The sequence below is a fragment of the Enoplosus armatus genome, chromosome 20 (assembly GCF_043641665.1).
Source record: "Enoplosus armatus isolate fEnoArm2 chromosome 20, fEnoArm2.hap1, whole genome shotgun sequence".
Lineage (NCBI taxonomy): Eukaryota > Metazoa > Chordata > Actinopteri > Centrarchiformes > Enoplosidae > Enoplosus > Enoplosus armatus.
The window spans coordinates 20,287,681-20,430,251 of record NC_092199.1 but is presented as its reverse complement, the minus strand read 5'-3'; the positions used below and the strand labels follow the sequence as shown (position 1 = coordinate 20,430,251).

The following is a 142,571-nucleotide window of genomic DNA, read 5'->3' as shown; positions in this document are numbered from 1 at the left end:
GCTGTATGTATCTTTTGAAGCTAGAAAATCGGAGTTCAGAATTTAGTACAGAAATTAACTATTTGCCAACTAAATAACTAGTTAGCTATAGTTATTTCACTTTCGCTAGACCTGAAATAACTGAAAGTTGACAAGATGGAAATAATTATTGAAATGAATTAACTTAACAAGGGAACTGACTTCGGTAAACACCATTTGAAGCAAAAAAAAAGTAAGGAGGAGTAAGGAGTTGAGACTGTTAATAGACAGTATGTTATCATATATTTATAGAATATGTGCTTTGTAGTGGTGAGGACCAAAGGCAGTTGTTAAGAGTAGAGCCTTTAAACACCTCAAAGTCCTGAGAGCATTTATGTACATAATCTTGACTAATCAAATATCTGAATACATCATTTCCAGGTAAATGATATTCAATCTGTATTTCTGCAACAAATGCTCCAGATAATGCAGAGATCATTTGTATGGAGATCTGCTTTGTTTCAGAGTTTTAAAAGTTAAAAGGGGTCAATGTTAAGGGAAATACCTTTTTAATCTGTGTGGTCAAAATCATCGTTTGTTGAATGAATTGTTCATTTTAATGTGACAGCAGATATTGTCTTAAATTAAAGTAATCCAAAAAACGATACGGAAAAAAAGCCTTTTAGTTTTGAAGAAAGGGTTTAAAATGAAATGTAGGAAATCACTATCTGAGGAATCAGACTAGACAAAGTGAGGGAGTGTGGTACACCACTAAAGTAACATACAAATTCCAACGCCATGATATTAGTTACTGCTCTGTTCTATATTGTTGATGAGTTCAGTTTGACACCAAACATAGATTTGTCCACCTCTGCTGCATCAGTCTGAAAGAGATTTAACTGAACAAAGTTGACTTAATTCCTTATTGTTTTATTCCCCGCTCTCCATATCTCTAACAGGAAAAGGACAAGCGGGAGCGGGAGAGCAGCCCTGGAGCCCTCGAGGAGCCTGCAGGAAAAAAGTCCTGCTCCGAGAGGAGCTCCAGCCCCCAGCCTTCCTCCTCTGGCTCACAGGTGACCCCTGTGCAGCCAGAGAGGAGCTCCAGCCCCCACCTGTCCACCTCTGGTCCACCGGGTGAAGGACTGCAGGCCCTTGCCCAGCAGCAGGTGCGTAGTCCACCCCAAACACTCCTCTATCCCTATCTTAGTAGGCGTTTTGAGAGCACAGCATTTAACAGTAAAAGAAAATGTAAGTGATTTGTGAATGGTGTGCTGACCTCCATGATCTCCCTCAACCCAGGTGACCCCTGTGCAGCCAGAGAGGAGCCCCCAGCCGTCCTCTTCTGGGTCACAGCGGGCAGGACTGCAGTCCCTTGCCCAGCAGCGGGTGAGTAGTCCACCCCAAACACTGATACCAGACTTGTGAGTGGTCGTGGAGTTTCTGTCGGCCTCCACGGTCACCCTCAACCCAAATGTCTTGCCTCATTCTTCTGACCCGTTTGTTCCGATTTCTCCTCCGTCCATCTCTCTAACAGGCTCGGGAACGGAGGCGGCGGTGGAGGCAGAGGCAGCAGGAGGCCAGACGCAGCCGACTGCGTGACGGGTACTTCGACGTCCAGGTCGTGTTCAGCGGACCCAGGCCCTCCGTCCGCATGCCCCGTTGGGTCCCACCCGCCACTGCCCAGGAGGTAATGGCCGAGGTTTTGGCGTGGTGGGACGACTCTCCACTCAGCCCGGAGATGTAAGTATGACCCCTCACAGGTAAAGGGGCCGGGCTGAGCAGGTAGAGTATAATTAGTGGCAATTCCACCGCCTCTCACACTTATTGTAAATAGTTCTTTCTTTTTTTTTTCCTACTGTCAAAAAAACAAACAAAAAAAACCAAAAAAAACCTTTAGTGATAAGATTATTATATTAAGCGATAAGTTAAGGTTATAGTTAAGTAGTATTAAGTTAAGGATATAGATAAGTGTTGATAAGACTTTAAATTCTTTTCTCTTTTCTTCTTTTAAAAACAAACAAAAAATGTGCGTAGTTGATAGTGTATTGATAAGTTTAGAGTGTATGTTAGTTATTTTTTTCTTTGATTTATTTTATTTAAATAAGTTTATTGTAAGATTATAAAAGAAGCAAAGGGCTTTAAGAGGGTCTCAAGGAAATGTTCCATTCAAATCCTTTTTTCCTTCTGTGTTTAGTTTTAATGAGTCAGAACAAGAGAAAGAAAATTTGAATCTGTTTTCATTATTTGGCTATTTTATTCATTCATATCTCAGTATATTAACTGACGAGCAGTTGAATTGAGCTGCTAGATTTGATCGACCAGTATTAGATTTGTTGTTAAATGTGTGTCTTAATATATCATGACATTGCAGTCACAGCAGGAAGCATATATTTGTCTGGAACATTTCCAAAGGGTTAGGGTTAGTGAGGGTGAGACCCTCTTAAAGTCCTTCACTTCTGTTGCTTTGTGGATATTCAAAGTTGATTAAAGAAATAATTAATATTTAAAATTGAACAAAAAATCCACAAAAGGATCCACTGTACATATATAATGGTCAGTCCTCTGACTCTCTTTTGGGTTAGGGTTATAACTAAATAGCGATAAGGTAAGGACATAGATAAGTAGAGCTGCAAAGTTTAGTCGATTAATCAATGAGTCGATCACCAGAAAATTGATTGGTAACTATTCATATTACTGATTCATTCAAATCTGAATATCTTTGAGTTTTTGACTGTTAGATGGAAAAAACAAAACATTTGAAGACGTCAGTTTGGACTCTGGAAAAATGTGAAGATCATTTTTCACTATTTTCTGGCATTTGATAGACCAAACGATGATTAATCGATTAATCAAGGAAATAATTGGCAGATTTATTGATGATGAAAATAATTAGTTGCAGCCCTTTTTAGATGAGTAATGATTAGTTTAGGCTGTAGATAAGTGATAAGTTTAGGATATAGACAAGTAGTAATAAGGCTTTCAAATCTTTTCTCATTTCTTTTTTAAAAACAAACAAAAAAAATTGTGTCATTGAAGTATTAAGTTTAGGATGTGTGTTAGGATTTAGATAAGTAACTTTTGTTTTTCTTTTAAACTTTATTTAAATAAGTACATTTTGAAATTGTAAAAGCAGTAAAGGGCTTTAAGAGGGTCTCAAGGAAATGTTCCATTCAAATCCTTTTCTAAATCTGTGTTCAGGTTATTATAATGACTCAAGAACAGGAGAAGAAATGTTCTTCTATATTCATTATTTATAATGTCTAATTGATTTATTTACATCTCAGTCTGTGAACTGATGTGCAGTTAAAGCTAATTGTAATTTATGGACCAGTTTTAGATTGTTATTGCTTGTTATATTTGGATGGAACATTTCCAAAGGGTTAGGGTTAGGGAGGGTGAGACCCTCTTAAAGCCCTTTACTTCTTTTACGTTTGTGACTATTTAAAAGTTATTAAAAACATATTTTAAATTCTACAAATCTTTTAAAGGAGAGGATCCACTGTATATAAGTAATGGTTATTAAATGATTAATATTTAAAATTCGACCAGACATCCACAAAAGCATCCACTGTAAGGACATAGATAAGTAGAGCTGCAAAGTTTAGTCGATTAATCAATGAGTCAATCGCCAGAAAAGGAATTGGCAACTATTTTTATATTTATGTAACATAAAAATATTATTATTATATATTTGATCAATCGTTCAAATAATTTTCAAAATAAAAAGCATTCCCTGGTTCCAGCTTCTGGAATGAGAGGATTTGCAGCTCTTCTCTGTTTCCTGTCACTGTAAACTGAGTATGTTTGAGTTTCGGACTGTTAGATGGACAAAACGAGACATTTGAAGGCGTCACTTTTGAAAAATGTGGCGGCCATTTTTCACTGTTTTCTGGCATTTTATGGACCAAACGATTAATTGATTAATCAAGGAAATAATTGGCAGATTTATTGAGATGAAAACGATTTGTCAGTTGCAGCCCTTTAGATAAGTAATGATTAGTTTAAACAATAGTGATAAGTAATAACAGATAAGTGATAAGTTTAAGATATAGATAAGTAGTGATGAGGCTTTCAAATCTTTTCTCCTTTCCTATTTTAAAAAATGTGTGTGTTGCTGAAAGGTTAGGATGCATGTTAGGATTAAGATAAGTAACTTTTTTTTTAAAACTTTATTTAAATAAGTAAATTGTGAAATTCTAATTAAGTAAAGGGCTTTAAGAGGGTCTTCGAGGAAATGTTCCATTCAAATCCTTTTTTCCTTCTGTGTTTAGGTTTTAATGAGTAAAGAAGAAGAGAATAAAAATATTAATCTGTTATAATTATTTGGCTATTTTATTAATTCACATCTCAGTATATTAACTGATGAGCAGTTGAATTTACCTGCATTATATCTGATTTTATTGACCAGTTTTAGATTTCTTGTTAAATTAGTGTAGTGGAACATTTCCAAAGGGTTAGGGTTAGTGAGGGTGAGACCCTCTTAAAGCCCTTTACTTCTGTTGCTTTGTGGATATTCAAAGTTGATTTAAAGAAATAATATTTAAAATTGAACAAAAAATCCACAAAAGGATCCACTGTACATATATAATGGTCAGTCCTCTTACTCTCTTTAGGGTTAGGGTTATAGCTAAGTAGTGATAAGTTAAGGACAAAGATAAGTAGAGCTGCAAAGTTTAGTCGATTAATCAATGAGTCGATCACCAGAAAATTGATTGGTAACTATTCATATCACTGATTCATTCAAATCTGATTATCTTTGAGTTTTTGACTGTTAGATGGAAAAAACTAAACATTTGAAGACGTCAGTTTGGACTCTGGAAAAATGTGAAGATCATTTTTCACTGTTTTCTGGCATTTGATAGACCAAACGATGATTAATCGATTAATCAAGGAAATAATTGGCAGATTTTTTAATGATGAAAATAATTAGTTGCAGCCCTTTTCAGATGAGTAATGATTAGTTTAGGCCATATGTGTCAAACTCAAGGCCCGCGGGCCAAATGTGGCCCGCCACGTCATTTTATGTGGCCCGCGAGAGCTTAAAAGGTCTGAGTGTCTAAAAATAAATAGGTCAAAAGAGTGCTTTGACCAAAAACTACATTTCCCACAATGCCTGTCGACTATGATACCCGCGAAGTGACGGCTCACCGCCAATGGGTGGTGGGTAATGGGTATTTATTATGTTATTTTTCTTCATTCACTTGGATAGTTTGATCCATGATTGATGGAGTTATGTGGGTTTCATAAGCTGACAAATTAAAAGGATTTATGTTATAACAGAGCAACAAACAAACAAATTTGTGTCGTTGAAGTATTGATAAGTTTAGGATGTGTGTTAGGATTTAGATAAGTAACTTTTGTTTTTCTTTTAACCTTTATTTAAATAAGTACATTTTGAAATTGTAAAAGCAGTAAAGGGCTTTAAGAGGGTCTCAAGGAAATGTTCCATTCAAATCCTTTTCTAAATCTGTGTTCAGGTTATTATAATGACTCAAGAACAGGAGAAGAAATGTTCTTCTATATTCATTGTTTATAATGTCTAATTGATTTATTTACATCTCAGTCTGTGAACTGATGTGCAGTTAAAGCTAATTGTAATTTATGGACCAGCTTTAGATTGTTATTGTTTGTTATATTTGGATGGAACATTTCCAAAGGGTTAGGGTTAGGGAGGGTGAGACCCTCTTAAAGCCCTTTACTTCTTTTACGTTTGTGACGATTTAAAAGTTATTAAAAACACATTTTAAATTCTACAAATCTTTTAAAGGAGAGGATCCACTGTATATAAGTAATGGTTATTAAATGATTAATATTTAAAATTCGACCAGACATCCACAAAAGCATCCACTGTAAGGACATAGATAAGTAGAGCTGCAAAGTTTAGTCGATTAATCAATGAGTCAATCGCCAGAAAACGAATTGGCAGCTATTTTTATATTAATGTGATATAAAAATATTATTATATATTTTATCAATCGTTCAAATAATTTTCAAAATAAAAAGCATTCCCTGGTTCCAGCTTCTGGAATGAGAGGATTTGCAGCTCTTCTCTGTTTCCTATCACTGTAAACTGAGTATGTTTGAGTTTCGGACTGTTAGATGGACAAAACGAGACATTTGAAGGTGTCACTTTTGAAAAATGTGGCGGCCATTTTTCACTGTTTTCTGGCATTTTATGGACCAAACGATTAATTGATTAATCAAGGAAATAATTGGCAGATTTATTGAGATGAAAATGATTTGTTAGTTGCAGCCCTTTAGATAAGTAATGATTAGTTTAAACAATAGTGATAACTGATAATAGATGTGATAAGTGTAAGATATAGATAAGAAATACTTTATTGATCCCTGGGGGGAAATTGTACAAATAGACAGAGGTCCACCTGCCGTGACCCGGATTCGAACCGGGGTTGCTGCGGCCACAACGCAGAGTACTAACCACTATACGATCACGGCTGGCCATAGTCATGCTTGATAAGGCTTTCAAATCTTATGTCATTTCTTTTTTTAAAAACAAACAAAATAAAATTGTCTGTTGTTGAAGTATTGATAAGTTTAGGATGTATGTTAGGATTTAGATAAGTAACAGTTTCTTTTTCAAACTTTATTTGAATAAGTAAATTGTGAAATTATAAATAGTAAAGGGCTTTAAGAGGGTCTCGAGGAAATGTTCCATTCAAATCCTTTTCTAAATCTGTGTTCAGGTTATTATAATGACTCAAGAACAGGAGAAGAAATGTTCTTCTATACTCATTGTTTATAATGTCTAATTGATTTATTTGCATCTCAGTCTGTGAACTGATGTGCAGTTAAAGCTAATTGTAATTTATGGACCAGTTGTAGATTGTTATTGTTTGTTATATTTGGGTTTTATTACGGTTAGGGTTAGGGAGGGTGAGACCCTCTTTAAGCCCTTTACTTCTTTTACGTTTGACTATTTAAAAGTTATCAAAAACATATTTTAAACTCTATAAATCTACTAAAAGAAAGGATCCACTGTACATAAGTAATGGTTAGTCTTCCAACTCTCTTTTGGGTCAAAATCTTAAAGTGCCCTTAGTGTGTATTAATCTGAAACTGAAAATAGTCCCCACAAATGCTCCATTCACTGTTGTTTGAGTGATGTTTGTTCAAAACTACAGAGCACAGCTGTTTCAGGAGATTAATGTGGTGGCCATTATTCACTATTTTGTCGTTTTATAGACCAAAAGGTTAATCGATTAATCAAACAAGTAATTGGCAGTTCTTTTGAAAATGAATAACAATTACTTTACTATGAGTAATGATAAGTTTAGGCAGTAGATAAGTTTAAGTTATAGATATGTTAATGATACGTTTAAGATATAGATTTGTATTGATAAGTCTTTAAACTTTTTTCTTCTTCATAAACACAAACAAAAAAACCCTAAAAACTGTGTGTAGGTGAAGTATTGATACATTTAGGATTTACATGAGTAATGATGGGTCCACCAACTTTTCTTCCTTCCAAATTTTATTTAAATAAGTAAATTTTAAAACTGTAAAAGCAGTAAAGGGCTTTAAGAGGGTCTCAAGGAAATGTTCCATTCAAATCCTTTTTTCCTTCTGTGTTTAGTTTTAATGAGTCAAGAACATGAGAAAGAAAATATGAATCTATTTTCACTATTTGGTTATTTTATTGGTTCATATCTCAGTATATTAACTGACGAGCAGTTGAATTGAGCTGCTAGATTTGATCGACCAGTATTAGATTTGTTGTTAAATGAGTGTCTTATTATATCATTTCAATGCAGTCTGAACAGCAGGAAGCATGTATTTGTCTGGAACATTTCCAAAGGGTTAGGGTTAGTGAGGGTGAGACCCTCTTAAAGCCCTTTACTTCTGTTGCTTTGTGGATGATAAGAGTTGATTTAAAGAAATAATTCATATTTAAAATGATACAAAAGCATCCACTGTAAGGACATAGATAAGTAGAGCTGCAAAGTTTAGTCGATCAATCAATGAGTCAATCGCCAGAAAACTAATTGGCAACTATTTTTATTATCAATTAATCGTTTCGATAATGTTCAAAATGAAAAACATTCCCTGGTTTTAGCTTCTCGAACATTAGGATTTGTAGCGTGTTTTGTTTTCTATCACTGTAAACTGAGTTTTGGACTGTTAATTGGACAAAAGGAGACATTTGAAAATGTCACTTTGGACTCATTATTTTCTGGCATTTTATGGACTAAATGATTAATCGATTAATGAAGGAAATAATTGGCAGATTTATTGATGATGAAAATGATTAGTTAGTTGCAGCCCTTTTTTTAGATAAGTAATGATGAGTCGAAACTATAGATAAGTGACAGGTGATAAGTTTAAGTTATAGATGTGATAAGCTTAGATTATAGACATGTAATGGTAAGTGTTGGATAAATGTTTGGATTTAGATGAGTACATTTTGTTTTTTTAAAACTTTATTTAAATTAGAAAATTGTAAAAGAAGGAAAGGGCTTTAAGAGGGTCTCGAGGAAATGTTCCATTCAAATCCTTTTCTAAATCTGTGTTCAGGTTATTATAATGACTCAAGAACAGGAGAAGAAATGTTCTTCTATACTCATTATTTATAATGTCTAATTTATTTACACCTCAGTTCATGATCTGATGTATAGTTGAAACTAATTGTCAGAATTTATTGAGCAATTTTAGATTCGTTATTGTTTGTTTGGAACATTTCCAAAGGGTTAGGGTTAGGGTGGGTGAGACCCTCTTAAAGCCCTTTACTTCTTTTACTTTTGTGACTATTAAAAGTTGATTCGAAAACTATTCACAATTCTACAAAACGTCTAAAAGGATCCACTGTACACAAGTAATGGTTAGTCTTCCAATTAATCTGAAGCTGAATGACAAATGCTCCATTCACTGTTGTTTGAGTGATGTTTGTTCAAAACTACAGAGCACAGCTGTTTCAGGAGATCACTGAGCCTGTTTTTCAAAATAAAACTACATATTTGTGACTCATTTATAAAGATGTATTCTTCAGTAGGAACCAATGGATTTGGGTTTGAGTGCCATATACAGAGCAGAGAAGTCAGACAGTACTGAGAGACGCACTAATGCATTGTTGGTGTGGGTCTTTTATTCAGATTTGTTTACAATAAGACAAATACATAATATCAGCAGGCTCATCCTTTAAAATATACAACAAAGAGTTTAAATGAAGGAAAGGGCTTCAAGAGGGTCTTTTGGCCATGTTCCTTTCAAATCCTGTTTAATTAGGATTAATGTCATTATCAATGTCTAATTGATTTGTTCCATCTCAGTATATTATATGTATAAATGTTGTATAACAACAGCAAACATATATTTGGATGGAACATTGTCAAAGGGTTCGTGTTAGGGAGGGTGAGACCCTCCTAAAGCTCTTTCCTTCTGTCACTGAGGCCCTGTTTAGACCTGCGTCCTGGGTGATCCAATCACAAGTGGACAGCTCCAAGTACGTCTGTGCACACCTGGCATTAACATGCGTCTCCAGTGACCACTTGTGATCGGATCTCACTTCCGTTGTTGTTTTAACTTGAATTTGATGAATTTACTGTTTGTCAGACCACAAAACAAGCGGCCCAGACCACTTCCGAATGTGGTCTGAGCGATCTGATCTCAATGCGTCCTTGTTGCATTTACACCTGGTATTAGAGCTGTCCACTTGCGATCGGATCACCTAGGACGCATGTTTAATACCAGGTCTGAACAGGGCCTGAGTCATTAGAAGGAGTTCACCAGCAGAGCACACAGTTCAGATGCTTTAGTGGTTTAAACAGGTCAGTAATGGGAGCTGCTGGGGACGTCTCCACTCCACCACACCCTTCAACAAAAAGATTGATTTAAAACATCTTCCAGAAACAAAAAAAAAAAACACCATTATGTAAACAGGGGAAGTCATGAGCCTCCAAATCTTTATTTTCCTTCTTTTCATTTTTTCAAAAATAAAACAAATACAATGTTGACACTATAACAGAAGAAAAGGACTTCAGGAGGGTCTACTGGCAATATTTCAGTCCAACTGGTTTTCCTACACTGCCTAAGTTAATCAATAAGTTCCCATTCTGCACCACATTGGATTTGTATGTGATGCAATGACTCATTTCAGCCACTAGAGGTCAGCAGTGCACAGGTCTAAAGTGTTGGTCTGATCTGAATGTATTCATGTCACAGTCTGCACTCAGCTTGTCAAAGTCTGAGCCAATCTTTCATTTCTAGCTGTTTTTAGTAGTGAATGTCATCTGGATACTGAGCCATAGAACAGAATAAGAGGCTGAACAAGAAGCTCCAAGCATCGTCAGCCCCAGTCATTGTCACTGGTCACCAGTGGGAATGCTCATTAGGATAGAAAGGTGCATTTAAGGAATCATTCATAGACAGTAGTTCAGACAATGTAAACAAACCAAACAGGAAGCCAGTCATCACAACATTGCTCCATAGTTCCACCAGTGATCAGAGACTCCACAGGGTTCCTGTTATGGAGCTTGTATGACCACTTCAAAAAACTGTGCACTCCTGATCTCTTGTGGCTGAAACTTGTAGAACACACTTTGATTGAGCTGCTTTGCTCCCAGCTATTTCATACTGGTTCATAAGTATCAGATATGAACAGCTGGATCAAATAAACGTTGAGGTCCACACCTGTTAACATTTATTGTGAACAACAGGAAGCTTATATTTGGATGGAACATTTCCAAAGGGTTAGGGTTGGGGGGGGTGAGACCCTCTTGAAGCCTTTTACTTCTGTTACTGAGTAGAGAGGATGTTCAAAATGAATGCAGAATAAAGAGCAATGATATGAGCATTTGCAGCACGTGTCAGTGGTATTAGTGACATTACTAACATTAATAACAACTAATAGCTGGACTAGTAGTTGCACTTAGCACAATTACCAGTATAAATGAGATCTCCTGTCTTGGTAAATGTAATCTTCCATTATGATATAAAATATCCAGATGGGAATGCTGGCTTTTGGATAATCCTGTAAATGAATGAACTGACAGTAGTTTAATTATTTTAATGCTGGAGTCTGTCTCTCCGTGTATATGTTCATATTGCCTGATCATAGTACCAACTCATTTAACGTGACTGAGTCCTTTTGAGCAGGAAAAATACATTCAAGTCAAATAATACAGTGAAAGAAGGAAAAGTCTTTTAGAAATGTTCCATTCAAATCCTTCTTTTTCTGTCAGAAGCTAGAGGGCAGCGTTAGATGGCTTGTTAAATGACAAAGTGTCTTTTCATATCATTCCATTATATTCTGCACAACAGGTCAGGGAGGGTTAGACCCTCCTCATGACCTTTCTGTTACTGAGCCATGAGGACGAGTTCACCAGCGCAGAGCGGACAGTTTAGATGGTTTAGTGGTTTAAACAGGCCCTCTACATGGCCAAAATGATGTGGACCCTCACTCTAGTTTGTGGGTTCAGTCACCTCAGTCACACACACTGCTGATCAGCGATGTAGCCATCTAATATATGTGCTTGCATGGTAGTAACACAAGTGGCAGCTTTCTTTGCAGTAATAGTAGCAGGAGTAGCTGTAACATGTCAGTGTTAGTAGCAGTGGTAATAACAATAGAAGCCATGAAGGCAGCAGTAGAAGCTGGAGGCCTTGTTATAATGGATCATAACAGAGGGAAAGCACTTTAGGAGGCTCTGCTGGTTAAACTCCAGTCCAGCTGCTTTTCCCCGTTGCTGCATATATTAACTTAATGACTGGAAAATGTGGAAAAACATTTTGGAATGTTGTCATTTTCCAGTGTTTCATCAAATGTGAACTGTTCTTCTTCTCTTTCTTCTCAACAAGGAGGAGTGAACAAAACATTGAGGAAGCTCTTCATGTTTGGCCGGTGCTGATCGTCACAATGACACTCAGCTGACACTACTTAACGTGAACTCTGTGAATAACTTGATGACAGGCCAAAATGAAACAAGCTGCAGTTGCATTTGTATCCTCACAATAATTGAAACTTAGTTTTGAACCAGGACCTCCAGTATTTGGATCAATGAAAAATAAGGTGTGCCAAATGTACTATATGAACTATATGACATATAATTAACAGAGCATCTTTATAAAGTAATGCAGAAAGTATCAAGAGTAGTGATGCGAGCGGTCGCAGCGGTGAGATCAGCAGCAGTTGTGTCAGTAGTATCGGTGACATTTCAGCTGTAGCAGTAAAGTTAAAGAATCAAATACTTTAAACTTCATTGTCCACCGACGTGGAACATTGTCTTCGGCTCATCTAGCACTTCATTAAAACATCCAAACACAGCACGTAACAACACAGGCAGCGTGAGTGTTCCCTCCTCTGCTCGGTTCGCTCGCTCTCTCTTTTCTCGTCCCCTTTCAGGAAGAAGCCGAGCAGAGTGGAGGTCGTCGTGAGAGGAGCTTCACCTGGGCTGCTGGGCTGACATGGGTGCAGAAATGGAAAGGGGGCGTTTTACCACTCCGAGTCTTGTGTAAATATGGAAATCTTTGGTTTACGAACCTTGAAAGTGCTTGAGAAGTGCTTGAATTTTCCTCTTACAAAGCTGTACGAGCCCTGTTTAAAGCTGGCCTGCTCAGTCCCTCTGTCTCTCTCTCAGCTCCTGCATGGTCCCCTTTCTTTGTTTTTGTTTGTTTGCTTTGTTAGTTGTCAGCATTCAACATCCTTCATCACTGAGCTTTCTGTAACTCCGTCAGCTGGGCCTCAGAAGCTACCTGCCCGGAGACATCTGCACCCAAAGCCTTCATTTCTCCCCCAAGCCCCCTCTTCTGTCTCCTGTTCAACAGTTCCCAGCACTGCACCTCTCTCCATTCACAGTAGAAGTCCTAGTTACAGTAGTAATGTAGCTGAAGCTGTTGGAGCAACAGGTGCAAGTGTTGACAAGCTGCTCTTTAAATGGAATCAAACAGAGAAATAATGTAATTCACAAGTCTTCATTATTTTGCCTTTTAATCACCTTAAATAATAAAATGTATTGAAGAAACTTCAAATCCTTCTGCATCTTTGTGTTGTTGCATATATATTTACTTCTAGTGATATACTGTACTGTAAATACACACAGATGGATGACAACTTAATCACTTCTTGGTTTCCTATAATGTCCGAGAAAAGAACTGATAAACTCAATTCTGTGAAAAGTACTTTGAAAAGATTTTGTAATTTGGTCTTAATTGTAGGTGAAATGCAGACGTGTGTGTGTTTGTAAAGACAACAGAGAGGGATTATACATTATGCATTGCCAACTCTTTACATAATATTAACGCATTTTTACATTTGATTTCTTCTTAAAAGATTTAAATAAAGGTTTCAAATCTTTTCCAGAAACTTTTGCATGCATATACTGTAGATTTAGCTCAAATTAAATAAATGAATAATGATGCCAATAATTGATGAATCAACAGTGAGGTAAAGGGAAAATAGTGGAACAGATCCATTTAGACCAAGGTATGTTTCAACCGTTTGTTACAGAAACAGGTCACAAGTTCTACATAGAGATATAAAGTAATGGTAATAATATTCATTTATGATGCCCTTTAGCCTTTAATAATTGATTATAATTGAATAATAATTCATTGTTATGACCTACAATGACAGTAACAAAAAAAAATAATATCAAATGTTCTGTTGGTGCCTGGATTATAAAGTCATGCTGCAGCGTTTTACTGTGTTGCCTGTTCATGTGCAGCTGAGTGACCATAATGCATCATGACTGTTCTGAAAATGAAAGCACTTTAGTAAGTCTTCCTCGGGATGTGCTGCGGACAGTAAAGTCTGCTCTTAATAATCAGGAACAACAACGGCACAGAACCGACTGCAGGCACGCCAAAGGTAGTTACAAGAAATGACCAGCAGGTGTCGCACTGCGTGAACCTCCTCACCTAAAGGTCTGTACACTCAATGTAATTCTGCAGATTCATCTTATCTGATACGGTCTTGTCAAAAAGAACCTCATAGTTGTCATGTCTACTCAAGCAGACTGACTACATTTGTACTTTGCCACATTGCTGAGTAAGAAATAAAGCATTGGACCCTTACAGCCCATATATTTTCGTTTAACACAATTATGTATGTAGCTGCTATCCATCCATACCTGACCTGATGTGATTTTGAAATTCAGCAAAGAAATAATATCTAGATATGTGTATAAAATAAAATGGAGTATCTGTATGTTGGACACCCATATTCAAACAGTATTTTAATTCATTCAAAAGTGAACATCAACACGAAAACACTGAGCATCAAACAGGTTTTTCAAATAAAGACCTGTAAATGGAAAACCTGTTGAAAATGACTGAGGCCAGACCAAACAGACCAAAGAGTGAGCCCATGTAAACACTCACACTGCATCATGCACTCTCGTCTGGAGCCTGACAAGTGGTGAGGGGACATCAACAAGACCAAACACATATACAGTGCATCCGGAAAGTATTCACAGCGCTTCACTTTTTCCACATTTTGTTATGTTGCAGCCTTATACCAAAATGGATTAAATTCATTTTTTTCCTCAAAATTCTACACACAACACCCCATAATGACAACGTGAAAAAAGTTTTTTTGAGATTTTTGCAAATTTATTAAAAATAAAAAACCTGAGAAATCACATGTACATAAGTATTCACAGCCTTTGCTCAATACTTTGTTGATGCACCTTTGGCAGCAATTACAGCCTCAAGTCTTTTTGAATATGATGCCACAAGCTTGGCACACCTATCTTTGGGCAGTTTCACCCATTCCTCTTTGCAGCACCTCTCAAGCTCCATCAGGTTGGATGGGAAGCGTCAGTGCACAGCCATTTTCAGATCTCTCCAGAGATGTTCAATCGGATTCAAGTCTGGGCTCTGGCTGGGCCACTCAAGGACATTCACAGAGTTGTCCTGAAGCCACTCCTTTGATATCTTGGCTGTGTGCTTAGGGTCGTTGTCCTGCTGAAGGATAAACCGTCGCCCCAGTCTGAAGTCAAGAGCGCTCTGGAGCAGGTTTTCATCCAGGATGTCTCTGTACTTTGCTGCATTCATCTTTCCCTCTATCCTGACTAGTCTCCCAGTTCCTGCCGCTGAAAAACATCCCCACAGCATGATGCTGCCACCACCGTGCTTCACTGTAGGGATGGTATTGGCCTGGTGATGAGCGGTGCCTGGTTTCCTCCAAACGTGACGCCTGGCATTCACACCAAAGAGTTCAATCTTTGTCTCATCAGACCAGAGAATTTTGTTTCTCATGGTCTGAGAGTCCTTCGGGTGCCTTTTGGCAAACTCCAGGCGGGCTGCTATGTGCCTTTTACTAAGGAGTGGCTTCCGTCTGGCCACTCTACCATACAGGCCTGATTGGTGGATTGCTGCAGAGATGGTTGTCCTTCTGGAAGGTTCTCCTCTCTCCACAGAGGAACTCTGGAGCTCTGACAGAGTGACCATCGGGTTCTTGGTCACCTCCCTGACTAAGGCCCTTCTCCCCCGATTACTCAGTTTAGATGGCCGGCCAGCTCTAGGAAGAGTCCTGGTGGTTCCGAACTTCTTCCACTTACGGATGATGGAGGCCACTGTGCTCATTGGGACCTTCAAAGCAGCAGAAATTTTTCTGTAACCTTCCCCAGATTTGTGCCTCGAGACAATCCTGTCTCGGAGGTCTACAGACAATTCCTTTGACTTCATGCTTGGTTTGTGCTCTGACATGCACTGTCAACTGTGGGACCTTATATAGACAGGTGTGTGCCTTTCCAAATCATGTCCAATCAACTGAATTTACCACAGGTGGACTCCAATTAAGCTGCAGAAACATCTCAAGGATGATCAGTGGAAACAGGATGCACCTGAGCTCAATTTTGAGCTTCATGGCAAAGGCTGTGAATACTTATGTACATGTGTGAGGAAGCACCAACTCCCTCACCAACTATTTGCTAAACCCCCTCTTTGGTTAAAGGTGGAAAGAATTCTCATACCATTTTCTTTCTTTTCTTTAATTTATGGTTTCAACATTCATTTAGAAATACAAACAATTTAACTCGGTATTAAAATCTCATATCATTAAGATTTTCTTAGGAATATATTAAGGCATGCTGGCAAAGCCATAACCTGTTTGGGTCCTTTGTGGAGGCCATCTTGTGCTGGTGCTTAAGAGGAAGCACGCCTCAACTATAGTCCTTTTTATGTGGTGTATGAAGTGGGCGGGTTCTCCACTTTAATTGGTCAAAGTATAGGTGATAAATGACAGTGCTGACCTGATAGGCCAGTTTGAACGGGCAAGGCGGGCCTAATAGTATAAAAGTGAGTGCAATGAGAGAGAGGGGGACTGGTTGAGGAAGAGCAGCACCAGAATTGGTTGAGCAGAAAATGAGTAAGAAGTGTTTTTTTTTTTCTAACTCGCTTTTGTGTCATTTTTGTTTGTTTTTCTTTTGTTGTTTTTTTGGAGACTGAGAATAAAAGTCTACCGAATCTTTTTCAGCATAACTCCTTGCCTGTGTGATGTTTTTTTTTGTCCACCATGAGTCTCACCATGCTTCCCTGCACTTCACCTTGCAACAATTGGTGTCAGGAGTGGGATCAAATACGCCTGTGAAGAGTTGGTGTCGGAATACTGGCTAAATGAGAGGTGTAGGGCGTGGAAGAGGTCGTTTGCCAAGAAAAACCACCATGGCAGAAATGGAGGAAAGAGACGCTGAAAGTATAGTGGAGTTTGAGCCACCACCTGAGGGAGCCATGGCCGCCGAAGGTGAAGAAGAGCCGATGGTAAGGCCAAAAGTGATTACAGACTGTGTGGCAAGTCCAGACCCCTCTGCACCAGATTTTTTCGAAGAAATGAGAGAGTTTATGCGCCGGTCTAAACAAGCTGAAGCTGTACTTTTTGAAGAGATTAAACAGCTCAGAAGGGATATGGGACCAAAGTTAAGGCAGAACTGGATATCCGAAGAACTTTATCAACAGCCTGTCTCCTCATCTCATCAGCTGCCAGCACAGCATCAACAGTATGCTGCTCCACCAACCCGGACTGCGGGGCCCCGTGTTGGTGAACCCAGAATACCTGACTTCAAAGAAGGTGAAGATCCAGAGAGCTTCTTTGTTCGGTTTGAGCGGATAGCCAGAACATGGGGGTGGCAGCCAGTGGAGTGGGCAGCCAGAGTGGTCACCTTGTTGACAGGAAAAGCGCTTGAGGCCTATGCTGGAATGGATGAGGAACAGTCAGAATCCTATGAGGCTATTAAAGCGGCAGTATTGATGAAGTTCAATGTTACAGAAGAGACGTACAGACAACGCTTCCGGACCACTATGGTGCCGATGGGAGAGACTGTCCGAGAAACCTACAACCGGATAAAGGGACTCTACAAACGATGGATGCGACCTGACAGCCGCACTAAGGAGCAGATCGGAGAAGCCATCATCTTGGAACAATATCTTCGTGTGCTCTCTCCAGACATCCGCACCTGGGTAAAGGAGCACAATCCCCAGACAGGAGTGGAAGCAGCGGACTTGGCAGAACGCTATGCAGCCGCCCACCGGGACCCTTTGAAGAAACAGGTGACTGCTGGGAAGCCAAGGTTTGGGGAGGGCAAACCTTACAGTTTGCCTGCGATGGACAGTAAGGACATGGGGGGTGGTAAGAAACCTGTATATTCAAACCTAAAACCCAATTTTGTGTGTTACTACTGTCAGCAGCCTGGTCACAAAGCTTCCTTATGTCCTTTAAGAAAATCAAAGTCAGTTGAGTTGTGTTCTGTGCCTCGTGCAGAAAGTGATGACCATGATGATGTTAATGGTAATGGATTAAGTCCACACAAACATGTAGTGGATGTCACAGTTAATGGTCATGTGGCAAAGGGTCTGGCTGACACTGGTAGTTCACAAACATTGGTAAAGTCCAGCTTACTCAGCAATGCACTAACTAACTTTGATCGAAGTGTAAATATAACATGTGTACATGGATGTAAGAAAGATTACCCAACTGCAGATGTTATCATTGAGGTCGAAGGGCAAGCCTTTATGTTAACTGTTGGAGTGCTAGATAACCTAGCCTATGATGTAATCCTTGGAGAAGATTTGCCCATCCTTGATAATTTGGTCCAGCAAAACTCTGTAGCATACTCTTGTGCTGTAGTTACCCGCGCTGTGACCAAGGGGTTAGAACCCCTACCAGATGTACATGACAGTTTGTTTGAAGGGGGAAATAAGGTTAAGAAAACCAAACGGCATCGCCGTCAGGAGAAAAACAGAAATCATGATAAAGCTAAAAGCCCTGAACCTACTCTCCCTGTGTCCTCCCTCATTGAACCCCAATGGCAAATCCCTGAAAATTTCAGACAGAGTCAGGAGAATGATTTATCTCTAAAACCTCTCTTTGCAAAAGCATGTGAAATTGATGGGGTCCATGAAGCAGGCACAGTGGGGCTGAAAAGAGCAATTGGGGATCCCTTCATCATAAAAGACAACCTTTTGTATTTGGCAGACATTGAGAAACCTAGGCTTGTTATTCCAAAAGAGTATCGTCAAGTAATTCTGCATTTGGGTCATACTGTTCCGTGGGCTGGGCATCTAGGACAGGCTAAGACCTATAACCGCATTGCTCAGCGCTTCTATTGGCCAGGATTATACACAGAAGTACTGGAATATTGTAAAACATGCCATGACTGTCAGGTTGTAGCTCATACCAAAGTTTCAGACCGAGGCCAATTACAACCATTGCCAATCATGAGTGTGCCTTATGAGAGAATAGCTATGGATATCATTGGTCCTCTGCCAAAAAGTAGCAATGGACACAAATTTGCCCTGGTCATATGTGACTACGCAACCAGATACCCAGATGTCTATCCACTACGCTCTGTTCAGGTCAAACATATAGTTCGGTGTTTAGTGGAGTTATTCTCTAGAGTTGGCATCCCTAAAGAGATCTTGACAGATCAAGGTACAAGCTTTATGTCACACCTGATGAAGTCACTGTATTCTGAACTTGGTGTAAAAGGGATAAGAACAACACCATACCACCCAGAAACAGATGGTCTTGTTGAAAGATTTAATGGCACACTGAAACAGATGTTGAGAAAGTTTGTTGATGATACTGGTAAAGATTGGGATAAATGGTTGCCTTTTCTTTTGTTTGCGTACAGAGAGGTACCCAAGGCTTCAACTGGTTTCTCTCCTTTTGAGTTGTTGTACGGCAGACAGGTCAGAGGCCCCTTGGACATGCTGAAGGAGAACTGGGTGGCTGGTGAGGCAACATCAACAACAACCAACATCATTTCCTACATTCTGCAGATGAGAGACAAACTGGAAAGTTATAGAGGAAAAGCCAAAGAACACCTGCAGGATGCTCAACATAAACAAAAGGTATGGTACGACAAGCATGCTCGTGACAGAGAACTGAAAGCTGGCCAGAAAGTGTTGGTACTACTTCCTACTGGGCCAAGCAAGTTACTAGCTAAGTGGCAAGGCCCCTATATTGTGACCAGAAAGGTGGGCCCAGTAACATATGAGATTCTCTGTCCTGATAAATATAAACACAAACAACTGCTTCATGTCAACCTATTAAAAGAATACCATCAAAGACATGACCAGGAACCAGGAGGTGAGCATGTTCTGATGATCCAGGATGTTCAGCCTGAAGAGGATGATGCAGTGGAGGCTGAAGAAGCTGACATGGTCCCCTTCAGAGAGAAGTGTAAACCACAGCCCCCTCCAGAGCACCTGAGTGTGGACCAGTGGTATCAACTGGGTGAGCTGAAACAATCTTTCCCATCCTTGTTCTCAGAGAGACCTGGCCGAACTGATGTGATAAACCATAAAATTGTTCTGAAAGACACCAAACCTGTTCGCCTGAAGCCTTACCGGATTCCAGAACGAATGGTGGAACCACTGAGGAAGGAGGTCCAGATGATGTTGGACATGGGTGTCATTGAACCGTCAAGAAGTGAGTGGTCAAATCCTATAGTGCTGGTGCCTAAGAAAAACTCCACTCAACCTCGGTTCTGCTCTGACATGAGGAAATTGAATAGCATATCATGTTTTGATTCTTATCCCATGCCACGCATTGATGAGCTGTTGGAGAGATTGGGAAAAGCCAAGTATATTACAGCCTTGGACCTTTGTAAAGGTTACTGGCAAGTGCCCCTCGACCCAGGTTGCAAAGAATACACGGCTTTCCAGATTCCAGGAATGGGTTTGTTCCATTACACTGTGTTACCTTTTGGTCTTCATGGAGCGCCTGCAACCTTTCAAAGATTAATGGACATTGTTATTAATGATTGTTCAAGGTTTGCAGCTGCCTATCTTGATGATGTCGTAATCTACAGTGAGTCCTGGGAAGAACACACGCAGCATCTCAAAGTTGTCCTGGGCAAGATACAGGATGCTGGACTGACCCTGAATGCAAACAAGTGTTCTTGGGCTCAAGAGGAGGTGAAATACCTTGGATACCTGGTTGGCCGAGGGCAAATAAGGCCACAAATAGAAAAGATAAAGGCCATACAGATGATTCCCAGACCCCTGACCAAGAAGCAAGTGAGATCTTTTCTAGGGCTGGTGGGGTGGTACAGGAGATTTGTTCCCCATTTTTCTACGGTGGCGGCACCACTCACCGAACTAACAAAAAAATCAGCCACTAAAGTGATTTGGAATGATGAATGTGAACATGCTTTCCAGATGTTAAAGAGGCAGATCTGTCAAGCCCCTGTATTGCAGAGCCCTGACTTCACAAAACCATTCCTGGTGCAGGTTGATGCCTCTGGTGTTGGACTAGGAGCCGTGCTGGCCCAGGGAGAGCCTGGCGAGGAGAAGCCTGTCCTATTCCAGTAAGAAACTGTTTGACCGGGAGAAAAAGTACTCTACTGTGGAAAAAGAAGGACTGGCTATAAAGTGGGCTATTGATTCATTGAAGTATTATCTTTTGGGAAGACAGTTTGTGTTGCAGACTGACCACAGGCCTTTGATGTGGATACACTCAAAGCAGCATCAGAATGCAAGGATCCTGCGTTGGTGCCTAGCCCTCCAGCCATACCAGTTCACCATACAGCATTGTCCTGGTAAGAAAAACCTCATCGCTGACTATCTTTCCCGTTTGCCGGACCTGTGTAAGCCAGAGGGGGAGGAGGTGTGAAATGTGAGGAAGCACCAACTCCCTCACCAACTATTTGCTAAACCCCCTCTTTGGTTAAAGGTGGAAAGAATTCTCATACCATTTTCTTTCTTTTCTTTAATTTATGGTTTCAACATTCATTTAGAAATACAAACAATTTAACTCGGTATTAAAATCTCATATCATTAAGATTTTCTTAGGAATATATTAAGGCATGCTGGCAAAGCCATAACCTGTTTGGGTCCTTTGTGGAGGCCATCTTGTGCTGGTGCTTAAGAGGAAGCACGCCTCAACTATAGTCCTTTTTATGTGGTGTATGAAGTGGGCGGGTTCTCCACTTTAATTGGTCAAAGTATAGGTGATAAATGACAGTGCTGACCTGATAGGCCAGTTTGAACGGGCAAGGCGGGCCTAATAGTATAAAAGTGAGTGCAATGAGAGAGAGGGGGACTGGTTGAGGAAGAGCAGCACCAGAATTGGTTGAGCAGAAAATGAGTAAGAAGTGTTTTTTTTTTTCTAACTCGCTTTTGTGTCATTTTTGTTTTTTCTTTTGTTGTTTTTTTGGAGACTGAGAATAAAAGTCTACCGAATCTTTTTCAGCATAACTCCTTGCCTGTGTGATGTTTTTTTTTGTCCACCATGAGTCTCACCATGCTTCCCTGCACTTCACCTTGCAACAACATGTGATTTCTTAGTTTTTTATTTTTAATAAATTTGCAAAAATTTCAAAAAAACTTTTTCACATTGTCATTATGGGGTGTTGTGTGTAGAATTTTGAGGAAAAAAATTAATTTAATCCATTTTGGAATAAGGGTGTAACATAACAAAATGTGGAAAAAGTGAAGCGCCGTGAATACTTTCCGGATGCACTGTACATCATTTCGTACAGCACAAGAGTTCTTTCAGGAGTGTTACATGTGCAGCCAGTGCCGTGGCAGCCCCCTCGAGGCACAGAGAGACACCACCTGAGATCTAGTTCAACACAGAACACTGAACTTGAACACATACAACGTACTAAACTGAGCTGCTGTCCTCTTCAGGGCAGGGACCTTAAAAAGGCCAGTGCTGCAGACAGTCCGGCCACCTCTGTGCACACAGGAGGTTCACACAGCGCGACACCTGCTGGTCATTTCTTGTAACTACCTTTGGCGTGCTTGCAGACCAAGAAGTGATTTGTAGACCAATAAAAGAATCTTTAAATCAGTTTCAAAAGCAGCCAGTTTTAAAACTGTGTGTGTGCTCTCCTTCTGGTCCTGGTCTACGGCTTTTTTTTGGTAGACCAGAGAGGAGAGCATTACAATAGTCCAGCCTACTGGTGATAAAAGCGTGTACAAGTTTCTCAGTATGGGCCTTGGAGAGAAAAGGACACACTCCAAGCCAAGAGGTCCTGCACCGAGAGTAGCTCCAGCCCCCCAGCCGCCCTCCTCTGGCTCACAGGTGACCCCTGTCCAGCCAGAGAGGAGCACCAGCACTGCCCAGGAAGTAATGGCAGAGGTGTTGGCATGGTGGGACGACTCTCCACTCAGCCCGGAGATGTAAGTATGACCCCTCACAGGTAAAGGGGCAGGGACTTAACTATTTTCACCATCCTCCCAGAACCCTCCCAAAATGAAAGTTCTTGTTTTTCTACATAATCGTGAGTTCAAATCATTCAAGGTGACCTTTAAGATAAATTATCTGAAATGATTAGATCAGAGACTAGAGGTAAATCGGTCACACCACAAACAAAGGTTGCCTTAAACTACTTGGTTAGGGTTAGGCACCAAAACTACGAACCACTACCACAGCTTCGGGGTTCAAGGTGCCTGTAGTGACGCTGAACGAGGACTTTTAGGTCGAGCCGCTCTCTCTTAGCTGCTGCTGCAGAAGTAAAGTCCCCACATGCTGCAAGGATGGATTGGAAATGCTCCAGTTCAGCTGTCTCCTCTGGCCAGTTAAGACACATCAAAGTGGGTGGAGGTTGCCTTCAGAATTCCCGTCTCCAGATCCCCAAAGCGTGCTGACGGAAACCCGTCAGCGGGTTGAATTGTCTGTTTGGCTCCTGTTGAGCTGGACGCTCTGCCAGGTGTTTCAGGTCCAACCTCATCCAGCACCTTCTGGAGCCTTGGGCCTGGGTCTGTCTAGGCTTGTAATAAAAAGAAAGTAAGAACATTTTACTCATCATCACACATGGGCGGGGACCAGTTTCAGGTGTTGCACCAAATTCTGTGACCCATCAGATTATGTGACCCAAACGGGAAGTTAAACTATGCCGCCAGCTCTTTTTTTGCCTTAAACTAGCCTACTTGGTTACGTTTAGGCACCAAAAGGCTTTCTGGCACAAAGTATGTGATATAGACACAGAATCTCGTGGGTCACAGAATTTGGCATAACACCGGCAAGGGCCAGATTTACAAGGGTATAGGGCGTGAAATACTATTTTCTGTATATTTATCTATATAGATTTTTGTGTATTTATTAAGTTATTTACAGTTCAGTGATGTGTTTAGACGTAGTTTGCAATTCGCACGTTATAATTTATTTTCTAATATGGCACTGTAATAAATTATGAATCTATCTACGCCTTTGCTGCCAGTTCACATGGGGTTGGTTTTCCTCCTGTCCCCCCAAAGTTTTGAGTCAGCAGCCGCCACTAAACACACACACTGACGCACAGAAAGCGCCTGTTGGCTTGCTAAATACTTGCTAGCCACTTGAACGTTCATGTTTTTCAAGAGACGAACATTACCAGTGTTACAGAGTTAGCTAGCTAGTGTGTGTCTGAGTTGGAGGAGCTGGTCAGCTCACAGTAAATGCAAACGCTGCTGACTCGTTAGCTAGCTAGCTAGCAAGCAAGCCACCAACAGGAAGTTACCGTTAACTGGTAACGTTAACATTAGTACTAACAAGCTTACCTCATTGACTTGGGTTAAATTCTCCGTTGCAGCTGCGGCTCTCCTTCAGGGTCTGGCTCTGCTGTGAGTTTTCTTGATGTAACAGTTAAAACATTGCAGTATCCCACCATGGCGGGACGTTATTGTCTATCTGACTCAAATGCAGGACCCCACAACTCTGCATGTAGTACAGGCAGAATATTGGTGGGCCAGTACAACATTTCTCCCAGTTTGCTGTACTCCAAAAGCAGAAAGGCTTCAGGAAGAGGTGCGCCACATAGACAGTTACATATTTGGCTGGCTACCATATTTAGCCTAGACTTTGTTTTATTCTATTTGAATGTTTGAAGACACATTGTGTGAGCTGTTATGTCAAACTGATTATTATAATAGACAACACTATACAACTGCGGACATCCGCTGCTGAACAGAAAACACGAGGCTGATTGCTAATTAATAATTCATCTTAATTAAAATGTGTTCACTGCAGCAGGTCTTGACTTCAGATCCAGCGCAGTTTATCTGAAATGGCTGAACCACATATTTGACATATTTTGTTTAATCTGTTGCTGAACCTGCAGTTACATCATGGACACTTGTCAGCTTCTGCTTCAAGTTTAATTTAGTTCAATTAATTTTTTTTATTTATAATAGCGCCAGATCACAACAAAAGCCACCCTTTCCATATAGAGCAGGTCTAGACCGCACTCTTTATAATATTATTTACAGAGACCCAACAGTTCCCACCGTGAGGGGAAAAACTTCCTTTTAACAGGCAGAAACCTTGAACAGAACCGGGCTCTCGGTGGCGGTCATCTATTAGTTTAAGGACAATAAATAAAAATAAGAACAAAAAATACCATTATATTAAGATTAATCTAATTTAGCGAAATTATGGAGAATAAATCGATCCAGTATGTTTCAATATTTAAAAATGAGTGAAGGAAATTATTGCAAAACCTGTTTTATAATAAATAATATTGAAAAAAATAAAATAAATAAGTAAAAGAATACTGTAAATACCGTCGTTACATGACGAAATTACGTTAAGATTCTATGGTTGCTATGGAATCCACAGGCTATATAAAGCAGCGGAGCTCATCCTCGTCACCATTTCACTGTTGAACTTGGAGAGAGACGCATCAGGCAGAGACTTGAAAAGTGATTTGGAAACACAAACAAACACAGAAGCAGAAAAACTCTTTAAGAACCAGGCAGCAACTCACTGTGGTTATTTTACACCTTTCATATGGAAAAGGTAAGAATATGAATCCTTTAAAATAATTTTAAAATTTAAAAGTTGCTTGTTAGCTAACATTAACGTTAGCTTGTTAGCTAGCTTGTTAGCTAACAAGCTAATGTTAGCTAACGCGCGTTAGCTTGTTTGCTAGCTTCTTAGCTAACATTAGCTGATGAGAGTCGAAAGTTCAAATTTAATGAAAATAATTGTCAGATTTCAGTGTAAATAATTAAAATTATGCACAAAGAAAAGAGTAAAATCTTTCAAATCCTTAAAGTATTTACGAGTCATTTTATTAGATGCTGTATGTATCTTTTGAAGCTAGAAAATCGGAGTTCAGAATTTAGTACAGAAATGAACTGTTTGCCAACTAAATAACAAGTTAGCTATAGTTATTTCACTTTCTCTAGACCTGAAATAACTGAAAGTTGACAAGATGGAAATAATTATTGAAATTAATTAACTTAACAAGGGAACTGACTTCTGTAAACACCATTTGAAGCAAAAAAAAAGTAAGGAGGAGTAAGGAGTTGAGACTGTTAATAGACAGTATGTTATCATATATTTATAGAATATGTGCTTTGTAGTGGTGAGGACCAAAGGCAGTTGTTAAGAGTAGAGCCTTTAAACGCCTCAAAGTCCTGAGAGCATTTATGTACATAATCTTGACTAATCAAATATCTGAATACATCATTTCCAGGTAAATGATATTCAATCTGTATTTCTGCAACAAATGCTCCAGATAATGTAGAGATCATTTGTATGGAGATCTGCTTTGTTTCAGAGTTTTAAAAGTTAAAAGGGGTCAATGTTAAGGGAAATACCTTTTTAATCTGTGTGGTCAAAATCATCGTTTGTAGAATGAATTGTTCATTTTAATGTGACAGCAGATATTGTCTTAATTTAGAGTAATCCAAAAAACGATATGGAAAAAAAAACTTTAGGGTTTAAAATGAAATGTAGGAAATCACTATCTGAGGAATCAGACTAGACAAAGTGAGGGAGTGTGGTACACCACTAAAGTAACATACAAATTCCAACGCCATGATATTAGTTACTGCTCTGTTCTATATTGTTGATGAGTTCAGTTTGACACCAAACATAGATTTGTCCACCTCTGCTGCATCAGTCTGAAAGAGATTTAACTGAACAAAGTTGACTTAATTCCTTATTGTTTTATTCCCTGCTCTCCATATCTCTAACAGGAAAAGGACAAGCGGGAGCGGGAGAGCAGCCCTGGAGCCCTCGAGGAGCCTGCAGGAAAAAAGTCCTGCTCCGAGAGGAGCTCCAGCCCCCAGCCTTCCTCCTCTGGCTCACAGGTGACCCCTGTGCAGCCAGAGAGGAGCTCCAGCCCCCACCTGTCCACCTCTGGTCCACCGGGTGGAGGACTGCAGGCCCTTGCCCAGCAGCAGGTGAGTAGTCCACCCCAAACACTCCTCTATCCCTATCTTAGTAGGCGTTTTGAGAGCACAGCATTTAACAGTAAAAGAAAATGTAAGTGACTTGTGAATGATGTGCTGACCTCCATGATCTCCCTCAACCCAGGTGACCCCTGTGCAGCCAGAGAGGAGCTCCCAGCCGTCCTCTTCTGGGTCACAGCGGGCAGGACTGCAGTCCCTTGCCCAGCAGCGGGTGAGTAGTCCACCCCAAACACTGATACCAGACTTGTGAGTGGTCGTGGAGTTTCTGTCGGCCTCCACGGTCACCCTCAACCCAAATGTCTTGTCTCATTCTTCTGACCCGTTTGTTCCGATTTCTCCTCCGTCCATCTCTCTAACAGGCTCGGGAACGGAGGCGGCGGTGGAGGCAGAGGCAGCAGGAGGCCAGACGCAGCCGACTGCGTGACGGGTACTTCGACGTCCAGGTCGTGTTCAGCGGACCCAGGCCCTCCGTCCGCATGCCCCGTTGGGTCCCACCCGCCACTGCCCAGGAGGTAATGGCCGAGGTTTTGGCGTGGTGGGACGACTCTCCACTCAGCCCGGAGATGTAAGTATGACCCCTCACAGGTAAAGGGGCCGGGCTGAGCAGGTAGAGTATAATTAGTGGCAATTCCACCGCCGCTCACACTTATTGTAAATAGTTCTTTCTTTTTTTTTTCCTACTGTCAAAAAAACAAACAAAAAAAACCAAAAAAAACCTTTAGTGATAAGATTATTATATTAAGCGATAAGTTAAGGTTATAGTTAAGTAGTATTAAGTTAAGGATATAGATAAGTGTTGATAAGACTTTAAATTCTTTTCTCTTTTCTTCTTTTAAAAACAAACAAAAAATGTGCGTAGTTGATAGTGTATTGATAAGTTTAGAGTGTATGTTAGTTATTTTTTTCTTTGATTTATTTTATTTAAATAAGTTTATTGTAAGATTATAAAAGAAGCAAAGGGCTTTAAGAGGGTCTCAAGGAAATGTTCCATTCAAATCCTTTTTTCCTTCTGTGTTTAGTTTTAATGAGTCAGAACAAGAGAAAGAAAATTTGAATCTGTTTTCATTATTTGGCTATTTTATTCATTCATATCTCAGTATATTAACTGACGAGCAGTTGAATTGAGCTGCTAGATTTGATCGACCAGTATTAGATTTGTTGTTAAATGTGTGTCTTAATATATCATGACATTGCAGTCACAGCAGGAAGCATATATTTGTCTGGAACATTTCCAAAGGGTTAGGGTTAGTGAGGGTGAGACCCTCTTGAAGCCATTTACTTCTGTTGCTTTGTGGATATTAAGAGTTGATTAAAGAAATGATTGATATTTAAAATTCGACCAGACATCCACAAAAGCATCCACTGTAAGGACATAGATAAGTAGAGCTGCAAAGTTTAGTCGATTAATCAATGAGTCAATCGCCAGAAAACGAATTGGCAACTATTTTTATATTGATATAAAAATATTATTATTATATATTTGATCAATCATTCAAATCATTTTCAAAATAAAAAAGATTCCCTGGTTCCAGCTTCTGGAATGAGAAGATTTGCAGCTCTTCTCTGTTTCCTATCACTGTAAACTGAGTATGTTTGAGTTTCGGACTGTTAGATGGACAAAACGAGACATTTGAAGGCGTCACTTTTGAAAAATGTGGGCCATTTTTCACTGTTTTCTGGCATTTTATGGACCAAACGATTAATTGATTAATCAAGGAAATAATTGGTAGATTTATTGAGATAAAAACGATTTCTTAGTTGCAGCCCTTTAGATAAGTAATGATTAGTTTAAACAATAGTGATAACTGATAATAGATGTGATAAGTGTAAGATATAGATAAGTATTGATAAGGCTTTCAAATCTTTTCTCATTTCCTATTTTAAAAACATATTTTAAAAAAATGTGTGTGTTGCTGAAAGGTTAGGATGTATGTTAAGATTTAGATAAGTAACATTTTTTTTTCAAACTTTATTTAAATAAGTAAATTGTGAAATTCTAAATTAAGTAAAGGGCTTTAAGAGGGTCTCGAGGAAATGTTCCATTCAAATCCTTTTTTCCTTCTGTGTTTAGGTTTTAATGAGTAAAGAAGAAGAGAATGAAAATATTAATCTGTTATAATTATTTGGCTATTTTATTAATTCACATCTCAGTATATTAACTGATGAGCAGTTGAATTTACCTGCATTATATCTGATTTTATTGACCAGTTTTAGATTTCTTGTTAAATTAGTGTAGTGGAACATTTCCAAAGGGTTAGGGTTAGTGAGGGTGAGACCCTCTTAAAGCCCTTTACTTCTGTTGCTTTGTGGATATTCAAAGTTGATTTAAAGAAATAATATTTAAAATTGAACAAAAAATCCACAAATGGATCCACTGTACATATATAATGGTCAGTCCTCTTACTCTCTTTAGGGTTAGGGTTATAACTAAATAGCGATAAGGTAAGGACATAGATAAGTAGAGCTGCAAAGTTTAGTCGATTAATCAATGAGTCGATCACCAGAAAATTGATTGGTAACTATTCATATCACTGATTCATTCAAATCTGATTATCTTTGAGTTTTTGACTGTTAGATGGAAAAAACAAAACATTTGAAGACGTCACTTTGGACTCTGGAAAAATGTGAAGATCATTTTTCACTATTTTCTGGCATTTGATAGACCAAACGATTAATCGATTAATCAAGGAAATAATTGGCAGATTTATTGATGATAAAAATAATAAGTTGCAGCCCTTTTCAGATGAGTAATGATTAGTTTAGGCTGTAGATAAGTGATAAGTTTAGGACATAGATAAGTAGTGATAAGGCTTTCAAATCTTTTCTCATTTCTTTTTTAAAAACAAACAAAAAAAATTTGTGTCGTTGAAGTATTGATAAGTTTAGGATGTGTGTTAGGATTTAGATAAGTAACTTTTGTTTTTCTTTTAACCTTTATTTAAATAAGTACATTTTGAAATTGTAAAAGCAGTAAAGGGCTTTAAGAGGGTCTCAAGGAAATGTTCCATTCAAATCCTTTTCTAAATCTGTGTTCAGGTTATTATAATGACTCAAGAACAGGAGAAGAAATGTTCTTCTATATTCATTGTTTATAATGTCTAATTGATTTATTTACATCTCAGTCTGTGAACTGATGTGCAGTTAAAGCTAATTGTAATTTATGGACCAGTTTTAGATTGTTATTGTTTGTTATATTTGGATGGAACATTTCCAAAGGGTTAGGGTTAGGGAGGGTGAGACCCTCTTAAAGCCCTTTACTTCTTTTACGTTTGTGACTATTTGAAAGTTATTAAAAACACATTTTAAATTCTACAAATCTTTTAAAGGAGAGGATCCACTGTATATAAGTAATGGTTATTAAATGATTAATATTTAAAATTCGACCAGACATCCACAAAAGCATCCACTGTAAGGACATAGATAAATAGAGCTGCAAAGTTTAGTCGATTAATCAATGAGTCAATCGCCAGAAAAGGAATTGGCAACTATTTTTATATTTATGTAACATAAAAATATTATTATTATATATTTGATCAATCGTTCAAATAATTTTCAAAATAAAAAAGATTCCCTGGTTCCAGCTTCTGGAATGAGAGGATTTGCAGCTCTTCTCTGTTTCCTGTCACTGTAAACTGAGTATGTTTGAGTTTCGGACTGTTAGATGGACAAAACGAGACATTTGAAGGCGTCACTTTTGAAAAATGTGGCGGCCATTTTTCACTGTTTTCTGGCATTTTATGGACCAAACGATTAATCGATTAATCAAGGAAATAATTGGCAGATTTATTGAGATGAAAACGATTTGTCAGTTGCAGCCCTTTAGATAAGTAATGATTAGTTTAAACAATAGTGATAAGTAATAACAGATAAGTGATAAGTTTAAGATATAGATAAGTAGTGATGAGGCTTTCAAATCTTTTCTCCTTTCCTATTTTAAAAAATGTGTGTGTTGCTGAAAGTTTAGGATGCATGTTAGGATTAAGATAAGTAACTTTTTTTTTAAAACTTTATTTAAATAAGTAAATTGTGAAATTCTAAATTAAGTAAAGGGCTTTAAGAGGGTCTTCGAGGAAATGTTCCATTCAAATCCTTTTTTCCTTCTGTGTTTAGGTTTTAATGAGTAAAGAAGAAGAGAATAAAAATATTAATCTGTTATAATTTTTTGGCTATTTTATTAATTCACATCTCAGTATATTAACTGATGAGCAGTTGAATTTACCTGCATTATATCTGATTTTATTGACCAGTTTTAGATTTCTTGTTAAATTAGTGTAGTGGAACATTTCCAAAGGGTTAGGGTTAGTGAGGGTAAGACCCTCTTAAAGCCCTTTACTTCTGTTGCTTTGTGGATATTCAAAGTTGATTTAAAGAAATAATATTTAAAATTGAACAAAAAATCCACCAAAGGATCCACTGTACATATATAATGGTCAGTCCTCTGACTCTCTTTAGGGTTAGGGTTATAGCTAAGAAGTGATAAGTTAAGGACATAGATAAGTAGAGCTGCAAAGTTTAGTCGATTAATCAATGAGTCGATCACCAGAAAATTGATTGGTAACTATTCATATCACTGATTCATTCAAATCTGATTATCTTTGAGTTTTTGACTGTTAGATGGAAAAAACTAAACATTTGAAGACGTCAGTTTGGACTCTGGAAAAATGTGAAGATCATTTTTCACTATTTTCTGGCATTTGATAGACCAAACGATTAATCGATTAATCAAGGAAATAATTGGCAGATTTTTTAATGATGAAAATAATTAGTTGCAGCCCTTTTCAGATGAGTAATGATTAGTTTAGGCCATATGTGTCAAACTCAAGGCCCGCGGGCCAAATGTGGCCCGCCACGTCATTTTATGTGGCCCGCGAGAGCTTAAAAGGTCTGAGTGTCTAAAAATAAATAGGTCAAAAGAGTGCTTTGACCAAAAACTACATTTCCCGCAATGCCTGTCGACTATGATACCCGCGAAGTGACGGCTCACCGCCAATGGGTGGTGGGTAATGGGTATTTATTGTGTTATTTTTCAGAGTTTTTTCAGAGTTATTTATTATGTTATTTTTCTTCATTCACTTGGATAGTTTGATCCATGATTGATGGAGTTATGTGGGTTTCATAAGCTGACAAATTAAAAGGATTTATGTTATAACAGAGCAACAAACAAACATATTTTTTCTATGCAACTGCAATGTTTGTGACTTGAATAAGTAATAAATTCAGAGTTATTTAACATTAAGGAGTAGTTACATTTATTTTACATTACATTTAGTTACATTTATAAGTTACATCTGGCCCTTTGAGGACAGTCATTACGCTGATGTGGCCCTCTGTGAAAATGAGTTCGACACCCCTGGTTTAGGCTGTAGATAAGTGATAAGTTTAGGATATAGATAAGTAGTGATAAGGCTTTCAAATCTTTTCTCATTTCTTTTTTAAAAACAAACAAAAAAAATTTGTGTCGTTGAAGTATAGATAAGTTTAGGATGTGTGTTAGGATTTAGATAAGTAACTTTTGTTTTTCTTTTAACCTTTATTTAAATAAGTACATTTTGAAATTGTAAAAGCAGTAAAGGGCTTTAAGAGGGTCTCAAGGAAATGTTCCATTCAAATCCTTTTCTAAATCTGTGTTCAGGTTATTATAATGACTCAAGAACAGGAGAAGAAATGTTCTTCTATATTCATTGTTTATAATGTCTAATTGATTTATTTACATCTCAGTCTGTGAACTGATGTGCAGTTAAAGCTAATTGTAATTTATGGACCAACTTTAGATTGTTATTGTTTGTTATATTTGGATGGAACATTTCCAAAGGGTTAGGGTTAGGGAGGGTGAGACCCTCTTAAAGCCCTTTACTTCTTTTACGTTTGTGACGATTTAAAAGTTATTGAAAGTTATTAAAAACACATTTTAAATTCTACAAATCTTTTAAAGGAGAGGATCCACTGTATATAAGTAATGGTTATTAAATGATTAATATTTAAAATTCGACCAGACATCCACAAAAGCATCCACTGTAAGGACATAGATAAGTAGAGCTGCAAAGTTTAGTCGATTAATCAATGAGTCAATCGCCAGAAAACGAATTGGCAGCTATTTTTATATTAATGTGATATAAAAATATTTTTATTATATATTTTATCAATCGTTCAAATCATTTTCAAAATAAAAAGCATTCCCTGGTTCCAACTTCTGGAATGAGAGGATTTGCAGCTCTTCTCTGTTTCCTATCACTGTAAACTGAGTATGTTTGAGTTTCGGACTGTTAGATGGACAAAACGAGACATTTGAAGGTGTCACTTTTGAAAAATGTGGCGGCCATTTTTCACTGTTTTCTGGCATTTTATGGACCAAACGATTAATCGATTAATCAAGGAAATAATTGGCAGATTTATTGATGATGAAAACGATTAGTTAGTTGCAGCCCTTTAGATAAGTAATGATTAGTTTAAACAATAGTGATAAGTAATAACAGATGTGATATAGATAAGTTGTGATAAGGCTTTCAAATCTTTTCTCATTTCCTATTTTAAAAACATATTTTAAAAAAATGTGCGTGTTGCTGAAAGTTTAGGATGTATGTTAGGATTTAGATAAGTAACAGTTTCTTTTTCAAACTTTATTTGAATAAGTAAATTGTGAAATTATAAATAGTAAAGGGCTTCAAGGGGGTCTCGAGGAAATCTTCCATTCACATCCTTTTTTCCTTCTGTGTTTAGTTTTAATGAGTCAAGTACAAGAGAAAGAAAATATTAATCTGTTATCATTATTTGGCTATTTTATTAATTAATCTCTCAGTATATTAACTGAGCAGTTGAATTGAGCTGCTAGATTTGATCGACCAGTATTAGATTTCCTGTTAAATGAATGTCTTTATTATATCATTTCAATGCAGTCTGAACAGCAGGAAGCATGTATTTGTCTGGAACATTTCCAAAGGGTTAGGGTTAGTGAGGGTGAGACCCTCTTAAAGCCATTTACTTCTGTTGCTTTGTGGATACTAAAAGTTGATTAAAGCAATAATTGATATTTAAAATTGAACAGAATATCCACACAAGGATCCACTGTACATAAGAAATAGTTAGTCCTCTGACTCTCTTTTGGGTTAGGGTTATAGTTGAGTAGCAATAAGTTAAGGACATAGATAAGTAGAGCTGCAAAGTTTAGTCGATTAATCAATGAGTTGATCACCAGAAAATTAATTGGCAACAATTCATATTACTGATTAATTCAAATCTGAATGTCTTTGAGTTTTGGACTTTTTGAAAAATGTGAAGACCATTTTTCACTGTTTTCTGGCATTTTATAGACCAAATGATGATTAATCGATTAATCAAGGAAATAATTGGCAGATTTATTGATGATGAAAATGATTAGGTAGTTGCAGCCCTTTAGATAAGTAAAGATTAGTTTAGGCTATAGTGTTAAGCGATAACAGATGTGATATGTTTCGATTATACTTAAGTAATTATAAGGCTTTTCTTCTTTAAACAACTGCTTTAAAACTAGAGCGCAGATGACGTATTGATATGTGTAGTATATATGTTTGGATTTAGATAAATGAAGATAGTTCCACCAACTTTTTACAAACTTTATTTAAATAAGTAAATTGTAAAAGCAGTAAAGGGCTTTAAGAGGATCTCGAGGAAATGTTCCATTCAAATCCTTTTCTAAATCTGTGTTCAGGTTATTATAATGACTCAAGAACAGGAGAAGAAATGTTCTTCTATACTCATTATTTATAATGTCTAATTGATTTATTTACATCTCAGTCTGTGAACTGATGTAGAAGTTAACGCTAATTGAAATTTATGGACCAGTTTTAGATTGTTATTGCTTGTTATATTTGGATGGAACATTTCCAAAGGGTTAGGGTTAGGGAGGGTGAGACCCGCTTAAAGCCCTTTACTTCTTTTACGTTTGTGACTATTTAAAAACTACTAATATCTACTAAAAGAAAGGATCCACTGTACATAAGTAATGGTTAGTCTTCCAACTCTCTTTTGGGTCAAAATCTTAAAGTGCACTAAATGCGTATTAATCTGAAGCTGAAAATAATCCCCACAAATGCTCCATTCACTGTTGTTTGAGTGATGTTTGTTCAAAACTACAGAGCACAGCTGTTTCAGGAGATCACTGAGCCTGTTTTTCAAAATAAAACTACATATTTGTGACTCATTTATAAAGATGTATTCTTCAGTAGGAACCAATGGGTTTGGGTTTGAGTGCCATATACAGAGCAGAGAAGTCAGACAGTACTGAGAGACGCACTAATGCATTGTTGGTGTGGGTCTTTTATTCAGATTTGTTTACAATAAGACAAATACATAATATCAGCAGGCTCATCCTTTAAAATATACAACAAAGAGTTTAAATGAAGGAAAGGGCTTCAAGAGGGTCTTTTGGCCATGTTCCTTTCAAATCCTGTTTAATTAGGATTAATGTCATTATCAATGTCTAATTGATTTGTTCCATCTCAGTATATTATATGTATAAATGTTGTATAACAACAGCAAAGATATATTTGGATGGAACATTGTCAAAGGTTTCGTGTTAGGGAGGGTGAGACCCTCCTAAAGCTCTTTCCTTCTGTCACTGAGGCCCTGTTTAGACCTGCGTCCTGGGTGATCCGATCACAAGTGGACAGCTCCAAGTACGTCTGTGCACACCTGGCATTAACATGCGTCTCCAGTGACCACTTGTGATCGGATCTCACTTCCGTTGTTGTTTTAACTTGAATTTGATGAATTTACTGTTTATCAGACCACAAAACAAGCGGCCCAGACCACTTCCGAATGTGGTCTGAGCGATCTGATCTCAATGCGTCCTTGTTGCATTTACACCTGGTATTAGAGCTGTCCACTTGCGATCGGATCACCTAGGACGCATGTTTAATACCAGGTCTGAACAGGGCCTGAGTCATTAGAAGGAGTTCACCAGCAGAGCACACAGTTCAGATGCTTTAGTGGTTTAAACAGGTCAGTAATGGGAGCTGCTGGGGACGTCTCCACTCCACCACACCCTTCAACAAAAAGATTGATTTAAAACATCTTCCAGAAACAAAAAAAAAAACACCATTATGTAAACAGGGGAAGTCATGAGCCTCCAAATCTTTATTTTTCTTCTTTTAATTTTTTCAAAAATAAAACAAATACAATGTTGACACTATAACAGAAGAAAAGGACTTCAGGAGGGTCTACTGGCAATATTTCAGTCCAACTGGTTTTCCTACACTGCCTAAGTTAATCAATAAGTTCCCATTCTGCACCACATTGGATTTGTATGTGATGCAATGACTCATTTCAGCCACTAGAGGTCAGCAGTGCACAGGTCTAAAGTGTTGGTCTGATCTGAATGTATTCATGTCACAGTCTGCACTCAGCTTGTCAAAGTCTGAGCCAATCTTTCATTTCTAGCTGTTTTTAGTAGTGAATGTCATCTGGATACTGAGCCATAGAACAGAATAAGAGGCTGAACAAGAAGCTCCAAGCATCGTCAGCCCCAGTCATTGTCACTGGTCACCAGTGGGAATGCTCATTAGGATAGAAAGGTGCATTTAAGGAATCATTCATAGACAGTAGTTCAGACAATGTAAACAAACCAAACAGGAAGCCAGTCATCACAACATTGCTCCATAGTTCCACCAGTGATCAGAGACTCCACAGGGTTCCTGTTATGGAGCTTGTATGACCACTTCAAAAAACTGTGCACTCCTGATCTCTTGTGGCTGAAACTTGTAGAACACACTTTGATTGAGCTGCTTTGCTCCCAGCTATTTCATACTGGTTCATAAGTATCAGATATGAACAGCTGGATCAAATAAACGTTGAGGTCCACACCTGTTAACATTTATTGTGAACAACAGGAAGTTTATATTTGGATGGAACATTTCCAAAGGGTTAGGGTTGGGGGGGGTGAGACCCTCTTGAAGCCTTTTACTTCTGTTACTGAGTAGAGAGGATGTTCAAAATGAATGCAGAATAAAGAGCAATGATATGAGCATTTGCAGCACGTGTCAGTGGTATTAGTGACATTACTAACATTAATAACAACTAATAGCTGGACTAGTAGTTGCACTAAGCACAATTACCAGTATAAATGAGATCTCCTGTCTTGGTAAATGTAATCTTCCATTATGATATAAAATATCCAGATGGGAATGCTGGCTTTTGGATAATCCTGTAAATGAATGAACTGACAGTAGTTTAATTATTTTAATGCTGGAGTCTGTCTCTCCGTGTATATGTTCATATTGCCTGATCATAGTACCAACTCATTTAACGTGACTGAGTCCTTTTGAGCAGGAAAAATACATTCAAGTCAAATAATACAGTGAAAGAAGGAAAAGTCTTTTAGAAATGTTCCATTCAAATCCTTCTTTTTCTGTCAGAAGCTAGAGGGCAGCGTTAGATGGCTTGTTAAATGACAAAGTGTCTTTTCATATCATTCCATTATATTCTGCACAACAGGTCAGGGAGGGTTAGACCCTCCTCATGACCTTTCTGTTACTGAGCCATGAGGACGAGTTCACCAGCGCAGAGCGGACAGTTTAGATGGTTTAGTGGTTTAAACAGGCCCTCTACATGGCCAAAATGATGTGGACCCTCACTCTAGTTTGTGGGTTCAGTCACCTCAGTCACACACACTGCTGATCAGCGATGTAGCCATCTAATATATGTGCTTGCATGGTAGTAACACAAGTGGCAGCTTTCTTTGCAGTAATAGTAGCAGTAGTAGCTGTAACATGTCAGTGTTAGTAGCAGTGGTAATAACAATAGAAGCCATGAAGGCAGCAGTAGAAGCTGGAGGCCTTGTTATAATGGATCATAACAGAGGGAAAGCACTTTAGGAGGCTCTGCTGGTTAAACTCCAGTCCAGCTGCTTTTCCCCGTTGCTGCATATATTAACTTAATGACTGGAAAATGTGGGAAAACATTTTGGAATGTTGTCATTTTCCAGTGTTTCATCAAATGTGAACTGTTCTTCTTCTCTTTCTTCTCAACAAGGAGGAGTGAACAAAACATTGAGGAAGCTCTTCATGTTTGGCCGGTGCTGATCGTCACAATGACACTCAGCTGACACTACTTAACGTGAACTCTGTGAATAACTTGATGACAGGCCAAAATGAAACAAGCTGCAGTTGCATTTGTATCCTCACAATAATTGAAACTTAGTTTTGAACCAGGACCTCCAGTATTTGGATCAATGAAAAATAAGGTGTGCCAAATGTACTATATGAACTATATGACATATAATTAACAGAGCATCTTTATAAAGTAATGCAGAAAGTATCAAGAGTAGTGATGCGAGCGGTCGCAGCGGTGAGATCAGCAGCAGTTGTGTCAGTAGTATCGGTGACATTTCAGCTGTAGCAGGAAAGTTAAAGAATCAAATACTTTAAACTTCATTGTCCACCGACGTGGAACATTGTCTTCGGCTCATCTAGCACTTCATTAAAACATCCAAACACAGCACGTAACAACACAGGCAGCGTGAGTGTTCCCTCCTCTGCTCGGTTCGCTCGCTCTCTCTTTTCTCGTCCCCTTTCAGGAAGAAGCCGAGCAGAGTGGAGGTCGTCGTGAGAGGAGCTTCACCTGGGCTGCTGGGCTGACATGGGTGCAGAAATGGAAAGGGGGCGTTTTACCACTCCGAGTCTTGTGTAAATATGGAAATCTTTGGTTTACGAACCTTGAAAGTGCTTGAGAAGTGCTTGAATTTTCCTCTTACAAAGCTGTACGAGCCCTGTTTAAAGCTGGCCTGCTCAGTCCCTCTGTCTCTCTCTCAGCTCCTGCATGGTCCCCTTTCTTTGTTTTTGTTTGTTTGCTTTGTTAGTTGTCAGCATTCAACATCCTTCATCACTGAGCTTTCTGTAACTCCGTCAGCTGGGCCTCAGAAGCTACCTGCCCGGAGACATCTGCACCCAAAGCCTTCATTTCTCCCCCAAGCCCCCTCTTCTGTCTCCTGTTCAACAGTTCCCAGCACTGCACCTCTCTCCATTCACAGTAGAAGTCCTAGTTACAGTAGTAATGTAGCTGAAGCTGTTGGAGCAACAGGTGCAAGTGTTGACAAGCTGCTCTTTAAATGGAATCAAACAGAGAAATAATGTAATTCACAAGTCTTCATTATTTTGCCTTTTAATCACCTTAAATAATAAAATGTATTGAAGAAACTTCAAATCCTTCTGCATCTTTGTGTTGTTGCATATATATTTACTTCTAGTGATGTACTGTACTGTAAATACACACAGATGGATGACAACTTAATCACTTCTTGGTTTCCTATAATGTCCGAGAAAAGAACTGATAAACTCAATTCTGAGAAAAGTACTTTGAAAAGATTTTGTAATTTGGTCTTAATTGTAGGTGAAATGCAGACGTGTGTGTGTTTGTAAAGACAACAGAGAGGGATTATACATTATGCATTGCCAACTCTTTACATAATATTAATGCATTTTTACATTTGATTTCTTCTTAAAAGATTTAAATAAAGGTTTCAAATCTTTTCCAAGAACTTTTGCATGCATATACTGTAGATTTAGCTCAAATTAAATAAATGAATAATGATGCCAATAATTGATAAATCAATACAAGCAGATTTATAGCAATAAAATGAATCAACAGTGAGGTAAAGGGAAAATAGTGGAACAGATCCATTTAGACCAAGGTATGTTTCAACCGTTTGTTACAGAAACAGGTCACAAGTTCTACATAGAGATATAAAGTAATGGTAATAATATTCATTTATGATGCCCTTTAGCCTTTAATAATTGATTATAATTGAATAATAATTCATTATTATGCAGCTGAGTGACCATAACGCATCATGACTGTTCTGAAAATGAAAGCACTTTAGTAAGTCTTCCTCGGGATGTGCTGCGGACAGTAAAGTCTGCTCTTAATAATCAGGAACAACAACGGCACAGAACCGACTGCAGGCACGCCAAAGGTAGTTACAAGAAATGACCAGCAGGTGTCGCACTGCGTGAACCTCCTCACCTAAAGGTCTGTACACTCAATGTAATTCTGCAGATTCATCTTATCTGATACGGTCTTGTCAAAAAGAACCTCATAGTTGTCATGTCTACTCAAGCAGACTGACTACATATGTACTTTGCCACATTGCTGAGTAAGAAATAAAGCATTGGACCCTTACAGCCCATATATTTTCGTTTAACACAATTATGTACACTATATTGCCAAAAGTATTGGCTCACCTGCCTTGACTGGCATATGAACTTAAGTGACATCCCATTCTTAATCCATAGGGTTTAATATGACGTCGGTCCACCCTTTGCAGCTATAACAGCTTCAACTCTTCTGGGAAGGCTTTCCACAAGGTTTAGGAGTGTGTTTATGGGAAGTTTTGACCATTCTTCCAGAAGCGCATTAGTGAGGTCACACACTGATGTTGGACGAGAAGGCCTGGCTCTCAGTCTCCGCTCTAATTCATCCCAAAGGTGTTCTATCGGGTTGAGGTCAGGACTCTGTTCAGGCCAGTCAAGTTCATCCACACCAAACTCTCTCGTCCATGTCTTTATGGACCTTGCTTTGTGCACTGGTGCACAGTCATGTTGGAACAGGAAGGGGCCATCCCCAAACTGTTCCCACAAAGTTGGGAGCATGGAGTTGTCCAAAATCTCTTGGTATGCTGAAGCATTCAGAGTTCCTTTCACTGGAACTAAGGGGCCAAGCCCAGCTCCTGAAAAACAACCCCACACCATAATCCCGCCTCCACCAAACTTTACACTTGGCACAATGCAGTCAGACAAGTACCGTTCTCCTGGCAACCGCCAAACCCAGACTCGTCCATCAGATCGCCAGATGGTGAAGCGCGATTCGTCACTCCAGAGAACGCGTCTCCGCTGCTCTAGAGTCCAGTGGCGGCGTGCTTTACACCACTGCATCCGACGCTTTGCATTGTACTTGGTGATGTATGGCTTGGATGCAGCTGCTCGGCCATGGAAACCCATTCCATGAAGCTCTCTACGCACTGTTCTTGAGCTAATCTGAAGGCCACATGAAGTTTGGAGGTCTGTAGCGATTGACTCTGCAGAAAGTTGGTGACCTCTGCGCACTATGCGCCTCAGCATCCGCTGACCCTATTTCCGTCATTTCCGTCATTTTACGCGGCCTACCACTCCGTGGCTGAGTTGCTGTCGTTCCCAATCGCTTCCACTTTGTTATAATACCACTGACAGTTGACTGTGGAATATTTAGGAGTGAGGAAATTTCACGACTGGACTTGTTGCACAGGTGGCATCCTATCACAGTACCACGCTGGAATTCACTGAGCTACTGAGAGCGACCCATTCTTTCACAAATGTTTGTAGAAACAGTCTGCATGCCTTGGTGCATGATTTTATACACCTGTGGCCATGGAAGTGATTGGAACACCTGATTTCAATTATTTGGATGGGTGAGTGAATACTTTTGGCAATATAGTGTATGTAGCTGCTATCCATCCATACCTGACCTGTTGTGATTTTGAAATTCAGAAAAGAAATAATATCTAGGTATGTGTGTAAAATAAAATGGAGTATCTGTATGTTTGACACCCATATTCAAACAGTATTTTAATTCATTCAAAAGTGAACATCAACACGAAAACACTGAGCATCAAACAGGTTTTTCAAATAAAGACCTGTAAATGGAAAACCTGTTGAAAATGACTGAGGCCAGACCAAACAGACCAAAGAGTGAGCCCATGTAAACACTCACACTGCATCATGCACGCTCGTCTGGAGCCTGACAAGTGGTGAGGGGACATCAACAAGACCAAACACATATACATCATTTAGTACAGCACAAGAGTTCTTTCAGGAGTGTTACATGTGCAGCCAGTGCCGTGGCAGCCCCCTCGAGGCACAGAGAGACACCACCTGAGATCTAGTTCAACACAGAACACTGAACTTGAACACATACAACGTACTAAACTGAGCTGCTGTCCTCTTCAGGGCAGGGACCTTAAAAAGGCCAGTGCTGCAGACAGTCCGGCCACCTCTGTGCACACAGGAGGTTCACACAGCGCGACACCTGCTGGTCATTTCTTGTTCTTGTCCAAACTACCTTTGGCGTGCTTGCAGACCAAGAAGTGATTTGTAGACCAATAAAAGAATCTTTAAATCAGTTTCAAAAGCAGCCAGTTTTAAAACTGTGTGTGTGCTCTCCTTCTGGTCCTGGTCTACGGCTTTTTTTTGGTAGACCAGAGAGGAGAGCATTACAATAGTCCAGCCTACTGGTGATAAAAGCGTGTACAAGTTTCTCAGTATGGGCCTTGGAGAGAAAAGGACACACTCCAAGCCAAGAGGTCCTGCACCGAGAGTAGCTCCAGCCCCCCAGCCGCCCTCCTCTGGCTCACAGGTGACCCCTGTCCAGCCAGAGAGGAGCACCAGCACTGCCCAGGAAGTAATGGCAGAGGTGTTGGCATGGTGGGACGACTCTCCACTCAGCCCGGAGATGTAAGTATGACCCCTCACAGGTAAAGGGGCAGGGACTTAACTATTTTCACCATCCTCCCAGAACCCTCCCAAAATGAAAGTTCAAAGTCAAAGTTTTTCTACATAATCGTGAGTTCAAATCATTCAAGGTGACCTTTAAGATAAATTATCTGAAATGATTAGATCAGAGACTAGAGGTAAATCGGTCACACCACAAACAAAGGTTGCCTTAAACTACTTGGTTAGGGTTAGGCACCAAAACTACGAACCACTACCACAGCTTCGGGGTTCAAGGTGCCTGTAGTGACGCTGAACGAGGACTTTTAGGTCGAGCCGCTCTCTCTTAGCTGCTGCTGCAGAAGTAAAGTCCCCACATGCTGCAAGGATGGATTGGAAATGCTCCAGTTCAGCTGTCTCCTCTGGCCAGTTAAGACACATCAAAGTGGGTGGAGGTTGCCTTCAGAATTCCCGTCTCCAGATCCCCAAAGCGTGCTGACGGAAACCCGTCAGTGGGTTGAATTGTCTGTTTGGCTCCTGTTGAGCTGGACGCTCTGCCAGGTGTTTCAGGTCCAACCTCATCCAGCACCTTCTGGAGCCTTGGGCCTGGGTCTGTCTAGGCTTGTGATAAAAAGAAAGTAAGAACATTTTACTCATCATCACACATGTACGGGGACCAGTTTCAGGTGTTGCACCAAATTCTGTGACCCATCAGATTATGTGACCCAAACGGGAAGTTAAACTATGCCGCCAGCTCTTTTTTTGCCTTAAACTAGCCTACTTGGTTACGTTTAGGCACCAAAAGGCTTTCTGGCACAAAGTATGTGATATAGACACAGAATCTCGTGGGTCACAGAATTTGGCATAACACCGGCAAGGGCCAGATTTACAAGGGTATAGGGCGTGAAATACTATTTTCTGTATATTTATCTATATATATTTTTGTGTATTTATTAAGTTATTTACAGTTCAGTGATGTGTTTAGACGTAGTTTGCAATTCGCACGTTATAATTTATTTTCTAATATGGCACTGTAATAAATTATGAATCTATCTACGCCTTTCCTGCCAGTTCACATGGGGTTGGTTTTCCTCCTGTCCCCCCAAAGTTTTGAGTCAGCAGCCGCCACTAAACACACACACTGACGCACAGAAAGCGCCTGTTGGCTTGCTAAATACTTGCTAGTCACCTGAACGTTCATGTTTTTCAAGAGACGAACATTACCAGTGTTACAGAGTTAGCTAGCTAGTGTGTGTCTGAGTTGGAGGAGCTGGTCAGCTCACAGTAAATGCAAACGCTGCTGACTCGTTAGCTAGCTAGCTAGCTAGCAAGCCACCAACAGGAAGTTACCGTTAACTGGTAACGTTAACATTAGTACTAACAAGCTTACCTCATTGACTTGGGTTAAATTCTCCGTTGCAGCTGCGGCTCTCCTTCAGGGTCTGGCTCTGCTGTGAGTTTTCTTGATGTAACAGTTAAAACATTGCAGTATCCCACCATGGCGGGACGTTATTGTCTATCTGACTCAAATGCAGGACCCCACAACTCTGCATGTAGTACAGGCAGAATATTGGTGGGCCAGTACAACATTTCTCCCAGTTTGCTGTACTCCAAAAGCAGAAAGGCTTCAGCAAGAGGTGCGCCACATAGACAGTTACATATTTGGCTGGCTACCATATTTAGCCTAGACTTTGTTTTATTCTATTTGAATGTTTGAAGACACATTGTGTGAGCTGTTATGTCAAACTGATTATTATAATAGACAACACTATACAACTGCGGACATCCGCTGCTGAACAGAAAACACGAGGCTGATTGCTAATTAATAATTCATCTTAATTAAAATGTGTTCACTGCAGCAGGTCTTGACTTCAGATCCAGCGCAGCTTATCTGAAATGGCTGAACCACATATTTGGCATATTTTGTTTAATCTGTTGCTGAACCAGCAGTTACATCATGGACACTTGTCAGCTTCTGCTTCAAGTTTAATTTAGTTCAATTAACCCTCTGGCTTTGTTCAAAATCACTATCCACTCAGTCTGTTTTTTTTGGCCACGAACAGACTGAGGATGTAATTTTTTAGATTTTTTATGTTCTTTGCTACTTTTACTGCATAAAGTCTTTAACTAACATCAGTTCTTATCATAAGTATAAAATATCCATTCCTTTTTAATTTTTTAACCCTTCAAATGCCAGTTTGTTTGCACAATGCACTTGTTGGAAAACAACCTCAAAAATGACCACTTTCTGTATTCTCAGTGCTACTGGTTTTTCTTGTATTATCAATAGCACAGTCTGAGATATGTAACTGATTAACAACAACACTGATTATTATGCATTGTTATTTTTGTGCAGGGAAAGCAAAATAGATAAAACTCCCACTCAACGTGTTTGTGGCCAAAAATGGCCACCTCCTGTTTGCATTCCCAAAATGCTATAAAATTAATATATATTAAAAGATTTTTCCACTTTCACCAACTAGATTTTTTAAATTTGCATCAGTCCTGGTCATGAAAACCAAAATTTCATTCAAATTCAGAATTTTAACCCTTTAAATGCCTGTTAGATCACATAATGCTAATGATTTATAAGGGAGAAAAGCATAAAATCACTTTTTTTAACCAAATAATACATGCTACCTGATATATTTTTTAACCATCCACGCAGCTAAATGTATGTCAATAATTAGCAGTATCATTAATTTTTATGCATCATTACTTTTTTGTACAGTGACAAAAAAACATAAAAACTCCCACTTAGCATGTTCGTGGACAAAAATGGCCATCTCCTGTTTTTACAAAATGCTATAAAAAATACCACATATTAAGATTATTTTCTACTTTCAACAGTTAATTTTTTTTTTATTAGAATCGGTCCTGACCATGAAATCCCAAATTTCATTCAATTTCAGAATTTTAACCCTTTAAATTTGATTTGAAAAATAAAGCTGCAGCATTTATTTTTATAGAGAACAACAGCTGCATGTGTGTGTGTGTGTGTGTGTGTGTGTGTCTGTGTGTGTGTGTGAGAGAGAGAGAGAGAGAACGTTAAATAGTGTGTTTCAATAAGTGTGTGTGTGTGTGTGTGTGTGTGTGTGTGCATGCTCAAGGGCGGCAGATTGTGCAAACCACAGTAGAGTGGTCCTTGCAGACACACTTTCCACAGCTGGAGCAAGTGGTTGCCGTTCTTCTCCTGTAGGTACACAGTTCGCACCTTTTCCTCGTTTTGCTGGCGGGCCGTGGGTCACGCTCTGATTCAGACTGCTGTATCCCGGCAACAATGGCAGCAGTGGCTGTTGAGCGTGGGGGTCAAGGCCGTCTTGCAATTGCTGGGGTCACCAGCATGTGCCCCAGCTCTTCCAGGAACACCCTCCGTTGGTAGGTTTTAGAGGACTCCCACTCAGGATGGACTGATTTCTGATCTGAGGAGTTCCTCTGCCAAGGCGAACGAAGTAAAGAAGTTGTCACATGTGACAGTGTGTCCTTGGAGCCCCTCTGTCAGTTGGAGTGTGACCCTCATTCCCTGGTTAACTTCCCGGGAGCTACCGGGGGGTTTTCCTGTGTAAATCTGCATCCTCCAGGCATAGGAGGTTGCCACATCACAGGTGACCCACATTTTAATGCCGTACTTTACAGGCTTGTTGGGCATATATTGTCGAAATCCACAACGACCTTTGAATGCAACAAGCTGCTCGTCGACACACACATCAACCCCTGGATTGAACAAGAGGGGGAGGCGAGCCACCCACTTTTCCCACAGAATGCGAAATGCGGCGAGCTTATCGTCCCTGAAGCGTCCCGGGCGGGTGAGCAAAGCGGATGTTAGAGCTGATCTGAGCATAGCGGTAGAGGGGCATCGTAGCACAAAATATGGCCCGTCCTGTCTTGTCACCCCACATGCCACGTGTTGCTTCATGTCTTGAGCGGTAGACGCCAGCCAGAATCAGAATCCTGATGTAGGCTCTCATCTCCACTTCATCCACATCCCTCCAATCCTCACACCTTCGCCTCCCATGCAGGTTTGTGTGGGTACACAGCAGCTGAATGATCTCCGCTGTTATAAACAGGTCAAAGGCAGACCTCAGGCTGCTGATGCGGGCAACTGCATACAGGGTGGACCCTGGGGTGATACCAGTGGGTACTGGATTGTAGTGCAGGGTCTCTTTAGCAGTGGGAAACCACATAATTTTCCCATCACGAGACATCCACTCAGCCGCCAGCTCCTCTGTCTCTGCCACTGCTTCTACTGTCTCTGCCATTAGCTGCTCGGCCTCCACCACTGTGTCTGTATTGTCCTCACCCCCTGAGGAAGAGGAATCAGGCGCTGGCCGGTACTCCTCATCATCAGTGGTGATGCTGCCATCCTCTGAGGAGGGTGTCCCCTCATCTTCAGGAGAGGATGTGTTCTCATCTTGGGTAGAAGATGTCTCTTCTTCAACTGCAGAGGATTTCTTCCCATCTTCGCTCTCCGATTGCATCACATAGTCACGTGCTTGAAGCAGTGAATATGACCTTCTTGCCATCTTGCCAGAGAAAAAATGACCTGGGAGCTGTTAGGCTTACTTATAGCATTAGTATTGACTGCACCTGCATAAACACCAGGACAGATTTATAAACAGTGCCAGAGTTTGTTTTTGTTTCCCCTGTAGCTGCATCTTTGACCTCTGCAAGATGTCCTGTGATTTTTTTTTTTTTGGAGAGTAGATATTTAGATGTGTAAGGGCTATTGTGTAGTTGTGTGTGGCATTTTTGTAATGAAAAAAAACAAAGCCACAGGTGCTTTCAACATGTGCACCAAGCCAAGTTTTCCTGGGAAACTCAAAGCTCAATAGCCTGCATCAACAGAAATTCACTGCAACTATACAATACATATTTGTGCTGCAATTTCACACACAGGAACAATTCTTTTCATGCACAAACACAAATCATTATCTGACATCCTTAAGATCACAATTATGTCAAAATTGTGTCATTCATTCGCTCCATTGGCGTGCAGTAAGCCATCATACGCCCCTATTGGAAACGAAGAATATTACATGAAATTGCTCCCATGGCCAAAAATGGACAAATGACACAATCTGGTAGAAAACATTAAAAACTACAATTTTCAAGTGTTGAGTTTAGAATGAAAGCAATTTTACCTAAATTGTATGATTTAATACTGTGAATAACAAGGAATTAAAAAATGTAGTTTTCATGGGTTTCAATTGGTCAGAAGCGGCCATGATGGAGCCAAGTTGTACAATTGGATGTATACAGTATATTATTGATATATTTAAAGAGATGAAATTGAAAATTAAAAAATCTGAAAAAAATCCAGACCCTTGGGAAATTTCATTCCATATGCATTAACACAGCTAAAATGGTCAAAAAAAGGAAAGTGAACTGGACACAAATTGCCACCATGGAGCCCAGAGGGTTAATTTTTTTTATTTATAATAGCGCCAGATCGCAACAAAAGCCACCCTTTCCATATAGAGCAGGTCTAGACCGCACTCTTTATAATATTATTTACAGAGACCCAGCAGTTCCCACCGTGAGGGGAAAAACTTCCTTTTAACAGGCAGAAACCTTGAACAGAATAATTAATAATAATAAACAATAAATAAAAATAAGAACAAAAAATACCATTGTATTAAGATTAATCTAATTTAGCGAAATTATGGAGAATAAATCGATCCAGTATGTTTCAATATTTAAAAATGAGTGAAGGAAATTATTGCAAAACCTGTTTTATAAAAATAATATTGAAAAAAATAAAATAAATAAGTAAAAGAATACTGTAAATACCGTCGTTACATGACGAAATTACGTTAAGATTCTATGGTTGCTATGGAATCCACAGGCTATATAAAGCAGCGGAGCTCATCCTCGTCACCATTTCACTGTTGAACTTGGAGAGAGACGCATCAGGCAAAGACTTGAAAAGTGATTTGGAAACACAAACAAAAACAGAAGCAGAAAAACTCTTTAAGAACCAGGCAGCAACTCACTGTGGTTATTTTACACCTTTCATATGGAAAAGGTAAGAATATGAATCCTTTAAAATAATTTTAAAATTTAAAAGTAGCTTGTTAGCTAACATTAACGTTAGCTTGTTAGCTAGCTTGTTAGCTAACAAGCTAATGTTAGCTAACGCGCGTTAGCTTGTTTGCTAGCTTCTTAGCTAACATTAGCTGATGAGAGTCGAAAGTTCAAATTTAATGAAAATAATTGTCAGATTTCAGTGGAAATAATTAAAATTACGCATAAAGAAAAGAGTAAAATCTTTCAAATCCTTTAAAAGTATTTACGAGTCATTTTATTAGATGCTGTATGTATCTTTTGAAGCTAGAAAATCGGAGTTCAGAATTTAGTACAGAAATTAACTATTTGCCAACTAAATAACTAGTTAGCTATAGTTATTTCACTTTCGCTAGACCTGAAATAACTGAAAGTTGACAAGATGGAAATAATTATTGAAATGAATTAACTTAACAAGGGAACTGACTTCTGTAAACACCATTTGAAGCAAAAAAAAAGTAAGGAGGAGTAAGGAGTTGAGACTGTTAATAGACAGTATGTTATCATATATTTATAGAATATGTGCTTTGTAGTGGTGAGGACCAAAGGCAGTTGTTAAGAGTAGAGCCTTTAAACACCTCAAAGTCCTGAGAGCATTTATGTACATAATCTTGACTAATCAAATATCTGAATACATCATTTCCAGGTAAATGATATTCAATCTGTATTTCTGCAACAAATGCTCCAGATAATGCAGAGATCATTTGTATGGAGATCTGCTTTGTTTCAGAGTTTTAAAAGTTAAAAGGGGTCAATGTTAAGGGAAATACCTTTTTAATCTGTGTGGTCAAAATCATCGTTTGTAGAATGAATTGTTCATTTTAATGTGACAGCAGATATTGTCTTAATTTAAAGTAATCCAAAAAACGATACGGAAAAAAAGCCTTTTAGTTTTGAAGAAAGGGTTTAAAATGAAATGTAGGAAATCACTATCTGAGGAATCAGACTAGACAAAGTGAGGGAGTGTGGTACACCACTAAAGTAACATACAAATTCCAACGCCATGATATTAGTTACTGCTCTGTTCTATATTGTTGATGAGTTCAGTTTGACACCAAACATAGATTTGTCCACCTCTGCTGCATCAGTCTGAAAGAGATTTAACTGAACAAAGTTGACTTAATTCCTTATTGTTTTATTCCCCGCTCTCCATATCTCTAACAGGAAAAGGACAAGCGGGAGCGGGAGAGCAGCCCTGGAGCCCTCGAGGAGCCTGCAGGAAAAAAGTCCTGCTCCGAGAGGAGCTCCAGCCCCCAGCCTTCCTCCTCTGGCTCACAGGTGACCCCTGTGCAGCCAGAGAGGAGCTCCAGCCCCCACCTGTCCACCTCTGGTCCACCGGGTGGAGGACTGCAGGCCCTTGCCCAGCAGCAGGTGCGTAGTCCACCCCAAACACTCCTCTATCCCTATCTTAGTAGGCGTTTTGAGAGCACAGCATTTAACAGTAAAAGAAAATGTAAGTGATTTGTGAATGGTGTGCTGACCTCCATGATCTCCCTCAACCCAGGTGACCCCTGTGCAGCCAGAGAGGAGCCCCCAGCCGTCCTCTTCTGGGTCACAGCGGGCAGGACTGCAGTCCCTTGCCCAGCAGCGGGTGAGTAGTCCACCCTAAACACTGATACCAGACTTGTGAGTGGTCGTGGAGTTTCTGTCGGCCTCCACGGTCACCCTCAACCCAAATGTCTTGCCTCATTCTTCTGACCCGTTTGTTCCGATTTCTCCTCCGTCCATCTCTCTAACAGACTCGGGAACGGAGGCGGCGGTGGAGGCAGAGGCAGCAGGAGGCCAGACGCAGCCGACTGCGTGACGGGTACTTCGACGTCCAGGTCGTGTTCAGCGGACCCAGGCCCTCCGTCCGCATGCCCCGTTGGGTCCCACCCGCCACTGCCCAGGAGGTAATGGCCGAGGTTTTGGCGTGGTGGGACGACTCTCCACTCAGCCCGGAGATGTAAGTATGACCCCTCACAGGTAAAGGGGCCGGGCTGAGCAGGTAGAGTATAATTAGTGGCAATTCCACCGCCGCTCACACTTATTGTAAATAGTTCTTTCTTTTTTTTTTCCTACTGTCAAAAAAACAAACAAAAAACCCCAAAAAAAACCTTTAGTGATAAGATTATTATATTAAGCGATAAGTTAAGGTTATAGTTAAGTAGTATTAAGTTAAGGATATAGATAAGTGTTGATAAGACTTTAAATTCTTTTCTCTTTTCTTCTTTTAAAAACAAACAAAAAATGTGCGTAGTTGATAGTGTATTGATAAGTTTAGAGTGTATGTTAGTTATTTTTTTCTTTGATTTATTTTATTTAAATAAGTTTATTGTAAGATTATAAAAGAAGCAAAGGGCTTTAAGAGGGTCTCAAGGAAATGTTCCATTCAAATCCTTTTTTCCTTCTGTGTTTAGTTTTAATGAGTCAGAACAAGAGAAAGAAAATTTGAATCTGTTTTCATTATTTGGCTATTTTATTCATTCATATCTCAGTATATTAACTGACGAGCAGTTGAATTGAGCTGCTAGATTTGATCGACCAGTATTAGATTTGTTGTTAAATGTGTGTCTTAATATATCATGACATTGCAGTCACAGCAGGAAGCATATATTTGTCTGGAACATTTCCAAAGGGTTAGGGTTAGTGAGGGTGAGACCCTCTTAAAGTCCTTCACTTCTGTTGCTTTGTGGATATTCAAAGTTGATTAAAGAAATAATTAATATTTAAAATTGAACAAAAAATCCACAAAAGGATCCACTGTACATATATAATGGTCAGTCCTCTGACTCTCTTTTGGGTTAGGGTTATAACTAAATAGCGATAAGGTAAGGACATAGATAAGTAGAGCTGCAAAGTTTAGTCGATTAATCAATGAGTCGATCACCAGAAAATTGATTGGTAACTATTCATATTACTGATTCATTCAAATCTGATTATCTTTGAGTTTTTGACTGTTAGATGGAAAAAACAAAACATTTGAAGACGTCAGTTTGGACTCTGGAAAAATGTGAAGATCATTTTTCACTATTTTCTGGCATTTGATAGACCAAACGATTAATCGATTAATCAAGGAAATAATTGGCAGATTTATTGATGATGAAAATAATAAGTTGCAGCCCTTTTCAGATGAGTAATGATTAGTTTAGGCTGTAGATAAGTGATAAGTTTAGGACATAGATAAGTAGTGATAAGGCTTTCAAATCTTTTCTCATTTCTTTTTTAAAAACAAACAAAAAAAAATTGTGTCGTTGAAGTATTGATAAGTTTAGGATGTGTGTTAGGATTTAGATAAGTAACTTTTGTTTTTCTTTTAACCTTTATTTAAATAAGTACATTTTGAAATTGTAAAAGCAGTAAAGGGCTTTAAGAGGGTCTCAAGGAAATGTTCCATTCAAATCCTTTTCTAAATCTGTGTTCAGGTTATTATAATGACTCAAGAACAGGAGAAGAAATGTTCTTCTATATTCATTATTTATAATGTCTAATTGATTTATTTACATCTCAGTCTGTGAACTGATGTGCAGTTAAAGCTAATTGTAATTTATGGACCAGTTTTAGATTGTTATTGTTTGTTATATTTGGATGGAACATTTCCAAAGGGTTAGGGTTAGGGAGGGTGAGACCCTCTTAAAGCCCTTTACTTCTTTTACGTTTGTGACTATTTGAAAGTTATTAAAAACACATTTTAAATTCTACAAATCTTTTAAAGGAGAGGATCCACTGTATATAAGTAATGGTTATTAAATGATTAATATTTAAAATTCGACCAGACATCCACAAAAGCATCCACTGTAAGGACATAGATAAGTAGAGCTGCAAAGTTTAGTCGATTAATCAATGAGTCAATCGCCAGAAAACGAATTGGCAGGTATTTTTATATTAATGTGATATAAAAATATTATTATATATTTTATCAATCGTTCAAATAATTTTCAAAATAAAAAGCATTCCCTGGTTCCAGCTTCTGGAATGAGAGGATTTGCAGCTCTTCTCTGTTTCCTATCACTGTAAACTGAGTATGTTTGAGTTTCGGACTGTTAGATGGACAAAACGAGACATTTGAAGGTGTCACTTTTGAAAAATGTGGCGGCCATTTTTCACTGTTTTCTGGCATTTTATGGACCAAACGATTAATTGATTAATCAAGGAAATAATTGGCAGATTTATTGAGATGAAAATGATTTGTTAGTTGCAGCCCTTTAGATAAGTAATGATTAGTTTAAACAATAGTGATAACTGATAATAGATGTGATAAGTGTAAGATATAGATAAGTATTGATCACAATCAGAAATACTTTATTGATCCCTGGGGGGAAATTGTACAAATAGACAGAGGTCCACCTGCCGTGACCCGGATTCGAACCGGGGTTGCTGCGGCCACAACGCAGAGTACTAACCACTATACGATCACGGCTGGCCATAGTCACGCTTGATAAGGCTTTCAAATCTTATGTCATTTCTTTTTTTAAAAACAAACAAAATAAAATTGTCTGTTGTTGAAGTATTGATAAGTTTAGGATGTATGTTAGGATTTAGATAAGTAACAGTTTCTTTTTCAAACTTTATTTGAATAAGTAAATTGTGAAATTATAAATAGTAAAGGGCTTTAAGAGGGTCTCGAGGAAATGTTCCATTCAAATCCTTTTCTAAATCTGTGTTCAGGTTATTATAATGACTCAAGAACAGGAGAAGAAATGTTCTTCTATACTCATTGTTTATAATGTCTAATTGATTTATTTGCATCTCAGTCTGTGAACTGATGTGCAGTTAAAGCTAATTGTAATTTATGGACCAGTTGTAGATTGTTATTGTTTGTTATATTTGGGTTTTATTACGGTTAGGGTTAGGGAGGGTGAGACCCTCTTTAAGCCCTTTACTTCTTTTACGTTTGACTATTTAAAAGTTATCAAAAACATATTTTAAACTCTATAAATCTACTAAAAGAAAGGATCCACTGTACATAAGTAATGGTTAGTCTTCCAACTCTCTTTTGGGTCAAAATCTTAAAGTGCCCTTAGTGTGTATTAATCTGAAACTGAAAATAGTCCCCACAAATGCTCCATTCACTGTTGTTTGAGTGATGTTTGTTCAAAACTACAGAGCACAGCTGTTTCAGGAGATTAATGTGGTGGCCATTATTCACTATTTTGTCGTTTTATAGACCAAAAGGTTAATCGATTAATCAAACAAGTAATTGGCAGTTCTTTTGAAAATGAATAACAATTACTTTACTATGAGTAATGATAAGTTTAGGCAGTAGATAAGTTTAAGTTATAGATATGTTAATGATACGTTTAAGATATAGATTTGTATTGATAAGTCTTTAAACTTTTTTCTTCTTCATAAACACAAACAAAAAACCCCTAAAAACTGTGTGTAGGTGAAGTATTGATACATTTAGGATTTACATGAGTAATGATGGGTCCACCAACTTTTCTTCCTTCCAAACTTTATTTAAATAAGTAAATTTTAAAACTGTAAAAGCAGTAAAGGGCTTTAAGAGGGTCTCAAGGAAATGTTCCATTCAAATCCTTTTTTCCTTCTGTGTTTAGTTTTAATGAGTCAAGAACATGAGAAAGAAAATATGAATCTATTTTCACTATTTGGTTATTTTATTGGTTCATATCTCAGTATATTAACTGACGAGCAGTTGAATTGAGCTGCTAGATTTGATCGACCAGTATTAGATTTGTTGTTAAATGAGTGTCTTATTATATCATTTCAATGCAGTCTGAACAGCAGGAAGCATGTATTTGTCTGGAACATTTCCAAAGGGTTAGGGTTAGTGAGGGTGAGACCCTCTTAAAGCCCTTTACTTCTGTTGCTTTGTGGATGTTAAGAGTTGATTTAAAGAAATAATTCATATTTAAAATGATACAAAAGCATCCACTGTAAGGACATAGATAAGTCGAGCTGCAAAGTTTAGTCGATCAATCAATGAGTCAATCGCCAGAAAACTAATTGGCAACTATTTTTATTATCAATTAATCGTTTCAATAATGTTCAAAATGAAAAACATTCCCTGGTTTTAGCTTCTCGAACATTAGGATTTGTAGCGTGTTTTGTTTTCTATCACTGTAAACTGAGTTTTGGACTGTTAATTGGACAAAAGGAGACATTTGAAAATGTCACTTTGGACTCATTATTTTCTGGCATTTTATGGACTAAATGATTAATCGATTAATGAAGGAAATAATTGGCAGATTTATTGATGATGAAAATGATTAGTTAGTTGCAGCCCTTTTTTTAGATAAGTAATGATGAGTCGAAACTATAGATAAGTGACAGGTGATAAGTTTAAGTTATAGATGTGATAAGCTTAGATTATAGACATGTAATGGTAAGTGTTGGATAAATGTTTGGATTTAGATGAGTACATTTTGTTTTTTTAAAACTTTATTTAAATTAGAAAATTGTAAAAGAAGGAAAGGGCTTTAAGAGGGTCTCGAGGAAATGTTCCATTCAAATCCTTTTCTAAATCTGTGTTCAGGTTATTATAATGACTCAAGAACAGGAGAAGAAATGTTCTTCTATACTCATTATTTATAATGTCTAATTTATTTACACCTCAGTTCATGATCTGATGTATAGTTGAAACTAATTGTCAGAATTTATTGAGCAATTTTAGATTCGTTATTGTTTGTTTGGAACATTTCCAAAGGGTTAGGGTTAGGGTGGGTGAGACCCTCTTAAAGCCCTTTACTTCTTTTACTTTTGTGACTATTAAAAGTTGATTCGAAAAATATTCACAATTCTACAAAACGTCTAAAAGGATCCACTGTACACAAGTAATGGTTAGTCTTCCAATTAATCTGAAGCTGAATGACAAATGCTCCATTCACTGTTGTTTGAGTGATGTTTGTTCAAAACTACAGAGCACAGCTGTTTCAGGAGATCACTGAGCCCGTTTTTCAAAATAAAACTACATATTTGTGACTCATTTATAAAGATGTATTCTTCAGTAGGAACCAATGGGTTTGGGTTTGAGTGCCATATACAGAGCAGAGAAGTCAGACAGTACTGAGAGACGCACTAATGCATTGTTGGTGTGGGTCTTTTATTCAGATTTGTTTACAATAAGACAAATACATAATATCAGCAGGCTCATCCTTTAAAATATACAACAGAGTTTAAATGAAGGAAAGGGCTTCAAGAGGGTCTTTTGGCCATGTTCCTTTCAAATCCTGTTTAATTAGGATTAATGATGTCTAATTGATTTGTTCCATCTCAGTATATTACATGTATAAATGTTGTATAACAACAGGAAACATATATTTAGATGGAACATTGTTAAAGGGTTTGTGTTAGGGAGGGTGAGACCCTCCTCAAGCCCTTTCCTTCTGTTACTGAGTCATTAGAAGGAGTTCACCAGCAGAGCACACAGTTCAGATGCTTTAGTGGTTTAAACAGGTCAGTAATGGGAGCTGCTGGGGACGTCTCCACTCCACCACACCCTTCAACAAAAAGATTGGTTCAAAACGTCTTCCAGAAACAAACCCCCCCCCCCCCACCATTATGTAAACAGGGGAAGTCATGAGCAAATACAATGTTGACTTCATAACAGAAGAAAAAGACTTCAGGAGGGTCTACTGGCAATACTTCATTCCAACTGGTTTTCCTACACTGCACATGTTAATAAGTTCCCATTCTGCACCACATTGTGTTTGTATGTGATATAATGACTCATTTCAGCCTCAAGAGGTTAGCAGTGCACAGGTCTAAAGTGTTGGTCTGATCTGAATGGGTCAGGGAGGGTGAGACCCCCCTAAAGCCCTTTTCACTCTGTTACTGAGTCATTACAGTGAGTACTGGTACTACAACTGGTAGCAGCAGCTCCAGTAATGAAGCGCAGCATAAGTTCAGTCAGGATGACTATCTTTTGCTCATTCATTCACATCCCTCTCTCTTCCTCATTTAGCCACCATCTCCATCAGCCAATCATATTGCTGCTGCCAAAACTTCAATCTGTCCTCCCCTCGCTTGCTGTCAGCTGTCATTTCAGTGCAGAATCGCAGCGACCCTCCTCCACCCCGCTCATTTCCAGTCATCACATTCAGTGTCCGGGTGGAGCTCATCCGCAGACCACCCCTCATCACATCCAGATGTCAGCCATCCCTTCACCACCACCACCAGTGTCTCGACTCCATCGGGGGTATCCTATACTAACGCTTCACTACCCCCCTAATTTGGCAAGATAGTCTTAGAACTTATAGGAAGGCCCTCTGTAAAGCCAGAGTAGCCTATTACTCAACATTAATAGAAGAGAACAAGAACAACCCCAGGTTTCTCTTCAGCACTGTAGCCAGGCTGACAGAGAGTCACAGCTCTATTGAGCCATGTATTCCTATAACCCTCAGCAGTAATGACTTCATGAGCTTCTTTAATGATAAAATTCTAACTATTAGAGACAGAATTGATCACCTTCTGTCTTCAGGTGGTACCTTACCTTCAAACACAGGAATCTCAGAAATAGCTGTAAAACCTGATGTATATTTAGATTGCTTTTCTCCCATTGACCTTCACCAAATTACTAAAACTATCTCTTCATCTAAGCCATCAACTTGTCTCTTAGACCCCATCCCAACCTGGCTGCTCAAAGAGGTTTTACCTTTAGTCAGCACTTCTTTACTAGACATGATCAATCTGTCTTTATTAACAGGCTACGTACCACAGTCCTTTAAAGTTGCTGTAATTAAACCTCTTCTTAAAAAGACCACACTTGATCCAGAGGTTTTAGCCAACTATAGACCTATATCTAACCTCCCCTTTCTCTCCAAGATCCTTGAGAAAGCAGTCGCCAACCAGCTGTGTGACTTTCTACATGACAATAGGTTGCTTGAGGACTTTCAGTCAGGTTTCAGAGCTCATCATAGCACAGAGACAGCACTGGTGAAAGTTACAAATGACCTTCTCACTGCATCAGACAAAGGACTTGTCTCTATACTTGTTTTGTTAGATCTTAGTGCTGCATTCGACATCATTGACCATCATATCCTATTACAGAGACTGGAACATTTAATTGGCATCAAAGGAACCGCACTAAGCTGGTTTAAGTCGTATCTATCAGATCGATCTCAGTTTGTACATGTTAACGATGAATCCTCCATGTACGCCAAAGTCAGTCATGGAGTTCCACAAGGTTCTGTGCTTGGACCAATACTATTCACCTTATATATGCTTCCTTTAGGGGATATCATTAGAAAACACTCCATACATTTTCATTGCTATGCGGATGATACCCAGCTATATTTATCGATCAAGCCAGAAGAACTTCATCAGTTAGCCAAGCTCCAAGCATGCCTTAAGGACATAAAGACCTGGATGACCTGTAATTATCTGATGTTGAACTCAGACAAGACAGAAGTTATTGTTCTTGGCCCTGAACACCTCAGAAACACAGTATCTAAGGATATTGTTACCCTAGATGGCATTGCCCTGGCCTCCAGCGCCACCGTGAGGAATCTCGGAGTTGTCTTTGATCAGGACATGTCCTTTAACTCCCACGTAAAACAAACTTCACGGACTGCCTTCTTTCACCTCCATAACATTGCAAAAATCAGGAAGATCCTGTCTCAAACAGATGCAGAAAAATTAGTCCATGCATTTGTCACGTCTAGGCTGGATTATTGCAATTCCTTATTATCAGGTTGTCCCAATAAGTCCCTGAGGACTCTCCAGCTGATCCAGAATGCTGCAGCACGTGTACTGACAGGAACCAGGAAAAGAGATCATATTTCTCCTGTATTAGCTTCTCTGCACTGGCTCCCTGTAAAATCTAGAATAGAGTTTAAAATCCTTCTCCTCACCTACAAAGCTCTTACTGGTCAGGCACCATCATATCTTAAAGAGCTCATAGTACCTTATTACCCCACTAGAGCACTCCGCTCCCAGAATGCAGGGCTGCTTGTGGTTCCTAGAGTCTCCAAAAACAGAACAGGAGCCAGAGCCTTCAGCTATCAAGCTCCTCTCCTGTGGAATCGGCTCCCAGTTTGGGTCCGGGAGGCAGACACACTCTCTACTTTTAAGAGTAGGCTTAAAACTTTGCTTTTTGATAACGCTTATAGTTAAGGGCTGGCTCAGGCCTGCCTGGACCAGCCCCCTAGTTATGCTGCTATAGGCCTACACTGCCGGGGGACTTCCCATGATGCACTGAGCTTTCCTCCTCTCCCTCTTCATCTTTGCACATTCATCACAGTCCAATGCATGTTACTAACTTTATTTCTTCCCCGGAGTTTCTTTGTGCTTTGTCGACTCGTAGGTCGCTGTGGATCGTGGTCCTGGTACGCCTGGGTGCTGCTGCCGCCATGGGCCTGCCTGACTCTCATCACTACAGTTATTATGTTTAGTCGTAGTTCTGTCACTATTAAAGCTGCTATTATTAATCTCAGCTAATATTACAGCTATTTCTACTGTTAGTGCTGCCATACATCTTTGCCTACCTATCTGTCTGTCTGTCTGTCTATCTGTGTCTCTATGTCTATCTCTCTGTCTCTGTCTGTCTGTCTGTCTCTCTCTCTCTCTCTCTCTCTCTCTCTCTCCCTAAAACCCAACCGGTCAAAGCAGATGACCCCCCACCTAGAGTCTGGTTCTGCTCAAGGTTTCTGCCTCTTAAAAGGAAGTTTTTCCTTGCCACTGTCGCCAAAGTGCTTGCTCATGGTGGGAACTGTTGGGTCTCTGTAATAACATTATAAAGAGTCGGTCTAGACCTGCTCTATTTTGTAAAGTGTCATGAGATGACTTTGTTGTGATTTGGCGCTATATAAATAAAATTGAATTGAATTGAATTGAATTGAATTAAAATATGATTGCGTCACGAAAAGAAAATAAATCCAATCAAAACCTCTGATTTCTCTGCAGCTGCTATAAGACTCTTGTTTGTTTTCTCATTATTATTTCGTATAATGCGTGCATTAAATACTAATTTAAAAATGTACCAGTTCAAGTTCTGCTCTCCTTTGAGACAAGGTTATAGATTATGTTTAGCATCAAAGTGTAATGCCTGAGTTCAGATATCGGCTACATTCACCCTTGATTAACAGTAGAGGTTGATCCTGAAAACAAATTTGATCACCCAAATATTGGAAAAGATGTGGAAAACTGTACTGTACTATGTGGCTGTACTGAGGATATGATTTTCAGCCATTTTGCCTCTAAAAAAAATAAACTTTTGAGGATGGTTCAAAGTTTTGGAAGGGATGCTTTCAAGGAAATTAAAATGAAAATGGTTGTTTTTGAGGAGGAAAGTCTCAACAACATAGTTGTTTAGTTTTTTTTTTACCATTTATCATTCCTCTGGAGAATCTCCTCGACTAAGAAAGTTAATATCTGGGTTCATGGAGGAACTTTTTTTAACAACTCTGTCTATCATGTCCTTGTTTATGATGTCATTCTGTCACTCAGTATTCTGGTTTCAGTATTCTGAAACCACGTTAACAGCAAAGTATGAGCAGAAAACATTTTATTCAATTAGGCTCATAAATAAATGTATGAAATACAGTCCAACTCCCACCAACATACCCCATCTGTCAAAAGACACCTACGCATTTTATCAATTTAAAGTTTTCATATTTTAAGACTTATAAAGAATACTCTCCTTTGAATAATTAGTGCCTGACAGTTTTTCCACAAAAATCTTCAACTATCAGTTCAAACACTTTAAAGTATTAAATTACTAATCATTTACTCCTCCTCCCTCATTGAGAAATACACAATTTTCTGTTCAAGGTTTCTGCCCGTTAGAGGTTTTTCCTTGCCACTGTCGCCATAGTGCTTGAACATGGTGGAAACTGTTGGGTCTCTGTAATACTATTACAAAGAGAATCGTCTACACCTGCATGGAAAGTGTCATGAGATAACTTGTATTTGTTTCTGCTCCCCCCTAGTGGCCATAAAAAATCACATCATAGGTTAACTATGATAATGCTGCAGCCAGTGCATAATTTCCTTTTTTTTTTTTTTTTTTGTTTGTGGGAACTGCATCTCATAAGCTTCAAGCCTCTGAGTGGCGTTTTCCTCGGCGGCAGTTGACTGCTGCTTGGGGGCCCGTGTTCTGACGGTTGACCCTACCCACGCTACTGCTCTCTAAAAAAGTAATCACATTACTGTAATGTTATTTAGTAATGTCAAAGCAATCAAAGAAAACATAATGAATTTTGTTGTTTTCAAGTTAGAAATTGCAAAAACAATTTAATGACATTTCCTTGAGTGAGCTTTAACAAGCTCCGGCCGACTGAAGGCCATTTCACAGACTGAACATTTATGGGGTTTCTCTCCTGTGTGGGTCATTTGGTGTCGCTTCAAAATACCGGCGCTTTTAAAACATTTGTCACACGTCGGACACTTATACGGCTTTTCCCCGGTATGCATTCTCATGTGTGCAGTAAGGTAATAAGACTGCACAAACCCCTTGCCACATTCTTGGCACTTGAATGGCCTCTCCCCGGTGTGATAGCGAGTGTGTATCTTCAGCTCTGATGCCGATCTGAAACTCTTGCCACACTCGCCGCACGAGTACGGCCTTTCCTCCGTGTGGGTCAGATCGTGTCTTGTCAAAGAGCTTGCGCTTCGGAACAGCTTGCCACAGTGGGCGCATGGGTAGCGCACACCGGTGTGTAGCTTGGCCACGTGGAGGTCCAGGCTCCTTTTGAGCGCGTAGGCCTTTCCGCAGTGCTCGCAGCAGAAGCGCTTCTCCTTGGCGCTGCTGTGACAACACAGCCTGTGGATTCTCAGGGCGGCGTTGGACTTGCAGCCTTTCCCACAATCCCAGCAGAGGAATGGCGCCTCTTTTGTGTGAGTGCGGTCGTGTAGCTTCAGAGCAGAGGCGTAACTGAACGCTTTCGGACACTTTGGGCATTTGAAAGGGAGTTCGCCCGTGTGGAACCTCTCGTGCCTGATCAGACCTCTTAGATCTGTGTATGTCCGTTCACACAAAGTGCAAAGAAAAGGCCCTCTGAAATCGTGCACTTGGATGTAGTGCTGGTTGAGGTCTATGAAACCTTTACAACTCTCGCCACACTTGGTGCATGGACGAGGCTTGTGTCTCAGGTCATGTGTCTTGAGTCTTGCCGTGTCTGGGAATGACCTGTTGCATTCCACACAGTACAGTGAAGCATCGGCGGGTTTGTGTATGTGTGTTTTTTTCGGCTGAAACCCCTTCAACTTCTTGCCCCTCTGATTACCCTGATGAGGTTCCTGGCTCTGCTCTTTTATGTCTACTGACTGGACTTTGCCGCTGGCTGGTTGGAGGTCTTGCTCGGTGGGAAGAGGTACTACCTCTCCAGAAGGAGCCTCCACTTGTTTCTGATTTACCAGATATTCCTTTTCATGAATCTTAACGTCCGAAGGAGTTCGGAGTTGGTTTTTGTCTTCAAGTACCTCAGAGGGCCAGTTCTGAGGCTGTGGCACAGTGATTCGACACACATTTAACTCATGTCTCTTCAGGTCATACTGGAACTGAAAGCGTTTCTTACACCGCGAACATTGGAAAGGCCGCTCTCCTGTGTGGATCCTCTGATGCCGTCTCATATCTGATGCACGACTGTATGTCTTACCGCATGTGGGACAAGTCTTGCCGGTTGACGGAACCTGAGAACCCCCCTTTGATTGCTCGTCTTTGGGTGTTACTGAAACGCCTCCCGTCTTTAGATCCTGATGTTGTCCGACTGGTCTTTTGGATGTGATCACAACAGGTGCATACAGTACAGGTGACAGTACCACATTAGATACATGGATGTTTTTCACTTGTTGGTCAATTGTTGTGCTGGTACGGACCTCCATGCTTTCTTCTTTCGGGCGGTTTTTGGTCTCACAAGGGCTCGTGACTTTGTAATGACTGTCATCTGTGGTTCTGACTAATGCCTGAACTTGCTCATCCTCTCTAATATCCATCACAGAGTCTTCAACCAAAGGTGTATTCTCTGTGGTAACATTCTCCTCTGCAAGAATTTCAACATTATAACCTACTTGGACCTCAACAGCACAAGAGTCTACACTCATTTTATCCCCACCCGAAGACTCAACGTGTTGAACAGAGTACGAGATCTTGTCCTCTACTCCGTCTTCAGAGTTCCTCAAACCTCTGGTTTCTGCCTCCCTCTTTTGTGGTTCGCCACTTTCTGCCTGTACATCATGTGCGCATTTTCTCAGTGTAGCAGTCTCCACCGTAAGCTCTTTGTTGAATGCGTCCATGTAATCGCTTAACACATTTGCTTCTAGTGGCTTTTTTACTCCTTGCTCTGTCAAGGTCGTTGTAAAATGCGGCAGACAGAGAGCTGAACAAATGCTGGCACCAACTGTTGGATTGTCTGAAAAATTGAAATGCATACAGTTACCACGAGACTAGAGTGCCTTCACTGATAGACCAATAGCTGTGCTGCATGCTTACCATTTCCATTTAGTGGACTGAGCTCTTTCTGATATTCCAGAAGAGAGTTAAGTTCCTGAGATTGACGGAACGACTTCACACATTCGGACAGACCTGAAGGCACATCGCTGAGCATACAGGCAACCTGCTCATGAGAGAGATCCTATCAATGGGATTGTTAGACATTTCGGTAAAACAGGAGATTGATATCTGTCACATGTTGTGTTGAGCCTAGTTTAGCTGACGGTTGGCGGACTGGAGCCAAGGAAAAACAGCTAGCTTAGCTGTGTTCAGAAATACATATATCAACAGCAAAAAAAAAAAAAGCTCACTAATTTCACACATTGAAAATGCTAGTAATCCCAATATTGATTGTCTAATCTGGTATCAAGGTTCAGGGTCGAACAATGAAATGTGACCTCTCTGATGTTTTATGCCGTGCTTGAGAATTTTTAGTCCTGGTAGGATCAGAGCGTAGAGCGAGCTAAATAACACAAAATTTACCTGTCCACCATTTTTCTCCACAGTAAAATAATCACCGTCATGACTTTTGCGTCCCATCGATTCCACGATTCCTATTGGACGCGTGTTGCCGAGGTAAGCGTATTGGGGGTCAAAGTTCAAAGTTAGTCGAACTTTGGCCGCTCTGTTGTTTTAGGTGAAGTTCCGTGCTGGAATTGTTTCGTGACTTCAACTTCTGCACAGCATCTGTGACTATATCACCGGGTTGCCAGATATGCCAGTGAGCACAAATATTGGGATGGGTAAACCTGGCAACCTCACTGTGGCAGGTTTCATACTGTGCCACGTCATGTTGGTGCTGCGCAGTCACTGTGCACATCTGTGACTGTAGAAAGAAATAATTACAGCACATAACTCCCCCAAAAACAACCACACATTGTCATTTACAATGTGCAGTGTCTTAATTAGTGAGCTTTACAGGTGTTGCTAGGTGTATTTCTGAACTTTGGACACAGCCACAGCTGTTTCCAGTCTTAACGCTAAGCTAGGCTAACCGCTTCCTGACTCCACCTCCATACTTAATGCACGTAGTTGGGATTAATCTCAATCTTATTATGTTGCTCTTGGAAAGAAAGCAAATGAGCGTATTTTCAAAAATGTTGTACTATTCTTTTACATGTAATGAGTCCGAAATGTCTTCACTGCACAGTGCGCTAAAATTGTTACCTGTTTAAGATTTGGCACAGTAAGTAACTTGTCAAGCTGCAAGAGGAATATCTCCACAAGCGTCTGTATATCTTCAGAGTACTTGTCTCCAAATCTCACTGGGAAAACGTCCTGAAATTGAGCGAGTAATCTCGGTGAACATTGATTTACGGCTTAAAACAGGACGGATAGAACTATCCGCAAGCTCAAAGTCGCACAACCAGTGACACCCACCTGGAAGAAGCGCTGCCTCTCCTCCTGGTCTCTGATTAGGGTGTGAATAAGACCATGGAGGTTTGATGCAGACAATCCATCCCCTGAATCACTCATCTATGATATAGGGCAAAGGTCAGTAAGTTCTGGTTGCTATTTAATAATAGTAACCACAAAGTGCGTGAAATAAAGATAAATGTACCTCTGTGTTCCATAGCGAAGTGATGACATCCAGGTGTGGCCGAATGGTCTCAAGGTCTATCATCTGCTCTGGGCGACACAACTCCAGTGACAGCTAAAAAAAAAAAAAAAAAGGACAAATTTGTGGCAAACCGTGGCAAACTTGTTACACTTCAAGTCTTACATGAAGAGCCAACACTTTGAGTTGTGTGTAGGTTCTACCTTCCTCGTACAGTACCTGAGCCCGAAGGCCAAGGCTCAGCAAACGCCTTTGTCTGCGATTAAGAAGCTCTGGCACAATCTCGGTGACGGCTGTCACAAAGTCATCCAGCAGACCATAATTGGCCACAACTTTCTGCTGGACAGTTTCCCAGATTGCTGCAGAGACCAGCCGAAGTGGTGGGACCAGGAGGCGCAGACAGGACAGGGGCAGAGGGGACTCTAGATAATGAAAGAAAAGTGACCTGAGTCGTTTGAAGACTAGTAGAGATGCAGGTAATATAAAAAATAATAATAATAATTTGGTGATTCAGGAAAAATAAGCTATGATAAATGGGGAAGTAGGAAAATAAACTGGTATTTAAAATAATAAAGTTAGGTGGTGAAGAAGGATCTTTGGTAAACCTGAGACCAATCTCCTATATGCAAATAATGTTAAGTATAATAATAATGTACCATTTGGCCTGTTTAATTTGGCAGATACATCACTAACAGCACTTTATTTGCACTTGGTAGAAAAGTTTCAACAAACTGCTTTCTACAGCCCTTAATATTATACTTTAATGGAAGAAAATGATCAAAATGACAAGCAAACCTAACAGAAAAGCTTCACTTTTCTCGAAATAGGTCTTTTTAATCACATTGTATGCATGCCGAATTCTACAGTCGTTTCAGACAGTGCCTGAATTTTATTTCAACAGCCACGTAGGTCCGGAAAAAGCCACGGATGCCTTAATTTGGCCGATTCAGAACGGAGTTCGGCGTGTCGTCTTTAAATACGAGGCACGAGGGCGACGTTAGAGTAAACCGTGATGCTGTCCAGCAACAGGCCTGCGCAATACAAAAACACAGCTAGTAGTGAGAATTAGCTCCTGCATACAACCCGGGAAGAAAGATTATAATATAAATCTTACAAATGTTCCGTTTTTTTGTTGAATACGTTACATGACGGATATAATATAAACATCATTTCACACCCGGTGTAAAGTCAGCGGGATATTTTGGAGGTCATGGAACGAGGCCACGGCGATGATGTCACGATAAAAAAAAAAAGAAAAGAACTATTTCTGCGAAACACGACTGCTACCTGTCCTCTCAGAAATGGGATGCATATTTCACCTCCACCGGTTATGTTCTCTCCTCAGCAAAATAATAAATGGCAACAAACGACGAAGTTGCCGCTGAAGCCAAACACCGTTTAAATAGTTCCGGGGAAACATTTAGCGGTAACTCAGGAAGCGCGGAATATGCGGATGTGACTTTTTGTTGACATACTGGGTGGAAGAACCATTTGAATGTTTCTAAGACATGAAAAGACAATGGGTTCACAAGACTAAGATGGCGAGTAAATAGCAGCTGGCTTTCTTGAATCCGCCGCACCCTCAGGTTTGTTTGTTTGTTGTCTTGGAACTGGAGAGATGCACTGGCGTGTTGGTTTACAATTGGCTGCCGTTACCTTCTTTATCAGCATCTAATATTAACTGCACCTCAGTGCTAGCCACTGGCCAGACTGTTTCGCCCCTTCAAGGCTGCAACCGCTGTCTGTCAACTTTCCATTGTCCATTATGTGTCATCTACAGCTGAGGACATTGGTTTTTGTAGCGTGGGTGCTGGGTTACGTCGCCTTTCTCCTCTCCGTCAGGAGTATGTGGACGGGGAAGTACGTCCGTAGTCCACTCGTCCGTTCACTGTTTCTGAATATGGTGAGCGAGAGCGACGCGGGCGCGATTGAGACACAAGAGGTATGAATTGTTCATAATCAGTCCGGTAGATGAACTTGCATGGTCAGAATTCGTGTCCGTTTTGAGAGAAGAACAACAGTCAACGCACGTGTGTGTGTGTGTGTGCACTCTTCCCACTTTGCAAGCTACAGAGTTTACATTTGTCACATTTTTAAATGGGATTTGGCATGAGGCTGCAAGTCTCCCAAGTTTTCCGCTGTAAAAGCTCCTTCAATTGTCTCTTTCTCTTAAAATTGAATTGTTCTTGTACCATTCCTTTTTTTTTTCCCTGTGCCTCCAGTGGTACCAGTGCTGTCCTGACCTGCTTGGAGAATCGGTGCAACCCCTGTTCGTCCAGAGCCACCTGGACTCAAGCACCAAGGCCTTTCTCAAGCGGAGCGTGGAGAAGTCTGGCTGGCTGTTCACCCAGCTCTACCACTCTTTTGTGTCGACGGTCCTCGGCCCCATGGTCTCCCGCACTTCCATCAATGGGTGAGTGGCACAGACGCATATCCGTCTCTGTTTGCAGCTGGAGTGTATCCTCCTCTGACGTGCTCTCCGTCTCAGGTTTCTGGGCCGTGGTTCGATGTTCGTGTTTTCTGAGGAGCAGTTCCGGCGGCTGCTCCGGATCGGCCCGGAGTGGAGGGCTGAGAGACTCCTGGACCTCGGTGCTGGGGATGGAGGCGTCACAGAGGTCATGGGAGCCCATTTCAGAGAGGTCTATGCAACTGAGGTCTCATTACCCATGAAATGGCATCTTCAGAGGAAGAATTACAAGTAAGTAGTAAATCGCAGGACTGTTTACATTTAAACTCACAAATCCCTCCATGTTTATCTGTTTTGATAATAAAAAATAAAAAATTTGACATACATCCCACTAATTCCATCAGTACAACAATAGACTAACAGATTGACGCCACACTCACCATTCTGTTGGTCGGAGCTTCTATTCTCTAACAGAAATACTGTTTTCATTCACTTATTGGTTCCAATCACTTCTACTTCACTGTTTTTTGCGCTTGCGGTTATGTTACCCAGTGGGGTGTAATCCCACTGCTTCCCAGTAGAGCCTTAATTTGAAATATGTGCAGGAAGTGTTGAGTCTAATTGAGAGTAACTTGACAGCGATAAAAGAACTGGCAAAGTGGAAGCAATGACAATTCATTAATGAAAGAAAACAGTATTTCCCTTTTAAAAAGATCAACTCAAAGCAGCAGTCTGGTGTGTGATGTAACTGTTGTACTTAACCAGCTACCCCCATGTCCACCAACTGTCTTGATAATGTACATTGCACTGGTTTTATTAGGACAACAACAGAGTTGTGTCATATGGTTCCCAGTGGGCTTTTAATGTGAATAGTTGCGGGAAGTTTCCAGTATCTGAACAGCAATGAAAAAAAATAAAAAATAAAAAACACAGGTGAGGTGATTAAAATGAATTGGCGAATAAAAACAGAAGCGTTTCTTCTAAAATAGGGAAACTATTTGAGTGTTGACTGTTATTGTATTTGATAAATTCAACACTCACACATAAATTCAACACTAATTCCACCAGCACACCAAAGTCATGTTAGACATATCACTGTGCTGCTCTCAGTTTTCATGTCTAAAGGAGGTTTTCATGTTTCATTCATCCAAGTAAATCCAGTTTCTTCGACTTTTTTTCGATCGCTGTTTAGTTACCGCCAAGCGAGCTCAACAATTTCAAATGGAACGCCTACAAGGAACGCAAGGGATTATGCCCTTATGAGCTGCTGGAAGGCTTTTAATTTGAAACGTCTGTGCAAGAGGTGTTGAGTTTAATTTACTGTCGTGAAAAGTGATTTGAAATTAGTAAATGAAAACAGCATTTCTGTGAAAAAGAGAAACTCAGAGCAACAATGTGGTGAGGTACAAAACGGAGATTTCTCGCACCCTTTAAAAGTAACTTATTAGCATCTGAAAAACCTGTTTTCTTTCTGTTGTGCTCAGACTGCTGGGTATAGATGAGTGGCAGCAGACCGGTTTCCAATATGATGTGATCAGCTGTCTGAACCTGCTGGACCGCTGTGACGATCCTCTGCATCTCCTGCGGGACATCAGGCGATCGCTCGTTCCCAACACAGGGAGACTCATCCTGGCCGCAGTGCTTCCCTTCCAGCCTTATGTGGAAGTCGGTCAGTTGGGAGTCGGGTGCAACTTGCCTCACAGGTGTATATATGCTTTCATATGTGATCCAAATGAAAACATTCGGCCTGTATTTGTTCTTTCAGGAGGAAGGTGGCAGCGTCCCAACGAACACCTGAAAATAAAAGGGAAAACTTGGGAGGAGCAAGTAACCAACCTGTCCAATGAGGTTTTCCGAAGGGCGGGGTTTGAGGTGGAGGCTGTGACCCGGTTGCCATACCTCTGTGAAGGGGACATGTATAACGACTACTACGTTCTCGATGATGCAGTTTTTGTTCTCAAGGCCTCAGAGGATACTTCAGAGGCTGCTCATTGAATACCAAATGCACTGTGGGACCATCGTAGGCCCTTATTTTGCTCACCTAAACGTTACCTCGGTAGGGTTGGTCGCTCCTGGACGGATTTTAGTGCAATTTTCAGTAGCTTCATTCATAAAACACAGTGTTTCTGACTAGTTTAGAAACGGTGAGTCAGGTGTGAAGCTCAGGTACTGTAGGTCCTCCATTTACCAGCCATCTTGTGTGACGGTGATACCTCCTACTTTTTAAGTAAAAAAAAAAGAAGAAAAAAACTGAATGGCAGTTTTGCCTACATTGAAATGCCACTGAAGATCAAATCTTCTAAGACATATCACCATGTTGTAGGTGTTTGTTCTATAAATTCTGTTATTTGTGGTGGGTGCTTACTGTTCGTGTTTCATCATCCTGTAATATATATCAATGGGAAGAATCATGGTTGAATCTTTGAGTTTATACTTTTTAATTTTTAGTCTAATGCAAAGGACCAGTGTATGCACACACTTGATTTACTCTGAATTGGACTTCTTGTATATCACTGCAATTTTTTTTTAACTTGTTATTAGTGATGAATATGAGGCCTTCTTAAACCGAGCCTATGTAACTTACGTTAAACAGCGGCTACTGGGTCCACAAGTGGCTATTATGATAATGTTTAAAGCTGCATTTATTGATTTTTGAATTCGATTTTTTTTTTGGCCACTAGGGGGCTGCAAACACAGCATGACATTATCATTCGAATAAAAGTCATGTCAAACTTGTTAGCAAACAATTGTGCCATATTTGCGCTTAAAGAAGCAAGAGCAACATTAGCATTCATTTGGAGTCGTGTTTCTGGCCTCCTGGTCTCTGCCAACTCCTGAGAAAAATATCTGGCTCTTTAGCTGCTAAAAGTTTTGCACTACGCTCATCAGCTAGTTGCTAACTTTATCTGTCTGCCATTTTTAGCTTAAAACAAAACAAAACAATGGTCCAAAACAGATTTTTAAGGCTACGTAGAGCTGATGGAGTCCGCAGAGTTGCGCGGTAATAAAAATACTGATTAGTGCAGCTTTAATGTTAAAACATGGTGTCACCATAGCACAAGTAGAAAAAAAAAGCCATAAAGAGGCCAGACTGACTCAGTAATGTCAGTTACACAGCAATATTTAGCTACGGTTTGCTAACATTAGCCACCATGAGCTACTGGTCATACCAGACCAAGTAAGGCTGTAGCAGGAAAAAAAAACCCCTGAGTGTACTGAATTAAACAAGAGTGTGTTTTATTACTTTTGAGTTCAACTTTTTATTGGTGAGAGGGGAAGAGAAGATTGTATTATTTGTACTTTCAAACGTTACATACTTTACATCAGTGCTGCGCACCTACGATGTTACTGCACAACTGATCATTCAATCAGTTATTAATTTAATGTGATTTATTAATGTGCCACAATTAATGCAATATTTGTATTTAAACCCAATTCTGATTTAAAGAGTATAATATGGGTTCCAGATTAAAAAAAATTATACATTATTTCTGGCATTTTTCTGCTCTCATTTTTCCATGTCACTAAATAAATGTGATTTTTTTTAGAAGATCTTAGATACCATAGAATTGTCAGGAACCCAAAACAGGGTTTAGTTTATCTTGACTTGTCTTCATTTTCATTCACCTCACTTTTGCACAGAGACACCTAGACCTCTGACTTCGGTGGCTAAATTAAGAGTTGTAGAGCTCAGCCCAACTTGGAACCGTCAAAATGTCACTGTGTATTTTGAGCTTTTTTCTGCTGCTGATAGCTGAAACATTTATTTCATGATATAACATTTCTGTAATGAAACATTAGTTATGTTTTAGTTTAAGTGAAAATATTACTCTGTTCATGTGACGTCAAGTATCTTCTGCACATAGCTGGGGTGCATTTCCTGGTACGTTTCCTTGTACATGGCAAGTAGGAGTTGAAAGAGGAAGTTCGGATTTACTATCTTTTCTACAGAACATGGAGGCAGCATTCATATGGCATAATTTATGCAAATGAAGCATCCTCCTGTCCCGATTGGCTGAGCGCAGGAGCGTTTCTCTTCTTGCATTGGGTACTGTCGTCTTGGCCACGTCCCCAGGCCACGTCGCGCTTTGCTCGCCATTTTCCCATCTTCTGAAGCCAGAATCAGTCTATTCTAGTGTCACTGTGCCACTCAACGCTGTCAGGTCATAAATTAATCGTTACCGGAGACGAACTGAGCTCTTTAAAGTCTTAAATCGGTTTACTTCTGCCGGAGCTCCCGCAAACATGAACATTTTCAGGCTAACCGGCGATCTCTCCCACCTAGCAGCCATCATCATCCTGCTGCTAAAAATATGGAAAAGCAGGTCTTGTGCCGGTGAGTAGTCGTATACCTTTACGTACAGTTTGCACGACCCCCTGTCTTGCACAGAACGTGTCCTGGCATGTAAATGTACAGTTTAACCAGACGAAATGAGGTCTCAACAGCGTAACTATTGTTGGAGCTCATTAGCAAATACTACGCTCTAGTAACGTTAGCTAGCTGGCTAGTAACACCAGCTAACTAGTCATTTTCTGTCTGTCGCTGTTCAGAACATGGCAATGTGCGACACGAAACTATAATAATAAATGGTCCTGTCGGGAAGGAGCACCTGTAAAGTCCGGTTAGCAGCGGCTGTCCATGTTAGCTAACCGCTAGCCTTGACAGCGCAGCGGGCCTCGAAATAACGTAAGTTCAGGTGGGGACAAGGGGGACCAAGAGGGCCACAGAATTTGTCAGTTTGGTATGTCGGGCCTCGTCATTTCAATTGTCGGAGGGGGGGCCGTGGTAGCTTCACGTTCCACGCTGGCCCGCTGTTATCCCCATACGTTACGTTTGCGTGACCTCTCTGACGTGGCAGCATCGGGTCCTCACAAGTTGACAGTTGGATACGCAAAGTCAGCGACTGAATACATGTTTGTGCATTCGCCCAGCAGGGTTGCGAGGGAATAGTTGGCTAATGACTGCACGCTGTCATTATCACGGTGAAACTTTGCTGTGTGGTTTTCCTGCTCCTCCAGCGGTCAAAGGTCAGGGCTGTATCACTGCAAGACAGGCAGTCACCTGAGAGATGTCATTACGGCTGTTTGCTTGAGATTAAATGGTAAATGGTAAATGATCTCACTTATATAGCGCCTTTCAACCTTCACGGTTCCCAAAGCGCTTTACAGCTAAGTCTCATTCACCCATTCACTCACACATTCACACACCAATGGCGACCGAGCTGCCATGCAAGGTGCTGGTCTCCATTGGGAGCAACTTAGGGTTCAGTGTCTTGCTCAAGGACACTTCGACATGACGGGGGCAGCCGAACCCCAAACCCGCTCTAACCAGCTTTACCTTCCGTGCGACAGTGCTAACCACTGCGCCACCATGCCGCCCCAGATTAAACCGCACAGCTGTGCATGCAAGTCTTCTTCAAGCTCTAGAGTTCTAAACAGTCGCATATTGGACTTAACTGACAACACTTCGCTGTGTTTGGCTGCTAATAATGCAGTAAACCCACTCCTAGTCAGACAGTGGGTGTGACTGAGGGGGGGGGGGGGGGGTGCGTGTTGTCACTTGCCAACACACCAGATAAACAGAGAGTCTTGCTGCAACTGCAGGTGAGGATGAGGACTGTGGAGTTGCACTGAGCAGACAAACCTCAAACCTACACTGCCAGCTGCTCATCAAGAGGGCTACAGTGTAACCTTGTGGCTTAGGAGGTAGTCCACTGATCACAGGGTTGGCAGTTTGAGCCCCATGTCCCGCTGTCCACATGACCAAAAGTGTCCTCGGGGCAAAACACTGAACCCCAAATTGCTCCCGATGGTCAGGCCAGTGCTGTGCATTGTAGCTCGCTGTCATCTGTGTGTGTGAAAGGATGAATGAGAGGTAAAATTGTAAAGCGCTTTTGGATAAAAGTGCCATACAAATGTAACCATTTGATGTCACATGCTCCTACCAGTGCATGCCAGTGAAAACTGACTAATGAACCAACAACGAGGTGCTGAACAAACCAAATGTAATTTTGTGTATTATACCAGGGTGAGCCGGTAAGTTGCATCAAAACTGGGTTGATCTCCCTCTAGATAAGAGTACATGTGAACTGTCTGTTTTTCTTTTAATGACAAGTTGGACATAAAACAATTTGTAGGATGTAAAAATGTTTGAATGCCCTCTGCGGTCTTCCCCACAGGTATTTCTGGGAAGAGTCAGGTCCTGTTTGCCTTGGTGTTCACCACTCGCTACCTGGACCTGCTCACCTCCTTCATCTCTCTCTACAACACCAGCATGAAGGTGAAACACTTGCACGTTGCTCCTTTCTCTCATATCCTGTCACATTTTTTTTCTTTTCCCCCCTCAAGCACTAAACATACAGTGCTGAGGCTGAACTAGTACACCGAGTCGACACACCTGTGTTTGCCAAAGGAGATGTAGTACACGCTGGGACCAGCGAATGCAAATCTTTCATGTGTTGGATGGTGTTGGATGGTGTCGCCTCTGTCTTTCAGATCATTTACATTGGCTGCGCGTACGCCACTGTGTACCTGATCTACCTGAAGTTCAAGGCCACTTACGATGGGAACCACGACACGTTCAGAGTGGAGTTCCTGGTTGTCCCTGTTGGTGGCCTGGCTTTCCTGGTTAACCATGACTTCTCTCCCCTGGAGGTCAGAAAATACCGCACAAGCGCACACCTGACACCCCTGTCCCATAGCAGAGACGCCTATGAATGTTTCTGAATGTACATTTAACCTCCATTTTATATCAGACAGCTGTCAGCTGACAGCTCTGGTTGTCACTGCAAGCAGAGACTCCAGTTACACACATTTACATGACAGCATTACCAAATAAAGTTTCACTTTAACTTCTCTCCATCTGTCTGTATGCACACGCCTTTCTCTCCCACGTGTGCTTTTTGTCTCTCTCTCTCTCTCTCTCTCTCTTCAGAAGTTTTATAGAATTACAGTGTAATTGTAATTTTAACTGGAAATTGCGGCCAACTAGCTTCACACAACTGTTGCATCTCATGCTAACAAATTGGAACTTCAGCTGCAGTTCAAACAGTTGTAATCCAGAGCAGAATTATGCACAGGTACGATCACGGGCTTATGCAATGTCGGCCTGGGCAATCAATCATCAATAGCAATAAGACAATAGTTTGATTGAATGTTTGATAGTCTCACTTAAACGCATTGAATGCAAAGCACATGGCGACCTGGCTCATAAACATCCTGCTGGATCCCTTGATAAGTGAACAGCCGATCACTGGCCTACCCCCTCTCTCTGTGTTTTTTGGGGTTTTTTGCACTGGGCATTGCATGTCCCCCTTGTAATATATGACACACACACACACGGATGGAAAACTTTGGTGCACCTAGGCCTGAAACTACTACACAATAAAACTACGTCGCTATTTTTTTCCCCACCAATGCTCTGTCTCCCCCTTTGTTCGGCCCCAGATTCTGTGGACATTCTCCATATACCTGGAGTCGGTGGCCATCCTGCCCCAGCTTTTCATGATCAGCAAGACTGGTGAGGCCGAGACCATCACCACGCACTACCTGTTCTTCCTGGGACTCTACAGAGCCCTCTACCTCATCAACTGGATATGGAGGTTCTACCTCGAGGGATTCTTTGACATGATCGCCATCGTCGCTGGGGTGGTGCAGACCATCCTCTACTGCGACTTCTTCTATTTGTATGTAACAAAAGGTGAGTGCTGCCGCGTTTCTGTTTTCATGTTTATAAAGTGTTTCCTCTTGCTCTGTTAGTTGGTTCGCTGTCAAGCAATGCTGCCTCAGACGGAAAACAGGGACCGTCAAATGTCCAGTTCAAGACCAGTGTTATCTTGATATTTGAATACAGCCGCAGACCTGCCAGACATCAACATGCATTTCCGGGCCAGTATGCATGAATTCTTAGCAGAAGTCACGTTATCATAATAATAGATACGTTATTTAAAATTGACAGTACAGAACTGTGTTCCCCTTATACCCATATATTTGTGAGTGTCCCAACAAGGACTATTATGCTCTTCATACCATATTTGCATTGCATCTTTTGCTACACAGATGTTATTTTTTTTTTTACCTCTTCTGGGTGCTAAAAACGATTAAAAAGAAAAAGAAAGAAAAGCATCTCTCTTTGGTTAACTGATCACAGCTCTTAGACAGATTGCCAGCTTAAAAGCTGTCTCGGCAAAGAAAAGTCAGTCTGTGATGTGGCCTGTGTTAAACATAAAGCCGTCCTGTTCTTTTTTTTTTTTCTTCCTTTTTTCAGTACTGAAAGGAAAGAAGCTGAGTCTGCCAGCTTAAGTGCCAAAGAGGAGTGTTTTGGCAGACTCATAGAGGGGGATCGGAGGGGAGGAGGAGCGGTAGTGGACACCTCTGACACAACCCCCACCCCGCCCTCCACCAAAGCCTCCTCCTCTTCCCCTCCCGCCAGCGTAAGATGCCTGAGACAGAGAGCGAGTGGGAGCGGCTGGCTGCGCCTTTCTTCTGATCCAGAATCGGTGGAATCGGAACACCTGCAGGGGCCTGGTCCACGGCCTTCGGATTTCTGTTTGACGCATCTTGCCTTAACTTTTTTTTAATTACTCTGTATAAAGGAAGGAAAAAAAAAAAAAAAAAAAAGCGAGAAAAGTTTTCTACAGAAAAATGTGCATTCTGAAGATTCGACACATTGGTGAATAAGAGCTGAAGATGTAAAATTGCCTGCCTTTCGGCGTTGTATGATATCGAAGCGGACTTCTTGTGGTGGGATATTATTGACTCAAGCGTTTGTTATAGTACATGCAATCAAAATAAATGTGCATTGTTTTTTTTCCTAAATCGGGAGGAATTTGTTGAATCCTCAAAACTTTAAATGACTCATGTTATGCTCTTCTATTTTTTTTTTTGACCACTCCGCATTCCCATGTACAAAGACTAGTCTTTTTTAGTTTCCCATGCCCTTGCTGGTATATGAATTCAATATAGATGCCAAAATGTAACATTCTCTTTTCAAAAAAAAAAAAATAGTTGAGTTGCTTCTGTGTTCTTTCACTTGAGCAGAATGCTTATAAAGAAAAAACACAGAATGAACGCCAGCAAACTCTCATCAGTGTAAATGGCTTTCTTCATTCATTACCCAATGAGGACAGTATATCGCCTGTAAGTATACACCATTGCCCAGCCCATTCATTTCAGATGGCTCCTTTTTTTTTTAATGTTTGAGATGAGTGAATTCACTGGTAATGTGCTGTATGTGAACTATCACAACAGAAATGCTTTCATTTTTCTTTTTTAGGTGTAGCTGTATTTATTTTCTTTTTTTTTTTTAATCTTCTTCTCTTCCTTGTTTCCAGTGAACAGAGTCCGTAGAATAGTTCACCTGCTGCGCATAATTGTGACAGCAGAACTAATGAATCCTACCGACGCTGTTGCACTGAATCTCGAAATGCTTCTCAAGACATATCTGCTTCTCTCTCTGAGTTTTCACGCAGACCATTCCAGGTTTCCTTTTAATTTCTTACCGGAGCTTTTGCATGATGTTGCCACCACAAATAAAGACTTTATGGGAAACGTCTGTCTCAGTGCTGTGGTTACAATTGAGTTAAAAAGAATACTCCAAACGGACAGATAAAAGTGTGCAATTGTGAAATTGACACAACAACTTGCACATTGACAGCCCACGAGTATTGAGGAAAATCTACTTATGGAGGACGTAAGGAGTCTCAAAACTGGAACCCAGCCCACACGTGAAATGATCCATGCACACAGATTCGATGATCCGTAAATCAATACAAAATTTCACAAATGTTTTCAGATGTTTTGCATGCACAGGAAAAATTTCCAAGGCATGTTATTGGATTCATTAACTCTTAGTTGTTATATATTATTATTGTTTATTCAAGTGAGGTTGTATTTGTATTGTTTTACATTTGTTCAAGTTGGGGCGGTATTTGTTTGTGGATGGGAAAATGCGTCTGTGAACGCTGTAAATTATCCACAAATCATTCCTATTTGTTTTATTTGTGCAACGTTTGTCACTACTTTTGAGACGAATCCTCCTCCATACAAGTATGGAACCTCAAAATGTACAATATTAAATAAATAGTAAAAGACTTTATTAATAAATAAGTGAACAATTAGTGAAATAACTGAAGACATTATAAAAGCTTACCTTGTTATTATGAAATGTTATTTTATCATTAATGTTAATAACAGTTGTGTTGGATATTTCAAATTCATGATATATATTTTTATTTCAAAATGCCCTTTTTCAAAAATCAGTTTTATCTTATATTGGCAGTTGTATTTGTTTCTGCGTCTGTGCACTGTTTGTTGATCCAGAATTGATTGTTGAGATTGTTGTTGCTCTAGCCAACAGGAGCTAACTGGCTAAATCTGGTAGCAGTTGCTGAGCCTGCTAGCTTAACGGGCAGGCCGAGACGTGAAATGAAAATGAAAAATTTCATGAAATGAAAAGTGACATGAAATACAAGGTGGCAAGCAACAAAAGTGTCACTGGGAAAGATGCCAACAAGACTTTTGATAAAGAGCATTTCAAAGTTCTAATATGAAATAAAAATTCCTCCTATGTTATAATGAAAAAAACATAGTATAATAAAGAGTTGAGTTTTAATAATTGAATTTAAAGTATTGCTTCATTTATACCTTTTGCACAATTTATTTATATGATATTTTATTTAGTAATTATTTATTTATTCATTTGTGTAATATTGGAACACCTTGGGCTTCCACAGCCAATGGCCACTCTGGCCATGCACACGTCTCCTAACGTCACCAGTGCACCTTCACTGACATGCGCACAGAGCAGCACTGCTTCAGCCTTAACCCTTGATAATGGGAGAGTCTCCGGTCAAAGTCCACATTGCATTGCTACTACTGTGAAGCTAAACCAAACTCCAACAAACACATTCATCGTGTGTGTGTGTGTGAAATGAAGCTCTGCCCGTACGTGCTTGTCACTCTACAAGGATGACGGTGCCAAATTTTGGCGGACAGTTTCTATGCCAGTGCATGGTTCATTCAAGCTCGACCACAAACATTGCCCCGCGCTAACTCGTCAAAGGTTCCGCACGTTATGTACTCCCTCCAGCACCATGAAGAACATTACCGTTGGCTTACCTTTGATCATGTATTGATACATACATCTTTGATTAGAGGGTTTGCTGGGGCTGGATTGTAGTTACATGACTTGAGCTGGGAACCAAAGCTTCGACCATCGACGCGGGCAACCCGGGACAAAAACACCATCGGAAGAACCATCGATCAGAGTATCTGGAACTTTCACACGAATGAGAAGGAGAAGGGATGGAGAATAATTTCTTCAGTGACTCTAACATTTTCTGGTAGCCTTTCCAGAACATACCATAGCTGAGTGCAGTGGATAAACAACATGGAAGGTAATATTTCAAAGGAGAATTTGTAAGTAACTATTCACCAAGTAACGTTACCTATGTAAACACTGAAGTTTAACTCATAGCTAGCTAGCTAGCTATAAAAACCACATACCCTTTAATTAACAGCGAGATTCGACTAACTCACACAAAGCTAATGTTACCTACATTGTGTCCTGGGCAGGTAAGTAAACGCAGATACATGTGTTCAAAACATAAGTAGAAATAAGAGAATGTGTGTTTTAGCTTAGCTTATGGTTGTAAGATGTTAGGTTAAGAAGTAGCCTCACGCCATAATATTAAGAATTATAACAGTAAAGGAAATTTGTCTTAACATGTTGAGCTTTTGAGATGTCGTTGTATTGCAGTAATAGCTGAGGTTGAAGATATTAAAGTAAAGTTGAAGCACCGAAAGAAGTTGAAGCGATGTCGCTCATAGTTGAAGTGGCAGTTAAAGAGGGGAGTTCTGGATGGAGTTAAACGTTTCAGTTTCAGCATTAAAATGAAATTGAAGTGACAGTTTATATGTAAGCGCTGAGTCGATTCTGTTGTCCATGTTTAAGTTAACGCATGAGTTGAAGTGGCAGTACTGAAAGGAGTTGAAGAGTCGGTTGAAGGAGTTATTGCAGGACTGTGTTCAGAATGAGAATCAGATTCAGAATCAGAAACTGTTTATTGCCAAGTAACATACATTACAAGGAATTTGCTGTGGTCTGAAGGTGCTATTGTTTTGATAACAAATAAGTAGAATATAAAAGCTAAAATAAGAATAAAAGTAAAAATAAGATAAGATAAATAACAACAGTGCAGTGACCAGAATAAAGTAAAGTGTCCAGATAAAGTGTCCAGTAGGGGGTGGGTGCGTTAATGTAACGCAGTGGGGACAGGGGTGATGTACGTTAATATAATGTATAGCTTCGTTATATAGTTCCATTGCCCCATCTTCAAACATGGAGGAGGCAAACATTTGAAAATGTGTTGGTCTAAGTTTTGTAAGGAAGGATTGTCTTTTGAAATGGATGACCAAAGTTAGCAAACATCCCTAGCTTGTTACTGTAGACAGCCGAATCCACAGTCTTGCTAGTCTCGCACAGCCAGCCTGTCTGGTCTGACTCAACCCATTACTATTCTGGGATAGGGGGGAAAACACACTCTGGCTTCCCAACAGCCTACATCCGGTGAGTCATGTGTCAAATTTCACACACATGCTAGCACAGTACACAATAACTAGCACAGTACGGGTATGCTTGCCTTTACCTCCATCTCATCCATTCTGCCTTTCACTTCCTGCCTCATTCTGAAGTTTGAGCGTCATCAGAATCACATGACTGCACCACATTATGTGGAGCTATACTCTATAAGTATCCATCTTTACGTAGTAATCAAGTACATGTGTACCCGTTACATGCCAATACATCTATGATAAGCTTTCATTAATCACTGGAATCATACATATGTAACATCAATATAAGGATAACTTACATTCAGACAAAAAATACACTTTATACCCCTTTATTCAGTTCTTTCCATGTATCCACTATTATATCATGTGAGTCTGGACACACATGCATGTGAACTGCATCTTGACTGGTTGGCGGTGGTTCTAGTTTAGTTGCAATCTCTGCAGTCTAAAAACTTTAACGGTGTTCACTCCTCCCTGTCCTGCTGTTATAATAGATGCCTGAGCCACTACCCCCAGGGTCGCCTATCAACTTGCTTGTTTATGGGAAATGGGGGTTTCTTAAAGGCTGCAAACAAACACAAATATTTATATAAGAATAAGAATAAACAATGATATTAGATTTTTTTATTTTTTAAACTGCTGCCCCTTCTCTAAACACGTGAAGCAAAGGCTCTGTGCCAAAGCTGGACCTTTAGTTATTAGGGTTGTTACAAATGTCAATGGGATTTTGAATCCGGTTTTCTTACTTCAGGAACAGACCCTGGAAGTTCTGGTTTCACTTGGGGCATCTGATAATGTGTTTATAAATTGCTGCAGCTGATCCCGGTGTCTGTTAAAGTTGGGAGCTAAAAAAAAAAGTAAAAATACGATGAATTTAAAGTAATTCAAGAAGAACTTTGGTGCTAAGATAACCCACTTCTGTTTACACTCAGGTGCTTCTCTTCCCCTCTCCGCCCTGCGACTCCTGGTCCCGCCAATTCGGCTGGTCTCAGCAGCCGTCTGGCAGACCGTCCAACAGAAAGCTGTGGCCGATTATGGGATGCTTGAGGAGTTTGTTTCCATGGTTACAGACATTGTTCCGGACTTGCTCACCACTCACCAGAGGGCCCAACTTGTCCTGGGCCTCAGAGCACGGGTGAGGAGGAGCGGTAGTCAATTATTAACCACTAATAATTACCATATAGTAACTGCAGTGACTGTGGACTCTTAACACAGTGTCTTTTTTTTTTTACGCCACCACTGGGGAAATTTTAGAACATCTTTAAATATTTAATATCTGTAATATTAAATATTATTTTTTTATTATTTTACTTCTACACATAGTGACTATAATAAGAAAGTGTTAATTTTACAGTGGCCAGGAATATGACACTGGTTTAATAAAAATAGATATGAATGTAGTAATGCCTGTAAAGCTTATCAACAAAGTTACAGAAATGTTTACTGTTGCAGCCAACTGTGCTAAGTTAGATTTTTGGAAGTGTTTTCTGCCACCGTGGTTATGAAACGCTGTTGCTTTGTGGTTTCAGCTGATTCTGGACTTCTGTCAGTTTGAAGCGGCCGCTGACTTGGAGCTTATTCAGCCCCACCTGGACAGAGTGCAAAGGCTCATGGAGGCATGGGTGACAGAGGCGAGTTTGAAGTGTTGTTACTTTCAAATAGGTCCCTTTTAAACATAACCGCATGTTTGACAGCGATCTGTGTAATCCGCTCGTTTCCTTACAACGCTCACCTCATGTTATTCAGGCTGGTGCTGCAAACGCCGAAGTGCCACCCTCCACCTTCGTGGATCTAGTCAAGAACTTGCTGAAAAATCCTGACGAAAGGGAACACTTCTTTCAGGTCAGTGTCATTGTCACGCCTTGAATTTGTTCTGTTTATCAATGCTGATCAACTGATCAATATATAAGATGCAATGAACGCATGTATCAAAGAAGATCAATCAGAATCAGAAGAGCAGACAGGTTGTTTGGATTCACTATTTAAGTGAAATCCCGTATTTCTGATTCTGTAACGACGTCAGTCATCGTAGTCTTCAGCTAAATATAATATACTACATGTCTTTCAGGAAGTTTTCCCTGAAGAGTTTGGTCCCATGTATGATGAAGCTCTTCACACCTTGATGTGGACATTCCTGTCCAGACTTGAAAAGTTTCTCCCTTTTCAAACTTTCCAACAGGTACATAAAGAATGGACATAAAATGTTACAAGGATTTAAGGTCAATTTGATATCCCTTTAAGTCAGCTCTTTTTATAGAGGTACATTTCTTTAACCTTTTTGTGTTTTTTTTTTTCCCCCCCAGGTTGCCTCCTTGTTTGGTAAAGTGTCTTCAGTTCTGGGGGAATGCATGGACTCTGTGTCTCAAACTGAGGAGCTCAAAACCCTGTTGCTGTATCAAAAAGACCTCAGCCAGCTGGATCACAATGGCATGCCTTTATAGTTACTCATTTCTTTCAACAACTCATGGGTTTAGTTGGTTTGTCATTCTAATTTTGCCTTTTCCTTACCAGTGTCCGTTTTGAGGGAACGTCACCACTCAACCTGTCTTAAAACTTTGCCGTGGTGCAGGGACGTGTGATGGGTATCCATTAGGCGTGTAATAACATATCATAGCACAATACGTCGCGATACAAGAGCGCATTCGTGGAGTAGCCTGAAGCTGGTTTACCTTAGGATAAGATAACCAAGGCTAACCACATTTTTCTTAAGTTGAAACATTTTAAACTGGAGCAATTCCATTGACAAGACATTCCAATCTGACAATCTACAAACAGCAGTTTTTACACCTTTTTATGGACTGGGAGGTATAAATAAGGACTCTTCTACGGTCATAGTTCAGTCAAACTGTACATACATATACAAAAAGACTACATAAGGGCTGCACCTAACGATTACTTTCATTACCAATGAATCTGCTAATTATTTTTTCAATTCAGTGATAAATCTTTAGTGTTTTAAACGTCACAAATAGTGAATAAATGCCAGTCACAACTTTCCAGAGTCCAAGATGACATCTGACCAACAGAGTCCAGAGCGTTTCAGTCTATGTCACCTGCCCAGCACACAGACACAGTTAGCTAGCAGCTAGCTGGTGAACATAGTGAAGCATTTAGCAACAAAAGATCTGCATTCAGGTTGTGGTGGAGACCCAAAATAGAGCTAAAACCAACGTGAACACTGGACTTGCATTCGTTAGGCAGGCATAAACGCCTCAAATGAATGCTGGTGTTGCTACGTGTCTGCTAACGCATGTGCCACAGCAACTACATTGGGTGATAATATGTTAGTACTGTGTATGAGCTTGTTACGCTTGTAGAGCGAGAGTTCATTTAGCATTTTGTTTGAATAATGAATGACACTTAACATTGGGTGTCAAGGTTTAGTCTTTTCCACTAATTTGTTGTATTTTCTGTCTTTTTTAGATGATTCCGTGGATGGTGCCTACATTATTTCAGCTCTCAAACTTCCCTCTATAGAAAGAACTGCGACAGATAACACACAACCACAAGCCTTGGATAATGTGCTATCATGTACACCAGCTTTGGAGAAGGAATCTTTAAGTTTGCCTCGCACAGTACAGATAAAAACAGACACAGAGGCGAGGGGATGTGAGATAAATGTTGAAGAAATAAATTGGACTCCTGGAGGAAGTGGGACAACGCTGCTTTTGAAAGAAATTAGGGGGCACGAGGAAAGCGTAGGCCTTCTTCGAAGTAAAATGGTGGATGCGTCCTGCCTTCTAAAACAATGCCGTGTTCAGCTGAAAAGACTGGAGGTGCCGCTGTCTGCGCAGTCTCGACCCGTTAGACGAAACAGAGGCCTGAGGCTGGAGAAGATTCTGTTGGAAGAGAAAAGAGGTTTTCATGAAGAGGCCTACAAATCAGCTTCTAATAAAGCCAAACCCTCCACTAGGGCTCTTTCGGATGTCTCTGACAATGAGGACTCAAGCAGCTTCAGCAAACACTCGTATATGGCTCCGGTCAATAGTTGCAGTGAAGATGACTCATGGTCTTACTACTCAAATGAGGGCTCTTTCCTTAAGACTAAGAGTAGCAGTTCCAGTTTTTCCGATTCATGGTCTAACTACACAGGTGATGATTATTCCTTTGTGACTCCGGCCAGTAGTAGTAGCAGTAGTACAGAAGATGATTTATTGTTTAGCTTCTTTAATGAGGACCGTTTCTTCATGGGTCCTAAAATAGTAACAGCTGCCAGCAGAAAGCAGGGCATCTTGGACATCAAAGCAAGCACTCCGAAAAAGACTCGTGAAGTCCAATGCTTTATCTGCCGGGAGCATGTGAATACAAGCCTGAGTGCTCACATGAAGACCCACTTTCCCACCGGTGATTACGCGTGCCCCCGATGCGACAGCAGGTTTAAGCTCTTCTCATCTTTGAAGCTGCACTTGAATAGAACCTGCTTTGAGTACAGTAGGCAGCAGGTAGATCCGGAGAAGCCGGACGAGGCCAAGGATCTTTACAAATGTGACAAATGCAAAGAGGCGTTCAGGTACAAAGTCTCACTGGAAAGGCACAACCTGACCCACAACGAGCTCTACTGCAAGGTGTGCAGGAAGGTGTTGCGAGACGCGGCGACGGTGGAGAGGCACGCGGCTTCTCACACCCCGTTTCAGTGTAACCGCTGTGAGGAGACCTTCGTTCTTTTCAAGCCCTTGCTCAGGCATTGCGAAAACGTCCACAAACTCAGCAGGCCGTTTGAATGCAACCACTGTCCGAAAACCTTCTCCAAGCTGCGCGTTTTAATCGCGCACGAGTGGAAACACACGGGTCATCTGCCATTCCAGTGCGCCCAGTGTGGCCTGAGATTCAAAAACGACGGAGATCTCATTTCCCATGAGAGAGTCCACACGAGAGAGAAGCCCTACCTGTGCGCAGAGTGCGGCAGGACCTTCTCCCAGAAGTCCAACCTGTTGCGGCACTTGAATTTCATCCACAGCGAGTCTCGCAATGAGAAGAAGCATTCCTGCTCCGAGTGTGAGAAAACCTTTAAGGAGAAAGGGGCCCTGAAAAAACATCAGAGGAGCAAACACTATAATGAATTGTTCCGTCATCCGTGCCCGTACTGTGGAAAGATGGTCTCCGCGTCATCAATCACGAGACACATATTAATCCACACGGGAGAGAGACCTTTCAAGTGCACCATGCCTGGCTGTGACAAGAACTTCAGGTCAACATCTGAAGTGAAGAAGCATGTCCTTTTACATCATACTACAGAGAGGCCACATAAATGTGAAGTCTGTGGGAAGGGCTTTATAAAAATGTGTTTTCTCAGAGCACATGCTAAAATACACTCAGGAGAGAAGCCATTTGTCTGCCATATCTGCGGCAAGGCTTTCCCCAAGCTATACAGCATGCAAAGGCACAAAAAGCTTGTACATACATTTGTAGCACATTAACCCTGCACGGTAGTTAACGCTCAGTTAAACAGCGGCATGCTAAAAATTCACAAGTAGAGAATCACTTTTCATCCCACAGAAGTGTTGAAATTGTGAGTACCAGGTTCTTTAACCGTTTTATTTAAAGGCTGTCCAATCCCAAGTCCAGCTATGTTATAGAAGTGCAATGCCAAATCAGCACAGTACTCTTTTAATCGTTAGACTAGTCAAATTTTGATAATGAAACGGACCAGTCGTATTGAGTGTAATTTGTGTTTTTTTGACAGTGATCACCAGAAAATGTACTTTAATGTCGAAGTGAAAACAAGAGAATATGACTTGCCTCGAAATCTAACTATAGCCGTCTTCGGCTTTTTGTAATTCATTTCTAACCGTGTCCAAAAAAAATCTTGAATACATCTGCAGTGTTGATAATGATAAAAATAAAACTTAAGGTCACATATTTAGAAAATGTGTATCCACCTAATTGGGCATTGCCAAATAGTTGCGGCATGATCCACGTACTAAACAGTTTGATGATTTCTTTTTCTGTATATAATATTTTTTCCCTTACGCATGGAATTTGCATCTTTCTTTTTTGTTTTTAACTGTATATTCCATTGTTTATGTGTTTATTGAAGGGAAGATTAAAATGCATTGAAACCATTTGTTTTATGTGAGTTTTTTTTTTTTTTTAAAGGAAATGGGTAACGCGATGCATTTATTTTATAAAGTGGAGCAGAGCTGAACCTTGGGTAGCCAGGATTTGGAGAGGGGGAACTGGAAAGCGGAATATGTGACCGCCAGACTAAAGCTAGACTCTTCTTTATTAATGTTCAAACACCTAAACTGGTATGTGGTGGGTTAGGGTTAAACTAAAAAATGTACTTACTGTGGTAAAACTAAAAACGGCAATGTTTTATTTATATATATATATATATCAGATAACCTATCCATAATGGAAGAGAGAGAAACGAAGATGCGGAACTTTTCAAACCCCGATTTGCAGCCTCTCGTCGGATTGTTATTCCGGACGGAACGCAGGGCAACCGTTGACGCACAAAGATCGCCTGTGTGACTTCGGTATCTGGACACAAGCACCGTTAAATATTTAGTTTGGCTGCGGTCGAGTGGCTGACATCGTTTTCCCTAACTGTAATGTAACTGCTGTGAATACACAACATGGACGGGGATATTTCCGAGTTACCTGGTGAGTATAAACGCTTTAAGACAGATTTGTTTGGCTAGGCCGCAACACAGCCCGCGCGCGGGAATGGCATTGCTAACTCTGTCCAGAAACAGTAGTTTTGTCAGATAATTCACCACGAAACTCCTTTAAATCGAATTTAGACTGCCACTAATATTGATGTGTCCGTCCTACCATGGAAACAGATAGCTGGGTTAACGGCATTAGCTACACACATTAAGTTTCGGACTACGTGCTAACGCTAGGCTATAGCTAGGTTGCGCTATCTTGGCTAACGCTAGCTAAATTAGCTGCAGGAAAGTCAGTCTAATTATTTAACTGTTTTGATTTAGAATTAATTACGACAACTCCTAAACAGCTATATTTATTGGTGGGTGTTTGCAAATACATATTTACAATGTGAATGTGCCACCTTTTATGATGTATCCAACACATAACATTAGGTCATTCTATATCGCGGAAATGAAAATGGACACATCCGCCCTAACCTGAGTTTGGCATTGAAATGTTTTTGCTGAGTTACCCCCCCCGCCCAAAAGAAAAATCCTAACATTAACTTTACAGGATACTACAGTTTTGTCATCGGTGTATGGATTTATGGAGTGGTGCGCCCAAAGATTAGTAAACAGATCTGGGATTAAACATAAATCGTGGTTGTCAGCTATAATTAACCAAGATGCTGGACCCTAGTTTTACAGTGGGTGTGTGTGTTTGTTGCATTATCTCTTACTGGCGTACACGCTGAGTAAACTGACTCTGCCTCTGAAGATGCAAAAACAACTTTCAAATGCAGTCAAGGTGTGAGTTTGTGGAAAGTGGATTTGGATCTTTTTAATGTATCCCCTGTGTGTGCCCCTGGTGTTATTACATTCGAGTCACTGAGCTATCCCAGAGACCTCTTTTGATACCCCACTAAAATGGAGATGTAAGGAGTTTTGTTTCTGGTGCTCACAGCATTGAAAGATGACATGTGAATGAATAAGCAGTGATGTTTTTGTCCAGAAATGACATGGGGAACCCATGCTGCCTTGTATAAAATAGTTAATTATCAATTGAACTTAATTTGGAAGGGTTACTATGTCAATCTTTTAAAGTTTTCTTTTCTTTCTTTTTTTTTTTTTTTAAATGTATTTCCCTGTTTGCAGGTCCCTCTCTTACCCTCTCCGCCCTGCGCCTCCTGGTCCCGCCGATTCGGCTGGTCTCCGCAGCCATCTGGCAGACAGTGGAGCAGAAAATTGTGCCAGATTATGGGCTGCTTGAGGAGTTTGTGTTCAGGGTTACGGAGATTGTTCCGCAGCTTCTCTCCACGAGGCAGCGGGCTGAACTCATTTTGGGTCTCAGAGCACGGGTGAGGAAGAAGTTGAAGTTCTTGTTTTTCAAAAGCACTGAAAAGTAAACCAAATGAGAGTATGTTGATGTTTTGTGGGGATAATGAGGCATGGCTGCAGCAATTGGCAGGTACAGGGATATGTTAACATTGTGGAACCGCCAAAACTTGAATCAGCACTTGAATCTATTAGCCTCTATATACATTTTAAAAAGTAAAATTGATTTGAAATATCTACAATGTGAGAAACACAGAAGCCTGAAAGCATTTTTACCATCAAAGACGCAGAGACATGCTCTTATTTAGTTAATTTTATGCTGAAGAACGTTTTCATTAGGTGAGTTAATCAGCTGCTGCTCATCTACTAACCAACCAAACACAATACAGCATGAAACAGCATTTTTGTATTACGTTGAGGGGAAAACACCCAGATGTACACACACGAACCAAAACAATGGAGGTGAAACAAAACATCAATTACGCAGCAACTGACATCGCTGACAGCCTCAGCTTGATGCTAATTGCTACCAACTTTTTGTTAGACCCATCTCGCACAGTGTGACCTGCAATAGATGTACACAATCACTGTTGTCACACAATGTAAGGGCACCTTAAGGCTGTCAGTGTAGAACATTTTAAAATAAAATTGGTGTATTCTAACCAGCAATATAGTGCATTTGAGAGCCAAAACGGATTGGGCTTTGATCCTGCAGTGTGTGCAGGTCGCCAATCTTTCAATGTGATGGCTTACTCACTGTAATTCTGAAACTGTATACTTGTGTCATAGCAAGATGTCAACCAGGAGGTTGTCACAGATCCACTCTTTTTGCTTTGCGTTGATTTCAGTACAGACAATGTCACGGGACTGTATATAACTGAAGCATTCATGCAGAATGTTTCCAGTCAATGTGACAGGCTCATTAATCAGAGAGCTGTGCCTTAGCTTTAATACATTGGATGGTTATTTTAGACCCAGTGTGAATTAAAACAGAACAGCAGGCAGATGAGCAGCTCTGGACTCACATTATTGCTGCTGTCCTCTTGATTGTAGCTGATCCTGGAGTTGTGTCGCTCTGAGGAGACTGCAGACCTCCAGATTATTCAGCCACATCTTGACCGAATGCAGACCCTCCGATCTCTTTGGAACGTGGAGGTGAGGCTTTTGTTTTTTTTTTACTGTTGTCTGGGCAGTACTGATCCAAGCGTTTGCTTTTACGGTGGCATTTTTTTTCCTTTCTTATTTCAGTCACATGCTATGTTGTGCCATCTTTTATCGCAGGCTGATAATGCAGAACAAGACGTATCTGACTCACACTTCATGGGCCTTGTCCAAAATCTGCTGAGAGATCCTGAAGAGAGAAGAAACTTTTTCCAGGTGAGTTTTGGTTGCATACGTGTTTACACAGATGCGTTTAATGTTTGAAAGGTGATCACTGAATATCAAATTTTACTGGGAATCTTTTGTTTTATGATGTACTCCTGTTTGCCCTGTTATTTGTTGTTAATTCATGGTTTGTATGGACAGCTCAGATATTTGACACTTCTTTGACTTTCTTCGTGTTCCAGGATGTTTTCCCTGGAGACTTTGGCCCCACGTATGACAAAGCGATCCAGACACTGATGTGGCTGTTTCTTTCCAGACTTGAAAAGCTTCTTCCCACCCAAACTCTCCAACAGGTATTAATATTTCTGTGCTTTTATATTACCACACTAAGGATTGATATAATTTTTTTCTTTCGCTTCACACGTACACGAAAAAAAAACAAATTTCACAGACTATCAGGAAGATGCCGTGCCGTTGCCCCACATTCATTTTCATTTGGTCTTTGTCAGATTGCATCTCTGCTCAGCGATGCCTCGTCCGTTCTCAATGAATGCATGGAGACTTTCACTCAACCTCAGGAGCTGAAAACCTTGCTGGACACTCAGAAAGACCTCAGCCAGTTAGAGGACATAGGTGAGCTTCTCAGAATGTCAATGACCTATTCACAGAAAATATTAGATATTTAACACTTTGGAACGGATAAAAACATTATTGCGCAATGACCTACGTCATACCAGTTATTTTTCACTCAGCAAAAGTGTTCATGTAGCTTCAGTAACATCTGTCAGAACAGCTCTGAACATGTTCTATAGGGCCCCTTTAATCAGTTTTATTTGTCAATTTAACAGTTCTTGTGATCTCCTTTCTTTTCTTTTCAGAGTCTTACGTTGTTGACAGCGGCATCTTGTCAGCCCTGTGTCTCCCTCCTGTGGAAAGAGTTGTGATCGTAAATGAGCAAACGGAAACGGACGCCGAAAGCGGACTCGTGTATACAGTCTGCACAGAGATGGAGGTGGAGTCTGAGAACAAAGAGGTTTACGTGGAGGGAAGTGGGAACCCCGAAGAGTGCGTGCAAACCCAGTGGTTTGGTCTCAGCGGCGAGGTGAAGGCCGAAATGGACACTGTTGTGGTTACAGGTCCTGCAGAAGGCGTGGAGGCCAGTGAGAGTGAAATGGCAGACGAACACCACGACGACCAATCTGGAACGCTGATCATCGGGGAGGATGGCCAGGTGACGGTGCTTGACGGCGTGGAGAAGAAGCCAAATAGACGCGGTAGGAAAAAGAAACGTCCGGCGGATGAAGACTTTGCTGTGCAGAGCAGAGCAAGGGGCAAGCAAGAAGATCCAGAATTTGACGTCTTGTGGGAAAGACCGGTGAGAAAGAACCGCGGGCTCAAGATGAAACGCTACCTATCGCAGTGGAGAAAATCGGGAAAGACGCAGGGCAGTAATACGACCAACAGTAGCCCTAAACAGTTTGCCAAATCCCAAGGTTCAGCCAAAAGCAATGACCTGGACGAGAGAACCTGCAAAGTGTGCGGCAAGGTGGTGAGCCGTGCCAAGTTCTTAGAGCGTCACATGAATCGACACTCGGAGGAGCTGCCCTATTCCTGTCCTGCGTGTAAAAGGTTTTATAAGAGCCTGCGTTACTTGCAGCAACACAAATGCACAAGTCTACCGAAAGCAAAGGCCGGCAGGAAGGCAAAGGAACAGGAGACTGCAGCAGACGAGGGCGAACAATCATCCAGCGGGGTCCCTTGTGAGGCAACCAACGATGAGCAGCCGTCGGACAACACAAGCCAGGACCCTGACTACTCACCTTCTGGAGAGAGGAGATCTTCCAAAGACTCAGGACAGAAAAGCCCCGAAGGAAACAAAAGTTTGATAGAGGGTCCGTTCTATTGTCCTCACTGCAGCGTCGAGTTTAAGTGCAAACAAACTTTCAGGTTCCATCTAAGAAACATTTGCTACAACGAGCAGCAGGTGGATCCTGAGCAGCCGGAGGATGTTAAGCATTGTTTCAGGTGCGACGAATGTGACAAGGCATTCAAGTACAAGTCAACGTTGGACTCCCACAAACAAACTCACAACCCGCTCTACTGCGAGGTGTGCATGAAACTGGTACGTGACCCGGAGGCATTGGCAATGCACAAAGAATCCCACACTCCGTTTCAGTGTAACCAGTGTGAGGAGAATTTCCCAGTGTTCAAGGCCCTCCATAAGCACTACCTCGACGTCCACAATCCCACAGAGCCTTTTACCTGCACCCACTGTCAGACAACTTTCGCCAGTTTGAAGCGTTTCATCAGACACGAGTGGAAACACACCGGTTACCAACCATTTCAGTGCCCCCATTGCAGTAAACGATTCAGATCGTACTCTGACCTCGTGGAGCACCAGAAAAAACACACTAAAGCGTATCCCTTCCTCTGCTGGGAATGTGGCAAGAAATTCCGGCACGGCGTCACGCTGACGCGGCATGTGGAGCGCGTGCATCACTCGGGCGAGCCCGTCACAGAGAAGCCGACACCGACATTCACCTGCGCCCAGTGCGGGAAGACCTTCACTTCCAGAAGATGCCTTCTGAAGCACGACAATTTCCATCACAAAGGGCTGCGCTTCCCGTGCGAGCACTGCGGGAAGGGATTCTTTGGCAAGGACGCTTTGGTGAGGCACACTTTGATTCACACAGGCGAGAGGCCCTTCAAGTGCGACGACTGCGAGAAGTCTTTCAGGTCCGCCGCAGAACTAAAGATACACAGGAGGTACCACACTGGGGAAAGGCCGTTCAAGTGCAACGTCTGTGAAAAAGGATTCGTCCAGTCCTGCTTTCTTACCCTACACATGCGAACCCATACAGGAGAGAGACCATATGTTTGCACAGTATGTAGCAAGGGCTTTTCAAGCTTGCATGGCCTAAAAAGACACAGGAGACTTGTTCATGCGTAGTTAATGTTATCACGATACTTATTCCAATAGGGATGTTCTGTTTAACACTCCCCTATTGGAGGAGGTCGGCATCAGCTGTAGACCCGAACTTGAGGAACTGTTGAGGATTTGGCCTTGCTCGAGGACACTTCAGCAGCCTGGGCGCTGACTGAATTTGGGGAAATGAAAACCAGGTTTTCCAGTTGAAGGATGTTTTCCTTAAAATGTCAGCCTCAGCGCTCTCTCTGTGCCTGTCAAAGCTTGGATTGTTAGGAACTGTGTAATTGTATAGTGCATTATAAAAATGTAACTTTGTATTTTTTACAGAAACGTTTGCTGTAGTTCTACAAAAGATTTGTATGTATAAATGATATAAACCATGGTTCCTTGGGGAACTGATTTTTTTTTCTTGAATAAATTGAACATTTGATTCCAGGTGTCATTTGATTTAGTCAGAAGTGAGGTCATTCATGTGATTTTGAGCATTTGAGTCGCTTGCACATTGTTTCTTTTTCTTTAAAATTGTTACTAAATTACATATCTGCTGCTCTCAACCACTAGATGGCTCTACATTTGTTTGGGCCATTATTATCTGCAACAGATACGTCTAAAGTCAGGCTTTCTTTGTTTTGGCAGCCCAAAGGCTTTTTGCTGTTGAAGACATTTTGACATGTCACAGTAGAAAAAGCACACGTAAAGACATGAATCAGGGCTGAATTCCATTTAGCTGCCTCAGTTTCAGGGTCATGGTATTGGTCATGGCTAACTAGGACACAGTGAATTGAGCTGTTGTTAATGTCATAATGCTCAGTATAAAACATTATATGACTGAGGGCATATTACCCACGGCAGGGAAAGCACGTGTAATTTCATCAATAATAGATGTGTTACATTAGGTTTGACAGTTCAGGGCGCTGGTGTGCATGCTGCCTCAGGCATTGCTTTCTGGGATACTTGAATGTAATGGAGCAATCACTACTGTTACTAGGTACGCCTCTGCTTTTCCTGCCAGGACATGTTCGCCACGAAAAAGGCCTATTCAACGCTGCAGAAATGAATCAATTAAAACCACACAGCACAAGACGCATGACAAGCTATTCTAAAAGCTGTTTTCTTTCAACAAATAAGACAAGCCTTTATTCTTTCCCACAGGGGGAAATTTGGTTTGTTGCAGCAGCAGCACGGGGAGAGGCATAAGTACAGATAAATAGACGAGGTAAAGAAATAAATATGGTAATAACACTTCAGTTGGAATAGAAGTAAAAATAAAAACTACTAAATTAAAGACAAAATTGCAAGGCAAAAGAGAGTGATGCGATGGAATTCGCAGCAGCAAAGGCAGCAAGTCAAGTATACGTAAACAGTGTACATGTGAATAATATATAGTATGATTAAGTAATAGTACTTAGTGTTAAGTATTAATATAGAAGTATAATATATATATTGTGTGTAATGTAATAAAGAGTATAGTATAGTATGGCATATAAGCATATCAAATATAGTATATGATAATAGATATAGATAGATAATATATGACAATATATAAGTCAGTCCAACAGAGAGACATTGGACAATGGGTGTGTGTGTGTGTGTGTGTGTGTGTGTGTGTGATTTTGGGGAGGGGGGGTTGCACCTGGGTGGGATGCCACCAAGCCAGCAGAGACCAGTGCACTGTCCTCAGGTGCTATGTCCCTTCATGAAGAGAGCATCAAACTACATTGTGTATCAGTCATTCAATTGATTGATATTCAGTGTATTTCATACTGCTAAGACATCGAGAATCGGGGAAATTGATTGTATAAATTATACTCACATAACTTCATTGCTGTTAGGAATATTTTCTTCCATTACAACGGACTTTATGTGCACATTAAGCTGCTGTGGCTGAAACCTAAATATAAGGAAAACAAAACGTTTCACCCCAGATGGGACTCGAACCCACAATCCCTGGCTTAGGAGGCCAGTGCCTTATCCATTAGGCCACTGGGGCTATGTATGGATCTTGACTAGACTGACTCAATAAGTATCTAAGTAAGAACATTATCAGCATTCGCTGCCTAAGTATGTTTTCGCACGTTTTCACCAACCAACCAAATGAAACCAGCTACATCTAGTATACGTTTGCCTGACTGACAGTGATATGCCACCTCACTATTCGGCGCTATCAGTATTTTTCACTTGAATCTTTTTGTTTTAAAAACGATGGCAAATCCAACGTCTAAGCTAACTTAATTCCGTAACAGTAACACTTACACTTGCCAGATCATCTCTGGCATATTTAGCATGACGAGAAACTATGATTCACATGTAATCATATCATCAACAACGGCTAACGAAGTTGTAGTTTTCTGATAAAAAACCCGTCTTTGATCAGTGCCTATCTCACAAGCATTGAGATATGTTTACTTTTAGTTAATGAAGATACTAATGAAATGATTTCAGAGTTAAATATTTGCTCAAATACGTTAACGGAGTTCACTGGAAACTCCGTTTGATCTTGACTGGTGACAGCTCTCTCCAAGCAGGAACCAGCCTCAGTTGTTTTCCTTCTCTCTGCCCAGCAGACTCTGGAGGAATGGTAGCCGGTTAGCTCCTCAGGCAGCAGCAGTAGCTAGGATTAACTTATTAACGTAATTTGGCATTCGGTTGTTGTGTTAAAATAATGAATTTACTACCGTCTAATCCTCACGGGAATGGGCTCCTTTATGCTGGATTTAACCAGGATCACGGTAAGAAGCGGCGCTGTCATGTGTTTTTTTTTTCTCCCAAATGGAAATTGGTAGCGTCGTGAATGCAAAGCTAACGTTGCTAAATCGATGTCTTCCCAGAGCAAAAATACTATTACACAACTATAACACTATCTAATAACAGTAGCTTTACGTTTCATTTTCTAGGCTTGAAATTGTCTAACAATAATACTGCTGCGCCGTTGTCACTTCATAAACGTTAATTTCAAGTACCGAACGTTAAATTCATGTTAGCTAAGCTAGCTACGCCAGCTAGCCAGCTAACGTAGCTTTAGTGTTTTCAGCCAACATATAAGTCAGCTAACCAAGTAATGTTAGGTATACACAACAAGGGGTGTTCCGTTAGACAAAACCATGTGGTTTAAGTTTAGGTACTCAAACCAGAACAGTGTATAGGCAGCTACTGGTGTAGGTGAACTCAACTTAAAAGCTAACGTTAGCTGAATTTCCATCAAAGCCGTGCCTTGGTTACGACTATGGCGTTAGCTAGCTAATGGACAGCTTGCTAAACTAGCTAAGTTTGACAGTTATTACCGCGTTATTGGACCAATGTTATGTCCGTTACTTCCAAAATAAGCCCAGTCATTTATTATGTTGTCAGTTCACAAATAAAGATGTTTCTTGTTGTACGTAGCTACAATGGTAAAACTCGACACTGCTCAAATTGTCTTCGCTTCCCACCCACACACATTTACACAGGCCGTAAAGTTAACATATTCTTCCTAATTGTTCTAACTTAACATTGCTTTAATGTAATTACTGGTGCCAAACTAGCTTTGTCAGGACTGAGAGTATTGTAACGCCATAAAGGTAAAGCGTCCAACGACCTCACATGACCCCCTTAAAGAACTAGCTATAGCACTCAATCCCGCAATCACCGATGTCAACATACGGCCGGCCAGTTTTACATGAATTGCACCAGAGGTTAATCATTTGTTCCATGCTCTGTATTTGTGAAGGCCTGCTCTTTTATCACCGCACTGGGCCAGTTGATCCAACTAAAAGGAGCTCCTCTGTGTCCTCATGTTGTGTGTTGTCATTACTGCAAAGGCCCCCGATATGACAGCAACTGTTGATTTAATGTGATGTTGAGTTAGTGATCGATTTCTCACAGCTGTTTCGTCTTTGCGTGTCCCCCCAGGATGCTTTGCCTGCGGAATGGAGAATGGGTTCCGTGTGTACAACACAGATCCTCTTAAGGAGAAGGAGAAACAAGGTAACAAGCCCCGTAGACAGCATTGTTTATAACTGGTAGAAAAGAATCTTTCGCGTTGGTCACACATTCTGTTACCTACATACAAGTTCACTGAGTCTGCCAAGTTGGAACATATTGATATCTAAGGAATTGTTATTGTTGAACAGGTAAACCTTTAACAAATGAAAATGTGTTAATCGGCTGGATTTGATGATATAAAACAGATAAGCAGCACATTTCAGAAGATAGAACCAGGGGATTTTTGGCATTTTGGCTCCAAAAATTACAATAGGAAATTGTATACTACTAAAATGCTATTAAAATAGTTGCAGATACATTTTCTGTCAAACCACAAATCATTGCATCTCACGGCGACTGGTTTGCCATTGGCTCACAATGGCTCAGGAAAACATTGTCGCACACCTTGATGACACGTCGCAGGTTTGAGTTGTCGCCTGCAGATTCTGCCACATTTTCATCAAGGAGTTACACTTACAGTATTATTCAGGTCTGTTGTCAAGAGATCCGGACAGTCAAGTTCGTCATCATTTGTGGTTACAGACCTTTCTGTTGATACAAGAATGGGTGGGGCTGTGTTTTATTTATTCATTTTTTTGGTGCCCAGGATGTCTAATGTCATCTTATTTATTTCCACCAGAATAGTCTATAAGCAGTGCAGTATTATTATGTTTAATCTTGAATTTCATTCAGCCATTTGTTAAATAATGACAGGAGCAGGAATCTTGAGTGAAGACATAGTTTTGTTTTAATGCATGATTCACGTAATTGACTTGTGCTTATGTATGATGCAAATACCACATTTACTGGGGTAGTTCTGAAAAAGAAGCCCTTTTTGTTTAGATTAAAAAAAAAATATCGTGTAGGAAAAACATGCGTCCTGTGTTTGGTAAGCTTTTAATGATGAACTGATTATTGATAATTGACATTTAATTAAGGAAACCTTTTTGAAATGACCATCCCAAGCTGTGACAATGGAGGAATGCTAAGTGGCTGACAGCTAATTTGATTTCCTTGTTCAAAGCTTTTTGGCTCATGACTGCAGGAAATCATTCAAACCAGCCAAGTCAGCTGCACCAAGACAAGGCAGAACTGCAACTTCTTAAATATGGAGGGATATAAGAGGAGCCCCCCCCCCCCCGAGGAGGGCTCTAAATGTGACTCAGCAAATGACCTGCTCTGGTCTCCTCTCCCCCGCCCCAATAATCCGTATGCAGTTCTTTGATGACAGTTTTCTACAGCGCCTAGCAGTTCTTTTTCCTGCTGACGTTATGTGTGTTGTACGTGGAAGGGTGGGCGTGGGGGGGGCAGTCTAATTGTTTGGAATGCAAAGGATTGCTTGTCATTGTGGTGAGCTCTCTGTTGTAGAGAGCTGAGCCATTAGAGATGAGTAAGCAGTTCAGAAGAAGCAGCATTTCGAATGTTGTTGGAAGCGCAGTTGACTGTCAGTTGTGATGATGAGGGCTGCATTCTTCCCTCACAGTAATTAACAGTTGCACTTGTTGTCATGATTGAAGTTCACTACCAATGACGTTGACTTTCAGAGTTCCTGGAGGGCGGGGTCGGCCATGTGGAGATGCTGTTCAGGTGTAACTATTTAGCGCTAGTGGGCGGAGGAAAGAAACCCAAGTACCCAACCAACAAAGGTATGTTTTGTCTACTTGAGTTAGCAATGTTGATAGATGGCTTTTTTTTTTTATCTCCCTCAGCATCAGCAGTCTTATCAACACTATGCCAGGGCTCTGTTCTGACAAATGATGGCTTGTAGTTCCATTTTCAGGGTGGGTGCGGCCAACTGAATTCAGCTTCCTCAAAAAAAGGCCTTAGGAGGTTTTAAAAAATCTTGCCACTGGGAAGCATCTAAAGAAACGTGTTGTAACAATAAAGAATTCCAGGTCACATTGTATCATACTTTCATACTTTGACCAGTATGACAGTGAAACAGGTATTAAATTGTGTTCTAAGTCGTATTCAAAAGTCTTTAAATTTAACTTGGTGAACTTTGCAGAACATTTTGTTAAGTACCACACTTTTTTTTTTTATTAATGCGATGTTCTTTCTTTTTTCTTTTTATTTTATCGGTACTCTAGTGATGATCTGGGATGACCTGAAGAAAAAGACAGTTATTGAGATTGAGTTCTCAACAGAAGTCAAAGCAGTGAAGCTTCGGCGTGACAGGTAAACACCCCCCCCCCCCCCCACACACACACACACACACACACACACACACACACACACACACACACACACACACTTTGTAAAGCTGGTTCATCTGTCCAGGGATTGTCTTCTGTCATTTTTTCGGTGGAATTTATTTCGTCATTTGTGGCCGTTGCAAGATAAGTGTTGTGTAATGCATTAGTGAGTAGGTGGGAAGTTCCTCTTCAGGCACTGTGGTGTCAGGCAGACACCACGCTTTCAAAAAAAATGTGTCTCAGCTTAAAGCTGGAGTGCGGAACTCTTGTCTCCCCCTTCTGGCATATGCCCATAGGTTTTTCCGCAGCCCAGAGCCATGTAGAGAGTGAGTTGCGTCAGCTGGGTTCCCTAACTAACTTCTGGCTCTCTGTATTTACCATGGGTGTGTTATATTTACACATTCTAATTGCCCGCCAAGAACTTCCAGGAACTATCTGAAGTCTACGTGAAACACCTGAGGATCACGCATTTTGAACTTCCTCGACGCGACTCTGTCTCTACATGGCTCTTGCTCCCCCATTCAGCTCTGGAAAACCAGTCATTGCTGGTTGACGTAAAACGCATCACTTACTGGTGCAGCAGCGCGGGAATGTCGCCACAGACACCAAATTTAAAAACTCTGTATACTGAGAAATACAGAGAGATTTGCCTGGCGGTGTTAGGGTTGCGTTAGCATTAGCATTAGCATTGCGCTTGCGAATGCTAGTTGAGGAGACTTCTCTTTTTTTGACGTTTAGTTCAAGTGTTTGCCTGTGGGTTGGTTCTCCTTTTGTTCTCAGGATTGTGGTGGTCCTGGACTCAATGATCAAAGTCTTCACCTTTACCCACAACCCCCATCAGCTGCATGTGTTTGAGACCTGCTACAACCCCAAAGGTCAGTCCGCTCCACACACTTACTTAACCTCTTGAACCACACAGACTCTTTGGCAGAGTTAACCAACCTTCCCCCTGGTTCTCCTCAGGCCTGTGTGTGCTGTGTCCCAATAGCAACAACTCTCTGCTGGCGTTCCCTGGGACACACTCGGGCCACGTGCAGATAGTGGACCTGGCCAACACGGAGAAGCCCCCGGTCGACATCCCCGCTCACGAGGGGGCGCTGTGCTGCATCGCTCTAAATCTGCAGGGCACGAGAATAGCCACCGCGTCGGAGAAGGTGAGCCGCGCCGGGGCTGAAGTGAATTGACCAAAAAGTTAAAACGTTGCACGTCGGAACACTAATCCGTGTCGTGTTTCCACAGGGGACTCTAATCAGAATCTTCGACACATCTGCAGGGCAGCTCATACAGGAGCTGAGACGAGGCTCTCAGACAGCCAACATTTACTGGTGAGCATTGAGCAGTAATAAGTTGTCTTATTGGTAGTGGTTACTCCTGCTCCTCAAAGCCATTTCTGCTCTTCCCGCAAGCATACACACTATATTGACAAGTTGCGGCTGCAGTGTGACTCGCTACATCAGAAAAAAACAATACAGAAACTACTGTAGTTTTTAAACCAGGCCTGTACTTCTACTACTACATAAAACATTATTTTCTGCATTGTTAGTTGAACGCATTTTGTGTCACACTTGTGATTGGCCGTGTTGTGGACCACTACAGTCAGGGTCCCATGACTGACCAAGCCAGCATCGACATCGTCATTTTAGTTTGTATTTGTTGTTTACCCACTCAGAATGGACCCTGTCTTATTTTGTTTGCCCGCAACCCACAAGTTTGGAACCACTGCACAGCGTAGATTAATGGTAGCTCTATGATAATTTCATACTCTGTAATAATCCTGTAGTTCTTCTATAAATGTGTGTTCAGCCTGCTGTAATAAAGGCGAGCGGCGTCACAGAGTCAAGTACGAAACGTCCCGTTCTATCTGTGTCGGCCTGAATGGGTTATTGGGACATGACTGAGCCCACGAGAGTTCTCATCCGTTCCGTCTGCTCCGTCTCTCTCAGCATTAATTTCAACCAGGACGCGTCCCTCATCTGCGTGTCCAGTGACCACGGCACGGTGCACATCTTTGCTGCCGAGGACCCCAAAAGGAACAAACAGTCGAGGTAAGTCTCTGCTGAAGGCTGAACTGTTTTCCGTACAAGTGAGGTCAAATCTGTCTACCGCCGGAATAATGAATCCCCCCCCCCCCCCCCCCCCCCCGAATGTTGTGAATTTGACTTTGTGTCCTGATGGGCTGTGCGTCCTCCTCCTCTCGCTCTCTCTCTCTCTGCAGTTTGGCGTCAGCCAGCTTTCTTCCAAAATACTTCAGCTCCAAGTGGAGCTTCTCCAAGTTCCAGGTCCCCTCAGGCTCTCCCTGTGTGTGCGCCTTTGGAACAGAGCCCAACGCTGTCATAGGTGAGTTCAGTTTGGCCGACAGCATCAGGTCGTGCCGCAGGTCACGGTGTATCTGTACCATGAAATTTAAAGGATAATCACTGGGTCTTATTTTGGTAGTTTTGCCCATCATTTCTATCAGTTATAATAACATCGTACTCACCAAATTAATTGACGAGAACTGGGATCCCGGTGACGTCGCTAAAAAGAATCTGGCAAGAAAAACACAATCACACAGTTTGTAAACAAACCCCCCTGTGAAAGTTAAAGCCCTCCTCCACTCAAAAATATGTTTTCCTTCTCGTTCCTACGGTCGGATGTTTGAGCTTCACTATTGCAGAATGATGTCTGAGCAGAGTTTGACACTAGAAGGCTTTTTTTCCACATTCATCTGCTGAAAGTGGAATTTTTCTCTTGTGCTCACCGAAGAGCTGACTTTAAGGGGCGGGGCCCCACGAGCAATGACGTGTGACATCACAAATGGTTTGGAAGCCAATCCTGGTCCAATTTACAAGTGTGATGTAGAAACGGGAAGCTGCCAGTGCACATACACTGAGACCAGACTTTACAGTAAAGCAGGAGACGTCTTGTGTCCAGCAGGAAAACTTAAATAGATTAATTAATAGATTCTGCATTTTTTTTTGCATTTTAATGTGGAAATTCTAGTTTTTTTGTTGTTTTTTTGCAGACATCAGACTATTTGTATATATGTTTTAAGACCTATCTGGAGGAGATTTTTAAACTTATTCAGATGAGAAAACAACGACAAGCGCTAAAAGTATTACCCAAATTGATAAGTTGCCCTAACCAGCCACGAGCAAGCAACGCATCCTTCCCACCGTCTTTTTCAGGGTTAGGGTTATTTTCATGCAGCATTATATAAGTGTCTGGCCTGACTTTGCTGACTGAGTCTGCTCTTGTTCCTCTTCCTCCACCCTGCAGCCATTTGTGCCGACGGCAGCTACTACAAGTTTCTGTTCAACCAGAAAGGGGAGTGTTCCAGAGATGTGTACGCCCAGTTCCTGGAGATGACCGATGAGAAAATATGACCTCTGACCCCTCCTTTTTTTTTTTTTTTTTTTCATTACTTTTTTTTTTTAATTCTGGAGGGGAAGGGAGGAGAGGTCCCATGCTGCAGTTCTCCGTACGTTGACAAGACTCTGTAAAGGAGCATGAGATGAAGGGAGGACAGAGAAGGAGAAGCACAGACTCCGGGGGAAACCCCCTCGCAGCAAAGATGAACGGATGGAAGCGCCGACAGGGATGCAGATTTTGTCCCTCGCGGACCTCCTGGAGATCGCCTCGGGGCGGTGGGACACGGACGCCCGACTTCACTCCCAGACCAAAACACCGGAGAAAAGAGGGAAAGTTATTTTTCTGAATGGACAACGTGCCGCTTTTTAAGACGTCTTCCGAGGAATTTACAAAGGATGGCTATTTTTAATCACATCGATGATTCGGATAGTTAGACGGATTGAAAATATTGAATTTTTTTTTGTCAACTAACACCACCTAACCTAACTCTAGGGAGTGCCTCGAGACTGGAGAGAATCTGTATGTGTGCACATATTACTGTTGTCATATATACATACGTGTGTTCGTGTATATACCAATATGTACCATATTAGGTGTTCGCAAAGCAGGATCAGAATGAACTGTCTTTGAGGTATATAGTAACATCTGGAACATTGGAGCACACTGATCCTGCATTGTGAAGTGTCGCCTTTAGTATTACTAGAATTTTCTTATATTCACTGTATAAACACAACGCACCAGACTGAACTTCTAACCACATAGAACTGTACAGTAGCAGAAAAAAAAACTTAACATGAATTTTTGTTTCACTCTTTTTTTTCATACATTGTGCAATATATGTTTTCCCTGTTTTTTTTTTTTTTGTTTTGTTAAGATCTCGTGAAAGTTGAGTGTTTGTCGTTTCTACCTTATCAAGAAAGCTTAAAGAAACAGCTGGTCACGTATCGGGGGAAATACGGTCACTCGCTCTCTTGCCGAGAGTTAGACGAGAAGGTCGATGCCACTCTCATGTCTCAGCAGCCGGGTTAGCTTAGCTTAGCATTAACGCCGGAAACACCTCCGAAGCTTACCGATTTACACCTTCTATATTGTTTGTTCAGTCTGTTCAAAACCAAATCAAAGTGTAACAAGTTGTGTTTTTGCAGGGGTATGCTGGACTCTTTTTTTTTTTTTTTTTTTTTTATTGGCTGGGAACAGTGACTTCCTAAAGTGTTGTCGAGTCTTTTCACAGATTTTTTTTTCATCACGGATTAAACAAATGGGAATGGAACGTCTTAATTGGGCAGAACCAGGCTAACATTCTCCCCCGTGTTTCCGGCCTTTATTTTAGGCTAAGCTAACCGGCTGCTAGCTTTAGCTTCAAGTTCACCCCACAGATATTACAGCGGCATTGACCTTCTCATTCCTTTTTTAAGAGAAACTATTTCTTTAAGAGTTTGTGAAAGTTGAATGCGGTGTTGTTCCCTACCTGAACAGGAAAGCCGTCTTAAAATCAATCCAGCTTAAATCACAAAAACCTAATCAATTTTGGATGGGTTTTTTTCTTCCTACTCAGCAGCCCAGATCAACTGTAAAAATATGAAGAATATTTTGCACTTAAATGTTTAATGTTTAATGGTAATACATGATTAGCCCAATACAATTTTAAATCTGGAATTTCCTGAAGGAGGATTGGTTGCTCCGCATACTTTTTGGTTGGCCAGTTTGGCTTTCAAGTACTTTTTCATTTAAATCCTGCGCCCCCTAACAGCATCGATCAGTGGCCATCGATGACAATCAGGGACTCTGAAGTGCTTTGTTGAAGCCCGCGGCCATAAACGCCATCTGTTCAGTGTGGGTCCACCACAATGCTTTGTTAATGTATTACTAATTTTTTTTTTCTCTTCCAGTTGTCATGTTAATTGACTGCTTTTCTGTTGATTCAGTGCAAAAACATTTCGTTAGTGTTGCTTTCTGCATCAGATTGTTACTGCAGGTGTCACTCTGTTGAAACATGCACAGCTCTCGGCGGCCTCCCACCGCATCGGAGTGGGGGGGGGGGCTGCACAAACTGAAAAGCCAACTCGTTCCTGACACACTCAGAATGATTGTAAAACCTGCATTTAATTCTGTGAATAAAATTTAACATCTGCTTTTACAGTTAAAACTTCATGGGCTGTTTCATGCCTGTCATTCTGTGTTGTAAGGGCCCCCATAAACAGTTTAGAGGCTCAAAGTCCAACTGAAACTACATACTTAGAACTCCTGTCCTGCACCTTAGTGCCAGTTTGCAGGCTAGGTTGGTGATTAGCGGCACGTAAATCTATGTACGTCTACCTGCAAACGGTCACTTGGGGGCAGTGAGGTGCTCACTGTTTAATACCACGAATAGCACACTGTCTGCCCATGACATGTAGGCGAGCGTGCAAGGTGCAAGTTTGCGTGCTTTGCTGGTATTACACTATAGAGAAGAGAGACTAGACGCCCCCTCCAGCCGGCTGAGACAGGAGCATTTCTGATATTTCCCCAAATATCAGCCTCAAACCACTAAATATAGCATACAAGAAATCAAAATACTTGCGTGTATTAAACTTTAGAACACCACTTACCACTTATACCACAATATAAACACTTTTTTCCTGACTTTCGACATTTTGTATGAACTAGGGGCGCACTGATCCGATAGACTGACCTTATTAAGCAGATCGGGTATGGGCCGTAACATAGTCGAGACACAGTGAATACACTTTCCTTCGGTAACCGCGGGCCGTGGAGTTTTCAGTGCACCAGTAAACCCCTGGCCTCACGTTACCTTCTATAAAAATGATCCCAATGATTTACAGAGTGAGGCGCACAGGTTTGGGGAAATGAGGTATTGGAGCATACTGAACCCTTTAGTCCTTACTTATTACTTGTTTGAGTTGACTAGACACGTACTGAATAAGAGTCAAGCTGGTTCTTTTCAAAGGAAGCACTTCCTCCCCTGTGGTACACACACTTCCTCTAACACCCTGACCAAACTGTGTGGAATGCATGCTGAAGCCCGCCTTACCAAAACGAAACAGCATGCTGCCCCATCCATTCTACATGTTAAACTCTCAATAAGCTAATAAGCTAGGCTTGCCATTCCTCGATCCAACAAGAAGAAATAATCCTTCACACAGACAGATTTTGAGTTTGCATTTGCCCAGCAGAGAATGTTTTGGTTTTTTTTACTTAAAAAAAAATACAAACTAAGGGAGGTTATGTGTTTTAAATAAATTTATAAAAAAAAAAAAAAAAAAAGCGTTTACCCACTGAAGCAGAACAAACACCTACGACTTTGTTTTTCCTCATGTAACATAGAATACAATCTGAATAGACTGTTTAGTAGCCTGAACAGAATAAAATAATAAAGCAAAGAGACTGCCGACTCCCAACACAAAAAGGTAACAAACACGGCCCATGATGACGGGAAGTGGGGGGTGGGGAGGGGGGTAGAAAAATGAAACAAAACCAAAAAAAAGAAAAAACGAAGATACAAAAAGGAGAACAAAAACAACCAAGAGGGTTTAAGTGCAGCCCTGGTCAGAATCATACAGCGTAGATTCAGTCTAAATCTTCTTCGGTTCCATATTCAGAAAATCTGCTCAAGTACATTGTCTCTAGATCCGTAACATGCAAGCTCGATGAAGCATATGGTCAAATACGCATGGGAATATACTTCTTTTTTTTTTTCTTTTCTTTTTTTTATCTCGTAGGATATTTGTAAAATATGAAAAAAAATCTGCAGATGTACTGTGATAAAAAGAAATGTATCATTTGCATGAATGAGCAAAGAAAAAAAAAAAAAAAAAAACATCCACTCCATAGATAGTGTTTTTCTTAAAAAAAAAAAAGGAAAAAGAGGAGACTACATTCATTTCACTGAACAAAGAGTCCACATACAAAAAAAACAACAACAAAAAAAAGATTCCCAAAATATCATGTTTAAATGTTCTTAAAGACCCCACTTATAGCTTTTAGTTATCTTAATTATTACTAGATAGTATCTGTGCCTTGGGAGAACGGAGAAACACTCAAAAAAGATCCAAAGATACACTTTTGTACAACGGAATACTGCATATCTACTCACGACTGGGTTAGGTAGGTCGACATGGAGGCTAGCTGCCGAAGATGGGAATGTCCACACACACGTACGTACACACACTTTTCCCTTTGCGGAATACACGACTGGTGAATTTCGCGTGGTTGCTTTTTCTATCTGACACACAGTTTTTAAGCGCTTGTCTGTAATGCTACCAGGATGAGGCTCCGCTTCCGTCTCGCTTGTCCAATAAGTCATTTCTGATCTGGAAATTTCTTTTGGTTTTTTTTGTGTTTTTTTTTCCTTTTTTCCTTTGTTTGTATTTATTTATTTATTTATTTTTTATCCGTTTTTCTTCCTGTGCTTCTTCTTTGCCATCTGGGTCTCGAACTTCGGGGATTCACAGTCTTCAGCAACTCTTTGATTCCATTTGCAATTTTGGTCTCTAGTTTTTGCATCGCATTTCGTGGTCTTAAATATATGGAAGAGGATCGGGGAATCGAGGAGGAGGAGGAGGTTTTGAACATTCTGTAGTCCCGCAGGTGTTTCCACGTTTCTTCTCTTTTTGGCACCTTGGAGTAGATGATTTGGGGGTGGGGGTGAGGGGTAAACGGTGTGGAAGGGGGGTGAGGCTCAATGCGTACAGGAGAGCAGGGGTCAGGAGGCAGACCGGAGGGGAGGCTACTTGTCACCGATCTGTTCACTGACCCCTCCTTCTCCGGCTCTGTCCATGGTGCCGTTGGCGGCGGCTGCTGCTGCGCCTCCCTCCTCCTCTGCTTTCACCCTCTTCGAGTCGGGTTGGTCTTGCAGTTCTCCGTTCTGCCTCTTGGTCGGGAGGGACGCCGAGGCTGAGGCGTGGGCCGCCAGGAGGTGAAGAGGGTTTGCAACAGCTGGTAGGGAGAAGACGGGACTTATTACAAATCACAGTTACGACTGCTGTATGGAGTCTGAAGAGTGCCATAATTATCAGGTATAAAAAAAAATAAATAATAAAAAACTCCTGCCAACACATAACAACCAGCCAATCAGAGCTCATGTTGCTGCTAAGTGGGTTGGACTTTCACTAACATATTTCCACGCCTTTAAATAGAAGTTGATCACTACCAGGAAACAGTAAAGGCTAAATTAGAGGGAATGAATTGCTAAGCTGATTAGTAGATGAATTGATTGACACAAATTAATTGGCAACTATTTTGACAATAAGTCAATAACAAGACATTTCTAATCACCTTTCAAGAAAACAAAATGGAAAACATTCTCTGGTTCCGGTACGTGATGCTTTTCTTTGTCATCTATGATAATAAGCTCAATAACTTTCGGTCAAAACAAGACATCTGAATAAGTCACGTAGGGCTCTGGTCAAAAAAAAAATGATAATGGCCGTTTAGAAAAGAATCGGCAGACGAACCAATTATAATAAAACATTTAAAAAAAGAATTGTTAGTCGCAGCCCTAAAATGCCAACACAAAGAGTAAAATTTAAAAGCCCCTTTGACATCAATTTAGTATTTCTATTTTAATCAATTATCAATTCATCACTTAAAGACAGAATAAAGAAATGGAATTAGCAGATTTAATAATCATCTCTATAAGCGCTCTGTGAGGCAGGAGGCGGCTGGGAGAGGAGAGGGCCTCGGGATGGATTTTTGAATTTTTAAAAGGGCCTCCATCTGACACCTGTGCAACTGTTTGTGCACACGCTGCTTATGCAAATTAGTAGACACATGCTTGTGTGTGTGTGTGTGTGTTTGTGTCACCTGTGCTAGCAGCAGTACCGATGGGGACCAGATGAGTCCCGTTTTGTGTGATGGCCTTTATTGGGAGCTGGTGCTGACCGAGCGGGGCTTGTTGCACGATGGTGACGGTCGTCAGGGGAGCAGCCTGGGAGCTCTGGATGATGCGACTGACTCCACCTATGGATGGGACCGGCTCCACTTTGACTACACACGGGGGAGGAAAAACTAAACGTCAGACTCCGTTCCCACATGCGGCTGCACCAGTTCCAACAACACGAACCAGGTCTCACCTTTGATCTCTTGGTGCTCTCCACCTCCGTTCTCCTGAGGTTCTGGGCTCACTGTAGCAGCAGGCTGTCCGGTAACGGTTGCCATGGTGACGGCTGGGATCTGGTGGACGACGTGCACCGTCTGCATGACGGGGGCGGAGCTGACGGACGTCGTTACTATGGCTGGCGTCGCCATGGCGTAGGTCACAGACTTCATGGTTGTTTGAGGCATCTGGCGCTGCACGGCGATCAGTACCGGCTGGTTGTTTAGGGGGGAGCCTATCAGAGGGCGGGGCTACAGGTTACTGACAAGCTCTTTACTCCACTGTCATTCGCTGTGATAAAAATGGTTCAGTGAAAGTAAGAATGTCATGTTTTACCAGGGGAGTTCTGTGCAAAGCGGGCCTCTTGGATGACAGCGAGTTTGGGCTGGACTGTAGTGGTTTGGGTGGGGGCTGGCGTCGGGGTTGGCTCTGGCTCCATGGGGACTGGGGATCCTTCTCTGGACAGGCTGTCTGGGGTCTGGACCCCACTGGAGTGGGCAGACAGTGCCCCTGTGTGGTTGGGAGAAGCTGGAGCGCTCCTGGGACCGGAAAAGAAAGAGGGCTGATTATTGACAGATATGGTGGCCCCACAAACTCAAGACGCCAGCACTGACACTGAAAACAAACTCTTATGCGCTCATGTCTCGATTGAAGTGTCCTTTACCTGGACGACAGAGGTCCCACAGGGGTCCTGAAGCAGGGCACCCCCCTGGGCCTGCGCTTCCTGAAGGCTTGCTCTATCAGCTTGCCCTCAGAGGCGGGGTCGATCCTCCAGAAGGAGCCTTTGCCCGGCTCCTCCTGAGAGCGGGCCACTTTGATGAAGTACCGGTTTAGGGACAGGTTGTGGCGGATTGAGTTCTGAAAACACCAATAAAAATGAAAAGACACACACACTGTTACTAAAAGCAGCACAATTCTTTATATTCCCACGTAGTTGCACAAGGTCTTTTTAGTTTGCTGGAAGTGGCAGCGGGACTTCTAGGGCCCGTTTCTTAATACGCCTCGTTATTTTGAGATAATACAATATGTTTAAATATTACATTTACGCAGTGACAACAGCACAATGTTCTTCAGTGTTCTCTGCGTCATGTGCTCCACCTGTGAGAGAAGAAACTCCACTCCACTTCTATCAATACTAAAACCGTATCATTGAAACCTGTGAGCAGCTCCTTCATTTCCTTTGTGGGACAATAGTCACGCTCAAAAATCCCTTGTCTCGAGCCTGCAGTGACATCGTCTTTTAAGTTCATCGAAGTCCCAGAAGGTATATAATTCACAGTGATATCAAAACAGACAAAAAAGCAGCAAACCTTCGTATTCGAAAAGGCTTGAGCATTAGCATTTTTGCACGGACAATCTATTGATTATGAATGAACTGAGTGGTTCTTATGACAGCTGACTAATCGACTCATCATTTCAGCACTGCATGCCTCGCCTTATATTTACAATCACATGTGACCGATTAGAGAGTAGCTGAACCGGTGTATGCATTACTGTTCAACCACAGTGTGAGTATGAACAATGGCACCAAATAATGAAGACTCTGACCTGCCAGCCTTTATCAGCTGTTCTGTAGTAGGGGTAGTTCTTGGTGATGTGGGTGTATATTCCATTCAGTGTTAGCTGTTTATCCGGGGCCATGGTGATAGCTTGGACTATTAGTTGTGCATAAGAATACGGAGGTTTGGAGTCATCCTGCAGGAAATTAAAGAAAGTTGAATTAATGTGCTGTCAGGAGGAAACTGTGATATAGTTCATGAAATACAAGGCAAAGCTCAGGTCTTATGATTTATGTACATGGCGTGAACACACACGCACACACACACACACACACACACACACACACACACACACACACAGACTGAGACTTAGCAAAGTTCAGCCCGGTTCGGCGCTCCAAAGTCTATGTTGTTGCGAGCGTTGGGCAATTTTTAGACTTCAATGAGTAACCAGGGACGTTGACAGTGCTCAGACACAAATAGGAACCCGCAGAGATTCTCTGAAGTCTGCTGCCTCTTGTTTTGACATATCCTCTTTAAAAATCACATTTTGAAAAGACGGAGCAGACCACACCAACAGCATTCATCCACATTTCCGTTGCCCGGTTTCTCTGCTCCACTCTCACCTTTGGGCTGTCTTCACCTGAGGCTTCTTTGTCGTTTTCTGATTGGGAGTTGTCTCCTATCAAGTCAGAGGCCAGAACGCGGCCTGTCCTGTAGCTGGAGAGTCCCGCCCCCCGTGGACTTGACGGACAGGAGTTTGCCGCACTGTGAAATTGATTAAAAAATATCTGTGATTCTGAATTCATTCCTGGCAACACTGACAAATTCGACAACGCCATCAACTGTAAGTTAAACACACATGCATATAAACTCGCTCTCACCTGATGGTGCCGGTGGGTGAAGGCAGTGGGCTCATGAGGTGGGCGATGTTGTCAGGAATGTTGATGGTCAGCGGGGAAATTTGGGGTTGGACGGGCTTGACCGGTGATTCCGGCACGTTCCTTGGCTCCTTCTTGTCATTGGACAGGGCTGTGAACGTGATCTTTATACTTGTGCTGGGGAACCGGAAACAACACCTGAGAATGAAAGACAAGCACGCGCAAAAGACATTAAAGTGTGCGTTTGGTGATGATACATGCCCATTTAAATAAGTATGTTTGTCTGCATTTGAACGCTAACGATATAAACGGGAAAGGGCAATGCTTATTACAATGTCACTGCACACGCAGACGGACGAGCCTCCTGCCCGGCAACAAGCGGGTCAAGGAGGTCTAACTGAAGCCAAGAGAGGAGCACTGAGATTCAGCTGGTTTAAATATGGACGTCCGCCGTGATCATTATGTAACAGATCATGTCTACCATGTCCAATTTATTATTACTAGGGTATATTAGGACCAGTTGCTGGCACCTTCAAATGAGTTACTGCTATGGGTGCCAGTGTTAACACGTCCTGCCTAAACATTTATGAAGATGAAATGTCAAATGTAAGTTAGGATACCACAATTCAACATGAGTTTTTCGGGGTATCACAGCTGAAAGAGGAAAAAGACTGACAAACAAGCTGAGCAGTGTAAACATACCGACTGGGGGCCAAGATGACATTGAGCCAGATCAAATTAGCTACAGCACTAACCTTAACTTAGTAGTTGCCGTTGTAACAGTATGCCATACGTAGAAAACCAGTGCTGTACCAAGTATGTGACAATAATTCCTCCCCACTGTCTTTTTATAAGTGCAATACACTGCTGCCTGTGAAGCCAGCAGGTCAGAAACATTACCTAGCTAGCTAGCACGTTAGTTGGGACGGAAGCAGTTGATGTGTTAGCTTAAAATACAAGCAGTTCTGAGAGCAATTCAAATCCAATTCCGTTACAATTCGGCCATTTTAATGTTTCTTACTTGGCTTTGAGTATATACAAACACTGCAGAACACGTATTAAGACAGTTCTGAATTGTTAGGGGTCCCTCTGCAATTCGGCAAGTGTGAAACACACCAGGTGGATAAAAATAAATACGAACTTCTCATTTTTCATACATAATGCACTATGGTGAGTAGTAGACAACAGTGCACTCATTCTTAGCTGAAGCATGACAGTCTGACGTCTCACTGACGTCTGCTTGGTGGACTATGTGTAAGCCGAATAAACCACACGCCCAGAATCATTAACATACGGCCATGAATCAAGTTAAACGTGTTCTTGTGTTTGGAAAACAGCAGCGACATGTTTACACTAGCACATTTGGCATGGCTATTTCGTGTGACGTTATCGACACACAAACGAGCAGCACGTATCAGGCTTGGTGTTGCTTGACACAACACGTGCAACACCGTTGCGGGACAACAAAACAATAACAACACATGAACCCTTCAATCCGCAGATTTTTTTTTTTTAGTTCGAGCAAAGTGGCTTTATCCATCTTACATTCGTGGGAGTTGAAGAGGTGGAGCCCCTCTTCTCTGGAACACCCCATCAACAAACACCCCGTTTTTTCCAAGGCATCGGAGATAGAATTCTCCCGTGCCAGTGCCATCCTCTCCCGCGGTGAATATTTCGAGGTGCCGCCGGGAGATGAAGCTGGAGTGTCCCATGCTGACGTCCACTGAGCCCTGCGAAGAGTTCCGGCCGATGGTCACCGACCTTTTCTTCATCAGATACTCGAATTCTCGGCCCTCGAGCCGGGCTACAGCCGACCCCGACATCCCGCTTACCACCGCCATCTTCAGAGGTTTCTGGTGGAGATTTGGAGGTGTGTGTTGAGCGGAAACGTGTAAGCGGTGGCAGGGAATTGAAGAGGGGATATTTTTTGGTTTTGTGAAAAAGGGGGGATCCAATTTTACACCGTGGAGAATTTGGCTAGGAACGTGCCAGACCGGGGACACAGCGGCTCCGACCCACCGCCGCGAAGAAGAGGAAAAAAAAAAAAGAGGAGTACCGGCCAATCAAAAGCGGCCAAACGGACGGAAGTGTTGCGACAGACAATGCCTTCAACCAATGCAAAGCCGGCCTGGGTAGGCAGATGTGTGGTGTTTACCAATGACAACAATAATAAAAATAGCCGTAGAAAATAGCGCTCGGTTGCACTGCAGGCTGACACGCAGATGGATGGAGCGCTGCAAAAAGCGGTGCAGTGATTTCAAGGAGGGGAGTTTGATGTGGGAAGAACGTTTGGTCCGTTTATTCAGTAACTGGCCCTACTCTGTCCACCTCCACAGACATTTCTCTGCTTAATCTTCTCTGTTTTCTAAAGTGGCAGAACGTCAAGAACCAGCTGTCATGTATTTGGATTATTATTATTATTATTATACTAAAAAGTCTTTACTCGATGATACCACCAAACTTCTATGTTTACAACCGCTATATTGAGTTAGTTAAGAAGTTAAGACTAATTAATTTCAAGCCCAACTGCAGACTATTTTTGGTAGGCCTTTAAAAATGTCAACTCCTCAAACCTGCATTAACTTGTTTTCCGGCCACCTGGGGGAAGCAGAAACAAGCTGTAAACACAGCAGCGACATATTATCACCCTGAAAAGTTGATATGGCAAACTTAGTAGAAAGCATCCAGAATTTCTTTCTTTTTTTTTTTTTTTTAATGCAATGATCAATTTCCTATTTTAATTTGTCATCAGTTCGAAATTTTAATTGTCTCTGGACTTTTGTGTTTCAATAAAGAAAAATATTGATGTGCACAAAAGTAGTTGCTTTGTTGCTGATTTTTCTTTGAATAGGGCTATGGTTGGTATTCTCTGATTGGAATGATTACTAATAATTCACACTGAAAGGAAGCCAAACCCCCATGGAAGCCACTTTACAGACCCCAACGACAACATAAGGACTGGTCAGTGAAACAACAATATGACAGACCCACAAAAAGCACACATATAAAGTCACTCTCAGTCACTATAATGAATGCAAATGATATTCCCAGACATACAGAACATACGCCTACACACAGCTAACCCACAACCTATCATATACTCATACATACTTACATAAGCACATGAATACACATATCTGCAGTAAAGAACATAAAGTAATAACAAATAATGTCAATGGTACTGACATAAGCAGCTTGCTTCGACCCTTATAGAGAAACCCAGTTATTACAATACTGAAAAATGTTTGCAACAATGGGGATGAGGACAGATTAAAGGAAAGAAAACCTGAATGAGTAAAGAAACATAACAGAGTTTTCCCATACAGCAAATAAGGGAATATCTTTTGGAAGAATGCAGTTTCACGCGCTTGGAAAATCTAAGTGAAGAAGTATTGAAGTTGTTCTGGAGGTTCATTGTGGATCAACACATTACTGAGACACTTTATGTTTCTTTTAGTTTGTCACTCATCTGTATGTTCCACAACAAAGCTGTAGGGGCCATTTATGTTTATTGTTGGCATGTCATATTGTTTTGTTTAGATATCTTGCAGTATTATTTCGGTGGTGGTCATTAGATGCACAGGGTTGTATATGTAGGGGCATAGGTGACAGGAAATGACCGGCAGGGAGGGCACACAGCTCTCACCAGACCAGGAACAGATCAACACACCACAACCTGCAGAAATCTTTGTTCAACTACTTCCACTGTAGTAATGGCATACTTGCATTACAAAATCCATGAATAATTCAAACCATGAAAAAAATATACACAGTGGTGCAAGTGATGACAGTTAGACGCCTTGTTACCTGCCAACATATTCATGTAGTCCTATGTGAGCCCGAAGGTAAAATGGTGCCTATATATGCCTAAAGTGCCTCTATCTGAAGGTATAACAAGTTGTGCCTATATATGCCTACATGTGAATGTATAACATGTTGTGCCTATATATGCCTATAAGTGAATGTATAACAAGTTGAGCCTATATATGCCTACATGTGAAGGTATAACAAGTTGTGCCTATTTATGCCTCTATGTGAAGGTATAACAAGTTGTGCCTATATATGCCTACATGTGAATGTATAACATGTTGTGCCTATATATGCCTATATGTGAATGTATAACAAGTTGTGCCGATATGTGCCTATATATGCCTATATGTGAATGTATAACAAGTTGTGCTTATATGTGAATGTACAAGTTGTGCCTATATGTGCCTATGTGTGAATGTATAACAAGTTGTGTCTATAAATGCCTATATGTGAATGTATAACAAGTTGTACCTATATATATATATATGCCTACGTATGAATTTATAACAAGTTGTGCCTATATATGCCTATATGTGAATGTATAACAAGTTGTGCCGATATGTGCCTATATATGCCTATATGTGAATGTATAACAAGTTGTGCCGATATGTGCCTATATATGCCTATATGTGAATGTATAACAAGTTGTGCCTATATATGCCTACATGTGAATGTATAACATGTTGTGCCTATATATGCCTATATGTGAATGTATAACAAGTTGTGCCTATATGTGAATGTATAACAAGTTGTGCCGATATGTGCCTATATATGCCTATATGTGAATGTATAACAAGTTGTGCTTATATGTGAATGTACAAGTTGTGCCTATATGTGCCTATGTGTGAATGTATAACAAGTTGTGTCTATAAATGCCTATATGTGAATGTATAACAAGTTGTACCTATATATATATATATGCCTACGTATGAATTTATAACAAGTTGTGCCTATATATGCCTATATGTGAATGTATAACAAGTTGTGCCGATATGTGCCTATATATGCCTATGTGTGAATGTATAACAAGTTGTGTCTATAAATGCCTATATGTGAATGTATAACAAGTTGTACCTATATATATATATATGCCTACGTATGAATTTATAACAAGTTGTGCCTATATATGCCTATATGTGAATGTATAACAAGTTGTGCCGATATGTGCCTATATATGCCTATATGTGAATGTATAACAAGTTGTGCCGATATGTGCCTATATATGCCTATATGTGAATGTATAACAAGTTGTGCCTATATATGCCTACATGTGAATGTATAACATGTTGTGCCTATATATGCCTATATGTGAATGTATAACAAGTTGTGCCTATATGTGAATGTATAACAAGTTGTGCCGATATGTGCCTATATATGCCTATATGTGAATGTATAACAAGTTGTGCTTATATGTGAATGTACAAGTTGTGCCTATATGTGCCTATGTGTGAATGTATAACAAGTTGTGTCTATAAATGCCTATATGTGAATGTATAACAAGTTGTACCTATATATATATATATGCCTACGTATGAATTTATAACAAGTTGTGCCTATATATGCCTATATGTGAATGTATAACAAGTTGTGCCGATATGTGCCTATATATGCCTATATGTGAATGTATAACAAGTTGTGCCGATATGTGCCTATATATGCCTATATGTGAATGTATAACAAGTTGTGCCTATATATGCCAATATGTGAATGTATAACAAGTTGTGCCGATATGTGCCTATATATGCCTATATGTGAATGTATAACAAGTTGTGCCTATATATGCCTATGTGTGAATGTATAACAAGTTGTGCCTATATGTGAATGTATAACAAGTTGTGCCTATATGTGCCTATATATGCCTATGTGTGAATGTATAACAAGTTGTGTCTATAAATGCCTATATGTGAATGTATAACAAGTTGTACCTATATATATATGCCTACATGTGAATTTATAGCAAGTTGTGCCGATATGTGCCTATATATGCCTATGTGTGAATGTATAACAAGTTGTGCCTATATGTGAATGTATAACAAGTTGTGCCGATATGTGCCTATATATGCCTATATGTGAATGTATAACAAGTTGTGCTTATATGTGAATGTACAAGTTGTGCCTATATGTGCCTATGTGTGAATGTATAACAAGTTGTGTCTATAAATGCCTATATGTGAATGTATAACAAGTTGTACCTATATATATATATATGCCTACGTATGAATTTATAACAAGTTGTGCCTATATATGCCTATATGTGAATGTATAACAAGTTGTGCCGATATGTGCCTATATATGCCTATATGTGAATGTATAACAAGTTGTGCCGATATGTGCCTATATATGCCTATATGTGAATGTATAACAAGTTGTGCCTATATATGCCAATATGTGAATGTATAACAAGTTGTGCCGATATGTGCCTATATATGCCTATATGTGAATGTATAACAAGTTGTGCCTATATATGCCTATGTGTGAATGTATAACAAGTTGTGCCTATATGTGAATGTATAACAAGTTGTGCCTATATGTGCCTATATATGCCTATGTGTGAATGTATAACAAGTTGTGTCTATAAATGCCTATGTGTGAATGTATAACAAGCTGTGCCTATATATATATATACACATGTGACTGTATAACAAGTTGTACCTATATATATATGTGAAATGCTGTTTGACCAGGGCCTACATCATGTAAATGTCTCACGTGTAAAATATGTGTATTATGTTTTCAAGCAGATGTAATGTACACACGTATGACCGTGTTACATTGTTCACCATCCTCTACGTGAATCCGGTTCCGTGCAGAGATCCGTCCAGGGTTTCTGTGCAGCGGGTTAGTTTACTAACTGTAGTACAGCAGCCACCACGCCGTGAGCGCAGTGGAACGTGTGTGTGGAGGTCGTGCTAAACCACCGACTCAAAAGTCGCTCAGGCTGTGTTGACAGAGGCAGAGTCCGACTTCCACGGAGCCCCGGCAGACCGCGCCGCCGGGGCTCCGACGCCAACGCGTGCCCGTGGGTCCGGACTGCATCAATATTCAGGGGAACGCGCTGCACTGAGAGGACCCACGCGCCATGCCACACGTGTTCTCTCACCATGACGCAATCGAGTGAGCTGCGTTCAGGACTGATACAGTGCACACGAGGGTTATGAATTATGTTCAGTTGTGTACATCTGTTGGAGATGGAAAGCAATTAGCTACTGTGTGTTATGGAGTGATATTGTCGTCCTATTTACACTTTAGATAAGATATCTAAGATACTATATAATGTACTTATACAGATTATATATAACATATTATAGAAAGGTGCAGTGTCACTTTGCTGCATGTCACCCCCTCTCTATCGCCGGCCTTTCCCATCTGTCACTATCTGTCCATTAAAGGCAAATGCCCCCCCCCAAAAAAAGTTATATATACTGATATAGATATTTAAAATAATATATAATGTACTTTTACAGATTATATATAAATGTCATATATAGGATATCTAAGATCATATATAATGTACTTTTACAGATTATATATAACATGTTACATATAAGATATCTAACAATATATAATGTACTTTTACCGATTATGTATAACATGTTATATATATAAAATATCTAAGATAATATATAATATAATAATAGAGTAAATTCCATGAAGGCCATGAGATGCGGTTAGAAGCTCCAAAGAAAGCTATAAGTGGACATTGAGTTAAGATTATTTTGTCAAACTACTGTTCAAGAACTAACTCATTAACAATAATAATAATTTGTCATTTGAAAAACAATACCCACTGAACAAAACAATAGATTACAGGTTTGACTTACTATTTTCACTTCATAAAGAGAGAGAAATCAGATTCAAAACATTAAAATTCAGTAAGTCACGTCTTTAAACATCTTTATATTTTATTTCATTTTTTAAATCATTACTTTCATTACATTACTTTCTAGTGCTCTGTTGCTGGCAAGCGTAATATTCCTACACTGTTGGAAATGCTCACTGCAAATTTCAGTACATTTGCAGAATTATTCCACTTCTTCAAGTAAACAGATGGACCTTCAGTTTGAAGAAAACTAAACACAAAGCTCCTCATATATTAAAACTTCGCCTCAAGGAACCGTCTGGAATGAAAAACATGTCCTGACATCCTTGAGTGTACCATACTGAACTTTTCAAACAACCTGGGTCGAATGTAACTGTAAGGGTCTGAAAAGATGGGCACTGATGTGTTTGCATGTGTCTGCAGCATCATTCATTTCACCTGGAGCAGGTGTTCATATGGTGGCCATGAGATTTTCCCCTTGACAGTTTTTTCTAAAAGCTGAGCACATGTTGTCAAATTAGTGAAGATGTTTTCTTAAATTACAGTGGATTGAGCTATCAGGACCTTTTTTTCTGAATAATGAATGAATAATGAATTTACTGTTATTGTTATAATTGATATTGTTATTAGTAGTAGTAGTAGTAGTAGAAGTACTAATTGTAGTAACATAAGTAAGAGAGTTGACCTCAGCTGCAGTGAAATATCAGCCCAGTGCTGCCACCTGCTGTTTTTTTTATTGTCTTGCAGGGACGTGTGAGGCTTTCATACTGGTATGATCACTGCGCTGTGTACTGTTACCTGTAATGGATGTTTGTAGAGGTAATTAGGTATATACTCTAACACTGATGAACAGAAGTGACTGTGGATCAATATTTCTCTATGAGATGTAGTGGAGTAGGAGTATAACATAGTTGAAAATGGCAAGTACAAGTACCTCAAAACTGTAATTAAGTGAAATACTAGAGCAAATGTCCTTTACACTGCTGTCAGAGGGAAATATTGTACTTGTATTTATACATATATATATATATGATCAGCAAAATGTACTGTGTTGCACTGTGACAGATTACCCAACAGCGTACCCACTGGCTCCAACTTGACAAAACTAAATTGCTGCTTACACATAAAAAAACTCCAATATGATACATTTAACAGTGTGAAAGGAGCCATTCTGCATAATGGCCACTTTTACTTTTGTTACTTTAGGTACATATTGCTGATAATACTTCTGTACTTTTACTTTAAGTACAACTTTAAGTTCAGGACTTTTACTTACAATGGAGTATATTTTTTTTACAGTGGTACTGCAAGTTTGACTTACATAAAATACACTTCCACCACTGAACTTTTACTCTGAAACTCCATCCCACCACGCTGCCGCTGCAGTGTGAAGTGCTGGAAGGAGCCGCAACAACTACAAACACTACGCTGATGGGCCTCGCAGAACTTAATCCCTGTCCCCTTTGTCATGACAGCGCTGAGTCAAACAGTGTCATGTTCAGGTGACCCAGGGAAGGCGTAGGAGTGTGTTTGTGTGTTCCCTGGCCGTGCACTGTGCAACAGGCTGGCAACAGGTAATGGAAAGACACGTTAGGTGTGAGGTGGAACCTGAAGCCCCCGGAGACGGAGGGACTGTTACACATTAGAATCACTTGTTGACCAGCTCAAAGTAATTCTCCCGTCGCTGTTTTAGCAGTAAGGCTGCAGTTATGAATTAGTAATGCACGGCTGACACATTTCCAAATGCTCCCCTTGTGCAAGGCTTCTTGAAAACACTGCAGCGTTTGAAAGGAGACTGTGACAAGCAGAGTAAATATAGATTGTGCAAAGAGATCTGAGACAATCGACGCTGCAACTGCATTTTGAAATCCATTATTTTGTTAAATCAAACATGTCATATCTAAATCACATGTATTAGTAACTCCAACCTATCAAGTGGAACTTTTTCTAGAAAATGGTTAGTTTCTTTTGTTTTCTCCTTTGTCCCTTTGTTTGTCTTGTCTTGTTGAAGCTTTGTTCTTGTGGCCAGTGTTGTTAAAACAGAGGATTATCCTGGTGTTCAGCTTAAATATCAGCCACACTGTAAACAGGGTGTGTCTTCTTAAGCAACAAAGAAACCATTTGTGTCCCGTACTTGATGTGAAGATTATACGAGAGCTCATATCAAGACTGAATATGCACAAACAGCGTCCAAAGGTTCGATTGCGCCATGTTTTATTTTGTGTCGTTATGTTTCATACACGGGAAAACTTCTTCTCCCTTCCTCCTCACACAAACCCATTCTTGTAAAATGAGAGCACTCCCCCAGTAGCTAATGGACCCAGTTTGACTGGTTTCTATTGAATGGGTTGAGCGACCAATACTCAGATTTCACAACAGGAAAATCACCTCAGAGACTGATTGGGAACAACGACCTTAGAAGGAAATCGAAAACAAAGAAAAGCAGTAAATACATGTCAGAATGTGTCATCAAGATATAACTGGAATGGAAATGTGCAAATAGAGGCGAGAGATTTGGTTCGGGATTTTGATGAAATAAACAAAATGTATGTATTCTAAACACAGAATTTACCGCATGGAATCGTCATGACCAGGCAGACTGAGCATTCCCTCGGCAATCAGATTGTGCACCCCCTACCAGAGTCAGAGAGATGAAAAACGTTTACAAAGAGATGTAAAATGACCACAAAGAGACAAAAACAACCACAGAGAGATGCAAAACAACTACAAAGACATTGTGCTAGACTACAAAGAGACAAACCGGCTACAAAGAGACGCAAAATGACCACAAAGAGACTCAAAACGACTACAAAGAGATGCAAAATGACAACAAAGTGTCAAAAATGACTACAAAGACATGCAAAATGACAACAAAGAGATGCAAAATGACAACAAAGTGTCTAAAATGACTACAAAGAGATGCAAAACCACTAGAAAGAGATGCACTGGACTACAAAGAGATGCTGGCTGTAGGCTATTTGGAGTTACAAATAGCAGCAATTTATTGATGTTATTTCATAATAGATAAGTTGTTCATTTGGCATTCATCGCACACAATAATGAATAAACAATATCATTCATCATAACTATTATTAATGTACAATTTGTTATTGCACCGAGGACCAGGGTTTTAAATGTGAGTCTTAATCCATTTTTACTCATTGTACAAATGTGCCCTCCCCATTCAAAAGTTCCATGTTTGCCCTTTCAGAGTAAAGTTTCTTAGGGTGGTGAAACAAATATACAAACATCCACCGACGAGGTCGAGTAGAAGATGAGAATGTTCACCCTACAGAGAAAGGAACAGAGCTTTGTTAAAGGAAAGCCCTTAGCTTCACAACATGTCTTGATTGTGTAATGCTTTAAAGGTGAAGATCTGCACCTGCAGCTCTTGCTTTGGTTTTGTTTTCCAGCACCAGTTGCCAGAAAAAACTTGCAAATGAGGAAGCCAAGGATCTCACTTGGGGAGTAACTCCCCCTCTGGCACCTCCAGGTTTCCCATGTACCAGAAGATCCAGAACACCAGGCTGAGGAAGATAATGAGGGGTCCTGAGAAGACGAAGAAATCCCAGAAGCTGAGAGGAGCGAGGACCCCGATGAAGAAGAGGATGAGGCCTGCTGCATCCAGGAAGACGGCGACAAAGAAAAACAGCAGGCAGCGGCCGAGATAGGCGGTGTAATCCATGATAGGAGTGGTTGACTGCGCTCACAGTTTCGGCAATTATTCACAGTTTTACCAGATTATCTGTATGACGTGAAAAATGTTCCAAGTGAAATATATTCAGAAGAAATGCTTCCTCTCTTCTCAGTGCTGCCTGCGAGTCTGAGGCGAGACTGATGAGAAGGAAGAGTTTAAACACTCAGGTCACATTCCTTTCCATATCTACATCTAGACTCTTTTTTTCATGACACTGTCTGACAGGGGAGAAATATGTTTCCCTTAATGATGAGAAGAGATTTTTCAGCTCTATCGCTGAATGTGGCTTCATTTCATAAACATGTTACATTCCAGCATCCACAGATCCGGCCCTTATCTTAGGCCCACAGGTGGATTTGGAAAAGCTAGAAATATTGGCCTCGTATTTTTGGCCCTGATGATGATTCTAAATAAAATGGTGGGAGAACACCTAGGGTGCTGCTTACACCCTTCAAAAAGCTAACATTAAAATAAAGTGACTAACAGTGAAGTGAAAAACAGCTTCCTGTGTGGCATATAAAAGTTACTAAACAACAAAAAGTAGAACTCAGACAAGGAAGAGAAGATAAGAAGAGCTGTCCTTTGAGCAACTCAGGGGCGTAACTGTGTTGTTATCTGGCATCAAACAGTGTCACCTGTATGCAGAAACACCCTCAAATGCACTCAAACAACATCCAATTACATGTAAACTTTATTACCAAGAAAAATAATTTACATCTGTCACAAAATCAAAACGCATAAAAAATAGAAATTTTGCTATGTACATATTAAAGACCTTTTTCTTTGTCTGTGCGCAGCCCCTCTGCCTATTGTGGATGCTGGGCTTTTCCCTGATTAAGAAATTGTCTTCCCCATTTAAAAAAAAAAAAGAAAAGAAAGAAAAGTGACTTAAGTTCATAAGCTCAACATTTCCAGTCTGTTGGAAAACAGCACGAGAAGGGAGTCCGTCCTTCAGCACCAGGAAAGCCCGACGTCACCTGTAGAAGAAGAGGAGAGAAAGGCTTTTATATATCTGTAGAGGTCGAAATCAACAGACGACTTAAAAAAACCACAAAAAAAACCACTGGAAATTAATGTGAAGGGGAAAAACACGGGTTAAAAAAAACACGGGTTGAAGACGAAAAGGGAAGATTTAATTTAATATAGGATTTCATTGCGAGATGTTTGGGGAGATGAAGATAAGATGATTGTCTGGTGGAGTGAATCTGTTAATTTGTTTTTTGGAACAAGTCACAGAAAGATCAGGAACATTTCCCTCTTCGAATCTGGACATACATTTTAAAGAGGCTGACTTTCCTGAGATAAAAAGGAACCAATAGGGTGAGAGAATTTGAATGGGCTGAAAACCTTTTAAACGTATTTGGAGGAGGAAATGTTTGGTTTGTTGAAGATGTATTTGCTCATCCTATGCTGCAGCATGAGAAGAATAAATTAAGAACAATACAGGGTATAAAGACATTGTTAGTCTACAAAGTAACTAACTTTCCTTATTATACCAATAGACTTTTTCCTGACATAACCAATGTGTTCTGTCCAACTCAAATTCCCATCAATACAAATTCTGGGACTACTAAAAAAACCTCAAATATATACAGTTAATTATCAAAAATACAACGTAAAGCAGCAAGTATTCGCAACTGAGAAGCTGTAACTGGGGAATGTCTGTCTTAAAATGCTTAAAAACATACTTGTTTCAGCTCTGGTCATCTGCAAACATTACGGGATAAACTATATTTGGTGCTATATCTTTTATATAAATAGAAGATGACGAAATAATAGTTGCCCAACAATGGAGCCTTGGGGCACACCACACTGTCATTTTGCTTTGTGAAAACTGCAGTGTCCCGACAAATTGCTTTCTGGAGACCATATTTCCACCATTATTTCTCAATAAAAATGTCACAAAGCTTTTGAAAGGCTACAAATGGATTCATTATTGTGATTTTGTTGGCGTAAGCCACGTGGGTGGAATGGTCTTACTATATGGGTGACTGAAAAGAAAAAAATGGTTTTCAACCTTTGCTGAACTTCTTGTTCACGGACCCCAAAGTTATCATATCAAAAATGCAACGCTGCTTTGTACACCTATCTTCTTTTGTGGCTGGCTGGTTACAAATATCTGAGGGAAAAAAGGCTGGGCGCTTAAATACAGCCTTTTAAAAATAACAAAGGATTATTAAAGTATGCATTTCACGGGGGATTATTTCACTTAAGATTTTAAAATACTTTCGATATCTCTTGATTATTGCGTGAATATGTTGTTTCTGAGAGTGAGACGAGAAGATCGATATCAATCTCATGTCAGTGTGTCACGTACGGGGCTGCGGTCAGGACGTGGCTATCCTAGCTTAGCATAAAGAACTTCAGGTCCTGCTTCAGGTCTTTATGCTAAGCTAGGCTAGTCGCCTCCTTGCCCCAGCTCCATATCTAACGAACAGAATCGGAGCAGCATCAATCTTCTCATCCTACTCTCCCAAAACTTCTCGCCTCCCGAAATGTTGTACTATTCGAGCTAAAGCTTGCTATGAAACACGAATACATCTCTTCGCCATTACCAGCTTACAGCCTTATGTTGACATTTGACAACAACGCGAATACACGTGCTGATAAGGCAATCATCACTCAAACCGGATCCCTCCGTGATATCGGTTAGTGGGATCACTTAATGCACATTGGGAAAATTCCTGTTACACCTGACCAGCACTATTGCAACACTGTCCAGTCTGATTGATAAACATCTCACTTCATGACTCATAATGTGGAGAGGCAGGTGGCTGCTACAAAAGCCATGTTGTCCTTGGGTGGAGGCCTGCGTTCATTGGAGGAATGCCCTGTGATAATACCGTTAACATTATGTGCTCTCAGAAGGGGCTGCACCCAAGATTTTTAAAAAACAATTTCCGCAGTACTTTTTGCTTCTTGACCACCCACCGAAAAGCAGCCTGTGAAACATTAGCTGTGTCCTAATTCCACGTGTAACCCAATTCCTTACCACTAAGCAGGTTTTGAGTATGTAGTGTGTATACAGTAGAAAATGACAATGTATAAAAGTATATATAGAATATATAAAGTATTAAATGTTTGGAGAAAAAGTTTGCTTTTCCATTTTGCTTTTCAAATGGCATTCTAAAGTCTGATTAGCGTTGTCCGGTGCACATATTGAAGAACGTGTGGAACTGGGACAGTAATTAAAGGGTAATTCTGGTATTTTTGAACCTGGGCCCGTATTTAAACATATTTTGGGGTCTAAATGACTTATAAGTAAAAACATTTTTGGAATTGATCCAGTAGATCACCTCAGCTGGCAGCTGCAACGGAATCCTTGGGAGCAATTGCGCCCGTCAAACGTACGTCCACTGAAAGGGCTCGTCTTTGCCAGCGACAGGCTCAGGCTGCTATAAGTGTCTGACAACATTATGGAAAGGGTCCCTTCAGAGGCTGGAATTACCCTTTAATTTCACTGTCCCAATTATGTAAATCCTATTTTCTTGCATTATGCTCTAAACGCTGTTTCAAAGCCTCTTCTACGCTGCCTGGATACATTTCTGGGAAATACTGAAATCCCTGTTTGATCACTGTGTAACTACAGAACGTGAACTCCAACTCGGGGATGTCAAGACTGGACGTGACCTGGGTGGCCCCAATGGCAGCCACCAGCCCCGCTGCTCTCAGTGCTTCTTTGTTCAGGCCACAGCGAAGAACCACCCTCCACACGGTTCAGTGTGCAGTGTTTGTTCTCTCGACCACACCACTTCGCACAATTCCATATCTCAAGATCATTATCCAGGTTAGATAATGTGGGAATCAGGCGAGGGCCCATTAAGGTTAACCACCTGGAACAAGTGGATGGACGGAGCGCGGACGAAGCAGGCTCATATGTGATCCCTGCGTTTGGTGGCTGGGCAAGGAGGCCTAGACTGCACCTAAAGCCTACCTGCTGCACTCCATCCCGCTGGATCAATAAGCGCTGCTAGATTCCATTAAAATGCAATTGAGCCTTTTTGGCCCAAAGGGTGTCTGGCTTGCCACCCGGGTTACAAGCAAACTGACGGCTGAAATAATGCAGAACTGTGAAGGTGAGCAGAAACGGTCAGGCTCATTAATTAAAAGCTGCCACGGGCCACTGAAGATCTTTTCACAGCAGCCAGGGAAAAAAAAGAAATATATATATATATATATATATATTTAAAAAATGATTACAGATATTCATGAGCAGAGTGAGCGAGCTGGGTCCCGAGGGAGGGGGGCAGTGTTTGTGTGATGGTGCCCATTCACACTGGGGGTGTCATCTGGTCACTGACAATAATGTGTGACATTTCACAATCATGAGCGGGGTGAGAGCACAGGGAGGGCTGCCATGCCAACGGTGCAATGCGGCACGAGGGTGCCAGCAGTAATGATGAAAGAGTTACAGCCGTGGCAGTGAGCAGCTAATGACAGGCAAAAACAACAGCAGACTTGACAGGGAGGGTGGGGTGGGGGGGGGGGGGGCACGTGCTGAATATTTATGATTGTTTGTTGGGTCCACAGGCCCCCAGACTTCCAGGGGATCACACGTCTTTCAGAGGCTTGCTTTAACTTGGAGAGACTGGAACAGGTTATTGTGTCAGGAGACTGGGGGGGTTTGAGGGGGAAATGGGTTTTCAAAGTCTCAACAGCAGTGAGCAAAGTTACAATAATAGACTCTACACAGGGAGGATGATGAGGTGGCCCCGGGTTAGGTGATGAGGAAGAAGGGTGTTGGGGTTTGTGTTTTGTTTTTTTTTTTTGGGGGGGGGGGGGGGGGGGGGTGAAATACGCACCAGCTCCTGTCAGAGAAGCCTCTCCGCCTTGTCGTCCGCCGCCTGCAGAGCCACGTCCGAGCTCCTCAACACCCCCAGCTCCACGTTCTTGTCAGCCGGAGGGGCGCACTCGGTGCCTCCATCAAAGCCCCAGTTGTCGCGACCCGCCGACACGGCTCCACCGCCGCGGCCGTCTTCCCACGTAATCCGACACGGCGCGCCGGCACGCACGGTCCCGTTCACCCCGTTCCCCGCGCTCTTCTTCGTCTTCTTCTCCTCCTCCGCACCGCCGGCGTCCAGAGGCTTCATGCCGCCCTTGGAGAGCCTCTCGGACAGCTTCCTGGCCCAGTGCGTGAAGCTGATGTCCAGGGAGCCCCCCCTGTCCTCCGCGTACGGCTGGACGTTCACCATGTACCACAAAACCCACCACACCAAGCTGATGAAAATAACGATCGAGCCCGTGTAGATGAGGAAATCCCCATAGAAGCGGCCGCCCACGTTCAGGTTGCCGAAAATCCCGACCAGGAGCACGACCAGACCCGCGGCATCGAAGACGACGGCGAGGAAGAAGAGCGCCGCGCAGTTCCCGATGCAGCTGCGGGCCATACCGGAGGACAGGCGAGAGCCCGAGTAACGGCGCTCAACTCTCGGGCAACTTGTGTTTCGGGACGCACATTTCCCCGCCTCACACCTGTGCGGGGTTCACCTGTGCGCAGGCCCCGCCCCTCATGCCCCGCGTCAGCGTATCCAGTGGGCTCCCAGGGGACTCTTATCAACATGCTGCCTTCAAATGCACAGTGTACGTTTCACACTCCCGACCTTCTGGAGACGCATTCACGGAGGGGGGGGGGGCTTTCGGAACATATAGTTAATTAAGACAAATATAATTAAAAAGCATCTGAATAACCAGTTCCGTAGCCAGGGGTTTTGAAATTGAGATTTCATTATTTGAATTTTCAGTTGGTCGGCCTGCGGTCCAGCAACTTGGTCTAGACTGAAACCTCTCAACGGTGGAGGGATCGCCACGAAACCCTGACTTTTCACCTGGTGCCGCCATTACCTTCCCACAGCAACAGCTATCGGATGGACTGCCATAAGATGCGGTACGGATATTCGTGCCCCATTGGTGGGATTTTACATTTGGATCATTGCAGAAAATGAGCTCTGTGGCGAATCAAGCGTCATGATACCTACACGCCTCATGATTTCTGAAGCGCAAGTGGAATGGCCAGCAGTAAAAAGCTAATGTAAAGCTATGAATGGACTGCAGCACGGTCGCAATGTTTCAACGTCACCACCGCTTAACTTTTAAGAGAATATAGATGTAGATAGTTCTAGATATATAGATATAGAGTGTAAACACAATGAGGCTGTAAAGGCGGACCAGTGAGTGGATGACTCTCCGTGTTCGGCACGAAGACGTTAACGTCCGCGACAACCTCATTTAGCCACTTGTTAGCTATTTCAGGCATCTGACTGACAACCTGTTGACATTCGAGATGAGGGAACTGGACGCGGACTCATTTCCGGGTTTTAAGATAAGATAAGATAAACTGTATTTATCCCACAGCGGGGACATTTACAAGTCACAGCAGCAAAGACAGAAAGGTACAGAAACACACAGCAGACAAGCACTGTGTCAATAAAAAACCAGAAGTATTTAAAAAAAAAAACAATATACATATAATAAATACAGATATAAAAAATATGGGGAACAAAATAAATATACACACGGGGAATATAAATATGTACAGATGTGCAGATTTATGTACAGAATCATATAGTGCTGTTAAACAGTCTTATAGCAGTAGGGATGAACGACCTGCGGTAGCGCTCCTTCTTACACCGTGGGTGTAACAGTCTGCTGCTGAAGGAGCTGCTCAGGGCCCCCCACAGTCTCGTGCAGTGGGTGGGAGGTGTTGTCCATGATGGATGTCAGCTTGGCTAACATCCTCCTCTCCCCCGCCTCCTCAATGGAGCCCAGCAGGCAGTCCAGAACAGAGCCTAATCAGTCTGTTGAGCCTCCTCCTGTCCCTGTCCATGCTGCCCCCCCCCCTCAGCAGACCACAGCATAGAAGATAGCCGAAGCTACCACAGTGTCATAAAAAGTCCAGAGCAGTTTCCTGCACACACCGAAGGACCTCAGCCTCCTTAGCAGGTGGAGGCGGCTTTGGCCCTTCTTGTACAGGGCCTGAGTGTGGTCAGACCAGTCCAGTTTATTGTTCAGGAGAACACCCAGGAATTTGTAGTTCTCCACCACCTCAATGTCCAAATCCTGGATGTTCACCGGTGTGATGCTGGATGGCTTCCTCCTGAAATCGATCATCATCTCCTTCGTCTTGCTGGCGTTGTTGTGAAGCTGGTTGAGCTCACACCAGCTGACAAAGTCGCTGACGACCTCCCTGTATTCCTGGTCTTTCCTCTCAGACCCGCATCCAACGATGGCAGTGTCGTCAGAGAACTTCTGGATGTGACAGCTGACAGTGTTGTGTCTGAAGTCCGAGGTGTAGAGGGCGAAGAGGAATGGAGAGAGAACCGTACCCTGGGGGGCCCCCGTGCTGCAGACCACCACATCAGACACACAGTCCCGGAGCCTCACATACTGTGGTCTGTCGGTGAGGTAGTCGATTGTCCATGAAGCCAGGTGACGGTCCACTCCCCGCTCCCTCCAACTTCACCCTCAGCAGTGCTGGCTGGATGGTGTTGAAGGCTCTGGAGAAGTCAAAGAACATGATCCTAACAGTGCTTCCAGTGTTTTCCAGGTGGGAAAGGGATCTGTGTAGTAGGTAGATGACTGTGTACCCCGATTCCGGGACGGTAAGCAAACTGGAGGGGGTCCAGCATTGTGCTCACCAGGGGTCGCAGGTGTTTGAGGATGATCTTCTCCATGGTCTTCATAAGGTGAGAGGTCAGGGCGACAGGCCTGTAGTGGTTGAGTTCCCTGGGATGCGCCATTTTGGGTACCAGGACCACGCAGGAAGTCTTCCACAGGGCCAGGACTTTCTCCAGACTGAGGCTCATGTTGAACATGTGCATGACCACCCCACAGAGCTAGTCGCCACAGTCCTTGAGCAGTCTGGGGCTGATTCCGTGCGGCCCCGAGGCCTTTCTCATCTTGATGAATCTCAGCTCCCTTCTCACCTGGTCCACTGTTAAGGAGAGGGGGGTGGGTGGGGTGGGTAGGTCGGTTAGGGTTAGGACTTGTTCCTGCTGCACACTATTAGCAAATGTTAGCATGCTAAGCTAAGGTGGTGAACATGGTAAGCATTATGCACTTACATTGCTTTTTCTCCATTTGGGAGACGCTTTTGCCCAAAGCAATGTACAAATGGTCAAGATCAAGGAGAAGCCTTTGAGAATAAGTGCCTCGACACTCCATGTTCCACATGACACAAGTGCCGCACGGCTGCAGGTGCACGAAGTAACATGTAAGAGCCTGGCAAACGGCAATTCTTTATTTGAGAAAGAGCCGGAGAAGGATCAGGAAATAAAGAGAGCGGATATTAGATGAGTAAGTATTCTCGTAGGAGACCGCCTTCAAGCGATTTTTGACAAGAGACAGGAAGGGATTCTGCCGACCGAATCAAGTTTGCTAGCTCATTCCACCACAGAGCGAGCACGTGGGGGAAGAGTTTGGATTGGCATTTCCCTGCCTTGCAGTGGCGGCAGGACCCGTCGTCGCTCATTTGCAGATCACAGTGAACGAGGAGGTTCATGAACCTGAATGAGGGAGGGCTGTGCTAGTGGCCAATCTGTAGGCGAGCATTCGGGATTTGAGCTTAATGCAAGCAGCAGCTGCGAGCCAGCGGGGGAGGGGTGAAAAATGGGGCGGAATGAGCTGTCTTTGGCTGTTTGGAGACCAGTCGTGCTGCTGCATTTTGGACCAGGCCTTTTACCATGCATGCTGGCAGCCCTGCCAGAAGAGTGTCGCAGTAGTCAAGGCAAGAGATGGATTTCTTGCATACCTGCTTAGCAGCAGCATGTTAGCATTGTCACTGATGATAGCATTTAGCTCAAAGGGCCGCCGTGCGGGAGCCTCTTGCGCTTCCATTATGCGTCAGTTTCCCCCTGAAACTTTTGCTTATAAATTCAACACAACTAACTAACTTCTACCTAAAATGTCTCAGAACCTTGTCTATTTTCCTATAATTAGATTATATAGTTCTCTCCAGGTAACTTCCTGGGAAATTATTTGTTTGTAATTTGTGAAATTAAATAAAGTGTCTAAATGTGTTTCAAAGCCCTCTCCACTGCCAAGAATATAAATTTCGTTTTGATGGCCCAAAGCTGGTCAAATTTAAGCACACTGACTCTAAAAATACATGTAAAATACTGAGGCTTGTCAGAGTTATTAACCATACAATGTACAATCCCCCAAAGATGTTAAGCTTTGAGGTAGACTTAATTTTGGCGAGCTATTCTCTGCAGAAAGCTGTCCACAGACCGTATTTATTCGGGGAGTTTCACCGAGACCCAGGCTTGCTTTTCGCCCCGTTCACACTCTCAAACACACATTCACACCTGGGAAGCAGCCCAGTCTGACCTGCTGACCACTGAGCAGCTTCACTGGAGCAGTAAGGGGTTAACCACACCGTTGGTGGTAATGAGGGTGGATGGGGGCACACACTGCAGTGAATTACCGCAATTTAGAACAATAACAATCAGTCGCTCTCGCGGGTATCGTCTGCTGCAGTTCATCTTTGAATTACTTGTAAGAATATTGTAAAAGCAAGGTTCTGACGGTCTAAACAGATGTTAGTTTTAATAGACGCATTAAAACTAACAAATGTGGGGCGACGTGAAAGTGAAAAAAGGAGTTAAAAGTGAAACGCACACACACAGTGGAAATTATTCAAGCAGAATGCTCAATTTATTCTGCTGAAGAGGCTGAGCAAAGTATCTCCAGCTGGACGGTGATGGGGAAAAAAAGATGTGTCAAGACATGCAAATATCCATCTAAACTATTCACAATATGCTCGCAGTCTGAAATGTCACACAAGCCAGGGGCAATAGAACCCCCCCCCCCCCCCGCGCGCTTCCTCTTCGGTTGTGTTCCACCTCTTTTCTGCGCCTCTGTGGCTCGACTAGCGTGCGGCCATTTCGAACCCTTTGAGGGCAGCAATATTCTGCCCTTTATCGTGTCTGAACGGCACACTGCATTTCCCCAGCAGCCCCCTGCAGCCCAGCTCAGTGACCCCCACACCCAGTCACACCATAAATGATTTCATGATTTATTAAGCCCCGTGATTAACTGGGAGACGCGGCAGATTACATGGATTTCCTTCAGTGAAGTCCTTCATGGCTCAAAGTGAATTCTCCGCCATATGCAAGGCACCTGCTGCAGAAAATTACAAGTTAGCGGAACGGGGGGGATGATTATGGTGCCTTCTTCACGGCCAACAGAGAGACGCACAAGATTTCTGGGATTACGACAACTACAGTTTATAAACCCAAATCCAAACCTAACCTGCTAAATAGACCATCTGTGTATAGTGACAGTGGCTAATACTGACGACAGCACATGTTGGACACATCTCCTCCTCATTGTGATGGGACCACGCCGTACCTGTGCACATTCATTTGGCTGCTAGAGGGCGCCAGTGGTCTTTGGAACACAACTGAACCTGCCTGCGGTGCTTAACCAGCAGTACAAAAGTGAGGATGTGGAAAAGCAACGTTTTTTTTTTGTTTTGTTTTTTAATAGAACCTTGTCAAACAGAACTAATGCAGTTTTCATGTTGAGGAACATGTCTGATTAGGTACATCTAAAATCCTCCCACATACAAGGCTTGTGCAAGTGCGTGCATATTAGAAACACACATAGATATAGACGTACATATGGGGCATCAAAAGACAATCCAACTATTAAAGTCACCAGTTGAGATTTCTGGCTTGAAAATGACCCCAAAAAGCTCAAACAGATTCCCTGTCATTTTCGAGGCAGATTGTTCATGTACACACACACACACACACACACACACACACACACACAACCCCTCTTAATACACCTCAACACACCTGCACCAGGAACACACACACACACATACGTCCAAACAATAGTCTATTAAAGCTGAATCGAAGCCTGTTACTTTAAGTCAGTAGTGTGTGTGTGTGTCCCCGAGGTTAAAGTTCTAAGTCTGCATTAACGCACTGCAATGCAGCGATGCTGCCGCCTCTGGTTTAGCGGTAACAGGTTATTTCCTGATCAGCCTCCCCCAGACAACTCCGGTCTGATGGAACAAGTTGACATTTTTTCAATCATTAGTCTGCATAGTGATAAATATTATATCACTGCATGAGAAGTTAAGAGAGATTTCTCAATTCAGTATGCGTGTGCATTTAATTTAAAGCTGCACCAATCAGTATTTTCATATTAACAGCAGATCAAATGACTGGAAGTAGTATTAGTAGTATTACCCGACTCTGCAGTTCTTCTCAGCTCTACTGAGCCTTTTAGCCTCTTTTAGCTCTTTGTTTTGCGCTTAAGGCCAACAATCTCCTCTCATTAATCTCACTTGCAGAGCCAGGTATCTTTCCAAAATGTCGCTTCACGAAAGGGAATATTGGCAAGCACCTTAAACCTATTGTATAGAAGTCTACCGAGGTAATAAATCAAGTGAGAAGTAGGGTCATTTTCTCATGAACATTTTCCTAATGAGGTTATGGTCTCAATTGCTAGTTCTTCTTCAATACAGCATGATGTTCATTTTTTAAATGAAGGTCCCCTTTAGAGTAAAACAGACAATAAAGTAAGGTACAGTTTAGGGCGTGGCTGCCTTGTGATAGGATAGAGACGTTCGGTTGCACTAAAAGACACTATAAGAATTTGGCTGTTCAAGTACATTTACAAGCTAACTTTGTTAGCAGCTACTTCGCAAAGGTGTAGCCAGGAGCCAGGTGCAGTCAGGTAGCTGGTATAGGTTGGCATGCCACCCGTTCGTCCAAATACGGTCACTTCTGGTTCCAAAAAAAACAAGATGGCGACGGCCAAAATGCCAAACGGTAGTCCACAAACCAACGGGTGATGCCCACTTCACTACAAGCAACCCGTTTTCACATCATACACATCTGATTAATTGTCAACACACAAACATTGGTAAGTGCAGCTTTAAGACTTACAAATACTTCTGAGTTTTTAGACATCCTGTTGCTGATTATAGCAATTTTTTGTGGCTGATCAATTGCCAAAATGTATCTTTGTCTGTCCTTTCGGGGGGGGGGGGGGGGGGGGGGGGGGGAGTACTCATCTCTGCCAAATCAGTCAGTGGCTCCATTTTCTTTTGCATGTGCAGTATTTTCTTTTGTGAGGAAGCAGCTGAGGGAAACAGGAAACATCTGAAAGAGCAGTTTTTAAATTGCACGTGGATGTGAGTCAGATCAATACACGTTAGACAGTTTGATATTAAAGAGCGAGCACCAAAATAAAAAAAAAATAAAAAAAACCAAACTACTTTGAGTTGTTATATGATATACCCAAACCCCAGGGTAGCTGAAAGAGATGAAAACAAGCCAAATAAAATTCTTCAAAAAAAAAAAAGAAGATGCCTGAGAGACATTTGCACTTAAAACAGCCCAAACTTGTTTTTTTTTTCTCTGCTCTTCCTGTAAAAAAGCTCATTGAAGAGGAGCTCGCTCACCCGCCACTTTGGGGTGGAACATTTTGATTGACTGCTCAGGAAGAGATGCCGGTGCTGCGGGGTCATTACTGAGCGTGCAAAGTTCAGTCAGTTTGTCTTTAGCATGAAAGGGATTTCAATAAAGTCGAGCGGGCAGACAAACCCTGGTTGATTGCGATACTGTTCCATTACTGTTCCTTCCTCCTGCTCTCTGGCATTTGGCGGGGTGCTCAGCTCGCACATAGCCTCGGTAAAAGCGGATAATGGCAATGCAACAAAATTCTGCTTTTAAAGACACACTGGAAGAAGAGCGGCAGAGAACTGGTCACCTTGCAAGTGTGGGATAACTTAGGAAATGCTTGCTTTACAAACCAAGACCCGAGAGATTGCATTATGGTGTAGAATCAATCAGAAAAGACATGTAGCACAGAGACACTTTATCTGTGCCAGGAAGAGGCAAGATTGGAGAGTTAAACCTTCTTCTCCTCCCTTTGAACAACTTCTGGAAGTGAAGGAGCTGGAACTGTATTAAATAATTGAGAGTTGGAAGGTAATTGAGGACATAGATCAATAATATCTAGGGGGTTGTTCTCATTACAGAGATACCCAGACACTTCCGAAAAGTTGTGGCTCAATGATGATGAATCTGGAGAGAAAGGCAGGGAGAAAGAGAGGGGGGGAAGGAGGAGGAGAAAGGAGAGCAATGAGATCTAAAAATTTAACAAATGAGGCCCGTTTCCCATCCCTGTCTGTCTCATCAGAGCCTCATATCAAACCTTTGGATGTGGCAGGTGGTTTGGCCGCCTCACATTTCAAAATGTCAGATCTCTGCGCTTAGAAATGGGGATCTTTCCAGGGAGCCTGACGGCTTCCCGGGCCCTGATTTCCCAGAGGATTGGCAGTCTCGACACGCATGGGCGTCTGTGAGCGTTTAAACAGTCAACCCCCCCACCCCACACCCATCCAGCCTCCCAAACGGCACCCAGCTCCACGCTACAGCCTCCTCTATCCTCTCATCCACTACCCCCCCCACCCCCCCGTTTCTCGTTCTCCATCAAGCACGCTTCGCTTCTGCTCCTATCACCTGTTGGCGATGTAAAAAGGGGACGCGCTCGACTCTTAAAGAACTTGCCGGATTAAACAGAGCCATTTCATTAAATGTTTACACGGCCTTGGCCACAAGTGAGGGATGTGGAGTCGATGAAGCCGGGCTTTCAAATCAGCGATGGTATCTTTTCCCCACCTGGGGGTGGGAATTGGAGGGCTGCATTTAAACTGATAGAGTGTATTTCTACCTGTTTATCCCCGAGGGGCTCGGTATGGAGAAGCAGAGCTGCTATTTATGCTCGCTAACACACATACACAGCCGCCCACACACACACACACACACACACATGAACGCACACTTTTGTTTTACTACAGGGACATTTGAGTGAATTACACTCATTCACTGGTCTCAAAGCCTAACCATTGCCTCCATCACCACATACCTAACCATAAACTCAAACCCATTAACTTAAAACTAAATTGAAGTAATCTTAACTGAACTCATGGTTTAATCCTGAACCCAAGTTTGGTCTGGCCAAAATATTCTCCCTTTGAAGCCTTTAAAATTCAAACTGGCTTCTAAAAAGACAAAAAAAACATAACAGGGCCTGGGACATAAATAACATGTTCAGGCCCCTATCGACCCCCCTGTTTTTCCTGCTCCCAGTAAGCAACCAGTACTACCTGTCACAGGCTTGCTTTGTCTTTGAAGCTAATTCATGCACCCCTTCTTCTCACGGTCTTAACTCTGTCAGGACTCAGAACACATAGACGTCATACACATACTGACCGAATCAGTACATTGACATTACTAATGCATAGAATGTCCCATCAACATGGCTCTTCCCTGGGACACTGACAGCAACCCCCCCCCCCCCCCCCCCCCATTCACATGCTGTCATCTGCGGCTGCTTGAAAGTCCATGGACATACAGAAAAAAACCAGTTTTAAATTGCACCAAACTTTTATATATATATATCATGAAACGGTCAACAGAACATGCTTTGGCACGCGAATTGATGGCATCTCTGAGTAGCATAAATAATCATGAGGAAAAAAATATGGCTCGACTTGCTAGGACATGTAGTGACTGTGCCTGAGAGCCTGAAAACGGGGAGTGAAAATCGAGCAGAAACAGCTCAAAAGGTTAAATAATTTTTTGGGAGATTTCATTCAAAACTGCAATAACAAGCTGCTAAACGCCTCGCGGTGTCCACCAGTTCACTAGTTGCTAACTTTGTCTATCTGCTGTTTAGTGCCTGGCAGGTGGCGTGCAGTGGGTTTATCAGAGCCAACCAAAACAGAAAAGAACACCAAAGCAATGAGCTGAAAAACACCAAAATGCAGCGCAGAGTCAGGCGATATTTCTCTGTGGGTTTGTCATTAAACGCTGCTCACGTTACACAGTGGAGCCACTGTTCATATAAAATTGAATAGTGTCGCTTTAAGAATACACACTGTGTAGGCACAGCTAAAGAAAAAACTGAAAAAACTCTTAATTTGACTTAAGGCCCCTCCGCAAGACAGGGCCTCAGGATGACGTAATGCAGGACTCATCTTAATATCAGCTGAAATGCCTCCTTTTGCTCATTTCTACACAAACACACACACACACACACACACACACACATTCGACCAGGGCGTCTCCCCTTGAGGACAAAGGTCAACCTCCGTCGGTTGTTGTCCAGAGAGACCCGCCCTCCAAGGACAGCGGTGGCTGTTTAGCATCTCTTGTATCCACTCCACAGCGACACAGCCCGGGACACTGACTGGGAAAGCGGTGACGCCAATGAAATCTCTCCCCATCAACTCCCACCCTCCACCCTGAGTGGCCATTGTCTTCACCCCCGGTCATATAAATCAGACGGTGCGTGGGAGGAGGAGGAGGAGGAGGAGGATTAAAGGAAGAAGAGGGAGGGAGGGACGGAGGAAGATGGAGTGGAGGAGAAAAAATGAGAAGCGGGTCTTATGGCCAAAATGTCCTCTTCAAGGTCGTCACGGTGATTGGGTTGGTGTGAGGAGGATGGGACTCAGGGAAATGAGAAAGCACAATGTCCAGTCTGCAGTGTGCGGCACTTGCTCCAAAACTAATTTTATTTCTGGAGCCCTCCCGTCTTCCTATCCCTCGCAGGTCTTAAAGGAACACAGCAAGAATTTCAACACAGTCTTACGGTGAAACATACATGACCGAGTTTCATAGCATTGCATAGTTGTGGGGGGATCGCCCTGCATTGAAGAACTGCCGACCCACCACTAAGAATTTCATGGCTGAGGCCCATTTTGTTTGTGATTTCTTTTTTATTTCCCCCCCGACCCTGTCAAGGAGATTTTGCCTCCAAACCCAGGCCATGTGATGTGTTTCATCACACCGTCACCCTGTGTTCATGTCCATATGTGTTCTCTAATGCACCGGGTGGGATCTATGTGATCTAGCACGCAGTACGTGTGATGGATGCACCGACTGACCTTTCCAAGAGGGTCAGCAATGCTATAGTGGATATAGGAATTTACACTGTTAGAGGTTTGGTTCAAACAAATAAAAAAAAAAAAAGATATTACATTGTATTTTATATGTCAGGCTAAATTTGTAATGTTTTCCTCTACATAGTTTTGGTTTTATTTGTTTAAGTTTCAGGAGATATCTGTGTTTGAGATGGCTGCCATATACAGTGGAGGTGAATGGAACACAGTAGGTGGTGTTAGAAGCTTGGTGACGTGGTAGTGACCGCCCGTGGGGCCAGTCAGCACGCTACTCTAGCTGGCGACCTTATCGATAACACACTAGCGAGCCGGGAACATGCCAGAGCCAGTCACTCGAGCTCTAGCCGGCTTGCTAACCGTCAGTTAATCCGCTGATTGTGCCCATTCCATTCTTTTCAATGGAATTTCTGTGTTTTAAATGCTGGCGTAACTGGGCCTGTAAAACCTGCCGTGACACTTACTTAATCGTCTTTAAACTACATTTCATCAGTCTCTGTGCGGAAGGCCCCTGTCTCCCTGCCACGAAGGAGGTCAAAGGTCAGGGTCAAAGACCAAACTGGTGCCTTTCAAACCAACACTGATTCTCATATTATGTTTTTGTTTGAAGATTTGGCTTTGTTCTGCACGTGATTTTAGGATTCCGATCTTTTTGGTAGACGCAGGGTGGGCCACGGAGTGGAGGAGCTGCGCCCCTGGAAGTGAGAGCCTGAAAGAGAAAGAGAGCGAGGGAGAGGGGGAGAGAAAGATGGATGCCGGTGGCGGGTTTGTGAGAAAGAAGATGTGGGGGAGATGAGATTCCCCCCTTATCTTTCACAGCAGTTACACTTTGTGGATTTTTATCTCGGCTGGCAGAGCGGCATGTGAGGCCCGCTTCATCGAGCCTTTAACTGATCATCTATTTGTCAACATTTCTCACCATTTCCCCCCTTTTCAAAGCCCCAGGGAGGTCTGGGAATATTGACTCCCACTCCTAATGTAAAGTCGGATCCCAAAATTGAGTCCAGAGCCTCCTTCTCTCCTGCCGGGCGAGATTCTGTACCTTCAAGTGCACCGGGGGCTTGGAATCAGCTGGGTATCTAAAGATCGACCCCTACACACAACAGCAGTGTGTCAATTACCGGACATCTTATGTATGTATATATAATGCTGTATGCAGCAGTCGCCCGGAGGAGGCAGCGGTGGCGGGCCCCCTAAGCTTTCTGTTGATTTTCCACTCGTCGGTTATTAGCCAGTGTCATTCGTCTGTCCTCCCAGAGACCACGTTTCGGGCCAATTTGAAACAAACAATTGAACGAGTTGAAAGGCTTAATATGATTAAAAAAACGATCAGCGGCGTCGGTGGCAGGAGCCAGTGTGCGTAATTGGATTACTAATGGGGAGCAGAAATGAATGGGACGGCTGGGGAGAGCAGAGCTCCGGACAGACCTGGACGAAGTGCGATTTCTATTCCGATGCAGTGGGCATATTGTGGTGGGGAAAATAAGCACTATAAATCACGTCACTGTCCCAGATGTAAGGAGTCATTAAATTTCTCAAATGAGTGGATTCCAGATAACCTCAGCGCGTGTCCCTTTAGAAATGAATTCCAGGACAATAAGGGCACGTCTCATTAATTTGACGAAATGAATTCTTTTCCAGCGGAGACTGTCCATTTGCGGTGGCCACAGCAAGAATGTTAAAGGGTCTTTTCACCCAAATTACACGAGGCATATTTCCTCACTTGCCTCTTGTCTAGGTATGTAGTCGTGCGATTTAATTGCCCAGGTTTTTAGGCATCTGTCTCTGCGATTTCTGGCTCCACGCCAACATAATGGAAGTGGATGGAATTCTGTTTGTAGTGCACTGAAAAAAAAAAAAAAAAAAAAAAAAAACGGTGCTTAAAAAATTCAGCAGCGACACATCTTTTGAGAAACCGCGTCCCAGTAACTCTGGATCAGTGCTCGAATTGGGATTAAAAAAAATGATGCTAGCGCTTGAAGCAGCCTGCATAGCAACGTCGACGTTCTCCTCTGTAAGAGAGAGAGTAACCAACCATCGCAGTGAGTTAGTTGTTGTAGTCACCTGTCGGCACGTCATTCTGAGTCTTGCTCACAGCGAATACTATAACCAGTCCACTCAGCCTCTCTGGCCCACTATAACCAGTCCACTCAGCCTCTGTGGTCCACTATAACCAGCCCACCATAACCAGTCCACTCAGACTCTCTGGCCCACTATAACCAGTCCACTCAGCCTCTCTGGCCCACTATAACCAGTACACTCAGCCTCTGTGGTCCACTATAACCAGCCCACCATAACCAGCCCACTCAGACTCTCTGGCCCACTATAACCAGTCCACTCAGCCTCTCTGGCCCACTATAACCAGTCCTCTCAGCCTCTCTGGCCCACTATAACCAGTCCACTCAGCCTCTCTGGCCCACTATAACCAGTCCTCTCAGTCCAACAGTTGGAGCTGAAGGAGCGGCCTGCGGACACCGCTGTCTCTCTCGCGCCTCACTGAAGGTAAAAGGTAACTTGCTGAAGTCAGCGATGGGAAGATCCCCCGTGGGAATTGTAGCTTTTAGCGTGTCAGCCAGACCCAGCGTGCACCTGTTGTGGGTGTGTTTGATTTGGGTCACTCAGTGCGCTCGCAGGGTGGTGCACTAAATGAATTAAGGTAAGATGTAATCTTTTCCAGAAAGCTCGACGTTTCCTTGTGGGGTGTGACGAGATGCCACATATCAATGCTGTGCATATTCTATCCAACCACATGGTGAATCCATTCCATATGAGTTAGCTGACCGAACTACACTATGACACGCCTACATTTATTAGAAAGTGGCGGCACTGAATAATAAGTCATGGTATCAGGATGAAGGAGGCCATTAACACCAAAGACCGTCTTTGAACAGAAACAGGGGTTACCATCATTATCCTGTCCTCCTCACTTCCTTGACACTTGAGTTGTCTCCTTGCTGAGGAAGTGGTTGAAAGCTCTGAGAAGGTTAGTAAGTGGACACACACAGAAATCTAATGTTCCAGTAAGGCACACCGGTGGGAATTGGCCCAACTCAAGCAATGCAGAGAATGCGCAGACCTCGCTGTTCCCTGCTGTGGAAATAGTTGTTCAACTGTTCAAAATTCTGTTCGCACCCAGTTGTGTGTTGGGGTAGCAGGAGATAAAAAAAATAAATCTTCGTGGACATGGATTGGCCACTACCTTTCCTCCCAAATGGCAGCCTCTCTTCTATTTACTGTTCTCTGCGGATCCTGGATTTTCGCAGTGAATTTTGAAGAGGCCAACACAAGCTATATTAGATGGCAGCTTATGTGCTTGGGGACTGGATGGATGCTGTCCTCTCTTCAAATGTGTCCTCATATCAACCGGGCCATTTCTGCTGTGTTTTCCCCTTTTTTCCCGGGCCAGAATGTGGCGATCTGTCTCCCGTCCCCGTGCCCGCAGGCAGTAATAAGCTACAGACGGTGTTTCCTCAGCTCAAACTCCACCTTCGCTGCCCCCTCTGCGCGGCACAGGCCGTATCATTATCCTCACAAGCAACAGAAATGCCTCTGCAATCTTCGCGTTGGAGGAATTTCTCCCTCTGCCGTCTGTCAGCCGGCTCTATCACGCATCTCAGTGGTCGAGACTTACACTGAACGCACAAAGGAAAATCCACACTTGATGATGAGTGTGCTCCCTGCGAGGAAGGGAGGGAGGGAGGGTGGGAACATGTGAGGATTTACTGGGAGCCGACTGACACCATAAAGCTGGCTGAGAGTGTTTGTATTGTGAGAGATCCTGTTGTCTAATAAGAAAATACAGCCCAACCTATAGAGCTCCTCTGTTAACATGAGTACAGTGACACACACAGTGAGCGCCGACTACAGTGAGGATACAAGTGTTTCTGGCTGCGGTCCCGGGAAAGCTATTGATCCTTGATGTTCTGTGCTACGAGTCTGCCTGCTGCTGGATTTCTGCGGCGCTCGTGCGCGTCATGTTTGTCTGGCCGTGGACCAGATAAGGAAACAGGGAGCGGAGCCTGAGACGAGGTGGTGCAGATGACGGCGCGGTGTGCAGTGAGCAGTCTGAAACGTGGCTCTGGAGGCGTTTTTACTATCTCTGCTCCCTTTCATCCTTCTGCAACAGCCCCTGATTGCTCATCTGCAGGCGTCGGCCACAAACAACACTAGATGGCGGTGTTTGTTTCCAGTAGGGAGCTTAACTTCCCATGCACATTGAAACTGAGGGAAAAAAAAAAAGTTGCACTCTTACATTCAGATATTGATATTCCTATGCAATGAAGCACCCACACAGCATCAACTGATAAATGCTCTTGTTTGCAAAGCTGGTTACATCTAGCAGCGCCGTTTTTTTTCACATATTGACTTTTGAATTAGTCTGTATTGGGATAAGCTCGCCAGCTTCTTTCAGTTCTTACTCATACAAAGCACTATTTGTGCACAATTCTCAGTTTCCTTCATTTACCCCCCGGGGACACCATAATCGGGGATGCTGTGAACAACGCGAACAACAGAACCTTTGGAGAGGGTGGCGACGGAGCGTCTTCTGCTGCCATTAGACCGGCAGAGGAATGCAGACAGGGCTCGTCATGCCAAGTTAAGCGAGCCATCGATATGCTATTGCCTGGCAACAATGATTCGCCCGGCATAATGTGAAAATTGGATTGCAGGACTCGTGATTAGAGTCTCTCTGTTCCTGCTATCACCAAGGTGTTACTGAGCGTGTTTATGCTCTCAGCATCGGCGTGCTCGTCGGAAGTATCAGAACAAACACAGCCATGCACACTCTGCTAAGTATCAACGCGCTAATGTATGCCCAAGAGAGGGGTAGGCAGGGCAGGTAGGGTACGGAGGGTACGGTGCACGTTTTCAACATGTGTGCGTGTGTCTATTTTCAATAGGAGAAGCTGTTATAGGGAGGGTCAAAGAGGCATGCGTGGGTTTGATTATTGGCCAGAGTGAGGCAGAGAGTCGTGCTCTTACCCGATAAGCACCGCAGCAGAGAAAAATGCAATGCGTGGCCCTCTATTGAAAGCCACTCGACCCCTTGTTTGTCAGTGGAAGGCATTGGAGCAGCCTTGGATCACTCTCCATGTATCGATCAAAGCAAATGGAATGACTTGCGTGGCCAGACTTGATGTGATTCTGATAGGTGTGTGTGTGTGTGTGTGTGTGTGTGTGTGTGTGTGCGTGCGTGCGTGTGTGTATGACAGGCAGGTTGACGTGGCGCCTGGGGAGACCTGATTACACCGGACCTCTGTCCCCGTGTAAGACAAGGGGGGGGGGGGGGTTACACATCCTTGACAATGCTGTCACATCCACTGCGCACACACGCAAACTTTGAGAGACGGATCACATTTGAGAGATTGGAGAATAAACTTGTCAATAGAGAACCGCTGTTATCTGTCATCCTGTCCACCTCTAAGTGTTATCCTGGGCTTGGAAATTGGCGCGGAGCACCTTGTGGCAAAAAAGGTACATTTGTCTCCGTCCTGTCCTCACCCTAAAGGACAGTTACGGTTTATTACGACTTTGGTCTTTTGTAGTTCTGCCCATGATTTCTCCTGGTTATGATAACACTGTACTCGCCAAGTAACTGTTAAGGTCTGGGACCTTCACACGTGTTCAGATCTCAGCATTTAAACTACAATGTTATCATCACCAATTAGGGCTGAATACCCAGAAATACATTCCCTGGGATTTCAAAATCTGGTCCCATTTGTCAGAAAAAATACCAACTGGATCCCAGATCTTCATCGTGTGGGCTCATGAATATGCACTGAAACAAAACACTTCCACCCAACTGATGCAGATGCAGTCCAACCTTAAAGCTACAGCAGGTAATATCATCTAATTATGATTTTGGTTGACATAACTCATTTTGACCAGTGCATGCCACTGACAATATCTAATTGAAGTGTTCCTTTAAAAATGTGTCTGTGAGCACCAGTCCCCTTTGTATTTAGTTTTTTCTAAAAGACTGGACTCAGTCTGAATCAAATAATCAAGGTTAGCTAGCACGTAACTAGCCAATCACAGCGACTTCGTACAAACAAAGGGTTCTACGTGTATTGATTCCTCCCTGAGACCCAAACCAGCTGAAAGAGAATGATTATACAGCACTGACATTCGTCCGGTGGCCACAAACGCGACTCCAAATAAATGCTAATGTTGCTCCACAACTGTTGGCTGTGTCGATGCGCAACTGCTTGTTAACAGTT

At 41.6% G+C, this 142,571-nt stretch overlaps 8 protein-coding genes, 1 long non-coding RNA gene, 3 other non-coding genes and 1 pseudogene across 13 annotated transcripts; 5 read left to right on the top strand and 8 right to left on the bottom strand.

Annotated features, from left to right (window-relative positions):
- Positions 1-6,342: 6,342 nt before the first annotated feature.
- On the bottom strand, positions 6,343-6,414 carry trnah-gug (transfer RNA histidin (anticodon GUG)). Its single transcript has one exon. It is a non-coding gene; the product is annotated as a tRNA-His (tRNA).
- Positions 6,415-45,369: 38,955 nt separating this feature from the next.
- On the bottom strand, positions 45,370-46,447 carry LOC139303688 (piggyBac transposable element-derived protein 4-like; annotated as a pseudogene).
- A 5,912-nt stretch (positions 46,448-52,359) lies between these two features.
- On the bottom strand, positions 52,360-52,431 carry trnah-gug (transfer RNA histidin (anticodon GUG)). Its single transcript has one exon. It is a non-coding gene; the product is annotated as a tRNA-His (tRNA).
- Positions 52,432-60,203: 7,772 nt separating this feature from the next.
- LOC139302912 (zinc finger protein 184-like) lies at positions 60,204-65,270 on the bottom strand. Its single transcript, XM_070926561.1, has 7 exons — positions 65,246-65,270; positions 64,178-64,380; positions 63,962-64,054; positions 63,781-63,876; positions 63,568-63,678; positions 62,401-62,524; positions 60,204-62,320 (listed from the first exon to the last, which is right to left on the bottom strand). Exons 1-7 carry the CDS (start codon positions 65,268-65,270, stop codon positions 60,204-60,206), a joined length of 2,769 nt encoding a protein of 922 aa, XP_070782662.1.
- A 147-nt stretch (positions 65,271-65,417) lies between these two features.
- Positions 65,418-69,608, top strand: mettl9 (methyltransferase 9, His-X-His N1-histidine). Of its 2 annotated transcripts, XM_070926563.1 has the most exons (6): positions 65,418-65,544; positions 65,739-65,900; positions 66,181-66,371; positions 66,447-66,656; positions 67,850-68,034; positions 68,131-69,608. In XM_070926563.1, exons 2-6 carry the CDS (start codon positions 65,805-65,807, stop codon positions 68,358-68,360), a joined length of 912 nt encoding a protein of 303 aa, XP_070782664.1. In that variant the 5' UTR covers positions 65,418-65,544; positions 65,739-65,804; the 3' UTR covers positions 68,361-69,608. The 2 variants fall into 2 exon arrangements, with proteins under 2 accessions (XP_070782664.1, XP_070782663.1); XM_070926562.1 differs by lacking the exon at positions 65,418-65,544 and having other exon boundaries at positions 65,724-65,900.
- Positions 69,609-70,610: 1,002 nt separating this feature from the next.
- LOC139302915 (ER lumen protein-retaining receptor 2) lies at positions 70,611-75,914 on the top strand. Its single transcript, XM_070926564.1, has 5 exons — positions 70,611-70,701; positions 72,545-72,645; positions 72,861-73,019; positions 73,812-74,064; positions 74,632-75,914. The coding sequence occupies exons 1-5, from the start codon at positions 70,611-70,613 to the stop codon at positions 74,664-74,666; spliced, it is 639 nt and encodes a 212-aa protein (XP_070782665.1). The 3' UTR covers positions 74,667-75,914.
- A 1,840-nt stretch (positions 75,915-77,754) lies between these two features.
- LOC139303686 (uncharacterized) lies at positions 77,755-84,935 on the top strand. The gene is made up of 7 exons (XM_070927522.1): positions 77,755-77,761; positions 79,871-80,073; positions 80,468-80,569; positions 80,685-80,780; positions 81,007-81,117; positions 81,242-81,365; positions 82,362-84,935. Exons 1-7 carry the CDS (start codon positions 77,755-77,757, stop codon positions 84,353-84,355), a joined length of 2,637 nt encoding a protein of 878 aa, XP_070783623.1. The 3' UTR covers positions 84,356-84,935.
- Positions 84,936-85,443: 508 nt separating this feature from the next.
- LOC139302911 (zinc finger protein 135-like) lies at positions 85,444-91,521 on the top strand. Its single transcript, XM_070926560.1, has 7 exons — positions 85,444-85,544; positions 86,687-86,889; positions 87,920-88,021; positions 88,148-88,243; positions 88,435-88,545; positions 88,702-88,825; positions 89,071-91,521. The coding sequence occupies exons 1-7, from the start codon at positions 85,517-85,519 to the stop codon at positions 91,140-91,142; spliced, it is 2,736 nt and encodes a 911-aa protein (XP_070782661.1). The 5' UTR covers positions 85,444-85,516; the 3' UTR covers positions 91,143-91,521.
- Positions 91,522-93,038: 1,517 nt separating this feature from the next.
- Positions 93,039-93,111, bottom strand: trnar-ccu (transfer RNA arginine (anticodon CCU)). The gene has a single exon. It is a non-coding gene; the product is annotated as a tRNA-Arg (tRNA).
- Positions 93,112-93,770: 659 nt separating this feature from the next.
- wdr45b (WD repeat domain 45B) lies at positions 93,771-100,654 on the top strand. Its single transcript, XM_070927331.1, has 10 exons — positions 93,771-93,850; positions 95,010-95,084; positions 96,626-96,727; positions 97,172-97,259; positions 98,057-98,151; positions 98,240-98,430; positions 98,516-98,601; positions 99,220-99,321; positions 99,492-99,613; positions 100,535-100,654. Exons 1-10 carry the CDS (start codon positions 93,784-93,786, stop codon positions 100,639-100,641), a joined length of 1,035 nt encoding a protein of 344 aa, XP_070783432.1. The 5' UTR covers positions 93,771-93,783; the 3' UTR covers positions 100,642-100,654.
- Positions 100,655-105,353: 4,699 nt separating this feature from the next.
- On the bottom strand, positions 105,354-111,031 carry LOC139303204 (forkhead box protein K2-like). The gene is made up of 9 exons (XM_070926938.1): positions 110,647-111,031; positions 109,105-109,299; positions 108,847-108,988; positions 108,270-108,416; positions 107,386-107,579; positions 107,058-107,260; positions 106,699-106,956; positions 106,430-106,612; positions 105,354-105,562 (listed from the first exon to the last, which is right to left on the bottom strand). Exons 1-9 carry the CDS (start codon positions 110,940-110,942, stop codon positions 105,354-105,356), a joined length of 1,827 nt encoding a protein of 608 aa, XP_070783039.1. The 5' UTR covers positions 110,943-111,031.
- A 7,897-nt stretch (positions 111,032-118,928) lies between these two features.
- On the bottom strand, positions 118,929-120,544 carry LOC139303423 (uncharacterized). Its single transcript, XR_011598943.1, has 2 exons — positions 120,114-120,544; positions 118,929-120,020 (listed from the first exon to the last, which is right to left on the bottom strand). It is a non-coding gene; the product is annotated as an uncharacterized lncRNA (long non-coding RNA).
- A 4,695-nt stretch (positions 120,545-125,239) lies between these two features.
- LOC139303685 (transmembrane protein 238-like) lies at positions 125,240-125,815 on the bottom strand. Its single transcript, XM_070927521.1, has one exon. The coding sequence runs from the start codon at positions 125,813-125,815 to the stop codon at positions 125,240-125,242; it is 576 nt and encodes a 191-aa protein (XP_070783622.1).
- Between the last annotated feature and the right edge of the window lie 16,756 nt (positions 125,816-142,571).

Bases quoted from the DNA above. Each gene is read 5' to 3' on its own strand.
- mettl9 (XM_070926562.1), top strand. From the start codon at position 65,724: ATGTGTCATCTACAGCTGAGGACATTGGTTTTTGTAGCGTGGGTGCTG. The intron at 65,901-66,180 runs GTATGAATTGTT...CTGTGCCTCCAG, and splicing joins GCGCGATTGAGACACAAGAG to TGGTACCAGTGCTGTCCTGA. The intron at 66,657-67,849 runs GTAAGTAGTAAA...TGTTGTGCTCAG, and splicing joins CTTCAGAGGAAGAATTACAA to ACTGCTGGGTATAGATGAGT.
- LOC139302912 (XM_070926561.1), bottom strand. From the start codon at position 65,270: ATGCATCCCATTTCTGAGAGGACAG. The intron at 64,055-64,177 runs GTACTGTACGAG...TTTTTTTTTTAG, and splicing joins GCCTTGGCCTTCGGGCTCAG to CTGTCACTGGAGTTGTGTCG. The intron at 63,877-63,961 runs GTACATTTATCT...CCTATATCATAG, and splicing joins CTTCGCTATGGAACACAGAG to ATGAGTGATTCAGGGGATGG.
- LOC139302911 (XM_070926560.1), top strand. From the start codon at position 85,517: ATGGACGGGGATATTTCCGAGTTACCTG. The intron at 86,890-87,919 runs GTGAGGAAGAAG...TCTTGATTGTAG, and splicing joins TTTTGGGTCTCAGAGCACGG to CTGATCCTGGAGTTGTGTCG. The intron at 88,244-88,434 runs GTGAGTTTTGGT...TTCGTGTTCCAG, and splicing joins AGAGAAGAAACTTTTTCCAG to GATGTTTTCCCTGGAGACTT.
- LOC139303685 (XM_070927521.1), bottom strand. From the start codon at position 125,815: ATGGCCCGCAGCTGCATCGGGAACTGCGCGGCGCTCTTCTTCCTCGCC.
- LOC139303204 (XM_070926938.1), bottom strand. From the start codon at position 110,942: ATGGCGGTGGTAAGCGGGATGTCGGGGTCGGCTGTAGCCCGGCTCGAG. The intron at 109,300-110,646 runs GTAAGATGGATA...TTTCATTCTCAG, and splicing joins CCTCTTCAACTCCCACGAAT to GTGTTGTTTCCGGTTCCCCA. The intron at 106,957-107,057 runs GTAAAACATGAC...GCCCTCTGATAG, and splicing joins CTTTGCACAGAACTCCCCTG to GCTCCCCCCTAAACAACCAG.
- LOC139303686 (XM_070927522.1), top strand. The intron at 80,074-80,467 runs GTGAGGAGGAGC...TTGTGGTTTCAG, and splicing joins TCCTGGGCCTCAGAGCACGG to CTGATTCTGGACTTCTGTCA. The intron at 81,366-82,361 runs GCATGCCTTTAT...TGTCTTTTTTAG, and splicing joins CAGCCAGCTGGATCACAATG to ATGATTCCGTGGATGGTGCC.
- wdr45b (XM_070927331.1), top strand. From the start codon at position 93,784: ATGAATTTACTACCGTCTAATCCTCACGGGAATGGGCTCCTTTATGCT. The intron at 93,851-95,009 runs GTAAGAAGCGGC...GTGTCCCCCCAG, and splicing joins TGGATTTAACCAGGATCACG to GATGCTTTGCCTGCGGAATG. The intron at 99,322-99,491 runs GTAAGTCTCTGC...CTCTCTCTGCAG, and splicing joins AAAAGGAACAAACAGTCGAG to TTTGGCGTCAGCCAGCTTTC.
- LOC139302915 (XM_070926564.1), top strand. From the start codon at position 70,611: ATGAACATTTTCAGGCTAACCGGCGATCTCTCCCACCTAGCAGCCATC. The intron at 70,702-72,544 runs GTGAGTAGTCGT...TCTTCCCCACAG, and splicing joins GAAAAGCAGGTCTTGTGCCG to GTATTTCTGGGAAGAGTCAG. The intron at 74,065-74,631 runs GTGAGTGCTGCC...TCCTTTTTTCAG, and splicing joins CTATTTGTATGTAACAAAAG to TACTGAAAGGAAAGAAGCTG.